Raw genomic sequence first — 121,896 nt, 5'->3', positions numbered from 1 at the left:
AAAACAACAAATAAAACGTCAACAGAATTTCTCTCATAGCATTCAAATCTTATCTCTATCAAGTTATCCCGATGTTCAAAATTGTAAATTATGTACAGTTTATTTTTAAATGGGTCATTTATATTATATTATTTATATATGAATGATTACACAAATATCACTTTAAAAAATGTTGTATTTAAACTAAAGGTACAGTAAGTCCTATCGTAATCGTCTGTTTGACAGACTGTATTACTCTAAAAATCACATGGTCACATATAGTAATACAACACAAAATATGATTGTGGCTGCACTTTATGGCAACCATTTTTTATTTTATATCCAAGCCAAAACATCATATTAACTTGCAAGGAACATTACTGTTAATGTTAATGTAGGACTGCTTGCGTTTTCAAATGTTAACATGGCACAATTCAGTGACAAATTTGCATCTGAAAACTACATTAAGCCCAGCCAAGGCAGAAAATGCTCCACCCTTAATCTAATGGTATATCTGATTGTGCCCCCTGCCCTCCCTTTCATAAGTCATGCACTGACAACAATAGCTAAATGTCTAATGGTGACTGTGCACTGGGGCCCTTGTTGTCTGCAACATGCTGGAAGGGGTCAAAAGTAGGGCATGTTAATGGTTTAACAGGCCGGCCCTGTGAGGACATGGGGGTGGAGGGGAGGGAGGTTTGTGCCTGGCCTGATCAGCCTCTCGAGCTCTAATGACAGCCTTCACATACCTGATTTTACTACTTTTTGGCCACAGCTAATCAATGTCTGAGCTCCAAACAGCCTGAGTGATATGGACTAAAATGGCACTAAAACACTTCATAACTCAGCTCAGGCCTCAGGGGTAATAGCATTGAGGGTGTGGCAAGAAACAGGAAGATGAAAAATATTCTCGGTTTCTAAGAGCTCTGCCTCATTATCATATTATTCTGTTACGTTACCCGTCCCTGGAGGTCATTTAAATGCGACTGTAGAGCACAAATATAGCTGGATGCTTTCTCGCTGTCACCCATGAAGGAGCAGAGGCTTCACTGCAGCGGATGCATTATTAATATAAGGCCTTACTGTGTTGTCATCCTTTACATGGCCATACTGTCACGCCCCGTGTTTCTGGGTGACCCCGTTTGGCTCGGCTGCTTTGGGACATACTGAATAAAATGGTAGATGGGGTGTAAAATTGGAAGGAGGACTACATTTAGAGATAAGACATAAACAGGGGGCGATCCAGGCCAGGAAGAGATGGTATAGGAACAAGGTCAGTGCAGGTCTAAAGCCTTGTTTCAGCACGGAGAGCATGGTGTCGCCTGCAGCTGCCGTGGCCTTTTGACCTGCTGGGGGGAACGCTCCCAGCTTGTTTTTTTTACACATTAACTGATCCACTGTTGCAGCGCAACATAATCCACAGTGTAAGCTCCTTATCTACAGCAGTTTTGAGAAAAAGGAAGCACCAGAGCAGATTATTTGCAATTTGTCCCGAGACCAGAGATACTAAGTAACACATTTTCTCACTCCACCATTATATACAAATAATCTTTCGTTTCTGGAAAGTTGTGCATTATAATAGATATGTCAGACAACATGTATGTGATAGATCTCTTGATGAAGTGTCTGAACAATGAAAGTGTCTGAACAAAGAAATCTAAATAGCTCCTTGCTGGTTTTGTCCCACAGGGTAAAGACCAAATATGTTTAGTCTACTGTCAAAAGCTGTCTAGATACATATTTAGCTGGAACTAAATGTTTTTTTTGCCATTTTGCTTGGAAAATGACTACATCGATTAAAAAATATTTGCCAATTAATTTGTTGTTGTTGTATTTTTGTAATCTTTCGCAAAGCGTTTCACTTGAACAAATAATAGTACAGCAGTAAAGGTTCATGGATTTAGACCGGAATGAATAAATGTTAAGGAAAAAGATAGAGAAAGACAATAACTATATAAATAAATAGGGCAGAAGTCTGTTTGTGTTTCCTGCTATCCACGTGTCTGAGCCATGGCCTTATTTAGCTCCCCTGACATACAAATATGTCTCCAACTCCAACTCCCATAATGCTTCTCAATGGAAAGGAGGTTGTGACGTCGCAAGCGAGCCAAACGACTCCTGGATATTGTAGTTTTCCGACAAACAAAATGTTCTATTTTAAAAATATTTAAAGAACTTATCGATATTTTTGAAACATCATAAACACAACCAGCTATGTGTTCTTGAATAAGTCTATATTCAATGCTGTAATACAGTCCGTTTGTTGATGATACGCGAACAAAACGGATTTAATGACTTCATTTCCCAGACGCCCCTGCGATGTCGCGCATGCTTGCTGCGTAGTGGTGTCTCTGTGTAGTCACGTGGAGACGGTAGTACACTTCGGTTCTGTCCAAACAGAACGTGAGCGTTTAGCAGTCTGTCTGAGCGCCTCTCGGTGCTAAACTGATTCATGTTGTTTTTTTAGCCACACGTCCCTTTAAACTAGACTATTTCATCGAATAATGAGTGATAACGATGATATCGAAGTCGATAGTGACGTGAGTATTACTACTTTCAGCTTTTTAAGGATGTTATTTTGACGATTTAGCTAACCTAGCTGCTCAAGCTAGCGTTAGCATGCTAGCTTCTCTGTCTTGGTTAACTGTGTTTAATTTGTCGGGATTCTTATTATATGATACGCTACACTAGCCCTTGTTGCCTCAAAGCTTTATAAACCTGCTATTTTTTTTTAACTTTCTATTGACTTAAGCACTGCAGTACGATTCGCTCAACAATTATGGCTACAATTGTACTTTTTGTTCTGTCTCTTTGCAGGAAGACTCACCGAGATATCACTGTGTGGTGCGTAATGCTGGGGGGGATTTTGTCCAAATGTGGAGTAATGTGTCACTGCTGTTGCAAAGTTAAATTGTCCATCCCATTCTGCTTATTTCTTTTGGTATTTAATGGTTTGGTGGGGTTATATGGTTGAGGTTGAAATAGCTTGAATGATCTGCTGCTTTCTGCCAACATTAGGTTTAAATTCAAATATATGCACAGCAATTTTCTGAAATGTTCTGCAGTATTAAACCATAGTGCATTGTATATTATGTTATATATGTTCATAGGCATCAGTAGTGCATTGCAGGGGTATCCCCCGTCATGTGTGTGCGGCCATAGGGAGACGGTGACACGACATCTATATATAGACCAAAGGTTTACCCTGTTGTTTGTATGTTAGGTTTTCCCCTTGGTTAATATAAAGCTTAATTTTGCTCGGTTGCAGTCGGTTAGTCGCTCAGAATAGGCTCCCCCCGGCGGTTTTACCTCTCGCCACGGGGGTTCCGCTCGTGATCAGGTTTTTTCGCAAATTACACATCTAGGTCATCTCAGTAAAAAGAGAGACGCTTTTTCATGCATACATGATGTTGCAGGGAGAAGGTGTAGAGGGGGGCTTGTTGTGTGTGTGTGCATCTCGGACAGCCTTCGTGTCAGGAAGGTTGCTGCGGGATGTTTTCCTGTGTTGCAGCCAGTGATTAGAGCCATCTTCTCTCTACAGGCCACTGAAGGGCTGGCAGCCTAAATGAATGACGTATAGCTGCATAGCATACGGCGAGAAAAACACCCTCTGCACGACTCGGTTTGATGCACATGCTGCAAAACACGACGCTTTATCTCCAGTCAGATAACCAGAATGTAAACGCCAAAAATAAATATAAAATGTTAGATTATGCATTAGTGCTTTTTAAGATACAAATAGCTTTGTATTGGCTGTTACCCTCCACAAGACCTCAGTCCTCTTCTCTCCTTACCGTGGTTACTTTACCTCCATTGCAGAGCCACACGAGAAACACAAACCTGATTTCAGCTCACTTCGTGTTTTTTTTATTTGATTATCTAAGCTATTATCATAAAATATGTATGTCCTGATGGCTGTTTGTGTCCCTTATAGTCAGCCATATGCGTCCTTCTACACATGCCTTGCCCTAAATGCATTACAATGAAGCCTACAGATCTGCATGTATACAAAATTATAAAATAGAGGAAATATGTAATTGTTATTGACAGCCAACCTAAACCTTCACTTGAGACTTAAGAAACTCAAATACATGAATTGTAAATGAAATGGCAGCTATTGCGATTTCAATATTTTCCCTTTTCAAATCGCAATTTTGATTTAAAGCGAAGTATCTTTCAGCCCGGCGTACAGGATTAGAAATCAAATCTTTAAGGACGAATGATTCCGACAGTTTGTCAACTATTTAGCCTATATATAACAATGTTGTGTCTCCTAGACTTTATAGACATTGCCCTATTCCACGATCCGATTTGGTAAGCATTCAGAATATTAATTTTGCTCAGCAGTTGGGTGAACAAAACAGAAAAGCCCCAAATGTCCATATTTAATCGCCTGAGAGAGACATATTTGAAACTAACAACTCCATTAACGGTCAATAATTAGCAACTTCATCATAGATTACTTTTCTTCAGATTTGTCGGATAATCTTTGTATTGGTCTTTCCAACATTATTATATGTGAGAAAGCTTTCCACGTATATTCACCCACACTGATAGAAGTGTAGGTTTTCCTTCAGTGAGACAGTCATCGGTAGCCGGAGAGCGGCACCCATCGCTCTTTTTCTAAACACCTGCAGCTTTTATGTTATGTGTCATGGTCAGGTATGAATAGAGCGGAGAGAGACGCTCAGCCGGCGCGTCGTCTCTCCGGCAGTCTGCCAAAGGGATCGGTTATATGATGAACTGATAATGGCTGCACTCAGGTAATTGGACACCTGTTTTTCCTGATGCCCGATGTGCTTAACAACTCGGATAGCTCAAAATATCATCATGTAGCCGACGGCACCAGAACATGTCTGCTGAAGTTATTAAGCTAATGTGTTATCAGTGGACATTCACAGGCTATTATTGGCTCTTGTGATTTACATGTAGCCCAGTTTGCTCACTGCCACCAAATTTGATTTTCATATTGCTCTCACGTAATAGACAGCAGCACTCACAAGAAGTCATGTGAGGTTGGAATTTGTAGAGAAAGCTAGGTTTGGGGAGACAACAACATATACTGTATCACACATGTCGTTTATACTGTTGTATCTATAACTGAAGTGTATTAGAGGTGTTTTATATAATCGCACACGCATCTTCAAATCAATAGGAAGGATTTCTTTATGGCAATAATACATCATTTATACATTTTTCATTATTCAGAACCTTCAAATATTAAGTATTTACCAAGCTGGATTAGCCAAAAGCAAAGCACCTGTCTGGTTAATGATTTATCCAAAAGACAATTTACTTTTTCAAAACATCATCTTGTATTTGCATAGGAAATTGGATAAACCATAATCAGAAATGTTGATCATATAAACCAATAATAACTGGTGGTAGTCCACTTAAATCCTGATGCCTCGTGATCCATTTAGTCATAGATGCCTTAACATCAGACACACCTATCTAATGAGTGTCATTTGGTACGTGAAACACAACTCATCCTCTTGCCTCAAATGTGTATTTTATTTTATGAAAGTGTACAGAGATGGCCCACTTCTGCTGTAATACTCTGTTGTGAGAATTCTGTTCAAATGTGAAATTGCTTTTTTCCTAGTAGGATCATTTTGAGTGAAGCCTTTTTATAGAGTGTGTTCACATGAAATCAGCCCGGGCACTTCATGTCCGTAATTGCCTTGTAATTGTATATGGAGCAGCTCCAGAGAGCAGAGCTTGAATACATTTCTGGATCTTAATTACCGTCCTTGAGTAATGATATCATGGACCTTGCCCTACGAAAGAAAATTCAAGACTTAAGATTCAAGGCCTTATTGTCACAAAAGCTAAAGTGTAGTTTTGGCAGTGAAGCTCTTAAGTCCCATGTTTCTCATACAGTGTAACATAAATATATATATGACATAAAACTATACAAATTATGCTAGAAGAAACATAACTAGAAATAAATTAGTGCCAGAGATTGTAAAAAAGGGACCAATGTAAATGTAATGTACAGTAAATGCCGAAATAAATAAACTTTACAGAAGTAAAATAAATAACATAAGCTTAAAACCGAATTTAAATACTGAACATTACGTCACAAACCTCTTAAGTGTTTTGAAGATTGAAGATTCAACTTATGACGTAGTACAGGTACTATGTAACAAAACGTTTTCTCTGCATTTGACCCATCCTGCCATTATGTACGGCGCCCGGGGAGCCGTGTAGGGAACGGTGCCTTGCTCAGGGACACCTCGGTAGCACTTGGTCTTTCCGGGACTTGAACTGGTGACCTTCCCGTTGCCAAGTCCCTATGGACTTCGCCACCACCGCCCTCAGTGTTTTGCGAGTATTGTACAATACAAATAATGCTAGAAGAAACAAAACTAGAAATAAAATAGTGCCAGAGAATGTGAAAAGTGACCGATGTGAAATAAATAACATAAGCTTAAACCCGAATGTTCATTTAAATACTGAACATTAAGAGTTTAAAAAGGCTCAGTTTTAATGGGATGCTCACAAACCTCTTAAGTGTTTTGCGAGTATTGTACGTTAACTAATGTTCTCAATACAACTTGAACATGTTAACATTAAATGCTAAAGAAATAACAAAACAAATGATCTGAAAATACAGAAAAAGGGGATAAAACTGAAGCATTATCTTTAAAAAGGGGTAGTATAATGAATGTCTCCAGCCCTACTCAGGGCTTCAGTGTACTCTCTGTTCACTTGAATCACAATGGCTGCCAGACTTGTAATTGCACATGCCATCAATACCAGTCATGTGTTTGTTTGTGCCAGCGTTAAACGGAGGGAGTGGAGTCTCCTCTCTGAGGCTCTATGTGTGATACGAGGAAGAGGAGGCGGCACGTGCTCCTCAAGGATTTGTTTCTCCTTGCTGGTTTGTGACTCTTGTGCAACAGGAGCAGCTGTCAGCGTGCCAGCCGGAGTACTCTCAAGGCGGGGTGATATGCAGTGAATTCTGATAAACTGGTTTTTATTACGGTTTTAGTTTCATCGTGGTTTTAGTGTTTCAAATTGCAATTTTGATACAGGCCTGCTCAAATGACATGCATTTGATCGAAATCGCAATATTTGAATCGCCGAAAGCTAAATATTTGTTAAAGACTAAATGTGTGTTTTGAATGAAGTATTGTGGAGCTGTAAAGATATACTGGCTTACAAATCATATTGTCCAGGCTTATTAGATTGGACAGAGCTTTATTGTCTCCCATAGGAGAAATTTGTCTTGGGCATCGAGATAATAAACATAAAACATTTAGGACAATCAGTCATAGATACAGAACAGAGATCACATGGCAAAGAAACATACAGGTACAGAACTTTCCCTATTGCACATACATAAATCAAATATTGCCCCTATGCATAGTGTCCGTCATTTGCACATATCCCTATTGTATCCATACCTATTTACACATATTGCACTTTCCCTATTTAACCTTCTCGATTGCACAAACTACTGTAAATATGTATTTAAGTTATTAAAACCGATTTGCTCACATGTCTCAATTGGTCTGGTATTTAGTCTGATTGTTAACCTTGAAGGACTTCCTGTTTCCAAGCATCACTTTAGCGTGTTTTTGTTAGACGTTGAGTCACACTTCACACATTGTCCCTCCCAGAAATCATCCGACACCCCGAAGGCTTGTCTTAACCTGCGCGTTGCCTCACTTGTGGGCTACTTAGTTTTTGTTTGTGTTGATCCTCGGACAAAATGAGTCGGATGATTTAGAGGACAGCTGACGTCACTCCTACCTTCTCTCCAAAGTTCCTGAGGCGATGTCGTGTTCGCTAATAGTTAAACGGCCTTGCTTTGTTGGAGGTGTATGACACGAGATGATCAGTGTTGATTGGGTGCAGGACTTAATGTCTCAGCCTTGTGACGGGGTGGATTAGGACACCATCAGATGTGATTTGGCATTTGTTTGACCTAAAAACAGGTCGACCTACAGCAAAACTGCCTGCCTCTCGTCATGTGATCATGGCAGCCATCTTGTGTATTTACTGTACAATTAGAAAACAAATGTGTGGTGGAAATGTGGGGCCTGTTGGATGCTCATATTATAACCTCTACATGTTACTGGAGATGCATTTTGATTAGGTTAGTTATTTAATTTGGCAAAAGTCGTTAATGCGATAATAAGCTTGAAATGATATGCTTAATATTTGGCACGGTTCAGTGAGGTGTAATGATGACAGCAGAGTAATGTAGGTAGGAAAAGGAAGTGCCTGTAAATCTCCCAAATGCGTATTACATTGTAATCATAAACCACAAAATGCTCAAATAGAACTACTCAAAATATTGTGATCTGCTCTGAAACAAGTCATAAGTCTAGGTGTCATGGAGTCTTTGTGATGTTTAATTCATTCGCCGCGGTCCTCCTCAGCTCATATGAAAGGTTTCTTGACTTTGGCCCGGTCATGAATTTTAACGGCCTCTCCTGTGTGCTCCTGCAGAGAGGGAGGGACAGAAATGCATTGTGGGAAGGGGGGTTTAGGCATGGGCGTAGGAAGCATCCTCAATGTGGGTGGGACAATTTGACAGGGGGTGGGGGCAGGTGGTGGACCTCACCTCCTCTAGGGGGTCCGGGGGGTCATGCTGCACTTTGAGAGCAACATTAGGGGACTACATCTATGGATACATCTCTCATCAACACCCATGTGAAACAGAACTGTAAACAGATTGACTTTTTCTACAAATCACTCCCCTCTTAACCTGTTAGGCCCCAAGCCTGTTTCTCAGGTTTCAGGCTCAAAAATGACATTCCCAGAACAAATGACCATATCTTCCCTTCTAAAAGGGTTAAATGAATAATCTTTTTTCTCAAAGTAATGATAAACCTGTGAGTTGGATGTAGGAAAGTCAGAATCAATATAGATGTTTTTTATTTTAAAGAAAATTCAGATTGAACATGGTAAAAAACTGTAAATTATAGTGTCCGGCCAAAAAATATTTTGTACTTATAGTGAAAACTAACCTTGATGATGGGTTAGTAGACTAAAAGCTTTAGTCATTGCGTCATCGTTTGCGTCATGACGTAACCGCTGCTTCATAAAGCCAAACCGCACGGAAACCCCTCACAGCTGACACCGACAACAACAACAATGGCCGATTGTGCTCCAGCTTCCTCTGTACCTCTTCGGAAGACCAGATTCCCAGCAGGTAGCTGGTCTCTTCAGTGGACCACTGCTGCTTGTTAAGTTTCTCCATCGTTGTGTACAAGCTGGATGAAACGCGGGCTTTTTGTTGTTGTTCAGGAGTTGATCCCCCCCCCCCCCCGCCTCGACGTCAGCGTGACGTATGCGGTGCTTTTGCTCTAGCCGGAACATTTTTGGAGCTTGAAACAAACCGGACTCCGGAGCTAAGAGGCTGCTCCGCTGCGGTGTGAACAGGAAAACCCGGTGCTTTTCAAGCTCCAACTCCGAACCGGCCCTGAAACACCGTTGGTGTGAATGAGGTAACAGTCTGACAGGAGATGACTCTCCCTCCACCTCTTTAATAACAGCGCCTTATATCCTGGTGCTAGTGGAGCGCGCTCGTGAACTGTTAGCGCCGGAGCCTCGCAGCGTGGAAACTGTGGCGCGCATAATTTTACAACTAAAGACACAGCTACACAAAAAACGCAGCATGTGTACGGCTCATGTGTACGGCTCTGAGAATCTGCCTTGGTACAAAGTAGCAGTGAAAACATGGGACGGAGTTTCATTGATTTGGGCATTCTCCCAATAAGCAAGTGGAATGGATTTGATAGTGAAGCACTGACACAACGCTCTACAAAGAGTGGCGAGTGGATAGACCGATTCACGGACTTTCCGCATAGTTGGGGGTCTAAACTAATCATTTTAAAAGGGGGGAGGGGGACTTGTAATATAATGGCTGCGACGCCCATGGGTTTAGGTCACTTTGGAGGTTGTTGGGCTATACAGGGCTCAGGAGGGGGCCACAAGACAAAAGGCTGCATTATACTGAGACTTTTAGTGATGGAAATGAAACTGGTAATAATGACTTTTAAATTGAGTTTTTGTTGGAGGTTTTTTTATGTGAGGCTTCTTGTAGGAAGTGGATGCAGATAATCATGTGACAGAAAATGACTTTTGAGATTATTGATGAGTATATACCGTTTGGTTCTGGTTCTCGTCTAGATCTCTTGGTAGGATATCCCAAACAGTCCGACCGGTTTTAGGGACGCTTGGTGCTCATACTGTCATGCAAAGGGACATATGGCTAGGTCTTTTATTCCACTATTATTCACTCATCACATGTAGTTTGAGCTTTTTCTAGATGCAACATCAGCAGCTACTAACGCAAACACACAGGTTGCACTGTTAGTCTGTCAACACCAGCAGATATGTAGATCTTACCTTTGGGCATTTATAGTATTATGTTCTAGATTCATCGTAAAAAATACAAATATCTGACACTAGCTAATCATTGCTGCTCACATCTGATTACTGTATCTATACTAGCATGGTTTTAATGATTACTACTCCACTGTATAAAGACAGCCATTACAGTGGTGTTGTTGTGAAGGCAGCACAGACCCCCCACCCCCCACTGTGGCTCTGCTGCCGGTCTAAAGGCCGTGTGACTCTTGTCGTTGCAGGCAGACAAAAGGGCACACCACAATGCTCTGGAGCGCAAACGTAGAGATCACATCAAAGACAGCTTTCACAGCCTCCGGGACTCAGTGCCCGCCCTGCAGGGAGAGAAGGTTGGTAAAGCTCAGCCTGCCAGTCCTCCAGGCACACGATGTTCAGGCTCCCATGTAAGACTCTTTTTGAAACTTTTGACATGTCTGAAAGGTGAAGTATGTTGAGTGAATTAACCTGCAAATCATATCAATGCATTTCTGTCATGTGACTAAGCATTTTCTTTCAAATGTGCAGGGATGATTAGTCAAAGTCTAATCAGAATACCTTTGTCTGTCCCACAGAGGGAACTTTACAGCAAGAGCCTGAGATATTGATATTATTTAAGAAGCAGGTCTTTTAAAAATATTTAAGATAAAAGTAGAAATGACACCATTTACAAAATCCAGTGACAGTTATGAGATAGCAGCCAGGTAAGTATTGAAGGTGGAAGTATATACCCGTCAGGTTTATTACAGAGAAGTCAAAGTCAACTGTATTATCAATATCTGTGTGTGGTTCAAACAGGGCGACCCAAATTCTGTTTCTTATCGTCCTAAAGACTCAAATATATTTACAAACATACACAAAAAATATATAAAATAAAAGGCACAACCATAAATATATAAGAATAGCAGTCTGGTAGACTCAAACGGATGATTATATGACAACAGTACAAATAAATACAAGCAGTGCAATAACGGCTAACTACTTTTATAACGTGCGCCAGTGGAGGAAAATAGTTTTAGGGACTGGAGGAGGGCAGATGGCGGCTGAGAGCAGCTTGGCAGCGAGGCAGGAGAAATACTTGGACCAACGACAGGAAGTTATTATGAGGACATTTGTGTTGCTCTCTTCCTGTTTTGTCTCTATGACATTGAGCTGGTTCAGTAACTGCGGGCACAGACTGGCTTATTTTCCTTTAACAGAGCAGTTAATGACTGACGCAGGGGGGGGGCGTTATGAGATGACGTGAGAGATGTTTACCGATCATTTGTAAGAAGTGTTGGGTTACAGCTGCCTCAGTGCAACTCTCTCTCTCTCTCTCTCTCTCTCTTTCCTCTCTCTCTCTCTCTCTCTTTCCTCTCTCTATCTCTATCTCTCTTTTCCTCTCGTCCTATGCCTAATCCTCTCTCTCTCTCCATTCTCTTCCTCTTTCTCTCTTTCTCCGCTCTCCTCTCTCTTTCTCTCCACTCCCTCCTCATCCCTCTCCCTCTCTCTCCTCAGCTGTCTCTCTCTTTCCTCAGAGTCGCCTCTCTCCTCTTTTAACTCGTCTCTCTCTCTCTTCTCGTCTCTTTCGTCTCTCTCTCCTCTTCAATCGTCTTCTTCTCTTCTCTCTCTCATCTTCTTCTCTTCTCTCTCTCTTCTCTCATCTTCTCCTCGTCTCTCTCGCTCTCATCATTCTCGGCTCTCTCTTCTCCTCTCTCGTCTCTCTCTCTCTTCTCTCCTCTAGGCTCTCTCCTCGTCTGATCTCTTCTCTCTCCCTTCTCTCTCTCTCTCTCTCTCTCTCTCTGTACTGCTGTTACAGATCTGCTTCAGGCCAGCATGCAGGGTTTTAATTATTGAGAGAGGGAAACCAATATGAAGAGAATATTTTAGGGCTGGGTGCAAAACCTCAATATTTGACTCTACAGACGGAAATGACTGCATTCAGTAGTTTCAGTTATTGAGTCAATCGGGTAGATTTGAATATCTGCTCAGACAGTTCCCAATATTCAACGGCTTGTGTGTATATATGCACAGTAGCTTCCGTGTAGATATGGAATCTGAAGTTACTGTTTTGAATCCAAATGTTGCCAGCCTAACATATTTTTAGTTTGAGGAATGTCCTTGTCTCTATTAGGAACTTGTTTGGTGAGCATTGACACAATAGCATACTCTTCTTTGGCTCAATACAAATAAATAGAAACATAATTAATATAGCTAGATGCTATTATTAAATGCTCTTTTAATTAACTAGACCCCCAAAACCCCCTTTCTTGTGGGACCTTTTCAGTTTTTCTGTGTCTTTATTGATATTAATATATGAAACTCTTGGCTTTGTGCTGTTGGTCCGACAAAACAAGCTACTAAAATATGTCAGCTTAGGAAATTACTATCAACAGTTAAACTATATTCTAGTCTTCATTAGCCCAAACCACTTCTACTAGAAAACAATCAAACAACTTATTTTAAACAATTCCGTTTTGCATTTAAAAGTTGATGCCGTACTTCCTAAAGGACTACACATGTATGTAATGATATCACAGGTGATGGACTATGTATGTTTACAGAAACTTGCATATTGTACATTTCTATAATTTTTTTTGAATGATACAAACTGCGACAAACACCCTGACAGTAATGTGGGGGGGGGGGGGGGGTCACTCTGAGCGGCTCACAGGTGAACAGCAGTGCAGAACCACACCGTGCTAACCCACATTTCTTCCACAGGCTGCAGTAATGTCGGGCTGTGCAATTAATCTCGATTTTGGTTTGCAACGATTACGAAAACAACGTAATTGAAATAAAAACGATTTATTTGTTATTTTAATTTGTTTTGGTTTTTCAGTTGAATTCTACTTAAAGTTCAGGCTAATCAACTATTTTTTCAATAAATGGATGTTTTCAAAGTAAATGGTTAATCGTTTTTAATAATCGTGATATCAATTATTGACCAAAAATAATCGTGATTATGATTTTTGCCATAATCGCACAGCCCTACAGTAATGTGAAGAAAGCATGCGTATGAATGTCTCTGTGTACGAATGATGTGATAAAAAGTCTATTCCTGCGTCACTGCCTCCATCTCGTGTGTCACTAACAGCCGTTTGCCAAACAGGCGTCTCGGGCTCAAATCCTAGACAAAGCCACAGAGTATATCCAATACATGAGGCGAAAAAATCACACGCACCAGCAGGACATCGACGACCTGAAGAGGCAGAACGCTCTGCTGGAGCAGCAAGGTAACGACTACTGCCCCCCCGACACCGAGGGTACTGTACACACTCTATATCACACACATGAGATATTAAGCTTTTCTGTGGGGTGGATTTTATTCTTAAATTGGGATGAATTTCAATATCTTTCACTTTGATTATACTAATGCTTAAAGCAGGGGTGTCCAAACTACGGCGCGGGGGCTTAAAAAAGTATAATGGAATATGGCCCTCAAATGAAACTTGTGCTCGTCTTATATTGTACTTATTAACTATAAATAATAAATAAACTATACATTTTCCTGTATGTGTCCCTGGGTGAAAAAGGTTTGGACCCCCCTGGCTCAAAGTGACTAATTGTGATGGGCTGCTTTATGGCCTTTCTCACACAATGTTTTTTTAATGCAGGTGGTTCTTTTGTTACTGTATTTAAGATTGCTCCATTGAAAGTGATTCCAGTTTGTTTAAGTGCCATTTTAAGAGTTTTTATTATTGGGATATTCACCATTATTTTGACCAGGACAATCGTGACATGACGTTTTGTATATTCTCCAGCTCCTACAGAACAGATCATTCATTTACTTCAGTCGTGTAATGTGTCCCTGGCCTGCCTTCTGTACGCTCTGAGATCCTGCAGCTCCTGCAGCTCCTGTGTTTCCTCCTCATGGTTTCCTCCTGTGTTTCCTCCTGTGTTTCCTCCTCATGGTTTCCTCCTGTGTTTCCTCCTGTGTTTCCTCCTCATGGTTTCCTCCTGTGTTTCCTCCTCATGGTTTCCTCCTGTGTTTCCTCCTGTGTTTCCTCCTCATGGTTTCCTCCTCATGGTTTCCTCCTGTGTTTCCTCCTGTGTTTCCTCCTGTGTTTCCTCCTGTGTTTCCTCCTCATGGTTTCCTCCTGTGTTTCCTCCTGTGTTTCCTCCTCATGGTTTCCTCCTGTGTTTCCTCCCGTGTTTCCTCCTCATGGTTTCCTCCTGTGTTTCCTCATGGTTTCCTCCTCATGGTTTCCTCCTCATGGTTTCCTCCTGTGTTTCCTCCTCATGGTTTTCTCCTGTGTTTCCTACTGTGTTTCCCTCCTCATGGTTTCATCCTGTGTTTCCTCCTCATGGTTTCATCCTGTGTTTCCTCCTGTGTTTCCTCCTCATGGTTTCCTCCTGTGTTTCCTCCTCTTGGTTTCCTCCTCATGGTTTCCTCCCGGGTTTCCTCCCGTGTTTCCTCCTCATGGTTTCCTCCCATGTTTCCTCCTCATGATTTCCTCCCGTGTTTCCTCCTCATGGTTTCCTCCCGTGTTTCCTCCTCATGGTTTTCCTCCCGTGTTTCCTCCTCATGGTTTCCTCCTGTGTTTCCTCCTCATGGTTTCCTCCTGTGTTTCCTCCTCTTGTGTTTCCTCCTCATGGTTCCATCCTGTGTTTCCTCCTCATGGTTTCCTCCTGTGTTTCCTCATCATGGTTTCCTCCTCATGGTTTCCTCCTGTGTTTCCTCCTCTTGTGTTTCCTCCTGTGTTTCCTCCTCATGGTTTCCTCCTGTGTTTCCTCCTCATGGTTTCCTCCTGTGTTTCCTCCTCTGTGTTTCCTCCTCCTGTGTTTCCTCCTCTTGTGTTTCCTCCTCATGGTTTCCTCCTGTGTTTCCTCCTCATGGTTTCCTCCCGTGTTTCCTCCCGTGTTTCCTCCTCATGGTTTCCTCCCGTGTTTCCTCCTGTGTTTCCTCCTCATGGTTTTCTCCTGTGTTTCCTCCCGTGTTTCCTCCTGTGTTTCCTCCTCATGGTTTTCTCCTGTGTTTCCTCCCGTGTTTCCTCCCGTGTTTCCTCCTCATGGTTTCCTCCCGTGTTTCCTCCTGTGTTTCCTCCTCATGGTGTCCTCCTCTGTGTCTGCAGTGCGTGCTCTGGAGAAGGTGAAGGGCTCTGCTCAGCTCCAGGCCAGCTACTCCTCGTCTGACAGCAGCCTCTACACCAACCCCAAAGGCAGCGCCGTGTCCGCGTTCGACGGCGGCTCGGACTCCAGCTCCGAGTCGGAGGCCGAGGAGCCGCCCAACAGGAAGAAGCTGCGCGTGGAGGCCAGCTAGAGGGGGCGGAGCCATTCAAACATGGCGGTGCACAGAGGAGAGGAAGTGACGCCTTCAAAGCTCTCGAGGCTCATCTCTCCCCCCCCCCCCCGGCCAACAACAAGCCTCCCTCACCGTCCTCCTCCTCCCGTCTCCTCCATCATCTGTGGGTGGGCTCGCTCTGGAGACTCGTGACCTCCTCACGCCGCAAGTATCTCTCCCTCCACCCGACCTATAGGAGGCAGGGAGTCCTTCGGGTGGAGGACGACTGCTTCAGTTCATGTAGAGAGCTTCAGGTTTCTCCCCTCTTTAGGTCTCCCTCGTTGGTAACTCCCCCTCCCCCGCAACATCTACAATCGAACACCCAAAAAGAGGCAGCTTGTCTACTTAAGGACTTGATGCTTTTTATGTACCCTCAATAAGCCCCCCCCCCCTCCCCGGGTGTTTTTTTTGGGCGGTTGAGGGGAGCACCTGGCGTACTCCAAGCACTGCTATATTATATATATTTTTTTGTTTTCTTTGTTATTCTTGAAAAAAAAAAAAGCTGTTTTAGAATTTACACACACACACACACACACACACACACACACACACACACACACACACACCACACACACACACACACACACACACCTAGATGAATTGTCCCAGAGAAGTTTACCTTTTTAAAATAAAAAATGTAGCTTACTTGTTTCCACTAAAGAATGTGAAGACGCTCTGAATCAGTGAGTGAAACCCCCCTCAGGCCCACCGGAGAGCAGAGGCTTTCTGCCTCACACCGTTAACACAAAATTAAAAAAAGAAAAGAAAACATGACTCCTTTGTTGAAATTGATGTTTTGAAGGAGAATATTCCTAAACTTGTATCGTATCTTGTCCTTTAGCTTGAAGTAGTGAATGACTTTAGGTGGCTGAATACGTTAAGCATCTCGTTTTATATATTATAAAAAGCATTGATTGGATGTTTTCGAGTTCTAAAGTATGTTATGAATTTTGTAGTAATCTCACGAGTCATGGGGAAATGCCAATTTGTCACATGTAGTTTTCCTTAAGGGTTTGAAATAGATATTGAATGTCAAAAGGTAGCTCCAGTCTTTTGCAGTACAAGGGAGCGAATAAATTCCCTGTCGATGTGTTGTGCTTTTACATTTAATAAATCAATGTTGCTGAATCCCCCCCCCCCCCCAAGGAAAAAAAGGAAGCATTTTGCGTGTCTAGGAAACGTGTGTGTATGTATATTGTTTCCATTTGATTTCCAGTTAGGAGGGTATAATTAGTGTAAAAATGAGTTTGTTTGTCCGGTTCCATTCCATGGAAATTACAAGTATGTTGTACATACTGCCAACAATTGTCTTGCAAGTTGAGGCCTACCTTTACTATGAGACTATAAAATAAACTATTTTATCCTTTACAATGCTCCCTGTAGTTTTTAAAGGTGCCCTCTTCTGCTCAGTCTCAGGTTCATATCTGTATTGTGTGTCTCTTTGTGACCTGTCTTCATTCTTTAATGTTCAAAAAGCCCTTTATTTTTCTCATACTGCCTGTGCTGCTTCTTTTCACCCTCTGTCTGAAACCAGAGCCCAGCCTGCTCTGATTGGTTAGCTGGCTGGCTCTGTTGTGATTAGTCAACCGCTTGGAGATGTTCCCGCCCCTTAGCCTATCACGTACAATGTATGCTAGCGAATAGAAGCGTGAGTGTACTTTGGGATTTTAGCCCTTGCAGACCATACAAAAAAACCTATATAACACACGACAGGAAATAAAAAAACCCAACAAGTATAATAGCCCTGCACCCCTAACTGTCACACCAACATTTTAAAATGTTTTTTTAATTTCCTGTAGTGTTTTTAAAGGATCCTTGATCGATTAAATGGGTGTCTCACATCTAACTCCAGTTGCCGTTGCTGTGGAATAGCTTTCAGGACGGGTTGTGTTCAGGTACCGCAGGCAAACATAGCTTCAGGTTTTTCTGGTGTTCTGTGATGCTGGCAGGTGTCTATACTAACGACCAAAGGCATAATGTCCCCTTTACGCCTCAGACAACTATTCTCCCCTTACACGGTGTAGCTTTTAACTGTGAAGGGGGAAAACAAACTAGGCCGGGGTTTTTCTTTTGTTCTGGGAGCGACATCCAGCCTTCTCACACTTTGAGTGAATCTGTATTTTCCTACTTCAGGGATGGATTCTCATTTGTGTTTGCTTTAATTTCCTATTTTCAGAAATACTGAGGTTGAGTCAAAAGTTCTAACGGCCCACGCACACCACAAAAAGTAAATCTAAAATGTTTACATGATTTAGTTGTTTCATATTTTATTTACAGAGTAAGCTGATTTATGTTCTGTACGTCTAATTTAAATGGGACTCTTTCAAAGAAACTCCTCTGGAAACCGACTGTTCTTATTTAGCCACGAGGATCCCATTGAGATACAACTTCTCTTAATTATTACACTTTTAAACCAAACTCGAGCAAAAACACTAATTCAATTAATCTGGGAGTTGATTGACAGAGTGCCGAAGATGGAAGTATCAGCTTCTTAAATGTGAGGATTTTTGTCTTATACTGAAAATATTAGGACAAAATGTTGTATTGTTGGTCGCTGTGGATAAAAGGGTTAGCTGAATGAATGGTAATGATCCCAAATAAAAGTTAGTTTAAACATTTATTAAAGGTGGGGTATGTAATTCACTTCAGAAACACTTTTTGTTATATTGGAATGCTCTTAACATCCCGATAGCAATGAATATCTTAAATGCTTAAATTAAAAGCACGACCAATCATCTGAGCCGTCCCAGCTAAAATAACTGAATGGCCTACCTGCCTGTCAGCCTTCCATCTCGTGCACAAATGTATCTCGTGCCCTCATTGGTCATGTGCGCGAGCTGGTTTCTCCAAAATTACATACCCCTCCTTTAACTAATATCAATGCCTCAGAATTTACACTAATTTGTACCAGATAACATGAAACGATGCGCTGTATTTCTTTCACTTCGACAAAATGATTCACACTGTTCCCAGACGAAAATCTCCTCAGATATTAATAATGCTTGTATTAACTGTACAGGTAATTTAAACTCTTGTATCTGTCATGATTTATCTGCCATGTGTCTGAACTCTCAAGATGTAGCACACGCTATAACACCAGGGTTAGTTAAATTAAATTACAATTATTAGTCATTTTAAGATATTATTGTTGGCTTCTTTAGAGTTTTCTGCCACTTTACAGACCTAACAGGTGAATTAAGGTGGTAGTAGTAATCGTTAGTTTAAACCTTTATAAACTAATCCAACTCGTATCAATGCCTCAGAATTGACACGGTAATTTGTACCAGATTACGTTAAAAAAACAAAACCAAGATTTTAGTAATGATGAAATGAATCTCTTTCACTTTATTTAAAAATAATTTAAACGGTTGTATTTGAAGGTCCTGAAGATATCTTAAAGGTCACCTATCATGCTATTTTTAGGCAATAGCATAGGTCTCAGATATATAAAAATATACGGTGGCCCTGAAGTGCAAGACACTACAGCATTTCAGAAAACACCACAGCATTTCACATTGGACGGAAAGGGTATTCCTTTAGGGTGAACACTTCTTGTTTGTGATTGGACAGAGCCAACACCCGACAGCGAAAGATGTCCCAACACATCAGCCGTTAGCACACACTCAGAGCTCACAGCTCCTCATATCTGTTCAGAAACTGGACAAAAGTTAAACATGTACAAACCACAGACTGTCTGTGTCATGGGGAATACAGTCGCTGCTTTATGTATGTCTGTATGACGTTGTGAGTGTGGACGGAGCAGCTACAGGTTAGTTTAGCCCAGTGGTTCTCAAACTTTTTCTGTCAGGCCCCCCCTTTGGAGAAAAAAAAAAAGTCGGGGCCCCCCCCAACACACATAGTCAGGCTCAGTGGCGGCGCCAGAGACTTCTTTTGGGGGTGCTGTGGGGTAGCTTGACGTTTCATAGAGGGTGCTCAAACATTTAGGGTTTCCCATTAATGTACCGGTCGCTACAGTGGAATTTTCTACTGCAACACTCTCCACACGCACATACACAGTGTTCCCGCAACTGTTACAACGAAGGCTCGATAATCAGCTCACGGCATATAGGTGTAAGCAGGGGTAAAGTGCTATTTTTATAGGTGGTGTGTGGATACATTGAGAGCAAAATGAAGAGATCTATGGATACCTCTCAACACCCAGATGAAACGGAACTGTAAACAGATGTACTTTTTCTTTATGGATATTTTACAAATCACCCTTTTAAACTTTTTTTTTTTTTTAATATCATATAGTATTTCATACCTGTTTTCAATTTATTCTCTTATTTTTGTATAACTATAATGATCATATAAATGTGTGCCTCGGAAATAATTGTTTACATTAATGGTGACCAAAACGTTTGAGACCCACTGAGATAACAATGAAAGAGTCCTTTAGTTCACTGAGCCTCTCAGTCTGACAGGAGAGGACTCTCCTCCACTTTGTTGTTGAAAAAACTCCTTATATCCGTTAGCGTAGCTCGCTAGCACCAGAAGCTAAGAACAACGATCTCCGGTACCGGTGCGCTCTCTCTCTCGCGCGCACACAAAATGGCTCGTTCCACACACACAGAGACCCAGACGTAATAGTACTGTACTGTATCATATTATTTTCGAATCAATAATTTTTCAAATTATGATTTTTTTTTTTTTTATTATCTTTTTTTTTTTTTTATATAACCATTTTTCCTCCTGGTCTTTCGCGCCCCCCCTGGCATGCCTCTGCGCCCCCCAGGGGGGGCGCGCCCCACAATTTGAGAACCACTGGTTTAGCCTGATGGATCCGATTCCATTCAGAAAATACGCATTTTAAAAGCTTTTCGCCTGCCGTCTTATCTGCAGACTTGTCAAAGCGTTAATTTATGGTTTTTACTAACCGTTATCAGTATGTAGTTACTTCGGCATCACTTTGAAACGTGTATTACAATTAAATCACGGTCAAATATGTTCATTTTGTTGTAGTTGGTATCTCCCATAGGATTTACATGGAGATACGCCCCGCCCCCTCTCAGCGCGTCTTGTTTGAATGACAGGAGCAAACACAGCTGACAGCCGCGGTGAAACTCGAGCGATTAGAGCGATGCGAATATTGGGTGGTCTACCATAGTATTTACATGGAGATAAGCCCCTTAAAAACCATGAATGAATAAAGCATTAATTCTGTGTTTACTCCGGTCATTCAAACAACATGCTGGAGAGGGGGCGGGCCGTATCTCCATGTAAATCCTATCGGAATCGGATCGATCAGGCTAAACTAACCTGTAGCTGCTCCGTCCACACTCACAACAATGTCATACAGACATAAATAAAGCAGCGACTGTATTCACCATGACGACAGTGTGTTTTTTATATGTTGATCTTTTGTCCAGTTTCTGAACAGATATGAGGAGCTGTGAGCTCTGAGTGTGTGCTAACAGCTAACGGCTGATGTGTTGGGCCAATCGCGAAGCGTAATTTCTTGACTGGCAGCAAAAACAACCAATCACAGCAATGCTTCTATGGCTGGCTCTGTCCAATCACAAACAAGAAGGGTTCTCCCTAAGGAATACCCTTTCCGTCCAATGTGAAATGCTGTTGTGTTTTGTGAAATGCTGTTGTGTTTTCTGAAATGCTGTGGTGTTTTGTGAAATGCTGTGGTGTCTTGCACTTCAGGGCCACCGTAAAAACATGTCTATGAAGTGTTTTGCTCAAAATACCAAACAGATCACCCATTCAAGCCATGCCTCATATCCCTCTATTTCACTTCCTGTTTCAAAAGTGCTGATTTGGGTTTAAAGCTTTACAAAAAAAAGGAGGGGTCTGAGCTCATGCGGGACCCGGCAGCTACTACTGTCTAAACTAAATACTGCGGTGATGAAACGCCATATCATGGATTATCAAGGATCATTTGTGAAACAGTATGGAGCTCAAAGGCTTTCTCTCTTGCCGGTTATACCACAAGGTGAGTTCCTTTTTATTTCCTGCTTCTTCACACACACGGGCCGTTTCTCAATCGCGAGGATACTGGCTTCCAAGCCAATATTTCAACGCTACGTCATCGAGTGCCGCCGAAGGACTGTTCCAATCTCCAGCATACTTGGAATTCCACCGAGGTTTGGGGGAAATTCCGAGGCTGCACATGGGTAGACTTCGCGTCCTTAAAATCCCCACAATGCTTTGTATTGCGCACGGACCAATTTCAAAAACCCTTGCGGAGAATGGCTGAACCGACACAGCACACATTTAAATGTAAGTATGTAGTGGCGTAGAACATGTGTTGGTAAATGTTACTTTGTTGCATTTGTTTGTTATCACCAAAAATGTGTTCCATGAAAGTAAAGCAAGTTCATAATTAGATAGACATCGTGAGGTATTTATTTTCGGTACAGTTTGTTGAAACCGTTAGAGAGAGTGGCACGCTTGTTCCATTCTTCTTCGTTTTCCGAAGCCGTGGCTTGGAAGCATACTTGCTTCGTTTCTGAAGGAAGTGACTTGGAAGTACGCGAATACCAAGCCAGCATCCTCGAGATTGAGAAACGGCCATGCTCTCCAGTACAGGTTAGCTCTGAGTGTTAGCGATGCTAATGTAAACACCGACCATATTACGTCCAAAACAGTCGGGCATTGTTTCTGATAGGGCCGTGGAGCCAGTCTACATTTCCGATATTACGTCATATCGAACCCAAATCTGGATCACCGTTTTTAGAGTTTTGGGTACGGAGGAAAAAGAGAGGGTTTTATTTTCTGACGCTGCGTGAGTCCCCCAACACACCGGGGACCAGGCGCGCCGGATTCATTTTAGAAGTGGGGGGGCCAAAAAAAGTGCGTGTGTATGGCCCAATCCCAAACCACGCCCTACACCTACACACACACCCTCCGTGACGGAGTGAACTCCGTGGAGTGACATATGAGGCTCCCTCCTGTCAGATGGAGGGAGTAAATACAGCAGCAAGCTTTGGGACAAACTCCCCTCTCTCTGGCAGAAACAGGAAATGCGTAACTGTATGTAGGACTAACAACGGTTTCAAATCAGCATCTCTTAGACAACAAATGTAAATGAATAACTCAAATAAAACTCCAAACATCTTTGGTTACTTTTTTGTAAAGCTCTTTTAGTTTTAAACCTGATGTTTATAAGCTTCTTAGTTTTTGCAATAGTCTGTAAATATACACAACTTTATAATAAAATGCACACATTTACCTTTTTCTAGACTAAACACAGGTATGATCCTAAGTTAAATAAATATGAGGTCATCATGAGGTTGTTAACATCGCAATTTATCACTATCGTTTAGTGGGTTTGCAAAGAATGAACCACTCTCTGTTTTTGTACCATTCTGCGTTGAAGTACCTTCTCTTTGCTCAAATAATCTACTAGCGGTCTCCTTTTTTCCGATAGTTAGCTGTACAGCTTTACCCGCCTCAATGTCCCAACAACAAACCTCCATGCAGTCGGAACCAGCCTGTTTCGGTTCAACGGCGGCGGCGGTGGGGGCGGCGGCGGTTTTGACAGTTTCTGCGGCCGCAGAGCTGCTGCTTTTGGGTTCATCTGGCTTCGCTGCTTCTATGATTGAAGAAGGTCCAGGCTCCGGAGATGTGGATGTCAGGGATGTGACCTTCCAGTTGTTACATTTAAGTTTAGATTGACTGTATTAGTTTTCTTCTGCGCTGGTTCTTCTGACATGTTTGCAAGTGTATATATTATTTCTAGGTTAACGGCTGACACACACAGAACAACGTAACAAATAAAGTAAACAACGTAACAAATATACAAATCTAAGCTTTTTTATTGGTTGTAATTTACATGGATACATTTGAATGGTGTGACAATGTCCTATTTAATTGGGTTAAAATGTACATATTCTTCCTGTTATGTCTGCCTGCTTTATTTTACCTAATGCAAAGTTACCTGCTGCTCCATCGAAATCAGTCGCATTGACCCGAAGACATATTTTGATTCCTAGCTTTCTAATGATATCAGGATTGTTTTTGTACTCCAAATATTAAGCAAAATATGTCACATTATATAATGACTGTTACAGAGTCATCATTTTGAGAAAAAGGCCTTTAAAGTTTTCTCTTCTCTGGAATCCATCATTTCTCATCATCAATCATCATGATTGATTATTAGCGGAGCAAATGATCAAAATACTACGGAGGAAAGATATTTTCGTTTGGATTACTGCACTCACGAGAAACACCGGCTGTTGTTATGCCTGCTGTGACGTTAAGCTACTCCGTTCTCCGCTTGTAATTATGCCGTCACAAGCTTCAAAGTTGTAGGCCTATTTATCATCTGAATTTGCCGAAACAAGTTTAATATTCTGAAAGCCAAGACTTTGCTTATTTGAAATCAGATAAAAACAAACTGTAACGGACCCTGCCGTGTTATCTATGATTACTATACACCTTACATTAATAATTTCAGCGGGAGGGAGGGGGGCGGCGCTGAGGAACAGCAGAGTGGCGAGAGCTGTCATCTTCCCTTTACAAGCTTCAAACATGCCTGTAGCTAATGAGATTGAATATAACCAGGGCTGCACATAACTGGTGCGCATGCGCACCTCCGCCAAACAAAGAGCACCGGGTCATTTGAAACAAAGCGCATTTGCGTACCAACATTGAGAGGGAGAGAGGGAGAGAGAAAAGAGAAAATAGAGGAGAGATGAGAGATGAGAGAGAGAGAAGAGAGAGAGAGAGAAGAGAGAGAGAGAGAAAGATATTTGCGAGTTGCATATGAACCATGATATGAACTCAGGGCCGGCCCGTAGCGCTGGCTAGATGTTCGCCTAGGGCGCCAGATCTGGGGAGGTGCTGCGTTCTGGGAGGGAAAAAAACATTTTGACCGTTGGGGCTCATCCTAATTTTCGGCCTTGATGTAACAATATTCACAATTAAGTAAATGTAACACCCTTTTCACCCCGGTTCCACCTTTCATTTGCCCTGTACGATGGGCGCTGTAAGTGATGAAAATGGGGGATGTTGGCTTATCTGGCGCCCGCAGCTCACAGACAAAAAAATGCGAGGGAGAGAGGTACCAGCGCTGTTATTATAATCTGGTGCCGTGCTAGCTGCTCTAACGGAGATAAGAAGAAGATGTTTCTACAATAATGTGGAGGGAGAGTCCTCTCCAGTCAGACTGATAGGCTGATAAGTTAACTACAGCTCAGTGAGGTAAAGGACTCTTAGTCTAAGTTCAAACGGTTTGGTCACAATTTATGTAAACACATATTTCCAAGGCACTCCTTTGTAATTATTGGGATAAACAGGTTTTAAATCATTCCAATGTATACTATAGGACAGTAACCAAAAATATCCTTTAAAACTGGAGAGATAAAAAAAAAAATGCATAAATAAATAAATGTTAAGGTAAAATAAGATATGAATGAACAACACAAATAAAATAAGTTACATTAATTTGTTATTGGCTATGGTAGGCTATTGGTTATGTTCACATACTTATTTGATTACATCCACTTGTCTAAGATGACAACAGAGACTTTCGACCCAAAACCAGCTGTTGACTTGTGGATGCAAGCAGCTAATCGCAGACTCAACCAGAGAGAAAGAAGTAGGCCTACATCATCAGCTACCATGTCTGACAGAGAGGAAGACAGTGAGGAGAACAGTCAGGAGGGTAGTGATGACAGTTTGTAGGATTACTGGTCGTGCTAATGTTGTCTTGTGTTCACCTCTGCATGTGTGTTCTGTGTTCACCTCTGCATGTGTGTTCAGTGCTGTGTGTCTGGCAAATAAAGTCAAGACCCCCTCAAAAGTTACGGTTTATTTCATTTTAAGGATGAGCACCAAGCAACATCTCCAGGTGCTCCTTTGAGAACCAGGGCAAAAAAGTTATGTGCACCCCTGACTATAAGAGTTATCAATAATGTTGGATATCTTGAACACACTAATGTATTATTTTTGAAGTCACACATATTGAAGTTCATTCATCTGGTTAAATTTAAAACGGCACAAATCATGTACAGAGCCAGACATAATCTACTTCCTAGGAAATTAAAAACACTGTTCATAGACAGAGAGGGTGGGTATCATTTGAGAGGAAATCTACATTTTAAACAACTCAAGGTCAGAACAACTCTGAGAAGTATGAGTTTAACAATCTGTGGGGTGATTTTATGGAATGGTTTGGAGCAGGAGTTAAAACAAAGCACAAGCATAATTCAGTTTAAAAGGATGTACAGAAACACTTTTTTGGAAAAATATGAGAATGAAGAAAGGTGATTGAAGACGAGAAATTATTGTATATGTATGTATACGTGTAAATCTAAGTAGGAATAACTTGCATAATGATTTAAAGGACAATCATTGATCAAGTAAGGGGTGGGAATTAATAAGCATTTGCTTCCTCCTACTCCCTTTCGGACACATATGATTTATTATTATTATTAATATGTAGACTTTTTTTGTTGAATATACAAATATTACCATGAATGGATAAATACTGTATTATAACAATACGGTATTCTGTTTTTCACATTTGTTATTTGTTATTTTTGAATCTGTTCGAAATAAAGACTGAAAAGGAAAAAAAAAATCTGCTGCTGCGAAAATGTGGGGCAGGGCTGAAAAGTGGGGGGGCCAATGGCCCCCTAGCCCCCCCGCTTCCGGCGCCCTTGCCGGGGACACATGTATGTATAAAAGACATAAAAAAGTGCATTTTGCACTTTAAATCTATCTCCTCAGATATGAATATTGTCTGTATTAATTGTACAGGCACGTGTCATTTAATCTCTCCTATCTGACTTTTAAGTAATGATTTATCTGAAGATGTAGCACATGCTATAACACCAGTCATAAAACACGCTGTATAAAGTTTCATTAACTCGGGTCATACTGACACCAAGTTCCACTTTTATTTCAAAGAATGAAAACATTAGGCATTGCAAGCGAAGCATCATCTGAAGGCTAAACTGGAGCTTCACTCAGGAAACTCCTCCTAAACTCCAGCGCTCGGCCCTGCTGAGGATCGACCGTCCGTCAGACCGGAGTGCTGGTTCGATCCCCAGAGCTCACACACAGTGACGTCACCACTGAGGAGGAGGGGCTAGGACTGAAGGTGGTCTGGAGCAGGGGGGCCGGCCTGTCTGCTGTCATCGGGAAGTGGCAGCTGGTGGAAGTGCTGCAGGGCTTTGGAAACCTTCTCTGGACAAATGTTGTAAACTGGATGAGTGGGAGCCTGAGAGAGAGTGAGAGAGAGAGAGAGAGCGAGAAATATGAACCATAGAAGTAGCACAACAACACATAACAGCTGTTCATCTCCTCACAGCTCACTCTGCCTTCTGATCACTCCTCTACTTCATGTGTCTTTCTTTCTTTTTACATTTGATACTTGCGGTTTTGTAATATATTGTTTTATGAATGAATTGTATTCATTTCACTATTGAATTGTATTATCCTTGACGCTTTGGCAATATTGTTCACCTGACAGTCATGCCAATAAAGCAAATTGAGAGTGAGAGAGAGAAAGAAATGTAACTGTATCATAATGTGCATTTAAACACTTACGTATATATACATTTAAGGCCGATTTTTGCAATTTTTCGAAAGCTTAAATGAATCTGGTTTGGTTGTTGTAGAATTTCGGTGTTACTTATAACAATGTCTTAGTTCAGAATGAAACTAAATATATCTTAAGCTTCTGCACTCTATTAAGATGTATCTAAATGGTTCTGTGTTTATGAATGAAAATAATCCCTCAAATATAAATAAAAAACTGAGTGAACAGAATTGCAAGAACATCCGATAAACAATGCAATTCATTACAACATCCTTAAATGAAATGCAACTGCTCCTCTGTGTTTTGTCAACTCTAGTTTGTGGTAGGAGACAAACGGTGCAACGCAGTCGAATGCCACCTCAAAACGTTCCAAAGTTAAATCAACACGACACCAATTACAAAAGAAATAAGAAGATTTTAATGCTCAGAGACAGAATAACACCAAACCCACTGTTGAGTTTCTGTTTGGCTGCTTCATTTGAATCTGTATTATAATCTAAGAGGTGATATACGTATGCATACAGGGGAAGACTCAACGCACTGTTGTTGCCAGTAACAACAGGAAGCAAGAAAATAAACCCACTGACGGCGCCACCGAGAAACCACATGCCGTCTTATTTTCAACACCCCCACCGTCGGTGCTTCTCATTTTGTATCTGCATTCAAATGTACCCTGATCAGGAAGTGAACCCATAGACCGTCACTTAAAGATAAGAGGCATGTCATTAAATCAAAAGGGTAGAAATGAGGAACAGTGCCCCGCTCTGTTGAATACATGCGTGTTACTGTACTGCACAACATGGCAGATAAAAGAAGCTAATAGTTTCATAATGTACCACATGGGCACATCGAGGCGTTGCTGAGACTCAATTAAACGTTTTCATTAAGGTTACATTTACTTTTCATTTTCAAGGACCTTAACTATTACATTGTCAAAACTGATAATCATGTTGTTTTGTAATAAATAGAATAACCATAAGAAGCCTGAATAATGCTGATGCTTCGTGGACAACTTGACAGATAGATTTCATAATTCCTCATGAGCCTAAACTGTTCCTAGATTGGCTTAACAAGTCCAAGAATGATTCAGCAAAGTACTGTGCTAGATGAAGGACGTTTTAGATTTACACTGCACCGCTGTCTGCTCAGCTTTAACAGTGTTATAAACCAGTTATTCCAAACAAGAGACACTTGCGAATTGTCCAACGTTTCCTTAAAACTCCACCTGCTGCAATTAAACGGAGCATGAAAAGTACAAGCTAGCAGAAAATCAAGATGGAGTTAATGAAAAATGGGTAATGATGCAAAAGCAAGCTTGGATCAAATATATAGCAAGAAAAAACCCAGCCTATAGCCAATACATAACACTACATTTATATAACATATAATGTTAAGTATTTTAGCTTAGGGAATCCTGTGCCAGAAAACAATGAAGTATAACATGGTCGTTAAATGACTTCAACTACACCTGTGTTTCATTTTCTTAAGAAACTGATGAAAAAGATATGACCATAATAACGGAGATGTCTTCAGCAGTTAACCCTATTTTATTCCTTGTAAAAAAAACGATTTATCCGTGAAAGTAAACGATCCATCTCTGATTAAATCCCCCTTTGTTCAGCTGTGTCTCCCCCCCCCTCCTCACCAATCTGTTCTCCTCCTCGCCGAGGATCATCTCGTGGTGGAGGTCCATGTTCCCAAAGTGCTGCGCTATGGAGAGCCCGCTCAGGCAGTAACACGTGTGGTAAAAGTCTCTGGATCTGGAAACATGGAGACAGGAGTAAAAACCACGTGAACCACATTTCACTGTGTATGTGCTGCCACCGGCCTTAAAGGTCACCTATTATACTGTTTTTCATCAATATATTATCGTTCTCAGCAGCGTTTCCGCCAGGGGGGCGTCTTGCCGTCATTTGACGCCCTTATTCAGCTCAGATCGAGAGTTTTTATCGCTTGAAATGACGAAAAGGAAAAAGGACAAGGACATCCCTCTGTTGGAGGGGCAAAGGAGACTGGTGGGATTATTTTCGGAGTATTGAAGATCGCTTTCCCGACATCGGCGGTGCCACAGGACAAAACGGAACGTGCACGATTTGGAGGAGATGGGGGGGGGGGTGCTAGTGGAGCACGCGTGTGAACTGCGCGCTTCGGAGCCTTAAAAGAACACAATGGTGCTCTAGGAGGAGATTCAGGTGATAAGGTGGGGGGGGGGGGGGGGGTTACCTTGGTTGGTGATTGGCTAATGGTGACACAAGCCAAAACATCGTTATGACATCATAAAGTGGCCAAAATCTGATCAACTCATTTTCAGACAGGTTTTTATAGAAATGGATCAGGACAGAAAGTGAGAGAATCTTTGTTCCTGAAACTTTCAGAATCTCTTTCCACAGAGGGGACACATGTTGATGTAGAAGAGACATGAAGAAGTGGATTTTGCATAATAAGTTACCTTTAATGTGTGTGTGTGTGTGTGTGTGTGTGTGTGTGTGTGTGTGTGTGTCCAGATGGTGGTACTCACTTGCCCGGTTTATCCACCAGCCCCCCCCCGGGGTTCTGACAGCAGAGCAGGATGTACTCCTGCAGGGCCTGCTGCTCGAACATCCAGCGCTGCCGACTCAGCTCCGACTCTCCTGGAAACACACGACTCTCACTTTAGACCCATCACTCTCACTCTCTCAAAACAATTACTAAATACATTAGAAAAACATGAAATATTAAAAAAAATGAATCAAATTAAACCAGAGATTTGATGAGTGAATGAGGGGGAAATGTAAAAAATACATTTCAATAAAATAAAAAATAAAAGCCATTTTCAGTGCAAACATTCTATAGTTAATTTTTTTTAATAATTCCTTTAATGTGCTGACTGAGACAGGACACTTTATTAGAAGCTTACTTGCAATTTTTTCCCGAGTGTAATCCTTACTACTATTCCATGATGCATGTTATAATCTGCAATCACAGCATTTGTGATAAGCAGTGTTTTTTAAATGATGTCCTTAAGAAGTCTGTTGAAAAATTACCTTTGTTGTGTGAGAAACTGGAAGTGATTAGCCTGCATTACTACACTGACAATTATTCCGTGAAGCAGAAATCAATTCCCTAATAACTCTGTGAAGCATCTGTACTGATCAGTGAGTTAACCGGTTGCAGGCGTATTATTATTTAAAAGACCGGCACAGTTTTCCTAGTTTACTGTAATAAAAATCACATGTTGTCATTAATGTTTTCTGTCGGCTTTAGGGAACATTTTCAAACCAGGCCATTTTTTCTCTACATGTTAGTGGGGATAATGAAATCAATATTGAGTTGACTCTTAAGGGAGGAAGTATAATGAATGATTAATAACATACTGCAATCAGACTGTGTTTTATCAAGATACACTTAATTACATATTTTCATAAGTACATTTTTTAGGTTAAAATAAATGCAATTACTGGTCAAGTTTACAAAGGTTGTCAACATTGTTTGCGTCCAGTCTGTGTGTTTTCGCAGATATTAAAGTTCCCCTATTATACTGTTTTTCATCAATATATTATAGGTCTCAGATATATACAGAACATGTCTCTGAAGTGTTTGGCTCCAAACACCAAACAGATCATTGTAGCATTACCCATAATCCCCTCTGTTTCAGCCCTGTTTCCAAAGTGCTGATTCTGTGTCTGTTACTTTAGATGAAAATAAGGAGCCACTCCCCACGCCCCTCTGAGAGAGATTTGGTTAAGAAGAACACAATGGTGCTCTAGAGGAGATTCAGGTGATAAGGTGGGGGGGGGGGTTACCTTGGTTGCTGATTGGCTAATGGTGACACAAGACAAGAAATCGTTATGACATCATATTGTGGCCAAAATCTGATCAGCTCATTTTCAGACAGGTTTTTATAGAAATGGATCAGGACAAAAAGAGAGAGAATCTTTGTTCCTGAAACTTTCAGAGTCTCTTTACGCAGAGGGGACACATGTTGATGTAGAAGAGACATGAACAAGTGGATTTTGCCTAATAGGTGACCTTTAAAGAATATGTTTCCAGCCTCAGGTGCTTGACACATTAACAGTACCTTCTTTGAACAAGGCTCTGTGCAGCAGCGGCAGGAGTCCAGCCTGCCAGAAAGAGTAACAGCCGTCCACCAGCTTGTTGCTGCGGCCCTGAAACCCCCCCTCAAATCTCATCTGTCTGCTCACCACCCACCGCTGAGGAGGAAACAGGAGAAAACACATTTAATACAATCATTAAGGAGAAATACAGATACCAAATAATAATATTTTAGATTGAACATAATCAGTAACATGGATATAATGAGTTGGTAAGCAAATAAAAAAAAAGCCTGGAAAGTTGTATAACCTGATCATTTCCAGAGCTGAAGCTACACAAGGTCAACACGATGAAAAATGTAAATTGGAATATCGCTGCCATGGAAACTAATAATTGGTGTACATCCAGTCTTGCTCAGCTTTGATTTAGTAACTAGGAAATATTGGGTTTAATACCAGCTGGGGCTTTTAATCCTTGGAGGAACATGGAGGACAACGTTAAGCTTATTAATGCTCGTTCAGAAATTCATTTGAGAAATTATTCAAAAATAAATCTGAGTGTTTTCAGTGAGGAAAGAAAGGAACATTTACCACAGAGGGGGGGGGGGCAGCTGAGCCAGTAAAGTGTACTCAATGTTACAAACACATGTTTCTGCAGATAGCTACACCACATGAAATACAGAGGAAACACACTTTGAACTCAGTTCACTGTAGCCTTCAAACATTTTGTGCACGGTGTAAAACATTTGAATGAGACTTTCAAATAGTTATTTAGCTGTAATGTGCTCACCTATCTCTTCATGAAGTCAATATGAAACTTGATAAAAGGCATTTGACCTGAAATGAACTTTGATCTTCACCATAAATGCGTCATCCTGTTTAGTTTAGTACCGTCTTTATTCGATCCGTGTGATGCTGTGGGTATTATCCTGCTTCCTCCTCTCTATACTCCACATGTGATCATGTTCTCTTGAAACGTCTCATGTTCAACTGAAGCACCTGACATTGATGAATTCATTGCAGTGACATTTATACCTTTTTACTCTTCAAACTGTGACTGTTCAAAAGACCTCATGAAAGACGATACAAGAAGTGAGGATACCCGGCCCGGAGGAAGCCCGGGGTCCCCTTCTGGAGCCAGGCCCAGAAGGAGGACTCGTCGGCGAGCGTCTGGTGGCCGGGCTTGCCACGGAGCCCGGCCGGGCCCAGCCCGAAAAGGCAACGTGGGCAACACCTCCGCTTCTCCGTCCCGCGGGCCCACCACCTACGGGAAACATCAATGGGGTCGGGTGCGCTGCCAGAAGGGTGGCAGTGAAAGCGGAGGGTCTCGACGGACCAGACCCGGGCGACAGAAGCTGGCTTTGGGGACGTGGAACGTCACCTCTCTGGGGGGGAAGGAGCCGGAGCTTGTGCGGGAGGTGGAGCGTTACCAGTTGGATCTGGTTGGGCTCACCTCTACGCACAGCGTCGGCTCTGGAACCTTACTTCTGGATAGGGGTTGGACTCTATTCTTCTCCGGAGTTGCTCAAGGTGTGAGGCGCCGGGCGGGTGTGGGGATACTCACAAGTCCCCGGTTAGGTGCTTCGTTGTTGGAGTTTACCCCAGTGGACGAGAGGGTCGCCTCCCTACGCCTGCGGGTTATGGGGGGGAAAACTCTGACTGTTGTGTGTGCTTATGCACCCAACAGCAGTTCAGAGTATACGGCCTTCTTGGAGACCCTGGAAAGAGTCCTGTATGGGGCTCCTGAAGGGGACTCTTTAATCTTGCTGGGAGACTTCAACGCACATGTGGGCAATGATGGAGACACTTGGAGGGGCGTGATTGGGAGGAACGGCCCCCCTGATCTGAACCGGAGTGGTGGTTTGTTACTGGACTTCTGTGCTAGTCATGGATTGGCCATAACAAACACCATGTTCGAACATAAGGATGCTCATAAGTGTACGTGGTACCAGAGCACCCTAGGCAGAAGGTCCATGATCGATTTCGTTATCGTATCATCGGACCTGAGGCCGTATGTTTTGGACACTCGGGTAAAGAGAGGGGCGGAGTTGTCAACTGATCACCATCTGGTGGTGAGTTGGGTCGAGTGGCGAGGGAAGCCTCTGGATAGACCTGGTAAGCCCAAACGTGTAGTTCGGGTGAACTGGGAACGTCTGGAGGAGGCCCAAGTTCAGGAGGCCTTCAACTCACACCTCCGGCGGAGCTTTTCGGGCATTCCTGTGGAGGTTGGGGACATTGAACCAGAGTGGTCGGTGTTCAAAGCCTCTATTGCCGAAGCCGCGGCGGGGAGCTGTGGTCTCAAGGTCCTAGGTGCCTCAAGGGGCGGTAACCCTCGAACCTCCTGGTGGACACCGGTGGTCAGGGAAGCCGTCCGACTGAAGAAGGAGGCCTTCAGGGATTTGTTATCCCGGGGGACTCCCGAGGCAGTTGCAAGGTACCGACAGGCCCGAAGGGCAGCAGCCTCATCCGTGGCCGAGGCAAAGCAGCGGGTGTGGGAGAAGTTCGGAGAAGACATGGAGAAGGACTTTCGGGCGGCACCAAAGTTGTTCTGGAAAACTGTCCGACACCTCAGGAGGGGGAAGCAGGGAACCATCCAAGCTGTGTACAGTAAGGATGGGACGTTGTTGACCTCAACTGATGGAGTGTTAGGGCGTTGGAAGGAACACTTTGAGGAACTCCTGAACCCGACAACTCCGCCCTCTATGTTAGAGGCAGAGCTGGAGTATGACGGGGGATCAACACCAATCTCCCGGGGGGAGGTCACTGAGGTCGTCAAACAACTCCACAGTGGCAAAGCCCCGGGGGTGGATGAGATCCGCCCGGAAATGCTGAAGGCTCTGGGTGTTGAGGGACTGTCATGGTTGACACGTCTCATCAACGTTGCGTGGAAGTCGGAAACAGTACCGAAGGAGTGGCAGACCGGGGTGGTGGTTCCCCTATTTAAAAAGGGGGATCAGAGGGTGTGTGCCAATTACAGAGGCATCACACTACTCAGCCTCCCCGGGAAAGTTTACTCTAAGGTACTCGAAAGGAGGGTCAGGCCGATTGTCGAACCTCAGATTGAGGAGGAACAATGCGGATTCCGTCCTGGTCGTGGAACGACGGATCAGCTTTTTACTCTCGCAAGGATCCTGGAGGGGGCCTGGGAGTACGCTTATCCGGTCTACATGTGTTTTGTAGACTTGGAGAAGGCGTATGACCGAGTTCCCAGGGAGTTACTGTGGGAGGTGCTGCGGGAGTATGGGGTGAGGGGGTTCTCTACTCAGGGCCATCCAATCTCTGTACTCCCAAAGCGAGAGCTGTGTCCGGGTCCTCGGCAGTAAGTCGGACCCATTTCCGGTGAGGGTTGGCCTCCGCCAGGGCTGCGCTTTGTCACCAATCCTGTTTGTAATATACATGGATCGGATTTCGAGGCGTAGTCATGGGGGAGGGGGTCTGCAGTTCGGTGGACTAAGGATTGCACCACTGCTTTTTGCAGATGATGTGGTTCTGATGGCTTCATCGGTCTGCGACCTTCAGCACTCACTGGATCGGTTCGCAACCGAGTGTGAAGCGGCTGGGATGAGGATCAGCACCTCCAAATCTGAGGCCATGGTTCTCAGCAGGAAACCGATGGACTGTCCACTCCAGGTAGGGAATGAGTCCTTACCCCAAGTGAAGGAGTTCAAGTATCTCGGGGTCTTGTTCTCGAGTGAGGGAACAATGGAGCGTGAGATGGGCCGGAGAATCGGAGCAGCGGGGAGCGGTACTGCAGTCGCTTTACCGCACCGTTGTGACGAAAAGGGAGCTGAGCCAGAAGGCAAAGCTCTCGGTCTTCCGGGCCATTTTCGTTCCTACCCTCACCTATGGTCATGAAGGATGGGTCATGACCGAAAGAACGAGATCGCGGATACAAGCGGCCGAGATGGGTTTTCTCCGCAGGGTGGCTGGTGTCTCCCTTAGGGATAAGGTGAGAAGTTCGGTCATCAGGGAGGGACTCGGAGTTGAGCCGCTCCTCCTTCGCGTCGAAAGGAGCCAGTTGAGGTGGTTCGGGCACCTAGTTAGGATGCCACCTGGGCGCCTCCCTAGGGAGGTGTTCCAGGCACGTCCAGCTGGGAAGAGACCAAGGGGTAGACCTAGGACCAGGTGGAGGGATTATATCTCTTCGCTGGCCTGGGAGCGCCTTGGGATCCCCCAGTCAGAGCTGGTTGATGTCGCCAGGGAAAAGAAAGTTTGGGGCTCTCTGCTGGAACTGCTACCCCCGCGACCCGATCACGGATAAGCGGGAGAAGATGGATGGATGAAACTGTGACTTTCAGGGTTTTAACACTCGCTGTATACGATCTTAAGGAGAAAGCGTTCACCACTACATTATTCACCAGCGTAAAAAGAAAAACACAACAAGGCCATATCAATCTAAGAGTCACCATGAATCTTTTCTTTAACTTAGAGGATTAACCATTTGATTCAGAGATGAAACCTGAAGTGGTTTATGCATCACTCCATAAAGGACGACATTATGCATAGTTTCAATAAGAAAACGACGGATAAAAGATCTCATCCCTTTGTTAAAACCATCATTATTGTGCTACTGTAAACAGAGACTAGATTCTTCAGGGACAGATGTGTTATTTTAAGATGCAGATGTTTTCAGACGTGTCTCCCGATGAGATCAATATACATCTCTATTACAATATCTCTTTTGAAGTGTAATCTAGGAATACATTATCATTTTTTATGCTATACTTTGGGAACAGTCTTATTACTCAAATCTATTTAAGTTTTGTGTATTAGGGCTTATATTATATTAAAGAGATGGTACATTTAAAAAGGGGTTATTGCTAATACAGGTTATGGTCTTCCAAATCTATTTTCTTCAGACCAAAACCAAAATATATTTGATTGATAATTATAGAAAACAGAAAGACAGCAAGTACTAATTTGAAGAAGCTGGAACCACTGAATATCTAGCAGGCCTTGAGGTTCAAAGTGTTGAAGACTATTTTCCATCAGTACTTTAAAACCTGACTGAGTTGTGGTGCAGTGTCGGAGTGAGTCATGCTGCTGTAGATATCGTGGTGTCATCTTACAACCTTTACAAACACCGTCTCTGCTCCAATCACACTCAGGCCAAACCTCTGAGACAGATGCTTACTGGGGGGGGGGGGTTCTTTGATACAGGATATTATACAAACCTGTGAGGTTGTCATATACAAATGTCCTTTCATTGCCACATAGTTGAAATATATGCAGAACAACAGCGACAGTATGATACCGTGGGGGGGGGGGGCATTTCACTTCCTTGTGCAATATAAACAATTTGTATGGTTTATAGAGGACATATCCTGCTCATTTTCAGGTTCATTTGTGTTTTTTGCCTCTATGTTTACTTGCTTTAATTTTCAAAAAGTGCCTTATTATTCTCATACTGCCTGTGCTGCAGCTCGTCTTTTCCCCCTTACTTGAATCCCTTGAATGTAACAAGACTGTTTTACATTTATAAATGTATTTTATTAAAAATGTTTTTAATGTAATACTGCCTCCTTCACGTCGAAAGGAGCCAGTTGAGGTGGTTCGGGCACCTAGTTAGGATGCCACCTGGGCGCCTCCCTAGGGAGGTGTTCCAGGCACGTCCAGCTGGGAAGAGACCAAGGGGTAGACCTAGGACCAGGTGGAGGGATTATATCTCTTCGCTGGCCTGGGAGCGCCTTGGGATCCCCCAGTCAGAGCTGGTTGATGTCGCCAGGGAAATGAAAGTTTGGGGCTCTCTGCTGGAACTGCTACCCCCGAGACCCGACCACGGATAAGCGGGAGAAGATGGATGGATGGATGCCTGTTCAGTGTTCACTATTTCATCTATGTTCCCTAACTTCTTTTTCAATGTTTTTTAATAGTGTGCTGGACTTGGATTCAGGGGATAGCAAGTTCGAGTCCCACTGCAGTCAGCATGTCGTTGTGTTCCTGGGCAAGACACTTCACCCCAAATTGCTCCTGTGGGGATTGTCCACAGTACTGAATGTATGTAAGTTGCTTTGGATAAAAGCGTCTAACAAATGACATGTAATGTAATGCAATGTACTTATTTGATTTTACCAACGTATGCTTCTTTATTTAATATGTTAGTCTACTCATGTATCTTGCCTCTTATCTGCACCTTCCCCTTTTCTGTAATGTCCTCGTTGTGACTCCAATGAAGGATATCTGATTCAGATATCCTGATATTTAGAGTTAAAAAAGAGACTTGCTGAAGGAACTAAAGCACCTGACCGAACACAAGATGTTTCTCCTTTTAATAAGAGAGGTGAAAACAAAAGAGCTTCAGATTACTGTAAACACTACTGGATCTCTTTTGTATTTTCCCAATGACCTTAAGCATTGTGTCATTAAACCGAGTCCCTGAACACATCTCTACCCAAACTAAAGCTCCATCATGGCTGCTGTCCTGACCTCTTCCCTCTCTGCAAGCAGGCAAATGACGAGGATTTCCCGCAGTGCTTCTCAAAGTGTGGTCCGCGGACCACTGGTGGTCCGTGAGCGCCCCCTAGTGGTCAGCGAGTATATTGGTAACATTTCACATTTGAAATAAATAAATACATTTAAGTTTTCCGCACTCTCGCGGGAATATCTCCGCAATGGAGCGAGCTAAACTTTCGATGGCATGATATAGCCCAGCACAACACCTTCATCACACTTGCTGCCACTTGTTTGTACCATTTTCAGGCGATTTGTAATCTGTTCTAGAAAAACGATGCGATTTTGGATATTTGTGGAGTTAGGTGGTCCGCGAGTGTTTTTTTATTGGTTAAGTGGTCCTTGGTATGAAAAGGTTTGAGAAACACTGCCCTACAGGGATCAACGCAGGATCCCAGCAGAAGCCTCCGTCAGAAAGCTAATAGGGACTTTTTGTCCTCTTGTATGCCAAGCGCCTGGTGGCTGTATAAACAACTCAAATGAAAAAATGTCACCGTATTGCTTCCAGCTACGTCTCTAAATACTTTTATGAGACAGGAAATGCTTTTGAAAACACAATTAAAGGAAAGTAATCGAAGATGTAGGACAAAGTCTGATAAGCTAAACAGACCACAGCTGTGTAATATATCACGCTTAAATTGGCCTGCATTTTCACTTTCACAATGACATCTTGTTCCGTGGCCCTCACAGTTATCAGCAGCCAATAAAAAGGATATATCTGCAGCACAAAGGCTCTGTTGCAAATGATAGGATCTCTTTTAGACTTTAGGACCCGAGCCGAGCCGAACCACGTTATCCTGTTTTTATGTTATTTAAATATGAGTTTCTTTTGTTGAATAACCAACTAAATGTCAGGTTTTCTCACCAGCAATGCTTTAAGATCCAGCATATGTTCTTTTCCCAGGATGACGAGGGCCGCCGTGCCGCAGAAGGTGTACCCGCCGTGAGCCTCCAACCCCGGGACCCCACTCAGACCCCCCTCCCAGTTCTGACAACTGGAGGAAATCAAACACACACCATAAAACACTGCCTGCTTTATGGAGGCTCAAAACACTCATTAATAATTCATCAACAGGCTGTGTGTGTGTGTGTGTGTGTGTGTGTGTGTGTGTGTGTGTGTGTGTGTGGGGTCAGGGTGTACCTGAGGATCCAGGTGGCCGTGTCCTCGAACAGTTTGGGTGTGAGGATGTTTGTGAGCGTCGCTACAGAAGCTGCACAATACGCACTCCTTTAAAAAGAGAAACACACATCAACAACGAGAGGAGTGGGTGGGCAGGAAGTCCGCCTCCACTCAGAACATCATCCAACGCTTTGCATTTTTAGACTGCCAGCAGGCCAAATATAACATTATCTGTCATACTGTAAAGTAGTTTGGGCTTTTGTCTTCCTCTGCTTTAAGAATGTATATCTTTTTTATATTATCATGACATCCCTTGAAGAGCGCAGAAACAACAATGACTTTATCCAACTAATACATCTTATTTATGTTTGTTAAACCTTGACATAGCTTATTCCTGACGGCATAATCAGTGTTGTTATAGTCTGGGTATGCTCAGTGACGTCTACCTGACATTGGGCTATTTATTAAAATAAAGGAAAGTTGTTATTTTAGCTGACTTTCAGACTAGGTTTGTACGACAAGTCATGATTGGTTTCAGCGTGTTCAGAGCATTTTAGATAGTCACAAAAAGATGCCTTAACACTAGTTTTATCAATAGATTTTAAAGGTTTTATCCTTAAATATCTGCCTTCCCAGTGAGCTAACCAATCCACCTATACACTGTATATGTACGTCGAGATACACTTCATCATGTTTGTCTTTTAAATATGTTGCTGTTCAATGTTTTAATTGTCAACAAATCTCCTGAAGAGATGCAACCCATCCCTCTCTGTGGCACTCCCAAGCCCATTTGATAATACCGAGTTAAATCTTTAAAAACAAAGAAAAGGGTCGCAAATAAATAGTTCCATTTCAAAAAAAGAAGGCATTAGTTATTCCCTAAGACAGCTGGGTCCAGAAGCGTTCATACGTCACTAAAGTAGAACTAAATATTGCATTTAACGGGACTATTTAGAGCTATCGATGAATCGACGAAGAGGTTTTTTGACAATGGAGGTCTATGGCACAGAGGAATAAGCTACATAAGGCTTTGGATGCACAATCAATGGCTGGATCAATGTATTCCTGGTTTTGGTGCTTTCATGGGATTTGTTGACAATAAGAAAATGATTGAATATCAATAAACCCTATCCTTAAGTGGGTTAGAGCAAACCCCCTGCTTCATAGGCTAATAAACCCCTTTAAAAGTCAGTCAGGGCTTTTTTTCTTTCTCTCACTGCATGCACAGTTACGATAAAGGGTGTTTAAATAATACAGAATGACAGCAGAACGTTCATTGGTTGGAAACGGAACACAGTTTCCTCTGAGAGTGAAAAAGTAGCTTTGACTTTTTTTTTGCAGAAGATGATCCCTCAAAGCTGCTTATTAAAAACACCCGCCACCACACAGAGGAGATTCTCACACACACACACACACACACACACACACACACACACACACACCACACACACACACACACACACACACACACACACACACACACACACACACACACACACAACACACACACACATCACACACACACACACACACACACACACACACACACACACACACACACACACACACACACACACACACACACACACACACACACACACACACACACACACACACACACACACACACACACCACACACACACACACACACACACACACACACACACACACACCAGAGATGTGGGTATTTCGCCTCTTTTCTATTAACACCAAAGGGAAGTGAAATAAAAATGTATCTCCTACTTTTTGGTGAATACACTAAATATGCTTCAGTAAAATGTAAAAACTCACAATATAAAATAGCACTGCGGATATTAAACATGCTCCTAATCGTGTCTCTTATGGCTGTGACTTCTGGATGTTTCTGTGTGGGGCCTGAATAAGAGATGATGAAGAGAGGAGGGAGAACAGAGGGTGGGGGGTATGTTCTCACCTGATATCCACCTCTCCTCCAACGTGCATCACAAACGAGCCATTTGGCTGCTTCACTGACAGTAGGAAATCTAAGAGCTTCTTCCTGGAGAGGGTCAGCACAGGAGGAGAGAGAGGGGGGGGGTTCAAAGAAGAAGAGGAGGAGGAGATGTATGGGGACGAGAAGAGCGAATAATATATAGAGTAAAGGAGAGGGGATGAAAGGAGAGGGGATGAAAGGAGAGACAGAACAGAGGGGAGGAAGGAAAGTCAGAGTAAGTGCTGCACGTTATGAATACAATTGACAAATGATACATCAAAAGATTGATATAAATGCAAAAAAAATATGAGTCAGAATTCATGTCAACACAAACGTTAAAAAGTTAAATAAGGTATTTATTAAATTATAACATCATCATGATAATTCTAACATGCTGCTATAACCGAAATATTAGTACTTTTAATAAGACATTATATTGAAAGGGGTTTAAAGGCTGAAATAAATACATGAATTTCAAATATTATACTGGCACTTATTATTCTATTTATAGTATAGAGGCAGGCATGTGACCACAGTATAAAAACCCAGTGATACCTTCAGGGGGCGTTGATACAAACAGTGTTGTGTATATTCTACTATGTGGAGTATATGGTGTTATCTCTCTCCTACAGTGTCCTTATGTGATGCTCTGTGAGTCATAGGCAGTGGTGTAGTGGGGATTTTTTTAATGAGGGGAGAGATACTATGGACGCGCTCGTGAACCGTCAACGGGGGGGGGTACACTGTGGACCTCTGTGTCGCCTGTCAGCGCAACTTACAGGATGCCGTTTAAAAAATATAATAATAAAGGGCGGTGCTTTTTGGGCGGAGCGACGCTGGGTAAAACTGCAGTGGCGTCATCTTCAATGCGACACAACTCACAAAACACACTGTCCCCCCTATTTCGCAAATGAGGGCCTATAGGCCCCTTGTCATGTCTGCCGATATCTGGTTTTCTTATGTCTGTTTGTTTTTATCTGTGTCTATGTTGTTGTCAGTGATGTATTGTCTTAACTTTTTTAAATGCCTCTGATGTGCTGCAACCCATTTTCCCCTTGGGGACTAATAAACGAATACTACTATACTACAATGGAGGATGTGGAAGCGATCGTTTACTTGTTTCTTGGTGTGTGGCTTGTTATCACTGTCACTACCCGATCCGTCCCCCTGCCCGATCGGTACTGCGCATGTGCGAGATGGTCCGCCATATTGGACAACTCCGGACGGCAACCCAAGTAGGACACTTGACACAGTGGCTTTTAGCAAAGCTCAAAAATAAAACGAGAGAGAGATGAGTTATTGTTATTACAACGTGACTTCACTATTATTTAACAACTCTTTTTATTGGGTTCTTTTATTTGGGGTTAAGTACATTGTCAGAATAAGTGAGAAATTAATGTAACTTCTGTTAGACAGCCATATGCCATACATTTGTGCATACATTCACAGTAAATATTTATTCAGTATGATAGCTGTCTAACAGAAGTTAAATTAATTCCTCACTTATTCTGACAATGTGCTTAACCCCAAATAAAATAACCCAATAAAAAGAGTTGTTAAATAATAGTGAAGTCATGTTGTAATAACAATAACTCATCCCTCTCGAGTTTTCTTGTTGAGCTTTGCCAAAAGCCACTGTGTCAAGTGTCCTTCTTGGGTTGCCGTACGGAGTTGTCAAATATGGCGGACCATCTCGCACATGCGCACTGCAGATCGGGCTGAGCTGCAGATCGGGTAGTGACAAGTGACTGTCTCTACCCGATCCGTCCCCCTGCCCGATCGGTACTGCGCATGTGCGAGATGGTCTGGAAGTCCGGACGGCAACCCAAGATGGACACTTGACACAGTGGCTTTTAGCAAAGCTCAAAAAGAAAAACCGAGAGATGAGTTATTGTTATTACAACGTGACTTCACTATTATTTAACAACTCTTTTTATTGGGTTCTTTTATTTGGGGTTAAGCACATTGTCAGAATAAGTGAGAAATGGATTTAACTTCTGTTAGACAGCTATCATACTGATGAATACATATTTACTGTGAATGTGTGCAAAAATGTATGGCATATGGCTGTCTAACAGAAGTTAAATTCATTCCTCACTTATTCTGACAATGTACTTAACCCCAAATAATAGAACCCAATAAAAAGACTTGTAAAATAATAGTGAAGTCATGTTGTAATAACAATAACTGATCTCTCTCGGTTTTTCTTTTTGAGCTTTGCTAAAAGCCACTGTGTCAAGTGTCCATCTTGGGTTGCCGTCCGGAGTTGTCCAATATGGCGGACCATCTCGCACATGCGCAGTACCGATCGGGCAGGGGGACGGATCGGGTAGTGACAGTGACAATCACAGCAAGAAGGAAAGTGATCACAGCAAGCGCGCGATCTTGTGACGATTCTCTCTGACCAATCAGCAGTCGAGAGTGTTGACGTCACTAGTTCAGCCCTGGCCCTGGCCTGATAGAACCACGATTTGATGGGGCCGGAAAAAGAGGGAAAAAGTACCCGCTAGCCGGTGCTACGCTATATGGAAAGGCCACCAAAAACTGGCCTGGCCGCTTGAGGACGATTAAGGACGCTTAAACGGGGCTACCCGCTGCAGTGGAAATGCGCCATTAGAAGGAGTTTTATAACAGACGAGTGAACTGAGTTCTGCTTCAACAGAAACTCTCCTGTGTGCTATGTTCCCCTTGGTGTGGTACAAAGGCAGTGGGGTGACGGTACCTGTCTATAATGTTGTAGGACTCCTCTGTGCCGATGATGCAGAGGGCGTTGACCGCAGCGTAGGTCGGGGCCAGGTGGGCGTGTTGGCCCGGACCCCCGGAGAACCCCCCCGTCGGGCTCTGACAGCGAGACAGAAACTGACACACACTGGAGAGAGGGAGAATAATTGTACTTACACACACAGACAGACACTATAACAACGACACTGAAATGAATTATTAGTCAACAAAAACAGGAAGTGCTTCTTGCATATTTGATTAATGCATCTGCACTGGTTATGAAACTGTAACCATGGAGATAGAGCGGAAGACAAAGCATACATGCCTGCTATTCTTATTTCTTTTGCTGCACAATTCCTGTCAGTGTAGTTGACCTTTAATAATAGTTGAACATAACATTTTTACATTTGTATGTATATGTTTCTAGTTATTGTGCTTTTTTATCATGTTTTTAAATTATTGTTTTATTATTTGACTCCCATTGTGTTATTTGATATTGTATGTATTCCCTGTACAGCACTTTGGTCAACTGAGGTTGCTTTAAATGTGCTATAAATAAAGATTGAGATTGAGATTGAGATTGAAAAGATGTAACAAATAAGAAAACATGAGCTTGTTCAAGGAAATGTTGAAGATTGAATCCGGACCTTTTCCTACTTATACTGAAAGAACAGCTAAATATGATTATGTTCTTAAGTAATGGGTCTGCTCCCTTTCCATTTGGGTCAGAACCCAGTGTGTATCTACTTTAGCAGAGTGACACTCGAAAATAATATGAAAATAGATTAAGAATGTCCTTTAAGATTCGAAAACAAATGCCAACACTTGTCGACTTATACCCTAACATGGAGATACAGCTTTTCCTCACATTAAAACACACACAGTTGCTATCTACGTCTCAGTCAGCAGACTCTAGAGCTGACGTGGCACTGGGCATCTGACCCACTGTTTAATATCTTTCCAGCCTCTGTGCACTGAGCTGCTTCCCTCATAAATGTCCTCTTTATCCTCAGCCATGGAGAGAAATCACAAAACTGTCGTGAGCCAAGTGAGTTGGACGAGAACGCCACGTTAACTTTGGCCAGCACTGACCTGAGAACAGTGTGCATTTCATGGGATGGAGAAAGCAATCTGCTGTATTGTTATGAATCCTCAAACAGGGCCTGTGTGTTTCTCTGCGAGTGTGTGTGTGTGTGTGTGTGAGCGCAGGGCAGTGCCATCCGGTGTGTTGGCACGCCTCTCAGTCGTAATGAGCGCGTGGGCTGGCAGCCTGGCATGGCCGTGGCCCCGGGAGTGTTAGTTTGGACTGGCAGTAATTTAATCAAATGACATTTCGGTGGCAATAAAAGCATCAGCGTTTAAAGTTACTGCTGCACAAACATTTCTAAAATGATACACTCGCTTGTCCAATCAAAATTAGGGGCCATTATGATTGGAGGAAAAACATGAATGGACTCTTACTCTTACATGAGTATTCAATCCTATGGGGGTTTAATTACAGATGAGCAGTTATTTCTAGAAAGGCAGGAAATGATTTAACAGCACAACCCAAACAAATGTCAATCCTGGCTTGGGGAAAATGGATTCACACATGGATTATTGGTCATTATAGGATCATTTAAGGTATTTATTTTTGTAAAAGTGTGCTCTGAATCTCTGAGGATTGTCTTGGTGGGGTTTTAGAGCCATATTTGATTTATTAAGCTTCGGAAAGAAGACATTCGTTTTACTGGAACAGGTTATTTTGTCATGACTGGTGTGTGTTCATGCACAGTATAATAATATGTTTGCACCAATGACGTTTTTAGTTTTAAGATGAATTTCTTGTTGTTATTTCTGCATTTCATCTTGATTATTTTCTTAACGTAAAGCACTTTGAACTGCCTCGTTTCTGAAGTGTGCAATAAAAAAATCACTTGCATGCATATTGCATTACTTTATTATGACACAATAAACAACAATTAATAGCATGTCGTACAATGAGTTTATGAGTAGCTGCTGCAGTTCATTATCCAAGTGTTTGCATTGCAGCAGCATTTGATCACTACTAATTATGGGAACTGCTTTATGCAAGGGTGATAAATAACAAAAAGCATTTGGCAGTGCCTCTCAGTATTAATCTTGCTGTAGAGAGAGTGTGTGTGTGTGTGTGTGACCCACTCTGAGGCGACAGCAGTAGGAATGGGCTCCTCCAGTAACTCCAGACTGTGAAGAATCCAGAAGCACAGCCACGGTCTGCTGGCATCCAGACACTACACACACACACACACACACACACACACACACACACACACACACACACACACACACACACACACACACACACACACACACACACACACACACACACACACCACACACACAACACACACACACACACACACACACACACACACACACACACACACACACACACACACACACACACACACACACACACACACACACACACACACACACACACACACACACACACACACACACACACACACACACACACACACACACACACACACACACACAATTATAGCAATAAACAAGATCAGTCAGTCGGACGGAGACGAGAGGAAACAGAGCAGCAGAGGGCGGGCCTTCAGGAGCAAAACTATCACACTGCTTATTCTCAGTGTTGGGTAAATATACGATGAGAAAATAAACAGTGACTTGATGTCTTTTGTGTTGTTTTTCTTACATTATATCATGACTCAGCTTCTAATTTCCTTTTCCAACAGTGCTGCGATGTTTACGCAGAGATAAGCACCGTGCTGTCAATCAAAATAAACAGTTTGAGGTCAGAACAATGTGTTACTGACAACGAATGCTTTCCTCTCTATTTTTCAGGAGAGAGTGACACACAAAAAGAGAGGCGACCTTCCTGAGAGTGGGGGGAATACAATGGTATTTCTATTTAAAGCAGGGAGATAATCATCCAGAGGCAGTGAGAGTTACACAGGAGATCAAGTGAAGAGGATGTACTGTATGTGTCACAGGGTTAACAAATATCCATAAACATGTAGTTAGCAGGTGTAACACGGTACCTCATAAGCATCTGATAAGTGACGTAAGCCCTTCTTGAGATATTGGTAGTGTTGTTCCCGCAGCAACGTTGGCCTGAAGACAAAAACAAAGGACAGAAAGATACATTAGAAATAGGCAGCAGAAAATGTTAAAACAGATATTTAAGAAACACCTACAACATATTCACTTCCAATTCAATTCAATTCAAAACCTTTATTTATCCAGGTGAAATCCCATTGAGATCAATGATCTCTTTTGCAAGGGAGACCTGCAGCAGTAGGTTCCACAAGAAAACATAAACAACAGAACAACAAAAGGACATCATACAGCAAAATGTACAGGGATTACAATTTACATATTTAACCACAAGTACAGGTACCAACAGCATCTGATTTTGTAGCATCCAACCGAGCTTTAAAAACATGTAGTGGTACTAGCTTGGTAATTTTCCATTCTTTTTGCAGACTGTTCCATGTTAGTGGAGCTGCACATCTAAAAGCTTTCTTCCCTAAGACAGTCCTAGCACTTGGCACATTTAATAAAACCACAGCATGCGATCTCAGGCAATAAGTACTTTCAATTCGCAGAGAGATCAGGGAGCAGATATAAGATGGTAGTTTATCCAACATGGCTTTGTAAATGAAAAAGTACCAGTGACTGAGCCTCCGTACGGTAAGTGATGGCATAACCGCCTTGGTATACAGGGTACATTAATGCGTAAGTGCTTTACAATTTGTCAAAAATCTCAGTGCGCTGTGATACGCAGCAACATTCCAATTCACTATCGTTGTAGAAATGCTCTTCTTGGACACACTAGTTTTTCTATTTTGAATATCATGTTTAAGTCATAACACAAAATGATAAACGGTTCATTAATGTTTATGTTCAGTTTCTAACACATAATGTTCCCTCCGCTCACAAGGCTTTTTAGAAATATTATCTATTCAAAATTCAACATAAAAAGAATACATGTAAATATTTGATGGAAATGATGATTAGGAACAAAAAGGAAAAAGGAATATAAAATCCAACACACTTCAATTTCAGAACTGCTGTCTCGCCTGGGTTATTGTTATGTGGCATACATCCATCTATCATATAAACGCATTTATAAAAACAAACATGAAATAAAAATAAAAGAACACTTTGTTGATCCCACGCAGGGAGCAATAGATAGAAAAGTCACACACTGTTCTCTTTTATCATTATAATGTCAGCGTGCTCCTCAGTAGCTTTCATCTGACACACACACACACACACACACACACACACACACACACACACACACACACACACACACACACACACACACACACACACACACACACACACACCACACACACACACACACACACACACACACACACACACACACACACACACACACACACACACACACACACACACCACACACACACACACACACACACACACACACACACACACACACACACACACACACACACACACACACACACACACACACACACACACAGAGTATTTCACAGATCCCTGCCCTAGCATTTCTGACTTTACATTTCCTGGATAGTAAATTCACAAATAAGACAACATTTTCTTTTATTTACGGAAACATTTATGATCTACCTAGAATGTAAAAAGGCAGAGCCAAAAATGCCCGTGTATTAAAGTAAATTATTGTTAATTTAAATGCAAGAAAACTATTAAAGTGCTTAAGTACTACAAAAAAAATTTACTTTAAAAAGGCACGAAACAGTTGCTTTGTTACTTTTTTAATGACTTTTGTTTTTATTATACCAGTTTATTACAAAAAACACAATAATTACCAACTGCTTTGTTTTAAAAGACTTGAAATAAAGTCTGTTTTGCCCCAGTGTTTATTTTTGTAAGATTCTCATGATAATCCATATTTGATCTGGCAGATGTGGGTGGAAAATATTAGTTACATGTACAAAAAAAACACATCAGTACATTCCTGATTAAACTGATACAATGTCAGGAAATAACCAGAGCCTGGACGCTTTGCTTTCATGTGTTATGTCTGAAATTAACCTCATAACCTTTTCATATAACTACAATCCAAAAAAGATGAAAACTAACCCTCTGTAACTCAGAGTCCACGCCACACAGAAACACATTATCTCTACTTGCATGACCTCTACTGAGAAATACTGCTTATTTACTTGGAGTACATTTTCCCTTTGGCTGTGATGCAGGTCCACGCAGTTGTCATAGAAATGAAATGAGAGTCACCCCACTAGGAAGAGGCTGATGACAGCTGATAGCAGCAGCAAAGTATGTGGGCTGATCCACAAACCAATTAGAAAACAGCCGCCATACATCACCGTGCAGCCGGCGCTACAGGCTAACAGCAGGTGGGGGAGATACAAACAACCAATGAGCACGGCTCTAATGGCAGCCAGTGTATTCAATATTATGAGTCCTGTGATTAATGATCGTAACTAAAGCCACAAATTATCTGACCAATTAAATACTGCTGGTTTTAAAAGGGCAGGTTTTTTTTAATGTATTTATAAATGTTTTTTATGATTTACTGAGTTCAGGTCAGGCCAATTTTGTGTCCTGATTTCCCTCATTTGTTGTACTACTATCCTACTACTACAGAAAAGCAACTTAATTTCCTTTCTATACAAGCAGACAAGCCAGTTCTGAATCTCTTAAAACATGTACTCTACTGATTTAGCATTTAAATTGTAAAGTAAAACAACATTTAAAAGTGCAAATCATGCAATACAATACTTCATACTTAATATTTATGATATCAATCCATTAAAGAACAACAATGGCTTGGATGTTCTTTAGGTTATTTTATAATACATATATTATAATATATAAGATTTTAAAATAATATCTGCAGGGCAAAGTTTTTCTAAAGGAATATGTCCTTAAAAATACTTTCTTGTTAGATGTCAGTTATATCTCAATAAGCAGTAAGTCAGCGGTGTCAAACTAAAGGCCCGGGGGCCAAATCCGGCCCGCGACTATATTTGATGTGGCCCGCAAGAGCTTGCAAAGAATATAATATGTATAGTTTATTAGTTTATTATACGGTTGAATGCCACTTTACAGAAGCACGTTGTCCATAAACTACATGTCCCACAATCCATCTCATTTTTTGACATGCACACTGAAGAGATTTGCAATGTTTTGCCCCAGACTTCTGCTTTCAGACTTAGTTAGTTATGAAGTTATTACCCTATCCAATAATAATCCAATGCAGAGGCAATGATGTAATATAATACATTATTTTATATGTATGATATATTTATATATGCATTTATATATAGTCTTAAAGTTTTGAACTGGCTTTTAACACTAGTTGAACATAACATTTTGATATTTGTATGTGTTAACATGTGTTTCTAGTTATTGTGCTTTTTATCTTATTTTTTATTATTGTTTTATTATTTTACTCCCATTGTGTTATTTTATATTTGTTCTCTGTACAGCACTTTGGTCAACTGAGGTTGTTTTAAATGTACAATATAAATAAATAAAGATTGAGATTGAAAGTCACAACCGGCCCTTTGAGTGCAACCATGATGCTAATGTGGCCCACGATGAAATTGAGTTTGACACCCCTGCAGTAAGCAGTGAATAACATCGTCACAACCACTGATGTAAAAAGAACTGAGACCTAATGGAAAAGCATTAAAACCAAACCTAATCGCTGTTAATTAAGAAACGTCAGCTGAAGCTGCACAAACACTTTTCTTTTCTAGATACTTACTGTGGTAAGCTGTGCATTTGCTTGTAAACACTGACGACTTCTTTAATGCTGCGTTCCACCTTTTTCTGGGGCAAAGAAAAGTAGTGGAAGGAGGAGAGTGAAAACAGTCAATATAAAGGTCATTGTGAGAGAAATAATATAAAAAGCATGCATGATAAACACTACTTACAGTTTAAAAACCTTAATATTATAATTAATATTATTACATTCAACTTTTTTGGCAGTATGTTGGTACTAATCAGCTGATGGATGCAAATGAGCTGTTGAGCTAACCTCAACAGATGTTTGACAACATGCACCCCCTTATAAATATGAAAGGTTAACACAATCATATTTATGGTAATCCTGTTTTTGACCTTTATTAGTTCAACTGGAATGTCACTTTGGTTTCAGGGGTCTCTTAATTGCTACTGTCCTGGATGAATATAACCACACACTAACGATAGATCAAGACCATGACATATCTGTAAGGTTAATCAGTGCTGTAAAGTAACTAAGTAGATGTACTCAAGTACTGTACTTAAGTACACATTTGAGGGACTTTACTTGCTACTTTGTACGTCTACTCTACAATTCATTTATTTTGTACCTTTAGTTAGTTACTAAATAAGACGTTAGTTGCACCTGGAGTAACATTCACAACATTCACCCTGCAGTATACAAAGCAATTCAAATTAACTGCACCCTTATTTATATTATTCTGAAATGGGCAAATTTGCATAAAGCATACTTTGACTTGTATGCATTATGCTCGTAGGCACATTAAGAATATGTTGATGCTAATCCTTTTGTCCTTTTACTTGAGTAACATTTTGATGCATGACTTTTACTTGTAACAGAGTATCCCTACAATCTGATACTTCTACTTTTGCTTATGTACAATATCTGAGTACTTTTTTCACCTCTGAGGTTAATTTACGAATATCTATAGGTGTGGGGGTACTCAGGTTTAACTGTCTAAGTTACTTAGTTAAGAGCTAACTGAATGAATGCATAATCTCATTAAGGTTCAATGCTAGCTACTTAAAGGCTTGCTAACTGGAAAGCAGGCTCCGATCATTTGTCTAAACGATGGGCCGATGAAAGCAAGAGTACAGAAATTAAGTGTCTGAGAGTTTAATTGATGTGACACTCAGTAGCTGCAGCATTAGCATTAGCCACATTAGTTTACGGAGCTAATCTGTGCTCACCTGCTCCACTGAAGTCACCGTCTCCACCCCGTCATCCACCAGCATTTCTGCGGAATGATACTCATTGAAGCACCGCAGAGGCGTCGGTACACCGTCCATGATGATGGTGATAGGATCCGTCAGCTGCAGGGGATGCTGCACGTTTTAAAAAACGATGCTGTAGGTTTGTTTTGATAGTTTAGTGTCAGTTGGCTCCGCTCACTTCCTGCTCAGGTTGCAGGGGGGCGGAAACTGCGCGAGCGCCAGCTACGGCGACTCCAAGGGAACAAAAACCTCCGTCTGTCACTGTAGTGCGAGAGACAGCAAAGTAACACACACAGCCGCTTGTAAGTGTTTCATGTGAGTTTTATTAAATATTATTAAATTATGGGTGAGCCAATGTTCGTGTCCCGTTCTGTTTCATTCATATTCTGCTATTGGTGTTGTTAAATTGACGTCGAAAGAAGCAATGCCACCACACGCGGTAGTTCTTCCGTTGATCTGCATCAAGTAACAACAAACTAGCACCGGAAGTAGTTTGACTTATCCTTCAAATTAAAAGCTTAAAGTTGCTCCCAAAAGTAACAAACCTTTCACTTCAATAAAAATATCTGTTTTCATATATTTGGAAACTTATGACTGTCAACCAGACACAACATTTAAGTGTTATGCAGCCCCAGAACATTAGGGGCCCTGAAGTCTCATATCACATATCTCATGGCTTCTTTGAAAACCATCGTCTTATTGCAACACCTGAATCATCAGGATACATTATTTCAGGTACCATTATTTGAATAGCCACTATTTTAAATAATGTTTTAAGGCCTTAAATACTAATTGTATATATGACACATTTTCTTTATAATGCACTTTACTAAATACAGTGTGTGTGTGTGTGTGTGTGTGTGTGTGTGTGTGTGTCGTATACTTCTGCTCCACTACAATGATGTAATGGCTCAGTTACTTTGACGTTTCAGATTAATGATCCAAAATATGATAATGATTAAATATGATAATTGATTAAATATGATATATTTTTGATGATATATGAATAGAATAGGATCACACGTAATTGATCCATTGGTGGAATTGCTAAGCTTCATTATTTAAAGTGAGTACTTTCACATGTTGTACTTAAAGTAGGCTACATTTATGATAATGCTTTTTACATTTTACTAATAATTTTAGTTTCAGGCATTCAGTAATTCCACATATGAAAATAGTTATTAACATTATCATGACAATCTTGAAGTAATAACAAACATCATTCGAATATCCCTTCTTTGTGCTAAATAAACCAACATGTTCTCAAACACTAAAGGCTTTTATTTTGAAATGCACCACCGGAAATACTCTTTTTGATGGGGTCTTACTTGACAATGGTCCACCGCACCCACTGGAGCTGGAGGCTGCATGTGAAGCTGGAGCATCCCCGTCACATACCGACCCAGCATCAGAGAACACAAAGAAGCGAGGAGCCAGCCCAGAGCCTCATGTTGAGTTTTTGAGCAGACATGGGATGCAGGTGGGGAGGGATCGGTCATCCATCGCTGACTTAGCTGACTGGGGTTTCTTTTTAATTCAACATTACATCCAACACTATGGCTAAACAGTACGATGTGCTCTTCCGACTCCTGCTCCTCGGAGACTCTGGGGTTGGGAAAACATGTTTGTTATGCAGATTCACGGACAACGAATTTCACCCGTCTCACATCTCGACCATCGGTAAGACTCTGCACTAACACCATGACTTATTTCTGGATCCTTATTCACCACATGTGTTAATTAACAATCCCATTTATTTGCATGGTTTTATAACGTTTTCTGTTGATGTTATTGGCGCATCAACCTCCCTTTGTAGCCATTGCAATTATCATTGAAACCCCACAACTAAGATGTGCTAAGGAATGTAAAAAGGAATTGTTCACATTTAACTAGAACAGCACATTACATAGAGTGTTATCTATAAAACCAGCTTAATTGCATTAAGTGGGGAAGCCCTCAGGGGGACGATCTAACACTTAGCAGCCATGCAGATGAGTTTACACCAACTATTATCATCTGGCACTGATAGTGTAAGCAAGTGCCATGCCACATTTGGTTAAATAAAGGTCCTCGGTGTGGTTTTGTTAAAGAGATTTTTGAGGAGACCCTGACCTAGTTTCAATTATTTCATGCTCAATAACTATGGAACAAATATGATGTTTTCATATTCCCATATATCCATGCAGTAAACAATGGCAATTTAAAGGCATCAGCTTGAGATCTGGTGAACTATTGTTGACCTTTTTGACTATTTTCTCAAATTACATTGACCAAATGATTCAATTAACAAAGGAAACACGTCCAGTTCCTTGCTCTTTTAATTCAGAGTACATAGAGCAAACTAACACTTTATCTGTCCACCCTTAATCATGGATTTGCCACATGCAACCATCCTGTTTTTCACAGTTACAGGAAAGCGGGCTGTGCAGTACATCTACCTCCATAGTTAGGATTCAGTGAAGAGGATGATATGTGCATTACCATTCTGACTTTGAGGTGTTGGAAATAAGGATGTACAGTAAGCAGTGTTTTTCTTTCCTTTACAAGCGGTGGTTGTGTCACTTATCTCTTCTTCTTCTCCTGTGGCAACAAAGCTGCTGTTTCTGTGCTGTGTGCAGTAATTGGCCGTGATGTGGAGAAGACGAAACGCAGACATGCTCGAGGCAAAGTCAGGAAACGTTCCTCCTGGTCGTGATGGATAGATGACTTTTTGTTGGAGAGATATGCTGTAACATGTTGTCATAATAAGGTCAAGAAGATAAATCATGACGCTGACAGATGGGTCCAGGAAACATAACAGAAAAGACAACGATAACACAATCCCACCATTAATGGTTCATGTTAACATCATTTGGAAGCTTTAATGTTGAATCCAAAGTATTGAGTGCTCAGTGGACTACTGCAAAACACTTCACAGCCACAGCACGATGCTCAAACTCAAGTTTTATGTTCATCACGCTGCACTTTGAAGGCTTTTATTGTGCCCAATGCTCCATCCTGCAGCTCATAAGGCTTACTTACACCGCAGTATGCTATTTTAAGTCAAGCACCTATAGCGCTCTACAGGACACTTCCGCCCCTTGGAGTCAAGCTCACATAACTCCGAGCCCTTCTAATGTCTCTAACAAGAAAGGTCCATCCTGTCTGCATGGAGTGAACCTTTTTGTGCTTTTGTTACCGAGTGTTCACAACCACAGCTGGATGCTTATAAATCCGTCTCTTGTGTCGGTGCCGGCGGTGGATTCTAGATATTTGTATTGGACTGAATAGTTGTCTGCGTTTGTAAGCCGTCCTGGGGGGTCTTTTCACAGCCATGCGATAATTCAAACTCCTCTTCAGACTAAACAAGCCTAACACAATCTAAAGAGACAGAGAGAGATCAAGAGTGACCACCGCCTGTGCTCTCCTGAGGAGAATCAATACATAATTTCCCAACCTTCATGGTGACAGAGGGATATAAATTCTCTCCAATGTCCCCCTCATGGGAAGCTCAATAAGTCATCCGTTTCCGACACAGTCCACTCGCTCAGGTTTTTCTCTTAATGATCTCAAAATCCCGCACCCCATAGAGAGTTGTAATCAAAGCAAGTTTTTCCGTAAACATCAGAGGATGAAAAGCTGATGGGAGTCTTATTTAGCATCTCCTGCAGATTAACTTATAGATAAACCCCAACAACGCATACACTCAGCCAGCACTGGGATGATAACTAGACGCAGATTCACTATATTATGGACAATCGAACATTACTTCTATGTGATTGATGAATATCTTTTTCCAAAGCCATGCCCTTCACTCTTCTTTCAACACTTTGTACAGGATTTTGAGCTCTGGATGAAGGGTTCGCTCCCTTTCAGCCACAGGAACATTATTTCAGTTCATCCCAAAGGTGTTGGAAGGTGTTGAGTTCAAGGCTCTACAGGCCCTTCAAGGTCTTCACCAAACTCAGGAAACTTTAAGATCCTTGTGATGTACATGAATGCATTTTCATGTTGTTTTTTGGCATTCGATGACAGATCAATGAGAAAACTTTACATTAGTTAACAGTCTTAACAAGTTACGGTATAGTTTAACCTTGCGGTCTTTAAATTCTTTCTGTAATCCTCTTAAAATCTGAAGGATGTTCTGGGCTTGTCTTCAGACTATCAAAACATTTCCCACACAAGGTGAAGAGTAGAAACTGCAGAGATCTTCATTCGAATCCGCCGTCGCTGAGTCACAAAGGCATTTTGAATATTCATTGGGCACTAACCAAAAAAAACACACCTGGCTTAAAAAAGGACTTCTTCCCTGGTTACAGCTCAGTAAAACATAACTAATCAAACTTTTACTCCCCTTCAGTGTCAGAAAATCAAACTAGTCCAGAATCATTGGCAGCAGGAATTTTGATCTTACCTGACGGATAATACACCCTCACTCAGAACACATTCTCTGGCAAAGAGCAGCTGTCGAGATGATTTATTAATGCTATTCAGTCACACTGCTGAGTTTAATCTTCCTCTCCGTTACCTCTCCCCTCGCCCCCGGAGATCCTGACTGTCACAAAACCCATAAAGTTCGAGCCGGGCCCTGCCCTATATCACAGCTCTATCAGCAGCTGTCTTCATGCTGCTGGTCTCAGTGGTGCTATGGTCACAGCCTGGTCAAACACTCAGCCCACCGCTGCTTGGCGAGTCTAAAGGGACGGGCGTCGGATCACAGCCTCCGTGGAGCTCATCAAGCAGGGAAATCAGTGGTGCTGTCATTGCATTGATTTCCTCCTGGCTATAGGAACTTTAAAAAGTGTCCGATATCTCTGAAAGTTATAGTTGTAGCCCGACCAAATCTGGACATTTTAGGTCAACAAGTTGACAACTTGCGGTCTGAAAAGTGAAGCCAATGTAGGAGTGCCCTAAACCTGTATTCTTTCTGATGGCCAGGAAGCTGCAAACATAAGTCTATAGAAGTCTATCAGAAAATGACCCCACTCCTCACTTGATGTATTACTCTATTAGCATTTTCCTAAAGAGTTTATGGTTAAGGCTATTAGTCATTTAAAGTCTTACTTAATAGAGCAAGATGTTGTGCTGCCATTTATGCTGAAATAGAGGATAAAGATATGCTTTAGGGCGTGGCACAACAACTTTAACCCTTTAACAGTGTGTTTTCATGTTCAGTGTTCAGTTATACTTGGCTCGATCCTCCCTCTAATTATGATGCCAAAAAACAAGATGGCAACGACTAAAAAACAAATGCAGAGGTTTTATACCGTCGTCTCAAAACCAATGGGACATCACATTCACTACACCCATTTATTTTTACAAAGCCTATTCTCTGGAGCCACGACACACTTTACACAGCTTAACATATGCAGTAGCACTCCTTGAAATCTCTTGTTGTATTATATTATGTCAGACATATATCTTTGGCGTTTTCTGTACTGGTAGTCATGGATTTGGATTTGTTTTCCTGATGGTCTACTCTTCTGTTTTCATTTGGTTTCACCCTTTTGAAAGAGTCATTTCCATTTCCATCCAATACAGGAGGTTAACACAACGCTTAATTGTTCAGTCAAGATTGATAAAAAGGTCATGATTGAAAACCTGTCCTGCTGTGCTCTAAAGAAAGCAACTGTTGACGGTTGTTGGCTGTCCTCGGCTTGTGATGATAGTCATGGATCTCTGACTTATTCCCCAGTGAAATTGTGTCACAGGCAGAGCATCCATCCGTCCATCCATTAGTGAGCCTGTCGTCATTACCTACAGCACACTGACACGTGTCACCGCCTAATCCGTCTTGCTTAGTCGAACACAGTCATCCTATTAATTTGTCAAGTCAATTTTGGGTGTGTACCCATTAGTTTTTACATGGCTTTCACACTGCTGATTGTTAAAGGCTGCCATGTTAAATGAACTGCTGTCAGTCCTTGCTCTTTGTGCTTGTCTCCATTGTCACGGTTCCTTACTCTGAGAAGAGAAGAGGGAACCTTTCTGAAAGCCATAACAGCTGAATTATTCTTAAAAATTGACAAATTACAGGGCAGGGGTGTCAAATTCATTGTTTCTTATACTTCGATTTTCCCTGACCCTCTCAAATATTCTCTGTTTCGTATTTAACTGAATATCTTTGGATTGTGCACCGACAATACAAGGCATTTAAAGACATCACCTTGGAAAGGACATGTTCACCATTCCCTGCATATTAACCTAGACACTGTGTTCCCTTGCAGACCTGTCTGACTGATTCCTGATACTGGTATCATATTAATGAAGGTTGCTATTGAATGGCTGCAGAGCACACACACCTGTAATCTCTCTAAAAGCAGTAACAATTAAGACTTTCTACACATCCTCTCATGCAGGTTGAGAAATTGTGCAGCAAGTGTTCTGCTGTTGTGATGGAAGCACCCAGAACCATTTAAATAATGAACTTGTAATAGACAAAGAGTTATACTTTCACGACAGCCCTTGGGTGATTATTTTTGTTTGCGTTTTCTTAGTTAAGAGAGCACCTGGTTCTACAAAACAGGCCCATTTTCCTCTGCTTTTATAGAACAATGTAGTCAGATTGGCGACTACACAATATATTTCTTTATCAGCAGGACACAGACAGTGGGGACTGAAATACCTTTTGTTTTTGTAAATATTACTCGAAATGTAAGAGAGGCTTACTGCTGAGCTGTACTTATTCTCATATGACTTGGCTTTGGAGACATCTTGATTTATTTTCAGGTTTCCAGAGTGGGTCACCCTTGTTGTAGACAATTGTACTGTACAGCTGGAATATCCATTAGTCCATGTCTGTACTTTATATTGAAATCAGTCCTGTTTGCACAGATGACTCTAGACTAGTCTTTTGTACAGTGCTAATACAGCTGGACAATAACGCAAGAAGAAAGCCTCTTTTTCACCATCTCCTCTCTCCTCTGCAGCCTCAGGCAAGGCAGACCACTGATTGTTATGCTGACCTTTTAGTGTGAATGCTCTCTAGTCAAAGTCAAAGACCGCCTGACGACTTAAATGAGGCCTCATGCTGTCAAGTCAGTGAGCTCCGTGGAGTCTTTGCTTTACTCCAGCTTGTTTTTATAAAAAGAAGCACAGTGACTAACACCAGCCCCGCTCTGTCAGCAGTTTCTTTATGTCAGTCTCTTCAAAGACAAACCCTGCAGAAACGCAGCTGTAAAAAGTTAAAACCACAAACTGCAGTTTCTTCCAGTTATCTCAATCGATTGGACTCTCTTCCTCGGAGCGTGATTATGTCAGTTTAATTGGGATGAACTGTTAATTGATTCCTCAGGGATTAGTGTGGTCTAGAAGCCTGTGGTTTTGTCCATTATCGACTTGGAAGCATTAGTCTGAGGAGACAGTCATGGACACAGGAGACAAGATATAAAGACTTTAATAGAGGCAGAGTTAATGGTTGAACGTACATATTGAAATGGAAAAAAACCGGACTACAATGACTTTCATGACCTGGAAACACACTGTGAAAGGGTTACATTTCTATGCAGAAAATACTCCTCCGAAACCAGACAAGTCGGTGATATCTATGCTGCTGGTAGCTTATATATTTGTCAATGTTGTTAAACTCTTCAGTTAACTTCAGGTTGAAAATCTAATCACATGTTGGTACAGCTCAAACAACTCTCTCCTTTTCTTAGCAAATCTGGCTAATTCAATATTGTTTACACTCCTCTTAGCTTTGCTAACGCTACCGTAGCTAAGTTGATCAAATATATACATAAATAGGTACATCTATATTTTGTTAAAATACTCTTTTGGGCTTTTCCCCACCCTGACAAAAAAGTATAACAATAGGGAAGTCAACAATATATACTGTAGATTTACTTCACGTAGTAAAAGCATAATAAGCAGAACACATTAAATATCAAAGACAAAGTCAGCTTTATTTGTATGTGTTATACATCCAGAAATCTCGAGATACCGTTTCCCGCAGTCCCACAGTGTGACATATATACATAAAACAAAAACGGCCTAGATAAACGGGGTATACAGTACACTTTAAAATGTTAATAATATCAGCAACCTCTCTCTGTTCACTGCAAAAATGGTTGAGTCTTGCCTGTTATTTTCTGCCTATAAACAGTATCACACTCAGCCGTCTGAAATAGAACAGAGATCAGTGAGGTGTGAGCGAGCCCCTCCCCATCTCAGCTCCTCTCATCTCTTCCTCTGTGGTGTTATGCAGCGCTGTTTTTTTGTTGTTGTTGTCCTTTTCCCTTATTTCCTCTTGTGTGATCAATGAACTAAACGAGGACAGAAACACCCGATCATTAGTCCTATCCTCTAACAGGCAGATTATACAGAGGTGATTGGGTCTCGATGCGTTAATGCTCTCTGTGATGTTACTGCTGCAGATACCAGTGAACCTTACCTGTTAAAAAAACACCCGGATAATTGATTTCAGTTATTGAGTGGAAAGTGGAAACGCCTTAGTCTAAGCACAGCATCAAATACATGTAGAGCTCCTCTGTGGATGGCATATTTACTACCTGTGTGTTTTCTCTCCTACAGGAGTCGACTTCAAAATGAAGACACTAGAAATAGATGGTATCAAAGTACGGATACAGATATGGTAAGATATTGGATGGAAGGTATTGTGTAGGATATTAAACATTTATTAAAGGATATTACACAACAGTAGTTTTGATAAAGGCCATAGATACCATTACTAACAGTGAGGTCATGCTTTTTGTATTTTGTACTTGTTTTGAAACCCAAAGCATTTTTAAGTGACTCCAGTAGTTTTAGACTTAATACGTTAACATGTCACTAAGTTTAAGACATTTAAATAATAATGCTTTCATGCAGGAGACTGGAGTCTGTGTCCCTTCATAAAAAAACTTTAATTTAGGCTAGCTTTTAAAAACTAGAACCATGATATTTTTGTCTCAACTTAATTATAATGTAGTTGTGACGAGAAGAAATGCAAGTTTGACTGTTTTTACCATCTCAGTTTAGCCTGTAAGCGTTTGGTAATCAGAACTAAACCACATAGTACAGCTGAGGGGCATAGGAATGTCTTTTTTTTGCAGGTATTCAGGCGTGAACCTACAGAAATGTAATGCATTCACTTGATTTAATATTTGAAATGCCTCAATATCCCCAAAAGACCTCTGAATTACTTGAGAGCTCCATTTCATGAAAGCAAATATGTCCCATTGGATTGGTTCAATCACTATTTGATTTGTTTTGTCTTTGAGACATTGGGAGATACTTGTGTCTTGAAGTTATATAGTAGGTATAGTAGGTAATCCCATACTATAATGCTATTGAAGGGTCTGGCTGATTAGCAGCAGAAACTGTGCTCCATGAAGCTCAGAGCTTCTCATAGGATTTTGGAGTCTCATTAATTTAGAAAAACATGGCAGTACTGTTTTCCCATCAAACGTGTCCTAGAATTCTGAGATAATGATGTTGGAAATTCAGAAAGAAATAGGTCAAATATATTTTTAAAGACATCATGAAAAAGAATATTAAGGAGACACAGTATATGCCTTAGACTGCTCATTGAAAGGAACATCTTAATAATTGAACATTTTAGGTGTCTGGTGTACTGACTACTGCCCAGAGTCATGTTGTCATATTATAATCTCATATATGTATCTTTTGTATGTTTATGTTTATTTATACTTGTTGTCTTTCCAGGGACACAGCAGGCCAAGAGAGATACCAGACCATCACTAAGCAGTACTACAGACGAGCCCAGGTAGTTTAGCGCTCCTCCATGACTCTGCTGCTGAAAGTTGAATACATATAATCACTACAGTCACGGTAACATTAAATCACAATTATCTCTGAAATTGAATTTGTTACAGCAATTTGTCTAGAATAATCCATGCGCAACACTTAGCTCCATTTCAGATACTTTGGAAAACCATTAAGTTGATTTTAAAAAGGTCACCTATTATGCAAAATCCACTTTATCATGTATTTTCTACATCAACATGTGTCCCCTCTGCGTAAAGAGACTGAAAGTTTCAGGAAAAAATATTCTCTCTCTTTTTGTCATGATCCATTTATATAAAAACCTGTCTGAAAATGAGCTGATCAGATTTTGGCCACTTTATGATGTCATAACGATGTTTGGGCTTGTGTAACCATTAGCCAATCACCAACCAAGGTAACCCCCCCCCCACCTTATCACCTGAATCTCCTCCTAGAGCACCATTGTGTTCTTTGTAACCAAGTCTCTCTCAGAGGGGCGTGGGGAGGGGCTCCTTATTTTCATCTAAAGTAACAGACAGAGAATCAGCACTTTGGAAACAGGGCTGAAACAGAGGGGATTATAGGTAATGCTGCATTGATCTGTTTGGTGTTTGGAGCCAAACACTTCAGAGACATGTTTTTTTATATATCTGAGACCTATAATATATTGGACATCTATTGGTTTAAAGTTTTTAACGCTTTAAACCATCCACATTGTGAAAGTATTTTATATCCCAGCGTTAGCATTGTAAGTGAGGAAGATGTTTGCCAAACACAACCACCAATACTCTGACATTGTTGTGTATGAACCATGAACCATGCCTTTGCTGAAATTGAATTGTCTGTTTACCAGAAACTGCCTTATAAATGTTGTTCTGTTCCTGTTTAGTGCTATAAAGTAATTCAGCAGATTTCTCATTCAGCCGGTGGCTAACAATGTAAAATAAATTGTTGGTAGAGGCTGCCAACTTCCTAAGTGGTGGTCTGGATTTTTTTACAGGAATCGTGGTATTGTTTCCAGCTTTTCACTCAATAGTGCACTGGTTCTCATCGGTTTGTTTTTAAACATCTCTCTTCAGGGAATCTTCCTGGTGTATGATATCACGAGTGAGCGATCCTTCCAGCACATCATGAAGTGGGCCAGTGATGTGGATGAGGTGAGTCACAGAGATTGGGGATTTTTTTTCCCCGCATTATCGAAAGAGCAAAACTGACACGAATACTCACTGTGAAAATGCCTCAGTTTGACAAATAACAGATGTCCGACGTGGTGGGATGAAAACCAACCTGACGGACATGGCTGTGCTGTTTTTATCGTAAACCATCTTCATTTTCAAATACCATTTGAAAGTGTAGTCATACATATTGGATGGAGAACATTTATCATCTTGCTTTGTCCCATTTTTCTATTGACTTTGAGTCTTCACAAAGCAATCTCATCGTCTGGCCTGCTTCTCCCTGACATTTCCCAGATGATTTTATTTGATTAATTTAGTCATGATGGACCTAATTTCCTCTTTGTGTCTGACCGAATATATACACTCTATTTATTTTGGCACGTTCCCATTTACTTTTAATCTAGGTCTCATTTCCTGAGCGCTGTGTTTTCTCTCCTCTGTTGACATTTGAAATCTCTCTTCCTATCTCTGTTGCCCTTATATCATGCTTGTCTTTATATATCCCTGGTTTTCTTTATGTTCACATGACAAACCCCTGCAGTACGCCCCGGAGAAGATCCGGAAGATCCTTGTAGGGAACAAATCAGACGAGGTGGACAAGAGGCAAGTGGCCACAGAGCAGGGTATCAAGGTGGGTCAAACACTGGCTCTGTGTTGTCACTATTTCACCAAATACAATGTTATAAAACACATCATAATAATGCTGATTTTCTCCACCAAAAGGGTGTAACCATTAGGCTCAGTGTGTTCTGTAAGAAAATGTTTTCAAATGTGGATGAAAAGGTTGATACCACCATTTCAGACAGGGCTGGAGAAAGTTAGCTTAGCATAAACATATAAATACCTCTGAAGTTTACTCGTTTTCCAAAGTGTATCTTGTTTTTTTATCCTGCTTAAATGTGCTGTTAAAACAACAGTATTTGATCATTTTGCTAAGTAGCCTTACTGTAGCTAAGCTAAACTAAAAGCTTGTGCAAGTCACAGCTGTTGATACAACAAGTTACTCTGTCAACCCCTATTTTAAAGGTGGGGTAGGTAAGTTTAAGAAACCTGCTCGAGATACACTTTTTGTTATATTCCATGGAATGCTCTTAACATCCCGATAGCAATGAATATTTTAAGTGCTTTGACAAAAAATCCATAAAAAAATGTCATCTGTGGAAGCCGTGGCGCTGTAAAAAGCACGACCAATCATCTGAGCCGGCCCGGCTAAAGTAACTGGATGGCCTACCTGCCTGTCAGCCTTCCATCTGGGCACAAACTTATCTCGTGCCCTCATTGGTCATGTGCGCGTTCGTGTATGTTGGAGGAGGGGCTCTGTAAGGAAGTGGCAGATTTGTTCCGGCTGTGTATTTTCAAATTCGAGCGCACTCGAGCTGGGTTGCGTTCCGATAATCCAAAAATCAGCTCCTACATTCTAAATCTATCTCCTATTCCTTGACCTCTGAGTGAAACGTCACGGGGTTAAGGGATAGTGGATAGGAGAATTCAAAAGGACTTAGGAGAAGAGACCGCGGTACTTTAGAGAATCCGAATGCACTTTCACTATCCGACGTGTTTATGATGCGCCAGCGGACGTCATGAATGTGCGTCTGCTGCTGAGGGGAAACTATGGAAACTAGTTTCTATACAGCGGACTACAACATGGATGTTTAATAAGAACGAGGGACTACTGTAAACTCATCTAGAGACTCTGCACCGTGCTCTGATGCTGTTGCTTTATGCTTTATGAACGTGGACAACAGAGAAACATATTCTTCATGACCAAAGTTGGAATTGAAACAAAAAAGGAAAGTGAAACTTATGCTCATCACCCTCTCCCTCCGGTCCACATTAATACAAATGATCCCAATACGTATGATTGTATGAAAAGATCTTAAAATCAATACAAATGTATTTATTATAAACGTTAGTCCTTAACATCTATCACTGTGTATATCACCATTCAAACATCTTTTAAAAGTTGAACAAACTCCACACAGCTCAGTAAAGACTGTGAGATGTTGACTTTATTTGATCATTTCAGTAAAAACTAACGTTCATATTTCTCTTTTTGATTATAATACTGATGAACGTTCAGAAAAAAGCACTTTGGCAACTTACCACATACGTTTTAAAATGCTTAATAAGCACCGTAACTTTCATGATATCATTTCTCGGTCATAATCGGTTGTTTCCGTGAACGGCCGACTGTTGTGATGGCAAATGCTGAGGCTGCAAGGCATTGTGGGGCAGCATTTTCTCCTCTCCTTTCGGTTAGGGAGGTCCAGTGGTTTCTAAGATAAAGGAGAGTTTGAAACCTCCTTTCCTTTCATTTGGAGAATTGGAACGGCACTTATCATGGCTGCCACTGAGGGACTTCCGGGTCATTTCACTCCGTTAGGAAGGTTCCTAAGCTAAATGGACTATTGGAATGCAACCCTGGTTTCTCCAAAATGACCTACCCCACCTTTAAGTCTTTATGCTAAGCTAGGGTAATTGCCTCCCTGGTCTCTCTGTGAGTGGTCTCGATCTAGACTTGGCAGGAAAGTCAATAAGCCTTTTTCCCAAAATGTTGGACTTTGGGCTTTGCGAAAAGCTAATTAATAAATGTTTAGTTCTCAACGTTTATAATCCTTTTCTGGTGTCAATATTTGCATAGAAACGTTGGGCTTAGTTTCTGTCAGGCATTTGTGTCAGCTCTAAAGCCCCCAAACCATTAAGCCGACCTCAGACAAAGACTCACTAATGCTTCACTACTGTCGCCTCACATTACAACACACATTTTCCATTCAAGGTGGACCTGTTTGAACGTAAATAATGAGTCAGTTTTCTCTTGCTTCTAATTCAAAAAGACCAAAGCATAACATTTCTCTTTCAGGAAAGTAAAATGTGTCACTGTTGTTTATGTTGCAGCTGGCCAACGCTTATGGAATGGACTTCTTTGAGACAAGTGCCTTCACCAACCATAATATAACAGAGGTGAGTTTAAATAAGATATATAGCCATGTACAGGTTTCTAACAATGTTTAAACAATGCATGCAGTCATGATTATATAATGGGAGGAAATTACATGATTACATGTACGCATTGAGTACAGTTGATTAAATTAAAGTTTCCAGGCCCCAGTGAGAATTGAACTCACGACCCCTGGTTTACAAGACCAGTGCTCTAACCACTGAGCTATGGGGCCTTGATGGAGTAGACTCGAAACTATAATCTACTTATAACTAGTTATCTTTATCATGGTGTTTCTATTTCCCTCCAAGACTTTCACAAGATTGGCTGAACAGGTTCTAGCTGCCAACAAAAAGGACCTGGATCTTCTCCGGATGTCGGGTAATGAGGAGATTAATCTAGCTGCTCTGGAGGAAGAAGAAGGACTCTATGAACGCGCAGCAAGCGACGAGAGCAAAGGCTGCTGGTGTTAAAGGAACTGTTTGATTTAGAAACTCTTGTTATTAATATTATATTAGACACTTTACAGGCCCTGGGCAAAGTTTGTCTGCTTTGGTGGTTAGTTGAAACAAAAAGGAACATCAAGCTGCGACTTTGAAACCTGCTAAACCAGAAATGCTAACGCACAATCTCAGAGCAGTTTCAAGGACAAAGGTGGAAACATTTTGCCACACAGTGCCAAGTGTGTGGTGTTTCAACAAATAGGTCCACATGTCAAGGTATCCTCGAAAGACAGAATTATTATGTCCAAACAAAAACAATTCCTGCTCAGATTAGTGTGTTTTAGATGTAACTAAATGCAAATCCATGTCCACTACAAATTCTACAATTGATAACGCTAAACACAAACCTCCAGGAGTGCTGGAAATAAAGATTCTTTTTCTACAGACTTTGTACAGTACCCTGATATAGAGGATGTTGAATGACTTTGTGAATTACCCGCCACTGACTTGAAACTTTTCACAGTGTTCTCATTATTCTCCAAGCGCTGTCTCAGATATTGAGCTGGGTGCCTTGGAAATCAACAAATTGATTGATCAAATGTTGCCTTCATCCTCCCCTTTAGTGTTTCCTTTATGTGTGGGTATTAGCACTCCTGCACAAATAGCCTTTCTACCTTTTAATGCATTAGATGTAGTGTAAGAGTTTGACCACAAGAGGGGGCTACATGCATTGCGAAAACAGCACTGGAGAGGTGTTCAGTGATAATCTATTTTCCTGTATTACTTATGTTTGTTTTTGGATTATTTGCATTCGCAATGACTACCTTTAATGCGATGAAAGGATTAAAAAATATATGCAGCAATTCTTCTTTTTTTCATGCAAATATTGGCGACAGAGGAGGTTTTGCAACTTGTAATATTATCCATGTATGATCATTTGCAGTCACAGTATAAGACAAGTGATTAACTGAGGAAACATTGTAGCAAAACGCGATATATTGTTCATTTTATAGTTTTTATTTATAGGAGAAAAAAAACACTATAGTACGAAAACTTCCTTTTGCATTGTACATACCGACATTCATTTATCGTACATTGGTATCATGAAAATGCGCCATTCACTTAATGTATTCCCATTATAGGGCTGTTTCAAGAAGTATATAAAAAGTGATATTCTAGGTGGTCTGAATTATTCCCTCTGTGAAGATAACTCTGTCCTTTCTCACTGTTTTGTAAAGAGTCCAATGTAGAAGCCATTTCTTTTTCCTTTCCCCTCAGACTTAAAAAGGGACAAGTGAGAGTTTTGCATGCAATCTACTCTTCTCTCCTCTCTCTTATTGCAACTTCAATGAAGTTAATAATTATCTGACCGTGATACAAGGAGAGCATTTTGACCAGAGTTGCCTGTTTGAGACTTAAACAGAATGACCATCGTCCGACTAACTTTGGCTACTTTCTTTTGCAACCTAGTAAGAATAAATGCTACTTTTAAAAAAAAGAAAAAAAAGGTTGTTAATCTGTGCACTGTGTGGCAGTATGTTGTACTGGGTGATGCTCTGGAGTAAGCTCTAGATACAAATGTTTCTGTGTTGTTTTTAAGAACTATTTTTGTTTTGTTATTTTAGACCTCTTTAACATGTATTTGTGGAAATATATTACATGCAACATGTAAAATGCAACATGTTATTCTTGGAGAAAAGATGTCAGATGTTTATGAGTAAAAAACTTGCAGATATATGACTCATCACCAGCGTGTCTTATTGAATAAATTGCAACCCGGTAATCTATTGAAATGAGACGAAGATAGAGAACATAATGCATCCATGTGTTTGAATAATGAGCACTGGATGTCCCTTGAGAATATCATACAATATAACTACAAAGACGTGCTTATCCTCCACATCCATAGATCAACATCAAACTTCCGCTACATGTTTGAACACCATGTATACTGAGCATGAGAGAGTACAGCACGTACTGACGGCACATTGATCCGTGCTTGTGAATGCGGTAACATTATACAGATATGCAGCAGATGCAATTGGAAAGGAAACAAATCAGTAAATGTATAATCTGGTATTCTTCTATATTGGTACATTACGGTATGACTTACTGAATGCATTCACATGAACTGAATACTTTTAATTCATGTGTTTATCCTCTAAAAGGGGGACGAGAAGTGATGAGTGACAACATGTCGCAATTGGTTCAGTTTAATCAATTGTTTTACAATGTATGGAATGGTAATGGAAACATTAAATCAATTAAAGACTGGTGAAATGGCTGGAATACATATCTGGTTAATGCATCAGAATATTTTTAAAATACTGATATATTTTGGTATGGGAATATAACATTGACAAATAGTGACATGATCTTGTAGGTAAGCGAATCTTACATCAAAATAATATATGTTATGACAAAGTTAATGGAGCAAAACTATAGAAAAATGTAATTGAAAAAACCTTTTGCAAATTAAATCACCAGATAAGGTCTGTTTTTTGGCTAACCAGTTTATTTAATACTGCAAAGGAGATTCACAAGTTTGCTCACAGGTAGTCACAACTGTGATAACAGAAAACACTTCATTTTTTTGTTTATCACAACAACAAAAAGAATAATAAAGACTGTTTTAATGACAAAGAGGTTTTAGTCATTTATAAACATTCATGTTGCTTTTTAATTTGGCCACTAGATGACAGATTAACCTCATTATCTTTGTCAGAGTCTGATTTTAAAGTGTACAGCCCTTTAAATGTGTCATGTTGAGAGAGTTATTAGGCACTTAAAGTGTTATATAGGAAATACAACAATAAACAGAACCGCTTATTACCACAGATTCATAAAATTGCCATCTGGTGGTCACTTTAATTTAAATACTTTAAATAGCCATTTGAAGCCTGACGGTTTTCATACCCTATCATCCCCTACACATGGATGTACTGTACACAATCTTTGTCGTAGTATACATGTGTCTTTAGATGTCTGTGATGGGGTTTTCTTAGTGAGAACTACAGAAAAAAAAGCTGCTAAGCTTTTGTTCATCACCTCATCCAAGTTGTTAATGTTGTGAACTAATTAAAAGCTCTTTGGGGGGGAATTAGCATAACGATGAATATGCATGTGGAACTGTTGTCTGGTTGACAGAAACGACAGCTCAGTATCTATCACACGGATGAGTGGCACACGGACACACGTACAGAATAACAAGTCAACTTGCACACTGACACATAGCACCCACGCTCACACATGTACACACACACACACACACACACACACACACACACACACACACACACACACACCACACACACACACACACACAACACACACACCACACACACACACACACACACACACACACACACACACACACACACACACACACACACACACACACACCACACACACACACACACACACACCACACACACACACACCACACCACACACACACACACACACACACACACACCACACACACACACACACCACACACACACACACACACACACACACACAATGAGGAAACTCAGTGTTGTGACCAGAAAGCCCATCATGATCATTATTATTTTCTGCAACACAGGCCCCTCAACGACATTACTCCAGGTCTTGCAGCTGGCTGACATTTGGCCATATGGTGTGTGTGTGTGTGTGTGTGTGTGTGTGTGTGTGTGTGTGTGTGTGTGTGTGTGTGTGTAATCGACTGAATGTTTGGGAGATGATAGAACAGTATGTGTGCGTGGGAAAGTGAGAAAGAAGGAGAAAAACAGACAATGTCCCTAAAATAGAAAGGTACAGAGTTAATTCACGTTCACACAGGAGAGCCAACTGAACTCCCTTGACCGTTACACTGAACATGCTTTGATTTGTATAGGTCTGTCAACACGGAGGTCCACTATAGCTGGCAACACCCACAATAGGAAATGAGACTAGCTGTGAAAGGTTGATTTAATGTGACTGTTAGTCCATTTTGAAAAGTTCATGTAACTGAACGAATATGAAAAGTCTTTGGGTTTAATAATAATAATAATAATAATAATACATACAACGCTTTTTCTGGTGCTGAAAGCGCTATAGAAGCAAGTAAAGAAATACAAAAAAAGTGCTAAACTAGTTGGAATAGGGGCGAGGTGGTGTTAGAGGAAGGCAAGAGTGAAAAGGTGAGTTTTGAGGGCTTTTTTGAATGACGTGTTCGGAGGTGACTGGCCATATACTATTACTCTGGTCAGCAAGAGGACTTTACAACATTGAATGTATGACTGGCAAACATTCTTAGTGCTCCTTTGTTAAAAATAAATAAATACAATAAAATAAATGCTATTAGAATGACAACATTTTCTATTTACAGTCACAATCAGCACAATAAAGCGTTCACAGTCAGTACTACTCACAATATGACGGCCATCAGCAGCCCTCTCTACACACCCACTCCTAATCCTGAAATACCTGCTTGGCAGCTTTAATTAACCGCTTTAGCACCCATGGCTGTATAAAGAGAATGGTAGCACCCTGCCAAGCCAGACTCAGACACCCTCCCTCCGCTCGGCACGTCCCAGGATCCTCGCCAAGGCCTCCACTCCGAATGGAGCCATAGCTTTGTGTGCACAGCGAGCCAGAAAACCATCAGAGAAAATAGATTCTCAATCACACATTCAGAAGTAGCAGTGTAGGTGGAAGGCTTCTTGTGCAGCCAGATCTAACATTGAATCATGTTATCCTCCATCTTCTCCTGCCACCTGTGGTTCAGTGTGCTTTTTAAAGACACCTGTTCTCGAGAACCACCTCCATCTATCCTTAACAATGTCAATGCAGAAACATCTTCCACCAAAAAACAACAGAAACACAGACTGACTTTTTCCACTGTTTAGTGTAATATTGTGTTTATATTTATATATTTCCATAACGATAATAATGTAAAATAATGGTATAAATGATGCAGCTAATGTTGTAGCGAATGTTTACTATGTATATGAATATTAACTGTTGCATGGTTCTGTTTTCACAATTGAACACATGCTTTAAGCAAAATGACCTATTTAATGCTGCAGTACTTAACATTTCATGTAAACAATTGATATAATGATTAATAATTGTATGTGTAATGTTACATTTGAATATTAACAAACCTATAAAAGAACAACCTGATTCTTCTGTCTCTTGTTTATTTTATACTTGTTTCCAGGCCCAACAGGCAGCTGTTTCAGTGAATCGGTTCTTTACTGTGTGCTAATTGTCCGGAAGCAAAAATAAAACAAAGTTAGGGACAAGTTAAATAACATTCAAACATCTAGTAGCTTAATAGTTACTTTAGGAATTGTTGGAGACAAAAGGGGGATGTAAGAGTAAAGGTTGGACATGACTTCAAATGTCATGACGCTATGTCTCCTAGATGAGTATACTGTTTATTCACAATAATGGCATTTCAACTATAAAAGGTGATAATATACCTGTACACAAAAGCACAAAATCTTTCATTCATTTTGCTTTAGACAACAATCACATGATACATTTTCTCTCTGTGCCACTGCTGCCCAAACTTGACCATTTGTCCATCTAGTTAACATTTCTACACTGCACTTGAACTTGAGACTTACTCACTAAGAATAAGGTAATTCCTAGAAACACGAAAAAAGCCAGTGCAATTCAAATGTTCTCCCACCTTGTTTTGCACAAGAGACACACCTGATTGCACTAATTGCATCACAAACAGGTAACATGTTGTCTCGTGGGGCTCTGAGTGTGTGGATTTGAAGCTTTAAAAGAAGCTCCAACATAAACAAGAGAGCTGCTCCTATCAATATTTAAAAGGGATCAACTCTCTGGATGCATACTGTGAAAGCAGCCACTCGTATAGCATTGAACCAGCTCAGCTCTGCAGTTCCCCTTAGCTCTTAAAAGCTTTTGAGCATCGTCTGAATCACTGTTTGTTTTGTATCGCCTATCTACAATTCCATGATAACTGAGCATTTCCTATCAGCTAGTGAAGATGTCCTAAAATTAAAGGTTCTATATCAGACTGAAAAATGGTCGCAAACAACCGAGTTTGCATGACTCAAATGTGTATTCATCTATTTTTAAATCAGCAAAAGAAGACACAGTGCTTGTCGGAAGCATGGTGAAATGTGTTTTTGTTGGTGAATCACTGCATCAGCAACTTGTCTCACAGATCAGGCTTTAATCCTGCCTCCTTCCTTTCAATCGCGTTAGAAACACTGAGCATGTGCGGGTTCTTCCATTTGAATGCATTATGTATAGTGGGGGATTTCTGTTTGACAATTAATCACACTTCCTTCTCTTCTACTTGTGCTATCATTATACAAGCTGGAGCTGGGCCCAAGCAGCAGGGGGTGAACATACACTGAGAGCATGCACGTACAGACCGACATGCAACAGATTGATGGAGAACCAGGATCTCAGTTGGATGCTTCCATCTCCTTTCCAATATCTTATTCCCTTTGCCCCCAAATCCAATCAGAGCGTGTCCGTATCCTGGCCAACCATTGGCTCGCCTCTTCCCACGCTTCCCTCCATGCTAAGTTGGAAACCAAAAACATCACAACTCCAATGTCTCCTTAGGACAACCAACGTTATTTCTGGTGAGGAAGTGTTCAGTGCTTGTCACGTGGCACGGGGGCGGTTAGTGCTATTGAGAGGCGGCAGAGGAGGAGTGTGTGTTCATACACGGTTAGGTGTGTGTGTACGTGCCCTTATATGTGCGTGATTGAACTGGGACCAATCTCCTATGCACTTGATCTACTGCAGGGTGTCATCCGCCCACCTCTACGCTGTTTAACACCAGCATGAGTCACAGCGCTCCAGCTCTCTTCATGGGGAGGTGTGTGTGTGTGTGTGTGTGTGTGTGTGTGTGTGTGTGTGTGTGTATGTGTATGTGTGTGTGTGTATGTATGTGTATGTGTGTGTGTGTGTGTGTGTGTGTGTGTGTGTGTGTGTACATACCGTGCCAAATGGGGGGTATTTTGAACTTGAATTCTGTCTTTGCCTCTGCCTTTTCAAACATATCTCAAAAGTTCCTGCAGTCTACAAAGGAAGGCTGCGATTGCGAGGATCACTGTGCAGCGCAACGTTTCACAGGCAGCTCGGTCTCCCATGGGACAGACCTGCATGTGCCTTATGCTGAGAAAAAACTGAAGAACTGTGGAGAAAGAGTTGTTTTAGCTGCATAGGAAATATTCCATGGCTTCATGAAAACCCCAGTCAAAACTCTCTGCATGCATTACTGTTTTTTCTTTACCCACTGGCAGAGTGAAAGTGAGGGGGATAAAGGTACAAGCAGGGAGGAAAGCCTGCCTCTTTGTTTTGCTTTTATTTCTTACTTTCATTCAATAGATTCAATATGCTCCTGGCATACAGTTGAAGCAACACCCATAACATACACACATGGTAAATAATTGATGACGTATCGTTCCTTAGTCTTCTCTTGAGTTTGTTTAAGCAACATTCAACTTGGTGGGCAAGTCTTAAGGCGTGTTCAAATAAAACTGATTACGTGTGTTCAAGTGGTTTATTTGTTTAACTCTAACTGCTTCAAACTATGTTTGTCCAAGGCACATGCCACGAGACTCAGATGCCAAGATGTGCATGGGTCAACTCAAAATCCATAGTTTTCAAGCTGACTGACTGAATGCTTATCCTGTTATCTGTTATCAACATAATCACTTTTTATCCAGCACCATAATTAAGTACAATTTCGTACTTAACTTGGAATGATTTGTCCAATACACGTCTTTGATAGATTACATGCAAAAACAATGGCATTCCTATAAGACTCAGCTGTAGTTTGAGTGTGGTGCTAGATAGCAAATGTTAGCATGCTAACACCCTCAACTAAGATTGTGAACATTGTACACATGACCTGCTACCGCTATGTTAGCATTGTCATCGTGAATATGGTGGGAAGCTAAAGTTAGTATTTAGTTTGAAAATGTTTCATGTGCAATCAATGCATTTCAGGATCATATCTCCAAGGGCCAAAAACAAATATAGGAAGAAGTTAAATCTATAATCACTTGCTCAATCTTTTTATGTAGCAATTTTAGTGAACATCATCAGTTGCTGTACTCCTCCTCTCTATCCTAAAATGCCTGCCAATCAGTCAGCCTTGTGAATAAAACCCCACCAGTTTACTCTCACAATAACGCTGTGCAACAAAGGCCTAATTGCGAACACACTTCAATCTACACACAGTGGTCCCTACTTATGAAAAACAAGCGCATCAAATTCTGTCTATTTTAAGAGCCCACTGTCTGCATAATGCCCCTTTAGTAAAGGAGACAAAAGAGCCAGTGTATGTGAAAACAACTTGTCGCCTTTCTTCATGTCAATCTCTATTAGTGTAGGAGCGCCGCTTGAGTGGAACTTTGTGAATGGGGCCCATTCTTTTCATTCCTCTGCTTCCACGGCAACACAGACAGGAATTCCTGCGCTCTCCCTCTCTGGGTTACAGCGGTCATGTATTCTACAGGTGGTCGACCCATGCCTGACTTCACTTCTTGACATCTCAATATATCTCAGACGGCCACCATGTGATAACATCACGATTGATGCAGTGATGTAAAGGGCATGCTGTAAGAGAGTAAGGGTCAATGACTGAGCTTCAAAAACACCCTCCCTCATTAAGGTTTCTTCTTTCCACACAGATCAGTCTGTCATACCACCAAGAGAGAACATGAAAGATAATAGTGGGATTCAAGTTCAAGATGCTGCAAGTGCAAAGGTAGACTCTATAACTCATGAAATGAAAGATCTCGGTAGGAACTGCGACAATTTCTGTCATTTTATTCAAGGTCCACACTATAAACTATATCTAGCATGGTTGGGATACTGTAATGCAATCTAATGAGAAGATTTTTAAGAAAATAGATATATTCAAGTATATCCGAGTTCGGTAGAAAAAAGACTGAGATGTTGACATACGCTGCTGCCCCACAATGCAATGCACAAAGGAAATGAAAAACGTTCCCACAAATTAACGAAGCCGTTTCAGGAAGATACTGGAAATAAAACTGGAACTATAGCTTTTTGTGTGTAACTACCACAAAAAGCGCATTGTGACACTCAGTAATAACAAACAGAAGACACAATTAGTATGTAAGGAATTGTTACACAGTGATTGTGTTGCTGGGTGCTAACAGAACAAACAAGATTCAATACAATTACTACTTACATATTTGATTTATGGTATGGAAGTGGGACACCGTTATTGCATGGATATCGGGAAACAATATCAGAAGACTGACTCCATATGCCTCTACTCTGTGCATAGCTCTTCCTATGAATGGTTTTCTTTTAATATAGTAGTGAAGTTATGGCGGTTTAGGGTGTCTATAAATGCCCTTTTTAGTCGTTCTCATAAATAACAGTAATATTGATTTCTTCCACCACCAGATGACTAAAGTGTTTAAGTTTTCACTACTTTTGCCCAAGTAGCTGATGTCTCATTATTTTATTGGCATAACAAATTCATTTTTTCATTGATGTGTCCTATGCTTTAATCCTTACTGAATGTCATTCTGTGGCTAAGCCAATTACACTACTTGAGTTAATCCCGGGGGAACAGTTTTTCACCAGAGAACAATTCAAACCGCCCACACAAATATCCGCCCCATGACAGAATGGGGTGGGCAGTGTGAGGACCCACAGAGCTACAGGAATAGAGAGGATTTTAATGATGGTAATCTCTTTTCCTTTGTCTTTATTAGATTGTTATGTAATCCTGGATGACATTTTAGAATAATGGATGCATGGATGGAAAGTGGAAATGAGACGAAGGCAGAGGTAAATGTGGAAAGAATAACTAAATGAAGATGGGTATATGAAGTCCTGTCATACCTCGGACCAGACATAATAATTATAGAAAAGAAAAGAGAGACAGGCTGTGAACAGAGAATACAGAGAACAAGGTTGTTTCTATTCACAGGTGATTATGTAGGCGAGAGAGATGCATTCCTGTGACTCCTATACTATTCACCCCCTCCTCATGCCGGTACCTGCAGAGCTGCTTTAATTAAAGCAGTGATCTTTCTCTTATCTCATTAAAATTTGATGCTGAAATAATTAATGTATGTGGGGAAAGGAAGCAGGTGGAATTTGAAATGCGGGTGTAAATGTATGCACTGAATGCCTCATATGTCTATCCCCTAACCAATGTATTTTCCTTTCATTAAGTCTTTTAAATTAGCTGTGTATATAACTCTTGATGATGAGCCTACTTTGGTGCAAAACTGAAAAAATAGTATAAAGCCTATTGTGGCTTTAGACGAAGCTGTGTGAAGTCTGATTGCCTCAAGTGACGTCACTTTGATGGTTCTGAATAAGAGACAATTGCTTCTGATGGCTGTGATCATATTTTGCCATACCTGGATTCAAACTGCAATAGATGATGTAATAGCAGATACAGAGGGTTCATCATGAGCTGTATTCATAAACACCTGACCTGAAACACAAACACCATGTTGCATTTGGAGAACATCTGTCGCTGTAAAATAACCTTTCAACTTTCCTATCAAAAATGTAAACATAATAGTAGCACTATGACAAACATCACGAGTAAAAAGGTAATCAAAACTAATTGTATATTTAACAAATATTTGATCTGAAATATGACACTGTATTTTATTTATTTGAAATATTTTTGTAATGTATTTATTACTTTATCTGTCTACACCTATTGTCATGTTTTTTGTATACAAAATATGATGTTCATATATACAAAATAAATAAATAAAAATAAAAAAGCCGTTCCGTTTCTGTTGCCAGAGCAACGCTTTCTCTCTCTCCCATCCGCCTCTCACCAGCAATCCGTTGATTTAGTTAAACTCTCGCGAGACTACTGAGTCCATTCAACACACCGTTCTGATTTCTATCGCGAGACTAGAGGCCAGAGTTTGAGAGGGAGGCGGTTACCTCATCGTCGTCGCAAGGCGGAGCGAATCGCTGCAACTTTTTGGATGAACTTCTTATTTGAACAAACCGAGAGGCGGTCGGCAGACTGCACGGACAACAACACACCCTAAAGGTGAAGAGATTTAGAGCTTTTTCCGCTACGAAGTGTATTTACAACCGGTTCGTTTTATCGCGACAGTTTGTGAATGCCAGTAACGGAGCAGCGAGAGCGTTATTTTCCCTCTCGAAAACGCCGACAAGGTGGAAATTACTAAAGGTGAGTGCGCTCTCTGCTACGTTGGTCTCCCTACTCGCACACTAGCAATATCAAAACACCGTTAGTTTGTCGTTAACGGTCAACTTTTTAATGGTTGAATTGTTATCTGTGCATTTCAGTATTTGAGTTAACGTTCATGTCACCCACAAACGGGTTGCAGGTAACACTAGGGAAGGAAAAGTACCCTACAAAGTTAGCGAGCAGTCGGGTAATGTCAGTACTGTGTGTGACTCACGGCTGATGCATCGCCTATATTCTAGCTAATATATCTTTTTACCAACCATGCAAAGCATTTGGATTTCGACCCAACGTTCAGTTAACATGTCATGCCTCCCCCTAAGACAAACCACAGTTTAACATTCAGACACCGTGGCTCCTAAAGAAACAGGAAACCCTGCAAGACGAGCATCAGATAAAGGTAATTGTTGAGTCAAGTCCCTGTGTGTCTGCTGTGTAATTGGGATGGCTAGCTGCAGTCGCTCTTGGGGTTTCCTGTTCATATCAACCATGCCCCCCATCTATTTACTTGTGAACGATGACGCAATCGTAGCCACCAGAGAAATATTGTCTTATATCTGGTGAAGAAGTTATTTTTTGTGCAAATGCATGAAAGTTGTATTAAGGTATATTTGGCTGTCATGCATTGCTGTCGTGCATGAGTTTGGACATTTGCAGTGCTTCACCAAATCCCTTCTAAATGAGGATGCACATAGACATCCCTATGTTGTTATTTTGCAGGGAAAGTTCATGAACTGTTCCTTTGCAAACTAAACTTCTAGGTTTTAGAATGTTATTCATAATGCATGATATGTTACGGAAGCCGACAATGCAGTTGTTAAGGAATGTGCATGACATCGAATATTAAGTTAAAGCCTAATTTCTGCCCAGTGCTCTGTCAAAACCAGCCTCATTAATCAAAATGGCCGTCTGAGTAATCTAGTCAGGTTTGAATAGTGATGTAACACTGCTACATTTAAAGGAATGCTCCACTCATTAGATAATTAATCAAAACTTCAGTATTTAGTGAAACATTATGTTTAAACCATACCCTGAAGAAATCAGCGATATTCCCCGGTAAATAATGATTTTATAGCTCCTTTTTATCAAAACCTGTATATTCCGTCAGGCCGCTGCCATTTTGCCCATTTTCAGTAGTCACGTGATGGTCGTGACGTCATCCATGCGTTCACTTTGTAAACACACGAAAACATGGCGAAATTTTGAGCAATATGAAGAGATTGGAAGGGGGAATTCAGCCATACAGGTTCGAGCCTACTTAGTACTACTTAGTAGATACAATGATTTTGATTACTAGATATGTATGCATGTAGTACCACCCTTGCTAGCGATTCCCTCTCTAGTTTAGCATACTCAGCCTCGTTGTCCCTGGCCCTAGAACCACGATTTTATGGGGCCGGAAAAACTGGGGGGAAATACCCACTAGCCGGTACTACGCTATATGGAAAGGCCACCAAAAACTGGCCTGGCCTGGACGATAAAGGACGTTTAAACGGGGCTACCCGCTGCAATGGAAATGCGCCATAACATACCTTATTCTTACTCCGAGCACTACTTCTGGTCCTCCGTCGCTTCACACTTGCAGAGGGCGATTTCTTAACTGGCCGAACTGGTGTCCTGGTAGGTGATGACACCAGAAAGACCGATGGTACTGCATCTCCATTAAGTAATGGTTGTTCAATAAATCCCATGTTATGTTTTATCATACTCTCAGAGTAGTCGTCCGGAAACTTGAAATGTTCGCTGCATACATGCGCCTGTGGATCTTTCGGTTCGGGCCGGCCACATTTCGCTAGCCACTGCCTCCGAACGTACTTCCTACGCTTACCTTTTGGCAACAGATAGAACCGAGCATTCCGTGGATTGTTCCTATCAGAATTGTGGCAATGTTTCGCGATACAATGAGGCATATTTGAAGAGAGTAACTACAGTAAATAACATGAACATCAACGTGTCCTCGAAACCAAACGCATGGTTTACGTCACGTCCGGTAAAATGGCGCCGCCCACAGTGTTGATGTTATTTCGGTAATTAATCAGTTTAAAATCACTGATAATGTCATCGGATTAAAAAAAAAAAAAGAGAGACTGGCAGAGACTGGTCTGTTTTATCGGATGATAACACATTTTAAATGAGTGTCATGAGCATACCATTCCTTTAAGTGATGAAGGCTTATATCTTAAACACATTTCATTACTCTGGTAAAACTCAGTTATGTTTAAGATTATTAAAACAGGTCGCTCACTTAAGTTTTCTTATATGCAAGTTTGTTCATCTGTGTGTCCGAGCTCTCCTCTGTCTTAATGACACCCTAAGAGGGATTGTCATTGTAAGTGTCCCCCTCCCCCCCCTCCCTCTGTAGCTGCTCTGTCTCTTGTTATTGCTGCCATCTCAACCTGTGGAGTCCGTCCCGAGGCTACCAGCTTCAGTCTCTCAGGGGGTTCACACACACCCCCTTGCCTACACGCAGAAACACACTGCATCCTCCTTTGAGAAGTCCTAAATGGACACGTCAAAGAGATCTCATCTCTATTCATAGGCTGGCCGGGGTGGGTCAGATTCTCAACTTGAAACACAACAGCGGCATTAGAAATATATTCTCTCCAGGACAGCAATTCAACCGCTTTGTCCACTTTGCTTTGGCTACTGCAACCGCTGTGTTGAATCCCCCAAAACTGTCACGTATTAGCGTTCGGACGTCTCTTTCCATCATCCTTCCCGTGTCGGTGCGTTTGAATGCCAAGGCTGAGCAGATCTGGAGTCTGTGTTGCATTTACAATAATAAGTGGGCTATTGAAATTGAGTGTGTAGGTGGAGGCACACACGTTCTGTAACACATGTAGCTGGTGAATCAAAGGGGAGGTGGGAGAAAAGAAAAACGGATACGAAAAATGAAAATGTCAGGGTTGCTGCTGGGCTGCTAAAAGAGTATCAAAGGGCTTTGGGGTTGTAGAGCCATTGAAACATCTTTCTAGGTGCTCGGCACTAAGCAGCTGGAGTTGGCACAGTAGGGGCTCTTATTGTGAGTTTCAAATGAAGATCTTTCCACTGCCTTTTGTAATTGCTTGCAAGCAAAGTCTTTTGCTGTAAAATCTGTATCAGATGTACTGTGATCGGGACGTGGTCACTCATTCAAAAATCCTCTAATGTGTAGCCTAGGCCTATCTGGAACAGACGAGGCTTTTGGCAGTGCGAACAGAGAGAAATTTGGCAAGTGCAAAGTCAGAAAAAAGAGGACACTTTAATCTCATAGCATGCCAGCTCGCACTTTCGTCTGCATGCAGGGGCTGGAAACAGAGTCTTAGCTGTTTACGATCTTCCAAGCTATCCCTGCTATGGCCCCCCTCCCTTGCCGAGCTACTTTCTATCATCTCTGCCTTGTCCTCCCCTTCTGTCGCTGCTTCTTTACTTTCCACCTCCCACGATTCCCTCCTCCCTCCTCCCATCACCAGCAGTGCCTTTTCCTCTCGTCCCGGGCTTCCTTCCTTCCTGTTGTGGAAAGCATGTCGGGACTGACACTCTCCCCATTTCTGTCCACATCCCTCACCTTATCTATCCTTCTCTTTTGCTCCCGTCCTTGTGGTTTACATTTCTTCCCCCTTTTCTCCGTGTTTCTGTCTCCCTCCCCTCCTTCTCTGTCTCTCTGCATGTTGGAGATTGGAATGTGAGCTCCCTCTGTTTAAGGTCTTGGGGTGGGCTGTCTCTTGAGAAATAGCAGAGCAAGAAGTACTCTTTACCAGTGAATAGATCACACCGCAGGCCAGAATGATTCAATAAAACTACTAGGCCTCTGTAAATCAAAGTTATTCCTGTATAGAGAATTTAAAGATGGCCTTCTCGCACAAACACTGCATTTTTCCTATTAACCTCAACATATCAACACTTTTTTCAAGAGTGTTATGGTAAATGCATCACTGCCAACTCAAATTGCAACAGCTGGAACACTCCAGGAGGTTATGCCAGCTAATTAGCATTGATAATTATTAGCATCATTCATATTACAAACAAACATGGTATATTTGTCAGGTTTGACAGTAGACAGAATAAGGCATCGTCGGAGTACTGCTGGTAACTTTCCTTGAACTTTTACTGAAGGGCTAGAGGGATAGAAATGCACACTTTGTCTATTGAGGTGCTTGTTGGAAAGCAGACTTAAACATAAGAGAACGAAGAGCGGTGAACTCGTAACTCTGATGCATTTATTGTACTTTTAGGGTCCATTTATAAGGTCTTCAACTTTATCCATTCAATTTTAAGTTTATTTGTTGTGTTCTTTCACTTGAGTAAATATATCGAGCTGCACTGTGAATGTTAAAACAAAGTCAGAAACGTCACACCATCACACAAAGTTGATTAACACTAAGTTAATACCTAACATATTCTCATTTGGCTGGGTTTAATACATTTCAAACAGCCACCTGTCTTGAGTCGTGATTGATAATACAGCCAGATGAACTTGTTACCATTCTTTTAATTCAACAGATAGTTGGAAAATATTGCAAAATCCAGAAAGTATTTTCACAAAGATTTCATCCCGGAAGACTTGATTAAAGCTTTGTTAGAAGGCCTAGGTCTATGTACTCTGACACATTTGAAGCACAAGCCAGCATATTGTTTCCGCCTAACAAACATCCCTCGAGGGGTTTTCTCTTGATATGTGACATTGCATATCTCTTTTGATCCATGTTTCTCTTGCAGAGGATCATTCAGGAACCCTGTTCAGGCTTTCAGTCGGCAGTGTCAGGGCCTTTTAATAGCAGCCAGAAAAGGAAAGAGAGGGCACAAGAAGAATCAGTTAAGCAGTTCCACCTGAGGTAAAGCAACTTAAAAGCTACATTTTTCCTGTAATGGATCCTTTTCTCTTTCTCCACTTTCTCCATCTCTGTCTGGTGAAATCACTTCTTAATTAGGACTGTAAGAGGGGTTTACAGCGCATGCAAGCGAAGTGGATTATATAAAAAAAGCTTCAGTTGTGAAAGATGAGCAAAAAATCTATAAACACATCATGAAACAATGACTCGGCAGGCTAATCCTCTCAGAAGTAAACAGAAGGAACATACTGTACGGTTGGAGCCCTGAGAGAGAGAACAGCCTGTTATGAGAACCCTGCTTTAATACTGTTAGCATTAGCATAACTACAAATACTGCTAGGCAGCGTGATAGGACATGGAGATACTGTGCACACTTTTGGGCTATTTTGGAACCAAACAACTGAAGCTTGTAGGGAGACAATGGTCCAACTCTATCTGATGCCAACAACTTAAATCGTGTACAAATACAAAAACTGACAACAACACGTACATTACCCTTGTGTTGAAAAAAGAAATACACACCATGATCTGCTAAAGATTTTTAAGGACATAAATGCAGTGTGAAGTTTAATATTCGAACAATGCGGAACCTTTAATATATTTAATGTTGTGTAAACTAGGGCTGCACGATATATCGTGTCTTGACGATAATACCTTTTTAACTTTTTTTTTTTTAAGTAGGCAAATTAACTCAAACACGTGATGTTAAAATTATTTTGCTGCTTGCTACAAAAGGAAAACTCGCACGGCTCTCATGTCAGGGGTACTTGAGTGAGTGACATGCTGGCTCTGCATGCACAGCAAACCACCAATCACAATCATTCTTGATCAGATCACAGCAGGATAACCGAGCTAGCTCAGCTTGTTGCTCTGAGAACTTAAGATCCAGAAGTCCGTGACTAAAATCCTTCATCCGGTTAAATATCGTAAATAAATACCAATTTAGGGCTGGGCGATTTGGCCTAAAAATAAAATCGCGATTTTTTTTCTTCTAACTAATGGACAATTTTCGATTTAAACCTCGATTTTTTCCTGTTTTTTTCTAAACAAACCAGACCAAGGCTCTTTTAAGTGAACGACGGGAGCCGGCTCTCGCCCGCGAACGAGCCGTTTTTTTTGTGGAGGGATCTAGATCGGCATGAAGGCACATTATGCAATGTGCACATCATCCCGCTTATGACACATGGCCACATTCTCAACAAAGTAACGACATGACTCCCAATATTAATTGAAATGCTTTTATGGATTTAGAAAATGATTTTATTGATTTAAAAAATAGTTTTATGTATTGATTTAAATTGACAAGCATCCGCTAAGAAAAGTAGTCCGTTGTTACTGTTTGAACTACGTAGCAACGGCAGGAACTCATCGATAGTGTTTTTGAGGAGCTTTTTGATTACAGATTTGAAAACATCGTTGCTTGCTTTAAAAGTAGCACAATTCATGATGTCAGACCTTGGGAAGTATCTAGAATATCCCTGCCCTAATGCCAAAAGTAACTGGCAACTGAATATGTGTCGCCGTTTGATGTCTATGTCTGGACCGCTGCGTAAAAAGGAGGGTTTCTGCCCCATTACTTCTCTTCTTACTTCTATAAGAATAAAACACGGAGGACGGAGATCTCTTTTCCTCCCCCTCTACAGACCGCCCAGCAGCTGATCTCAGAGCACGCTCCCCTCTCCTGCAGGGGGGCGTGGTCAGCTGCAGCTCACAGAATCAGCCCCCTGCAAAAACAGCGCTGGAAAAAGCAAATGGAGCGAAATGAGGCATGGCTAAAATGCAAGATATTTTTGGTATTTAAAAAAATAAAATATATTTATATACTTTATATAGGTCGATACAGTAGCCCCTTTTAAAAAAAATAGTTTGTATAGGTGTTGCTATCTGTTTTGTGTAGCGTGGTTCTACAAGCAAGTAATTGCATTCATTGGGTGGTATCAGAGATTTACACGGGTCTGTAAATGCAATGAAAACAATTGGCCACAGCAAATCATTTATATTAAACTTTATTTACTTTATTTACTCTTGAATACTTCAGTACAAAGGATGTATTGAATAATTTAAGTGATATATGTGTACACAGAGCTGCAGATCGGGTAGTCACAGGCAATGTGGCTGAGTTTTGTGCGCGTTCTGGAAAGTGAGAGAGTAAGCTAATACGGAGTCCCTTAAAGCAAAACAAATCTGCGGAGTCTAGAAATGTTTTTAAATCGCGATTTTTCGGTTCAGCCATTTCACAAACCGTAGGAAAGTAAAAATGCAAATTAATCGTTAAAACCGAAAAAATCGCCCAGCCCTAATTGTATAGCATTAAAGTTCAAGAAAGGATGGTTTGCAGACAAAATAAACTGTGTTTTCTTCAATTCCTGTATTTTTTCATATCGCAGGGGAAGAAAATATCGCAATGTCAGTTTTTTCCAATATCGTGCAGCCCTAGTGTAAACCCAAAATATTTTAGAATTATATTTGAAATATATATGTATTGTTCCGGAACAAACCAGTGTTGGATCATAGTGAATGGTTTAACACAATTTACACATCTGGCAAGTAGTTATGCCTCTCTCCAGGGACAATGTATATAACACATATTGGAGCACATCATCCATATATAATAATCTTAGGATTGCCTTGTTTTTCTAGCCGTCTAAACTATAAATGCCACTATTTCTAATTTCTGACGTAAAAATGCATGATTGTGTAAACGAAAAACAAAATGCCTGCAACATAATTGCAGTTATCTAGTACAAATATTGCAAAAAGCACTATACATTTTGTAGGATTTTACATACGAAGTTGAGTGTGATTCTGTGATTAAGTTGTCTAAAATGTTTGCAGAACTTAGAGAACACAACGTGGCATCTGTCTAGTTTGAATCCATGTATCTGCATCCAAAGTGTGTGTGTGTGTGTGTGTGTGTGTGTGTGTGTGTGTGTGTGTGTGTTGAATGATTGTCTCAGGATGTTTTCCACTCTTCACCACAATGATGACTTTGCAAAAATGTGCTAAACTGTAAATCTTATCCCCAAATATGTTTGGGAGCATTGCCGAAATTCCCACCAACTGCCTTGCCATCTGTTTCCACGCAGACAGCTCTCAAATGTCTGTCTTGCTGGATGACTAAAAGGATGTTCTTGCTGCCTGCGCTGCTAAATTACTGATTGAAGTGCTTTTCTGACCCGTTTGGATTGTTAATTGATGCCGTCTCTCCTGTGCCATTTTGGGGAAATTATTACAAGTGTTTGGAGCAGCAACATGAAATTAATGCCAGCTATTTGTGGAAATGACATGGCTATTTCAACATTCAAAGAGGTGTGATGTGATGTGATTGTTGTCAGTGTGGAACCAGAATTAATTTCAGGCAGAAAATAATATTCGCTAAATTGAGTTTATTCTCCATCCTAATTCATCATTACATGTTTGTTGTTGCAATCTTTTAAGACAGGCTTAGCAAGGGGATTTCCAATATTTGTATCCTGCCTTAAGCCCACGTTTTATTCAAATAGGTGAACCCCAGTGCAGTTTGTGTGACGGAAAGCAGCTCAGCCTCTTGCGTTTGCTTTCAAACTACGCTCTATATACCCAAAAGGGCTTTAGTCACCCTGGATTGCTCATCATGGTTTGACACAAGCAACCCACACTTTAACAGAGTTCAATTTTACTTTTACAAAACTTAACACTTGGATTCGGTCCCTGGAGCCAAATCTGGAAACAAACAATCATAACATCTAACAGCAATGCCCTCCAGCTGCCTTCCTTAGCCTTAGCTTACCTTTTTTCTTTTTATTAAACGTATTGAGTCAAGAATAGAGATGAAGAGAGATAATGGAGAATGTTTTTGCAATTAGCAAAGGACAATCTATTAGGTTCCTATTATGGTTTCACCTGAGGAAGCTCTGTAATTGGAAATTATAGTCATCCAAGTTCTGTCTTCTTCTTTCTGTGTTAAGTCGAGCCCTAAATGGCTACTGTGAAACATTTTTACGATTAGTGGATCTTCAACTAAGATAATTAGGGGAAGGCTAACTAGACATCTAGTTTTGTAAATATATTTTAAGTGTTCCATCAGCTCTACAGAGTTGTGTAGGGTGCAAAGAAAGATTTGAGTGAATATTTTGTTTAAAGAAACTCATTTAAACTTCCCAATCATATTTGGAGAGGCACACACTGCAGGCTCATATAACGGAATGCAATTGAATCTGCGTTGTATCATTATGTCTAGGCTGTACACTGTGTTTGTGTAACTCTATATAGCAGGGGTGCCCAACCTTTTTTGAACCGAGAGCTACTTTTAAAGTTGCCAGTCTGCCGAGATCTACCAGTCCAAATAGAGAGGCGTAGCCATTACTGACAGCCTACTACCAGGTAAATACACACTTCTACTTGTATAAAACTGACCTTTGTACGATTAATACTTCATAAAATACTGCAGATCCTTTATCTTACCTCTTTCTAATCTACACACATACAAGTATTTAACTGAAGTTACACAACAGTGTTGTTGATACAGAGTTGGAGTTTATTCACACGTCACAATACAGTGGGTAATGTTTTCAAGAAGCATTGAACAGTGCTGCCACATGTGACACAGGGAAAAAAGAAAAGACTCTGAACCCTTTCTTTGCCATTATATACAAATAGTGTTGCTACAAAAGTATAAATGAGGCTTCCTAATAAGACAACTCAGATCTGAAGCTACACAGGAATCTGCTGCCAAAGTGCAATAAAAAAGACAAAATTAATAGAATCAAACCCTTTTTTTGTTGCATTTTAGTAGAGTATAAAAATAAATGCCTTTAAAATAGGATGCAAGCAACACTAGTTTCTTAACCTGAATTGATAATAGACTATAATCAATTTAAGTTTTGTACAATAATTATAATGAATAAGTTCAAACAAACTAAAACTTACAGCAGATTAATAACGGTATCTAACTTGAGTTTTTATTATATCAAAAACCTGTTGAAATGCTGCTGTTATTTTTACTGTCCCCAAAAAGCTCATCGGCAGTCTCCATGAATGCTTCTTTCACAACTTTGCCGTCTTTGAAAGACTTCATGTGTTACGCAAGAACGTGACTGACACGTTAAGATACTATGTCTATAGTAGCAGCCTTGCTCTTGTTGTTGGGCCTGGTGAAAATGGACTGCTGTGCATTTAACTGTTCTTTCAGGCCCCTCCCCTTTTGGAGCATAGGGCAGAATTAGGAGGGAATTCCGTCTCGTAGCGTTTGTGCACTGTTTTGAAATGCCGCTCCTAAATTACCCTTCTTCGATAAAGCCACGCTCGCATTGCAGATGAGACAGATGGACTTTGAATTGGAATAGATACAAAAATAATCATCCTCCCACTCGGAGTGAGAATTATATATGTTTTGCTTCTGCCATAATTGCGGTCTTGTGTGTGTGCGGACTGTCACTCCTGTTGACACGAACAACGTTAGCGAACTAGTGCACACTGCCCACTGCTCACCAGCCACGCCGGCCAGCCACACATGGGGTCACGCCGGCCAATCACAAAGCTTTGATGCGTTCAAGTGCATTATTCTGGCACAGGAATATTATGTTACAGGACATTAATTTAACGAAAAAACAGAATATTGTTGTTCTATTTTTAGACACATCTCGCGATCGACTGGGAATCTCCCCGCGATCGACCGGTCGATCGCGATCGACTGGTTGGGCACCCCTGCTATATAGGCTACTTATATTCAACAAGCCTGCTGGTGATGCACTTGCCCAGAATATTCCTCAGTGGTGTTTAAATCACCTCGTTTTACACTGGCTAACTGTCCAGAGCAATCCAGTTACCAATGAACATGGATACCTTTTATCACACATATGCCCCTGAAAGAAAGGACCCTTCCTCATGTGACTGTGTTGGCGTCCAAGCATTGTGATCACTGCAAAATAAGATCTGGGTCAATTGTATTACATAATGCACACTGCTCAGTTTGTGAAAAAACATGTCTTGTGCATGTATTGTAGACTCTGACTATGTTATGATTGATGAATGCTACGGTATCTTTATACGAATGGCTGTGGTCACATGTAATATTTCTCTTTACGTGAGTACAAGCTGACACATACAGCAGTCTGCTCCCCTTTTCATCAATCAATGAAAATGGAGGAGAGCGCTCCTAAAATAAGATCATCCTCTTGAATAACTTGAGATATATTCATATATTCAAGCAGGACTAGTTTAATCAGGCAATTGCAATTCAGTTTGCAGTTTTTACTTTCAGTCCATTAGGCTATGAATTCTACATTATTACATTTTATTTCTTTACTTTGTCAAATATGAGATCCCCTTAACTGCTCTTCTCATGCCGCAAACCTCCTCCTCCTCCTCCTCCTCCTCCTCCTCCTCCTCCTCCTCCTCCTCCTCCTCCTCCTCCTCCTCCTCCTCCTCCTCCTCCTCCTCCTCCTCCTCCGACAAGCACACATGTGTATACACAGGGTTAAAGAAAAACATATTGTCTGATCTAAAGGAAAATTGTTACTACTTGAAGTGGGAGGCTGTCATCTGTTGGCAGTACATTTTATTTTTTGATCTAAAGCTCCATGCTATGTATAAAGCTATCGCAAGTTTTGAAGCAGCTGCCCTTTTATGTGTTGTAGAAGAAGAAGATATAAGCACTGCTGTCTTATTTTTCATACCACACATTGAAGATCCACCACTGCGTAAAGAAGTAGTTCAGAGTGAAAACAATTCTGGTTCTAAAGTCAACAGGCTTTTAAGTTTTCTCCCGTCCTTGGAATTGATTCATAAATGGCGCATTTCCACTACAGGACCTAGCCCGGCTTAGTACGGTTTTGGTTAGGCCTTGTTAGGCCAGCCACACTTTATGCTGCATTTCCATTACAGTTTAGTAACAGGGGTAGTAACTATAGTAACGCAGTGTAGGCGGGGCGATCGGCTGTTCGGCGGGCGGAGCGACGCTGCGTTGAACTGCCGTGACGTCATCTTCAATGCGAACCACAAAACCAAAACATCAGCCGTTAGCTGTTAGCACTCAGAGCTCCTCATATCTGTTCAGAAACTAGACAAAAGTTAAACAAGTACAAACCACAGACTGTCTGTGTCATGGAGAATACAGTCGCTGGTTTATTTATGTCTGTAGGCCGTTGTTGTGAGTGTGGACGGAGCATATACAACGTTAGTTTAGCCTGGTCGATCCGATCTCCATTCAGAAAACACGCATTTTAAAAGGTTTTTCAACTGCCGTCTTGTCTTGTCTGCAGACCGGTATCAGTATGTTGTTACTTCGGCATCATTTTGAAACGTGTATTACAATTAAATAATGGTAAAATATGTTCATTTTGTTGTAGTTGTAGCCCCCTCGCCAGCGATTCTCTCTGACCATTCAGCAGTCGAGAGTATTTACGTCATTAGTTTAGCATATTCAGCCCGGTTGTTGGCCCGGTAAGAACCTCGATTTTGGAGTGCCAGAAAAAAGGTGAAAAAGTAGCCCTGAGCCGGAACTACCCCTAGTGGAAAAGCAAAAGCAAAAAACGGGCCGGGTTTGGCACGGCCCGCTTAAACCGTGCTACGGGCTGCAGTGGAAAAGCACCATAAGTGAGCTGTAATTGACAGTCTCTGTGATTTCACTGTCACTTTGAGTTCAGTTCATGGGGCTATAATGCCCCACTGAGCCACAGCAAACCAAACAGATAATCTTGTGGCCATGTTTATGTTTCTGGTAATGCGGCTGCCTGGAAGGAGTTATGTTAAGACACTTTGAACACACATTTTAAGCAGAGATGAGGTTTAGTGCTCAAGATCCTTTAAGATGTCATGAAAAGGGATTGGGAGTCTGTCAACAGCTAAAAAAAAAGTGGACAGTAATGACACACCACCTGACTATAATACTAAATAATACATAACAAGATGCTACATAAACATACTATAATTACCATAGTGGATCAATGTCGTCCCTTGGCGTGATGTCTAAGTGTTGTGATCAAATCAGATTGACAGGTTTGACAGATTTATAAAAAATGGTATCCCAGTATGAATTTTAGCTTATCTGAGAATGCGCTGAATATAAACAGGGTATAGTAAAGACTCCAGCCTATGACCTTGCAAAGAGTAGTCAGCAAATAGATAGATATAGATGGTTCTTGCTTGAGATCAGGCTAGCTAAAAGTGATTATTGTGCTGGTTGTCTACTTTTCAGCTACTTTTCTATATGAGGTTTAGGGGTGGTTTCATGTCTGTGTATCATTTTCTAAATCTAATTCAATATAAGAATGGCATAGTCACAATTCTGAAATCGAACCTTTATACAAATACCTTTTTAATACCTTGGAGAAAAACCAAGGGCATTACATTTAAAAAAAAAAAAGAAAGATAAATAGCGGCATGTGTCGACTCCCTGTTCGGAGTGGTATGGAAGTCTTGTACAAAGCAGCTTGCATCTGCATTAGAAAACTGTAAGAAAAGTTGTATTTGGTAAACAGTTAGGCATATTCAGTGCATTTTTATCGGTGTAATCTTGCTATCAGGTTGAGTAACTTATATAGACTATTCTTGCACTATTTCTATTCTATTTTATTTGTATTTACTTGCACTATTTTATCTGTTTTTATTGTGTTGCACTGTTGGAGGAGCCTGTGACCTAAGATTTTCATCGACATAACTACACTGTAGCTATGTACGAATGACAAGAAAAGCCTTGCATCTTGAATAAGGCTTTAGCATTCTTGCCTCGTGCCAAAGAAATACAGCTCTGGTGGATCCTCATAATGAAAGTCATCTTGTTGAGTTTTTGGGTCCCAAGGAGGTCCTAGTGTTTGTGCCAGAGGAGTTAACGTATAAAATCCATCGTTAAGCAGCAGCAGCTTTTGGCTGAACCCTCAACAGTCTTCCTGCTCTGCAGATCCTTGCACTGACACACAACCAGACATAATGCTGATGGCAGTGAATTCCTCTCTGTCACTTGTTAGGAGCTGGGCAGGATGCTTCTTTGTAGCAATACGTTTATTTTGTTATTAATGTAATGTTTTAATCTAGAACAATTCTGATCATTCTGAAAAATACCCTGTTCAGTTCAGGCATTGTGTCGTTTGATTTTCTGACCTTAGTTCAACACTCAAAGGCTCCCAATGATATAGTAAGAAAGAAGAACTGGCTAATGTTGGAATTTCAATGAAAGGTAATTAAGATAATTCTTCTTTGAAGACTTCTCTGAATTGTCTGTTTATCAACTCATTTATTCTACTGCATATTCCATAGACACATTCGAGGCTAGAAGTTTGGACCAGCTTAAAGACCTGCAGGCTATTTTCTTTAAAAGCAGTAAAAATGAGGTCACAATGCCCAGGAATAAAACATCTGGTTTGCAGGTGGTGGCATTCACCAAAACAGGAAAGTGGCCCGTCCGATCTGTAGTGCTCCTCTCTGCTCGTTGTGCTCATCCAAGAAGGGGGAGTGTTTTGGCATTTAAGGTGATGGCCTTGAGAGCCAGAGTCAAGTTTCTGTCCTCAGCTTTAACATATTTCAGGTTCATGGCTTAGTACGTACCAAATATTTGGCTAGAGTGCATAAAAGAGCCTTTCACTAGTTTATCCCACCATGCTTTCAGCTGGGGGTACAATGGCATGCAGCAGAATGTGTGAGAATGCTGTGTGTTCTCAATAGAGATGACCTCATTGTTTTCAACTGTATCTACATGGCATGAACAATAAAATCTGCATGCCTCAATACCCAAGCCTCCCCTTATGTGTTTACGTCCCTATCCCGGGTTGTGTATTTACATTGTAGTTTACAGGGATTCTTCTAATATTTACTCAGGGCTGAACTGGTTAATGATTATTTGGACAGGCAGGGTTGTAAGTGTTGGGCTACACACGCTCTGTTGTTTCACAGAAGCCAGCTCCAATGGGCTTTGTTCCTGATGTCAGTAAGTGAATGCAACCCTAACCTTGACAACCTTTATGAACTTTTGTTCAGATAAACGGTTCACTGAGGGAAAATCTATTTGAATGCTTTATTTTCCAGTCTCAAAGACTTGTTGAGATAGGATGGCCTGCATTATAGTATATTTGAATAACCGGATAATAATCAGGAACAATATCGTAAAATGTGAAATGTATCTGCTTTTATGATGCGATAGTAAACTGAAAGTTTTGAAGTTTCTGACAAGACAAGCTATTTGAAAATATAATCTTGGCCTCAGATAAATTGTGGCAGCCTGGTTTTCTACTGTTTTAAACAATGTATAATCCAAACAATTAATCAAGACTAATAAGTAATGAGAAAAAGTGTTGTTATTTTAAAATAATTTCATCCAACTTATTTTTATTTCCGAATATTCTCAAAACCAGGCTTTTTTGTCACCTAAGAGTAATCGGCTGTCATCCCCTCAATTCTGCTGAAAGGAAACGTTGACTCATGGAGCAAGTGACGGTGACCTTGTCTGTCAGAAAACCTCCCGTCTCACCTCCCATTCCATCACATCCCCATCACATCCACTGCCTTGTTAGAAGTAACTGAAATATATTGGGCTTCTCTGGCGTTAGAGTGCTTAAAATTGTCATTGGAGGCAATTCACCACATTGAGCTTTGATTACATTACATTGCATTTAGCTGACGCTTTTATCCAAAGCGACTTACAATAAGTGCATTCGACCAGGAAGATACCAACTTGAAGAAAACAGAATCATATAAGTACATCAGGTTTCATAGAGCCAAAACATTTCAAGTGCTACTCAACTGGCTTTAGATAAGCCAGTCCTTTATTAGTATATAAGTGCTTTGTTAATAGTTCTATCGCTCGAAGTGGAGTCGAAAGAGATGAGTTTTCAGTCTGCACCGGAAGATGTGTAAGCTTTCTGCTGTCCTGATGTCAATGGGGAGCTCATTCCACCATTTTGGAGCCAGGATAGCAAACTGACGTGTTTTTGCAGATGGGAACTTGGGTTCCCCTCGCAGTGCGGGTGCAGCGAGCCATTTGGCCGATGCAGAGCGGAGTGCACCTGCTGGGGTGTATGGTTTAACCATGTCCTGGATGTAGGAATGTGGATGTGATCCACTCCAGTGGCATTCTGACAACTTCTATGTAATGCCTCCACTGAGTCTCTCCAACCGGGAGGAGGAACGCTCCGTCAGTAGTTTATAGGTGTGAGGTCTGTTTTTCATTAAGAAGCTACTGGTGCATGGGAGGAGAGGTGGCTGCCCTGGTGGTTCATCTGATGACAGCAGGCCAGTTAGGAAGTCAAGTGTCTTCGATAAGGGCCCACAGAGTGCTTTTTAAAGAAGAGACTGCCTTTAAGATCCCATAGCGCACTTGAGGAAAACAATAGGCGCTTTCACACCGGAGTACTTTTCCCAGGAATAGTTCCGATAGTTCCTGGGATTTTTCGTTCACACCAAAAAGATCTGGAACTAGAACTTTTTTTCGGGAACCTTTTCACCCCTTCTTAGTCCCTGCTAGAGAGCAGGTACTTTCCTGGGGAGGAAAAGGTTCCAATTTCTGATTGGCTGGACGAATTGCAAACCACGCCCCGTAAAACTCTAAAAATGTTTTGTGAAGCCGCCATTTTTATTTGCTCGCATTAGCATTATTAGCATTAGCCCAGCGCACCAACGGAGAGAGACTAACTTATGGCAACACAAAATAAAACGTGGGAGTGATGAGGTGTCTGCGCTTCTGGCGATTTACCTGGGACTTCTGGTGGCAGTATACGCCGTGAAGTTGTTTGCGGCCTGCCAGTAAACCCAAAGCAGAAGAAGTGACGTCAGCGGCTTCATTTGCGTAATCCTCCCTCAGGGACCTATTCCGGTGTGAACGCGATCTAATTGATAGTTCTGGAACTAAAGGGTTCCGGGGAATTTTGTTCCGGGAACTATTCCTGGGAAAAGTACTTGGTGTGAAAGCGGCTATTGATTATCTGTATTGTATCGTCTCATTGCTTGTATACTGGTTGTCACACACAAAATAAACAATGGACTTGAGATACTTTATGAATTTATGTATCAGCTTTCTGCATGTTTGTAGAATTACATGAATGATTGTGAGAGCTCAGGTGGAGAGATGTAATAGCTTATCAGATGACATGAATAGCACGATTGTAGTTGGACATCACAGAATGTACCCGAGATGAAAAGAGTATCTAGAGGCTTGTACAGTAGCTCAAAGCACCACTGGGTTTTCTCTGCTTCCTGATACGAGATTCAATAAGCGAATGTTGCCAGGCAACAAGTGCAATTCCACTTTTGGCAAGGAATGCTTAGTAACAAAATGTGTGTCCGTGAAGTAAAGGCAGAATCATGGGTGGGATCAATGACGGATAAAAACCCTGGAATCTAATCACCCATTTGAGGCTTTCAACTAAGGGAATAAATGCACCCCACAGAATACCTTATGTGTAGTGCACCTTTTCCTATAATAAAGGAACGTTACAAGAGAGACAATATGTAGATGGTGCATATAATATGCATGTATGGATCATCATGCTCTCTCAGGCATTCACATCAGCTGTCTCATAGCTCTAAAACAGCTGTGCCAATCACAGTTAAAAGTGGAACTGCGATACTTTAGCTAAAAAAAGATAATTGTAGAAGAGCATGATGCACCCTGCTGTACGTCTTCTTCATTAAAAGCAGAATATCCAGTTACTAGCGATCAGTCTGATGTGAAGAGGTCTGCACGGTTCTGCTGTTGCCATCTGGTGTCACTTTCAGCCGATTTAATGAAATAATGCAGTGAAGGGCCGTGCGTAACGGCGCTGCACTCTGGCGTCACTTCTAGGAGCCTGCAGATTTATCAACATATGTGTCCTGTTGCATTCAGATGCTGCAAAGATTTGATGAACCAAAGGAGAAGCTTATCATACTATAGTGCATGTTTAGTCCATCAGAGGGGACATTTACATTGTCACAGCAAAGTAAAGAGACACATATGAATTCAGAGGCATGCATCAAATATTAGACAAATCCATTACAGTATTAAAAGTACAGAAACAGTATTTTTTTTAACAAAGGGTAACGTTTAGAAGTAGTGTGATAGCAGCCAGATAACAGTAGTGAAAGTAAAGTATATATTGCACTGTTATTTACAGATTGGGTTACAGTTAAATAGTCTAACTAAGAGATAGAAGTGTTAATCAATGGTTGTTACATAACCTTTGTAACAAGCCACTAAGCATGAAAAACACAAACACGCTGATCAATGCATCACTATGAACCTTTCTATTGTAGTTTCCAAAGCTCAATCTCCCACAGTCCTCCCAACAGGTTGTGTCAGAGCACTCTCCTCTCACAATGCACCGCTGCCCGGTCAGAGAGGTGGGAGGCGGAGTGGGAGGAGAAGGGTAGTGTGGTGTGAATAGGGCCTGCGGGGGTGGCGCTGCTGCTGCCGCGTTACATAATATCAGATGAACCCAGCTGTGCTCTGTTGTGTAGCCCATGGCTGAAGTGGTGCCAGCCGAGCCCTCTGATGAGTCCACCTGCACTCTGAGTGGGGGGACGGCTCCATAAACAGACTCACCCTGACCACACTGATCACATGTAGTCTGATTGCATCGGAGAGAATCACAATCAGAAACAGGTTTATTACCAGGTAGGTTTACGTACAAGGAATTTCATTTGGTGTTGTTGTGCATACATAAAAGTAAAAGAAGAATTTAAAACACAGCTAGAGAACTAGAACAATATTAAGAATAATAACAAATATAGTAAAATATAACAGTTTACATTGGAATGGAATAAAAAATGGGTGAAATATCGGCGGCACCAACATCCTGTCCTCCATCAGTGGGTTGCCATGGCAGCACAGTTGTGTTGTCACAAAACCTTGGAGTCTTAATGATAAGGCAGGTTTTTAACAACGGTAATTAGAATTTCCTTTTCTTTGGCCAAAGCTATCTTCAATGGAGCAATGCACCAAGGAAAAAGATATCCTTTCATCATGTCTGTAGAAAAATGCAGCTTATAGTTAGTTTTATCTTGTTGCTACACAGTGATTGTGGACAGGAACTTCTGTGGAGACTCGATTCATTTCCACAGCTGGCTGGTGTGTTTCTTTTGGCAGACTTTGCAAGGAGCATAAACTTTGAATATAAACTTAAATAATATACTGCAGGTGTCTTCCCGGAACGGGTATATCACCCGGCAAGCTCTTTTTAAAAAGCCCATATCAGAGTCACTCATTAAAAGCTCATCATGTTGCCCTCCCAGTCCTCTGTAATTAAAGGAAGAGGCGTCTGAGTTTCTTTGCGTCTCTGATATTGCGTTACAGCTAGAAACACAAACAAACTAGCATTTACCATTTATTAGAAGTTTGTTTTAAACAAACACACACTGAAACCCACACTTCTTCATACACATCAGCCATAAAGGGAATATAACAAATTGAAAGAAATGTCTGCAGCACCGTCGGTGGTGATCAGTCTGTGTTGTATAGCATTTTGTTCTGTGTTATATCCAAAGGCATTGTCCTAACTAAATAATAGGATATTTAGCTTTTGATGTTTGGTGGACATATTGTGTGAAAAGCTTTAAGTGTAATATGTCTATTTCTGATAACGTTTAATTGGCTGGAAAAAAGTTCAAGGATGCCAGTACATTATCAGATTGCTGTAAGCCAGCAGCTATGAAACACACTGTTATTTAAAACGCACTTTACACAATTTCACTGAAACACAGACATGTCTCAAGTGATTGATAGATGGATAAACCATGTAGCTAAAAGCTGCCTGAAAACAGCCAACAGGAACTTGTCTTATGTTGGCTTTCCCCCACCTTTCACATTGGCAACTCAAATGACATAATAGGCGCTTTCACACCAAGTACTTTGCCGTACTTAGTTAATCAGAACTCTTTAGTTCTGATGAACGCGATCTGCTCTTTAGTTCCATGGGGGAACTAAGTGCTGGGAACTAAGTACGGCAAAGTTCTTGGTGTGAAAGCAGCTAAGATACATAGTTAGAAACAAGGTGGTAGAGATGAGCAGGGAAAGATAGATGTTAAGTTTAGGCAGGTAAAAGTGGAGAAGAATTCATGTAGAATTTGATCAGAACAAGGGGAAAGGCAGAGGGAAATACCAGTAGAGCAGAGGTTTCAGAACGATGAGCTCACAATAGAGAAAGGTGGACCTCAAGCGAATCCAGCCCCCGCACTTAATTGTTTTGTTTTGCCACGAAAAGCCTGAGATGCCTGTAGTCAAGCAACGGCTTGACCCTTTCTTTGGTAGTGAACTGCAGGGCTGAGGGCACAGAAAGCTTAGCAGTAGGTCTTCTATTCAAAGGCTGTTTCCCCACTTTGGGAGGGGCACAGCCTCACATCGGTCACATCCGGCTCCCTTCCCTTATAACAGCGATTACCCAAGAACCCCTGCTCACTTTTTCTCACGGCCATTAAACATGCACTTGTCAATCTTCGCCTGCGGCTGATGGTTAACAGCCATTTGACTCTCAGCTGGTTCAGGCCTCATCGATACAAGTGCACATTTTCTACCTTAGTGGTCTCCAATCATGTGCATTTTTCACATGATTTCACATGATCATCAGACATTTTTCTATTCTAGTTATATTACCCTTTTAGTTCAGCTGCTATTGAGTTGTGTTGGCATACAAAATGTAAACAAGTACTCATGGCTCATGGTTGGGCGATTGGAAAACTGTATTTACTATCGACAATTGGCTGAGAAATAGCTGGCTCTTTTTTATTTGGCAATTTTAGTGACACAATCACACACACACATTCATACTGTATGTGGCAACCAATAATATAAAGGAAGAACTACATAGCCAATCAAAAGGTCTGCCCACAGATCCTTAAATCGTTTTTTGGCTTTGACTGTCGGTGATGTTACCTGGTACAATGTCTGGTGCTCTGAGATACTTTACACTGTTGGCACAATACAAATAACTTGAGAAGAGAGCTAATACTGAGCTTGTGTCTTCAGATGTCAGGATTAAAAGCTTTAGAAAACACTTGTCTCTCTCCGTCTTTTGTTTACCTTGATGGTGGAGCTGCAGTTTTGCCTGTTTTGTTTAGGAGCTTTTATTCCTGCCTAGGTATGCTTGTGGTTTGTGAATTTGCTTTGCACTCGACTCTCACTATCATTGACACATTAATTCAATAACAATGAATTTGATTATAATTGTAGGATAACAATCGGATCATTTTGTGAAGAAACAGAATTGGATTCATTTCCAAAGATGATTCCTCTGGATGTCAATTAAATACAGATCTGTCTATTACTTTAAATAGACAAATGAACAATAAATGCGTTTCAAATGAACAAAGTCTGCAGACCGACTGACATATACATATACAATTCTTCTTGGAAGACTCAGCAACCCAAATGTAGGCACAAATCCACACATGAATGCACGAACAATAAACCCCATCAGGATTTGTGGAAAGCAACATTTCAGGGCTGGGAAACCATACAAAATGGATATCAAAGTTATGGCTAGTTATGGATCAAATAACCAATTAAATCAAATACATATGACATTTGTTAAAAAATAACCCAACAAGGATCTATGTGCTAATTTGTGCTGTGAAAATGCTTACATAAAGTTGGTAACAAAAAGATTACCAAGATACTTCTCCAAGTGTCTGGAGAAATGTGGAGTGAAGCAAGAGGCAGGAGTCTCTACGTTAACTCGGCTGTGCCATGGCTACGCCTCCACTGCTGTTATTAATTGTGTGAATGCTAAAAAATACAGAGAGAAGAAACTAAAAACAGCATGTTGTTGTTGTCAAGCTATTGTAGGCTGGGGTTTTATGAGCTTTGAGGCTGGGCATATGGTAGCTGTGATTTATAACTTTTATTATCAAGGTTTTAACACCCCATCAGCTCCCAATAGATGACACACACACACACACACACACACACACACACACACACACACACACACACACACACACACACACACGTGCCAGATTGTGGTGAGACAGAGTTGTGAACAGTAAAAAGTTCCCTCAAGTGAGGCTTTGACCTCAAGGATTTAATATGAATGCCTCTCCACTGTCTCCAGGTCTGTTTGAGGGCCGAGGTGCAGGTGGCTTTTAGAGATCACACACAAACACAAGGCTTCACACAGATACACACACTTCCTCGGCTACCTGAATCCTATGTGTGCTTTTCCTTTAGCTCACTGTGAGAAGTGCAGACCAGGGAGGAGTGGAGAGAATGGAAAGCTTTTTCCAGTTGAACTTATGAACTCAAGTTGGGACTTTACACTCTTCTCTCTCCGTTAATATTCTCTCTTCTAACTCACTTTTTATATTTCTATTTGTAGAACTCTCTTTGGTCCTCAACCCATCTTTCTTACTTGGTGTTATCCAAAATAAAGTCTGTATCTTGCTTTTGGACTTCAGCTCTGATGTGATTTACAGTCGAAACAGAGGATCTGCTACTTTGGTCATGCTTTTTCTTCCTTGCCACATTTTGTCAATTTCCCTTCGCACAGATGATTCCCAGACTTCTTGGGACTCACACAAACTTTTTTCTTTTCTGTTGCTCCCTTTTTCTCCTCTCTCCTCTATCGTCAGCTCTACTCATCTTGATGGCTTGATAGTTGGCTAAAAAAAGCAAACACATCTCTGCCGTGGCACTTAACTGACATCTCCTCTATACTCTTTGGATTAACATCAACTCTCTCGATAGGCTCTCAGTGTGTTGACTTAACATAGTTGCATAAACCCTCTAATGTAAGCAGCAGCCATGAGTACGCACTTCTGATGAATATATCCATGATGACAGTAAATCGGAGGCTTTTGTGGCTGTTGGGTGAACTCCTACTGGCAAATCAGACATTTTACTAAAAGCTTGGCCCTTCAAAGCTCACTGGCCAGGTTTCATTGAATAGCACCAGCAGCAAGCCTAATCCGGCCTCCAGTCTGAAGAAGATTTAAACGACAAATAGATTTGATACAGCGGTTTACGCCAGGCTGTATCCCCGTTTTCTGAAGGGGTTGAGGAGTGTGGGAGAGGAAAAACTGAAGATTATGTCTCCATGACTGAGGAATGTGAAAAGCAGTCAGCTGAGATTTGGTAGAGAGCGCTGGCCAAAACAATAAAGATAGGTTTGGAATGGGCAGAAAGTGAGGGTAGGTGGCAGAGGAACAAAGCTGCTTATGCTGGATCGCAGTGGCTTTGAAATGAAATCCATGGAGATTTAAATTTTCTGCAAGTTCCCTCAGCTTCCCCATACACCTTCATGGGGCTTTATAGAGTATCCTGCTCCACTCCTTCTGTGTATTCTCATACTTTATTAACTTACTCATAACATGTGGGGGCATTCTCTTCCTATTGGGTGTGATATTGGTTTTTGTATTTTTATGGGTAATTTAAAAGAGGTGTTGATTTAATATCATTGCCTTTCAGTTTTCAAGCATTGCTATTGTAGGATTAGACTTCAGGATATGGGAGAGAGGGATACATAAAGAAGAATTTAAAAGGTGCTAATTATATTTCCAGGTTAAATGCTTCTTCTCAACAAGACAGGAAGTGAGCACACATGGCAACACTTACATTTGTTTCCTAAGAAGAGGGGTTATTAACAGCAGTCTTTGGAAGCATATTTGGTTTCCAAATTCATGTCAATTGAATTCTTTGTCAAAGAATACAAAAGGCAATATTCAGGATTATTAATTCCCCCAAGTCTGTATTGCATGAGGCACAGGCTTTCATCAGTGTTCATGATTAGACCAGACGAGGAGAAAAGTGTCTCATTGTGGGGAAGGTTATTTCCAGTCTCTCATGTCATCCATCTTTTGTTCCTCGCTCGGAGCCCTCGACAGCATGATTTATAAGAGACTATGGTGACATGACACACAACAGACTAGCAACCATATTTATATTAAAGTGCAAGAATTCAGTCAAATCTCTCTATGTCTGGATAAATTAACTGAAGTATTGTAAAAAACAGCTTCATAAACTTTTGATTGAACTATGATGTAATGCAAACTGCTCTTTAACTTCTCAACCTAGCTAGGGCACATCCATAATTCTCAATGAGGGACAAGGAGTAAATGTTCTTCCAGCCGCTTCAGTTTTGTTTCACATATTTCAAAACGTGTCTGGGGGAAACATTAAAGTCAGCAAATTCCATGAAAAACGAATAATTTCTTTATACTAATAGTTATAGCTTGATACATCAATAAGGACCAGAAACAGATCATTTCACTGTCAATCCGATATACAGTGCCATTATGCGCTTTCACACCAAGTACTTTTCCCAAGAATAGTCATTCACCGGAATAAGTCCCTGAGGAAGCCGCTGACGTCACTTCCTCTTCTTCTGCTTTGGGTTTACTGGCAGGCCGCAAACAACTTCACGGCGTATACTGCCACCCGAAGTCCCCGGCCGGAAGTCCCCGGAGTTGGGGACTGGCTTCAGTCTTCCGAGTAAATCGGCAGAAGCGCCGACACCTCCTCATCCCTCCACCGCTCCCATGTTTTCTTTTGTGTTGCCATAAGTTGGTCTCTCTCCGTTGGTGCGCTGGGCTAATGCTAATAATGCGAATGCGAGCAAATAAAATGGCGGCTTCACCAAACTTTTCAGAGTTTTACGGGGCGTGGTTTGCAATTCAGAAATTGGAACCTTTTTCTGAAAAGGATCGCAAAAAAAAGTTCTAGTTCCAGATATTTTTGGTGTGAACGCAAAATTCCAGGAACTATCGGAACTATTCCTGGGAAAAGTACTCCGGTGTGAAAGCGCCTATTGATACTATGTCAATCTGCTGCTAGGAACAGTCCCAACACTTTGCTATTTATTTTCAATTAACATACATTTTTACTAAGAACAGTAATGCCTAGCTGTTGAAGGAACAAACTAGTATAAGCAAGTGTTGGTTCCGGTCTATTCATGGGGTTTGTTGACATCAAGACAAATATTCAACAATGCCAAATTTATCAATTTTCTTTAAATGCTTCAGCTTTTTTTATTATGGTTCCCAAGAAAGATTTGATCTTTCAAACAGGAGGAACCACAGCCGTCAGTAGTAGCTCTCTGGGAAGAGAACTAACTCCGTAAATCCTTTTCTGCATTCTTGTGCATCCTGCCAGACATCTGGACGTTGTCTCTTTTACGACCTGCAACTTGAGCTAATGCTCTCTCTGAATCCTGTATGCCACAGCATGATTTGTATTGTCAAGCTGTCTCCTAAAAAATCTTGCCAAAGCACACATTCTTCTTAATCAAAGCGTTTAATTCGGCCAAATTGGATTTTGTTTTATGGCTAATGGATGGAACATGCCTAATATGTAAAGTAAGAATGTATTTTAGGAGGGAAATCAAGCTTTGGTCTTGTACATTTTGGATTTATTGAATGTTTTGCTGATTGAACTTGACATTTGGTACTTGATTTTGCCAGATGGACAAAATCTCTTAATGTGCTTAATGTCCAACTGAAAGGCCGGTGTTGTATAATCTCTTACAAGAGAAAGATGATGTTGATAATCACAGCAGACTTCTTAAGGAGCCCTCACCTTTCGAAACTTTATATCTGTATTTGTTTATTTCGACGTTACAGTAAACAGCCCTATGTGTAGCTCCAGGGCGTGTTAAAGACTCTGGAGAAGTCTGTGGCTTTGGCCCAAAACACAAACAGTCCTGCCAGCCCACACGATGGCTTTACCAGCTCCGACCTGTTTTGCCTTCCTCGTTTTCTTCCTTTCTCCTTTCTCTCTGCTCTCCAAAACCCACATCTCCTTCTCATTTCTCTGTCATCTGTCTGCCCTGTCTGTGTCCTAAACTTTTTTTCGTTTCTCCTAAATAGCAGAAGCACTATTATTCATAGCTGCAGCTCCCTGTACTTTCCCAGACAAACCTGATTGCATTATGCAGTTGCTTTAAAATATGTAATTCCAGACATTTCTTAAAAAATAATGATAGTGAACAATAGGTTCTCCATAATGAAAGAAAATGTAGACCATGTTGTATTCTTTTTGGTCTAGCTAGCTTAGCAATCAGCTATTCAGAATCACAGACGTATATTTATTTTTATTTTAAACTATAAAACAGCTTGCAAACTGGAGTCTGTGCTTTTAACTCCCCTTTGCCATGATGAGCACCCACACAGGTCACACTTTATACATGTGTTGAAACAGGGCTCACAATCATTAACTAGTAACATTAACAGAGCATGACTAATGGACAAGTCCCTGTGAGTGTGTGGCCTTGTGAAGCCAATCAAAGTGAGGCCATGCTGCAAGAGGGGGGGGTTGAACAAAAGATCATTACAGTACTGCATGTCTCATTCCAGTTCGAATGCTCATGGCCATTACATGCTTTCCTATTATCTCCTACAAATGTCAGTCAGTAATGCTTAAACTGTTGGCCATCTTAACATTAATCACTACCTTAAAGGTCCCATGTCATGGCCATTTCTACTGATCATAATTCCATTGTTGAGGTCTACTAAAATACATTTATATTGTGCAATTTTCCAAACTCACATTGGTTTCTCATACAGCATCTCTGTATAGTATGTGTATTCACTCTCTGTCCTAAACGGCTTGTTGGAGCTCCTGCCCCCCCCCCCCCTGTGAGCCCAGTGGCCGTCTGCGAGACAGCGAGACACCGCAAAACTCACCCTGGGCACACACACACAGCCGCAGCCTGGCTGGGAGTTTGTGTGTGTGCCCAGGCCAGAGGTTGCGTTAACCGAATATCTTCCAACAATGACGGAAAAATCTGAAAGCAGTCTGTCATTTTGACAGATTAGAACACAACTCGGAACAGCGCCAACATGTCCACCAGCGGCCCACATTATATTACATCCTTAGTGGCCAGGTCGACTGAGGGTGATCTACTCTACTGTAGTCTGTAACTATTATTTAGTCATTCACACCCCTGTCCAGTTGGTGGCGAGTGTGTGTATATTAAGTAGCTATTGTCTAGTCTTGTTTTTGACCTCGTTGATTACCTCGTTGTTTAACCGGCTTTAGCAACCGCAAAATGTCATGGCAGCTGATCGTCCGAAGCTTTTTTAATAAGCCCAGTAATTGTGATGGTGTGGATAAACGAGGTGAAAAGAGGGATTGATGCGGTGGAGGATGAAGGACAAACCAGTAAGACTAAAACTGACAACGTTCAGCCAGCGGCAGAGGGGCAAGCAAGTGGCAAGGAGTTCAAGCGGGAGTACCGGGTTCAGTGGGAGCAAGAGTTTAAGTGGCTGAGGAGGGAAGATGGCAAAATGTTCTGTGACATCTGTAGAAAAGCTAAGATGAGTAACGGATTTGTCCGAGGGTGCACGGCGATGCAGAAATCAGCGTTCAGGCTACAGCAGATCAATTGAGTTGTTCTTGTAAATTTTTTGTTCATATTTTGATTGTAATTGTCTCATTTAAAATGATGGCATTGTTCATATTTACCTGTTTAGGCACAATGGTCGTGGTGTTTTTAGCGGCCTCTGCCCCCCTCTGCTGTGCTGTCAGTGCAGGAAAAAATAAATCATTCATGTTCGTGTTGACATGAAAAGTGACCGCACGGTCGGTGTTTTTTTCTCTCCATGCCCTTAAAAGTTCTGTATGAATCATTAAAACATGAATGAATGAACATTTGCTGCTCAGTACCCAAACATAAATATTAAATAGGTCTCATCTCATCATTAAAACATGAAAAATAAAATGACGGATAATAATGGATTATGACGGAAATGTTACGATCCTGTCCGTCAAAATGACGGACAACGAAAAAGTCTAACGCAACCACTGGCCCAGGCTGAGTTCCGCGGTGTCTCGCTGTCTCGCCGACCCCACACCAGTGAGCCAGCTCACAGTGTCCTGCTCCTCGCAGCAGCGAGCCTCGCAACGTCCCGCAGTGTGTGTGTGTGTGTGTGTGAGGAAGTCCACGGATTGGTCCAAACGTAACGGCTCCGCGGACGTTACGTCACTATACCCGAAATACGTCACTATACCCAAGAAGTAAACAATGGAAAATGAGAAATCTCCAGCGAGGCGTTCTGGGGCAGCATAGACAGGTATTTTCTGTGTTAGAGTTTTACTCGTTACAGGGTGTACTTTGAGGGTTTGTGACTCTGCAGACCGTTTACATGCAAAGAAATCTACATAACACAAGGGGACGGGTGATAACCAGAAAAGCATGACATGGGACCTTTAAAAAGGGAGATCTTTAACAGCCTTAAAACAGGATATACCAGCACAAGTTAACATTCACAGATCTGTTGAGCAGGGAAAGGCACGTTTATTTATATAGCACATTTCAGCAACACAGCAATTCAAAGTACTTCACATAAAATATCAAAAGCATTAAGACAATGTGCAAAGGAAGCTGAGGGAAAGATGAGTGCAGAGTGTAAGATACAGCTATTTAAGGGCCAACATTATAGGGATTTAAAACAAGCTGAACTATAACAAGACAGGTTTAAAACACAAGAATATAATCAGCAGTGGTGTAGGAAATAAATGATAAGGGAAAGATGAATGCAGAGTGTAATATAGAGCATGACAAAACAGACGTACTGCGTAAAGTTGACTCGTGCTTTTCTTATGTGTGTCCTTACATCAGCTAAGCAAATGTTGATGATGGTGGAAAGTGTGAGTTAGTGTACTGAGCAACTGTGTACATGTGTTCCAGTTTGCATAGAGGAGAATGATTTCTCCAGATTGACATGGGTGGACCATTAGCGAGCCTCATTAGGCTGAACGCAGCCTGAGGATAGCAGACTACGAGCAGTCCAAGGTCCGGTTAGGAGGCTGTACTAATAGCTTGGCATATGGAGAGATAGTAATGAAGCCGACTGTTTAGAACAGCAACATACAAATGGAGTTGGAGAGTCAATCTGACTACCAAGGGAGTTCAGGAGTTGAATATTAGAATACGTTTATTTATAATAGGAAGTTAGGAGTAGAGGAAATGCATTTCTTTCTGTCTCAAATGGGTGATCATCCTGAAGCTGCTTTTTATTGGACAACACGTTGATTTGCAGTTTCAGCACAGTTTTTTAGGCATATCATTGAGTAACGTAGTATAGTATGTTAAAGGTCCCCTATTATACTGTTTTTCATAACTTTATATAGGTCACAGATATATACAAAACATGTCTCTGAGGCGTTTGGCTCGAAATACCAAACAGATCAATGTAGCATCCCATAATCCCCTCTGTTTCAGCCCTGTTTCCAAAGTGCTGATTCTGTGTCTCTTACTTTAGATGAAACTAAGGAGCCCTTCCCCACGCCCCTCTGAGAGAGATTTGGTTACAAAGAACACAACGGTGCTCTAGGAGGAGATTCAGGTGATAAGGGGGGGGTGGGGGGTTACCTTGGTTGGTGATTGGCTAATGGTGACACAAGACAAAACATCGTTATGACATCATAAAGTGGCCAAAATCTGATCGGCTCATTTTCAGACAGGTTTTTATAGAAATGGATCAGGACAGAAAGTGAGAGAATCTTTGTTCCTGAAACTTTCAGAGTCTCTTTACACAGAGGGGACACATGTTGATGTAGAAGAGACATGAAGAAGAGGGGACACATGTTGATGTAGAAGAGACATGAAGAAGAGGGGACACATGTTGATGTAGAAGAGACATGAAGAAGAGGGGACACATGTTGATGTAGAAGAGACATGAAGAAGAGGGGACACATGTTGATGTAGAAGAGACATGAAGAAGAGGGGACACATGTTGATGTAGAAGAGACATGAAGAAGAGGGGACACATGTTGATGTAGAAGAGACATGAAGAAGAGGGGACACATGTTGATGTAGAAGAGACATGGAAAAGTAGATTTTGCATAATAGGTGACCTTGAATATACAGCCTATTCGATACATAGAACTTTGTATCTTGGTATTTGCCGATATGCCCTCCTCGCAAACGTCAGAGGAAATAATCTACAAAATATGACATTAACCTTCAGAATAAAGGGCAGAGGCACCATCAATCAGTAAAGTATAAACACATGTAATGATTCAGAAAACTCTTTACTCCTTCCTCCAGTGACTTAACTAATGACCTTTTTCAGTTTTTGTCCAATTAATCTCAGCAGATGACAGGAAGCGATTTGTTATACGTGTCCGTCACTTACCACCTCTGCTAAACAAATTCCTGAATCATTACCAGGTGTTGATTTATGATTGAAATTGCTAGTGGGCATGACTTTGGAGACTAGCTGTTAAACACTTTTTTCCAAGATGATATCCTCGGAACTAAATATGTAACTCAAGTGTGTTATAATCTCAGTTACTGAATGAGACAATGAAGAGAAAACGCTGAAGAGAATCTCCAATTTAAGACCTTTTTCAAGGTTGGTCAAACAAGGGACTTGACCTTCCATAAAAAATATATTATGCCAGCCCAGTTTATGTTAATAATACTTAACCGGTTAATTTTTCTGTATTTATGAATTCGTTTTTCATGGAGCTGGTTCAATTAAGCTGTCAATCACATCAAGTCAAGTCCATACAAATTGTAAATGACGTAACGAAAGCTGTAGGCCTATAGCTGTCAAACTGTGATCACCAGTTAAATACATTTGACAAATTCGACTTGGTTTTTATACTTATTTGAACATGTATTTATTTATTTCCAAAAAAAAACCGTTATTCTTTTTTTTGACCCAATTTTTTTTTATAGGATATGTACATTTCGGTTAACCGTTTTTTGGGGGTCGAATATACATTTGCTTTCAAATTCCCATCCCTACTGCTAAGGGGCAGTTTTTTATTAAAATAATAATAAGTGGCGTGACCAAGACGCACCGTCACCCGGCAAACACGGTTGTTTCTCGAACCTTCCACTGTTGTCTAGCGGGTGTAACTAAAATACAAGATGTCGTATTTATATATATAAATAAATATATAAATAAATATATATATATATATGCATGCTATATATAAGTGTCAGTACGATTTTATTTTATATTTGCGTGCATTTCCTGTTCGGAAAGTGGCGCTGCGGCTGTACTGATAGTAACTACAATACAAGGTGTCCGTATATATCTATATATATATATAGATATATACATATGTATATATCTATATATATATATATATAGATATATACATATGTATATATCTATATATATATATATAGATATATACATATGTATATAATAAGTGTCACGATCCGTCCCGATCAGATTTTATTTTGTATTTGCGTGCATTTCTTGTTTGGAAAGTGGCACTGTACTGATAGTGGTGATTTTATTTTGGAATTCTTAGCGTGCACTTCCTGTCCTGAGAGTGGAGGTGTCCTCAGAGTGAAGGTCTGCACCAGAACTGTCCTGAGAGTGGAGGTCTGCAGGCAGACCCCTCTCGACAAGACAGACAACAGCAAGTTGAAGCAGACAAGATAACTTTATTTGGACACAATCACCTCAAGTATAGTTTCTTTTAATTATAGGTTTTTGTAATTCGAAATGGAAGTTTTGTTTTATTAGTTAATCCACTACACAACCACATATTTTTTTTCAAGAGAAGATTTTTATTGCTTGAAATGAAGAAAAGGAAAAAGGACATCCCTCTGTTGGAGGGGCAAAGGAGTCTGGTGGGATTCTTTTCGCCGCCAGCAAAGCGTGTTCCTGTGACGGAACAAAAAAAAAAATACCGCCGCATTTTCCAAGGACCATGCCAGAAGGGCATGCCCTGTCGGCAGCAGTGATTTGATACTAGGTTAATGATGTATCATGTATTGACACACGTTACTATTGTGTGTGAATACGTAAAGAGATAGTATCTATAAGGGATGGCTCAATTCAAAATTCAAGTCACGTGACACAACGTTCTCGCTCTCGGGGTGGACGCCCTCTCAGCCCTGGTCTGGCGGAAACACTGATTGTGGCCAACACGATAGTTACTGGATTGGTGATATCTGGTTGAAAGCAAGATATTAAAGTTGATTGTGATAAGTACAAATTAAAGGAATTCACAAGACCTCACAGATTAAACGTATATATAGTCTGAAGAGTTGACGACTGCTGCTGCTGCTATTTCTCCAGGAAATGTAGCCAAGAGGGAAGGATACAAAAAGTGTGTGTTGGTGTGTGTTTCGAAAGAACTGCCTGATATTTGAGCTGTGAATACACTTTTCCCTGCACCCTTGTCAACCTTTGTCACTAACTGTTCTGGTTAGCATGCATGTTTTTTCTCGCAGGTTTGTGTTTTTTCACTTTGCACTCTTCTTTTGTGCTTTCGCACAAGCTGGCTATGAGCACCAGTTCCTTCTGTATCATCTCTAATGGATGACATGCATTAGACCGTGACAATTAGGCTCTATGCATCATTACAGTCCTGAGGATGAGTTTCAGAGTCCTGTTAGTGGGCTTGTGATGGTCTCTGAACTTGGATAAACGCAACTATTTTTAGATACTCCATCAACACTGATATGTTTTCTCAGAGGCTTTTAAAGCTGATTTAACAAGCTGAGAGATCTTATGTCACTGTGCAAAAGATGGGGAGTGTGGCCCATATTTTGTAGGGATATGCAGTGTCTCCTTCAGCCATTATAACAAGATGAAATGGAACAAAAGCAGGCAGTCGTTTAGTCATGAACACTTTTCCCTGGGTTACAGTTCAGAATTTGCGATCTGAAAGGGAAAGCCAAGGCTCTTGTTGTTGGCGGCGGCTCTTTTTCCCATGTTTTTCATCATGACTCTGTTGTGGGCCATTGTTCTCATGGGGGTTTAGCCTTTTAGGTAAGGGTATCAAATAAAACCAGTCTCCAAAGACGGACCTATTTCCTGAAACCTAAACCAAATTCTGACTTTTCAGTGATCTTGGACAGGTTTTGTCTTGAGGAATATTACAATCTGTCCTGTTAGCATTGTAATATGTTGGATGTTGTAGTTCAGGCAACACAGTTAGTACGGATACTGGTCAGGTTTCTGCTTATTGTAGAGCTGAAAGTGTTATTATTAGCTGGTTATTACTATCAATCCAGTTGGTGTGATGTGATCGCTCGAGAGAAGATGTTTAGCTCTGTTAGAGTTGTTGGAACTACAAAAACTCTCAGTCATATGATATGACCTGGGAGAATTTTGTCATTTTATTAGGGGAAAGCGACTTTCGGGCTTAACATGAGAAGCTACTACCTGAATGTTTTCTTGAATGCTTTTAGCAAATGAGAAGACTGTGTATTTGGCAAACCTCTGTGCCAGAACCAAGTCCCCCCTGAGTGTCGAGTTCAGTTGGGGAAAAGGATTGTAATTTGTTACCAATCCTTTAAAAAAATGCACGTATCTGCCAAGATATAGAACATTTTGGAATACAAAGGGATGTATTATATGTTAATCTTTTTTTTATCTTAATAAGTACCTGTCTCTGTTTCAGGGTCACCTGGGAGCCTGTGTCTCTGAGGTTACTAGCTTCAACAAAGAATCATCAGTGAGTATCCAAATGTCTCAGTTGGGTTTGAGGGTGACAATAAGCTGGATTTGTCCAGTTTGGGGTCAATTCGTCTGGTTGTAGTTGACAAGGAAACTGTTCTTCTGATGCACTTATTCTTCCCAAAAAATGCCACTTTTGAAGTAAATGACCCTTTTATTACAGAGCGTTTACAGGAGAAAGAACACCAATATTAGTCTGTGTCATTGTTTCCACCTTTGGATGAATTTTGCTGACGATAGACATTTGGCTACTGTTACATTTCTATCAGAAGACATTCCTTTTTACATGCCCTCTTAATGACCAGCCACTTTTTCCTATTTCCATGCAATTGTATATCTCTTACATGTATTTCCTTGCTTTTTTCTTCATCAAACCTCCTGTGGCTATGCATGTGCAGTCGTAGTATATTGAAAAAGTGACTCCAGTGTTTCCCCTATATACAAATAGCAGCGGCGCAGCCAGGTACCAACATATTTAAAAAAATAATAAGTGGCGCCCTAGTGCTCGCGGCAACTTTGCGCGCCACCGATACGCGGGAAAGCTGTACATTTCAGAGCTGAAGGAAATCTGCCTGACAAGACAGACAACAGCAAGTTGAAACAGACAGATAACTTTACACAATCACCTCAAGAATAGTTTCTTTTAATTATAGGTTTTTGTAATTCGAAATGGAAGTTTTGTTTTATTTTCTAAAATAGTTTATTAGTTAATCCACTACACAATCACTGTAACTAAACTGTTTAGCTAGCCAAATGTGTCCAGTGATTATTATTTTGTACTACACAGCAGTTCTGGAGATTGGCGGAGAATTATACGATCCCATAGACTAGAGCATTCAATTATCCTGCGTGTGTGTATTCCCCTGTAACTGCAGCTAATAAATGACCACATCCACCAAAAAAGAAAAGGAGGTGGAGGACGGAGGGAGGTGGAGGTAGAGAGGGGGAAATGCATGTTGGAGGCACAGACCCTTTTTGATTGTTTGTTATGTGGATTTGTAGTATTTGTGTTACTGTATGTTCAATAAAGGTGTATTTTGCTAAATCTTGAGACATTGCCTCTGTATTTACTAGGCCTCAAGAGCCTTTCTTGTGCTGGCTGACACATAGAAACAGATTGGCAGGGCGCACTTCGCACGCACACACACTAACAAATTCCACACGCTCCATAGCATCCATGCTCACATTTTGCTGGGCCCGCGTGCCTTAGCACCGCTGCTATGACTCCATCCCAGGGGAAACACTGGACCCCCATAAGAAATCAAAACTCCCTCCCATTTTATTGAGCATTTGTTGTATACCTTAATCACTAATATCTGTTGGCAAGGAAAAAACACTGCCATTTGTTAGTACTATTATCCAAAATGAAGTAAACCGGTCTTTCCTAGTAACTAAAAAGTGAATTCCACCTACTTGAGATATGGAGTTAATCTATCTAGACACTCGACAGATGGTGGGAATAGCAGCTCTAATGTAGTTACTTTGGGTGGCAAAATCAAAATTATAATGTTCTCGTTGTCCTAGGTTATAAATAATGCAATATACTTAGGGATTATAATATAATATATTGTTAAAATGAGGAATAATCTGCCTTTAGATAGAACATGGTGAGTAGGCGGCTCTTATCTACAGTATGCGATTGAAACGGCGTGTTTTGTTCCAGTAAATTCTGTGCTTCTCTCTCTCTCTTTCCCTCTGTAGCTTCTTTCTCTCTCACCTCCTCCTCCAGCCAGAGATGCTGCTCTCCTCCCTCCTCCCACACACACACACACTTGCACGCACGCACAGATACAGACACTACTATGTTCACACAAGTATGAAGAGGGAGGGGGAGAGAGACCAGGAAGGAGAGATAGTTTAAAGAGTGATGCTAATACACCAGGGAAGAGTGCTGGAGATGATAATGGCAAGTAGAAGAAAGGAATATAATGAGAGATCAGACAGAAAGCAAAAATAAATGAAGTGCTGGCGTTCAAGTAACACCATTGGTCATCACAGTCAGTGGATGACCAATGACACTGCACTTAAATATATGTTTTTATTTGTAATGTTTTATATAAACTGTGGGAATGCACTGGATCAAGCCAAGTATTTATGCCAGATATGATCTTAGATAGTAAGATATATTGATTTCAGTTAAACATGTTTGTAATTGGATCCGATTTAAATCCATGATGGTTCCATATCACGTGTTCCTCTACATGCAAAGTCAACAGAGGCCATGTTCAGTTTCAGGCTTATTAAAAGCGTTTTATTTTTTTATCTTGGAGCCTTTAAGCTATGGAAAGAGACTGTATTTTGCACTGATACATAAGGCTTAACAAAACCACCTAAAACATGTATTTGCAGTATTCTTTGTACTTTAAAAGCAGATACATGTGTGTCACACTTGGACAGAGAGCATCGCAGTATAAAATATTCCAATCACACTCAGACACCCTCAGCACCGGGCAGTGAGTGTCAGTACAGATGGCATCAGAGGTCGCGTTAACCAAATATTTTCCGTCTGACGGATTTTTTTTAACAATGACGGACAAATCTGAAAGCACTCCGTCATTTTGACAGATTAGAACAAACTCGGAACAGCGCCAAAGTTTCCCCGCAGCGAGGCTCCGGTGTTATGCCTGCCCTCCAAAAAGGAAATCATACCGTTTCCAAACTAACTGTGCCGTACAAATCATTGAAATGTCCGAGTTTTGGCTTTACGCTGTGCACGCTCCCGCGAGGTGCAGCAGCCATGCATAACACGGCACATGTGAACTGCCCCCCCCGTTGACAGTTCACGAGCATGCTTCCCTCCCCCCCCCCTCGTCAGAGTTGTGTAAAGGCCGACGGGTAATTCTGGATTTTGACGGAAGTTTTACGATCCTGTCCGTCAAAATGACGGGCAGCGAAAAAGTGTAGCGCAACCTCTGGATGGCATAGAGTCACAGTGTCTGCGGCAAAGTAGCATTTATAGTCATATTCCTAACAGGAGGGAGAGGAGTGGAATTGTACCTCAAACTTCAAAAAATGTTTTTTGTGTACAGTGATATACGCTAAATGGATCGTGTACTGCTTCTGTGGGATTCACCGACCAACCTTTCTCACAAAGTGCACCACTGATTACGTAAGGATGTATTCCTATATGTGGATGTAAAGGATAGCTACGTCTCTTTTCAGTCTGGTACAATGAACAGCTATCCACACGGATCCATTAAATGTCTGAATGGAAATGGTCTCTTGTTGAGCACTCCCTTGCCGTTTTGTGTTGGGCATTGTTTTCCAGGTTTTGTTCTCCCTCCAGTGAAACGCTACACTGCACGGCCTTCACAAAGTGTTGGTTGTATTACAGGCTTTAATGTGTTGCATGCAGGGGGGACTATACTTTGAGGACTTGTATCACTATGGACGATTCCCCCAGCTCTGCCTCTGCTAGCTGCGGCGTGATTAGTTGGATGGATGGACGGATAAAAAAGCGAGAGCGAGGGTAGTTGACTGGATGGACTGACTACTCACTTACTTTCTGTATCCATCTCTCTTTTTCCTACTTTCAGTCTCAACATCTCATCTCCTCCCACATGCTCTCACACTGAGTGAGGAATCAATCCTTCTCACTTCCATTATCTCTCCCCATCCATCTCTATCGCTCTGTGCCACTTCAACTCGGCCGTTCTCTACCAATCGAATGCGCTCACTGTGGGCACAAAATGAGCGCGTGTCTATCCAGTCCCGTAGCAATCATACCACGTCCTCATTAGGTTCTGTTCTAGTGGCCCGCCGTATCTAGCTTCATCCCTTTCCCTCTATAATTGGGCAAAAACCTGTCAGCCGGAGCACTAATACAAATACGGCAATGTATTCCGTACTTCCACAGGGTGTATTATCAGTGTGTAGGTTTTGACAATGGCCTCTGACTCACCATGGGTCACCGCTGTCCAATGTCAATTTCAGTAAATGGTGTATCATGTGGAGTCGGATATTATTCACCTTTGCTGCCTTATGGCTAATAGCTGCAGACACACAGAGAGAGAGAGAAGTATGACATGTACGTTGTTGCTTTGCCAGCTTTCTAGGTCAAACCGGAAGATTCTGCGGCTCATTATTGAAATGTTTTCCCCTTTTGACCAATTTTAAAGACGTGGGCTGCTTGTTTGGGGCAGATGATCTTGTGCAGGGGCTCTCCCCACAGTGTTTGGAGAATGTTCTGGATAGATAGGCTCAATACAGATAACATTTACATGGACAAAAAGATACAATTCATAGAATACAATTTCATGGTACTCTATTTTGTTGCTGATGGCCCATTTAATGAATGATTATGAAAACATTTGGGTAAGAAAGCTTAACACTATTATTTGCAACTGTTCAAATGCCTTCTTAAATAGATAATGACAGATGTTTGTTGCCAGAATGAATTTAGAATTACGGTTTGTGCAATATACGGTTACATGTTGTGAACTCTGTGATAGGATATGCTTGTGATTTTACAATACAACTGGTTTGTGTGGCAGTTAAACCTGCACAGCTTGTGAAACCAGGCTTAACGTTTGTTGCAGGTATGGTACATCCTGTTGTCTCTACCATGTTTCTATGTTTATTTATATAGATGTCGCATACAGATGTTGCCTAGGGCTAAACAGTAAAAGGTGGAATAAGTAGATTCAATAAGCAAAAGCATTTGTATAAAGTATTTTTCAAACACAAAAATAGTTTGTGAAACATAGAGTATAGGAACCTCCTTTTTACTATTAATAAGTCACACTTTAATGTTAAGTCTCTGAGTTACAGTAGTACAAGTTAAGAATAGCAGCAGCAGCAGCAGGTAGCGCTAATGGGAACAGAGCATGTGTTGTAGAAACAGCAGAGTAGTGTTAACACACATTAACACTTAAGCAGATAATCTGCCGTTCATTGAGCTTTTGCAGAACCAGTTTGCAAGTGTTTTTTTCTTTTCTTGAAAGTCACGCCAACCAAGACTTAATCCTGTGTTTGACAACCCGTTCCCTGTCTGCCCTGTAACTTCCTCACGGGAAACAGGAAGTGGCAGAGATGTGTTTCCTGTTGGGATGTAAGACCGCTTTCTTGGCTGAAGCAAAGGCTGTTGGAAAGCAACAGGAAGGAACCAGGTTTCCTTATTAATTGTTCACTGCACGTCACAGCCACGTGTATTACACTTTTACTTTATCTACAGCTTTTTGCAAGGTATAAACAGTTACAATAAGCCACTTTAGTTTGTCTTTCCCCCCCTCTGATAAGATGCGTCCATTTGCATCTTGTAATTCAAAATAAATGGCTTGACTTGCTCCTTTTAAGGTTGTAATGGAGTTGCTGCTATTATGCAGACTGATTAACGATCAACTGATCCAAAAGCATATAGTTTCCATCAGATCCAAAGAGAGAAATAGGCGGGCCAAAATGACCTCAAGCATATTTGACATTTTGGAGTATATGTTGACCAATAAATAACAAGAAGTTACGTTATCCGATAAGGGAAAAGGTAAGACATTGGCCTTTGTTGGCGGCTTATATGACTGCTGTGTGCAGTGCTGATAAAATCATTATTGTAAGATTGCAATGTTATGATGTACTGTATATATATTGACATTTAAGACACATTACAGAGACGGTTAGAGGCGAGAATAATATTTCTTGACTGGAGAGGGATTCACCATTGTTTTGCAAAATCTCTGTTTCTCCTCGTACACAACAAACCATTCTCTCTCTAGTGAATGTTTGGGAAAAGCTTATTTTATTGTTTGAGAAAAGGAAGGGTTTGAAAAGAATTCAGCTTAATGTGCATATACTAAGATTGACAGCTCAGGTGAGAAGCTGTATTATTCCTCTGTGGCTTCATTCATTCATATCCTTTCCTTACTTCCTGTCATTTTTCATACATGTCATTTCTCCTCTGCTGTCCATGCTGCTGTCTGTCTATATACATGCTCTGTCCTCTTGCATTGAAGCCACACAAACACACGTATTGAAGAGTGAGCAGCTTTCAGTTCTCCTACTCACTCCTCTCCTTACTGCAGTGCTGCTCCTGCCCACGCACAGCAGCGCCATTTTGACAATCTGCAGCTCTTTTCTAAAGTCTAATCCATGGCTTTCTCTATGTGGCTAAAGAAGTCACCTGTACGTTGGGGCAATGGATAACAACACATCCCCATTTACTCTGGGACCTTGTTTCATATTAATGAAAAAATACCCTGTCACTAGGTAGAACAGAATTGAAACAGAGCTAGTGAGGTGTTAAGATATACTTGCTACTGGGTTATATGTTATCATCTAGATGTATATATTGATTTCTAAAAACTTAGAATGAAATTTGAATAGGCCCTATAACAAATTCTGGGCTGTAATTTAGTTTTCTCTCTCACATCGTCTCAGTTTGCCGCTTTGTTTTCCTTTTTTTACAGAATGTTCCTCTCCTAAACTCCCCACTTCTTTATTTATTTAATTTCTTCCACACATCTTCTCCATCCTCTCCCTCTCTTCACGCCCTTTCTTTATCTCTCTACATTGCATCAGCCCCGAGCCCCCATGTTAATTACACCACAGTTCTTTTTCTCTATTATTCACTACTCTGTTATTTCTGTCACCATCACTGCTGTGCCTTGCTTTTTGCTCCGTTGCCAGCCTTTTGCTCGGGTCTGCACTGGCTGTTGGAATGAGGAGGGGGCGTGCACTGGTGCCTAACTCAACAACAAATGGCTGTTTAGCATCATCTGATTGGCACAGATTAGAGGTGGTGGTGTGGAGGTGGCTCTCGCAGAGCACCAAGTGGCTTCATCGCTGCTGCCTGAGCACAGCTGACTGAGGGTGGGCTTTGTTATTCTACTGACATTTTGCTCTATTGAATGTGATTGGATTGACAGGGTGTCCGCGGGGTCTTAAAAAGTATTAAAAGTTGATAAATCAATTTAGCCAAAATTAAGGCTATTAAAAACGGCATTTTCCAAGGTATTAAATGTTGTAGCTTGTTTTCAATAAGTATATAAATTGTCCAAAGAGGTTGTGTTCTACAGTGTGCCTGAATGTAATCATTGCGTAGGTGTGTAGTGTGATTCTGTGTAGTTTATTTATGGCATCCCGTTGGATTTGACGTCATCTGAACAGGACATCGCACGCTCACTGCTTGATAGCGCGCGAAGGTCCGTTTACGCCGGTTGTTAAACAACATCATTATGGGGAAATGCAAGTTTGCGTCCAAATGGTTGGAAGATAAGGAGGAAGGACAATCAATACTGTGTATAGTCAATGTGAGGTAAAGTGTGTAACCGGTTAAAACTCAAAGTGGCGATGAGGTCTTAAAATGTATGGAAAGGGTCTTAAAAAAGGTCTTTAAAAGGGATTACATTTGACTTTAGGATTCCTGCATATACCCTGATTGATAAAGACATATTAATGGTTTGAGTGCTTACATTTTATCCGATTTAATGGTTTTCTTTTCACCATTGCAACCTGACATTGTCAGACCTTCAGCCCTGACAGGCGCAATGCAATTATCTGTTTTAACAGTTTAGCATCCATTGACGCACTGACATTGCTAATTGTAATTCTGTACATCCCCTAAGGCAATTTGTTTGTCATCTTCATAGCTGGCGGCCTCTGTCTGGCTGGTTATATTCTCATAAACCGTGTGGAAAAAGTTCAATTTCGCTCCTTGATCTTTACAAGATGAACTTGTTAAGAAAAGAATACTGTATAAGCTGCAAAATCCCACGTCCTAATTGAATTGTTGCTTTTTCAGTACCTCATATCTTTAGCTATTATTACACCAATAATTGTGCTGAGAATGGAATTAGTGCGACAAATCTCTCTGAGGACCCTGAACAGTATCTTTCAATATGATGCCTGCAGCTTCAGTCGCTTATTTTTAGGCATGGAAGAGCTGTGGTAAATGGACTGGATCCTCTCAGATAGGACCCTCGTTCATGCTGTGTGTGCCTGAGTGCATGTGTGTTTTCTCCACTATTTACTTATTTATTGTCTTATGGAGACACCCAAGACTGAACAAGGTGTGACAGCATGCGTTTCAAAGTAAATGTCAGCTAGTGCCCAGGTGTTCCAGAGAAAGAAACGTATGCTTGTCAGGCTTTCAATGCAGAGATTCACAAGACTCTTCACTATTGTGTCTGTCGTAGGTTGGGTTTACTGCAGTTGAAGCTACTGTAATAATCAATTATAGCTTTATATTTAAATATCCATTCAGGCGTGGACAGTAATGGTTGTCATTGGCATCCATTTGGAGAAATTGGCAACTAATTCCTAGCTTTCACTTTTTACCATTTAAGAAAAAAGGACGGCAAACAGTCAAATGTTTCATTAGTCACATCTAAAAATATGGCTGTTATTGCAGTCAGTACTGAATCCAGATCAGCTTTTTTTATGTCACATTGTGATTAACAAGCTGACGTATAACGGCATAGTATCTTAATTACTGAAAATGGAAGGTGACTAAAAATGGCAAACATATTTTCAGCTTCGGCTTAATTTCACAGAGCAGAACATCCAAACGAACATCCATTTGACAAGCAGTTCAAATGGGGAGTAAAAACAAGAAAGGAACCTCAGTTTTACACATATTTAATATCAATTATCATAAAATACTCTGTCCTCAGAAAAGAAAACAGCTGGTAACCCTTGGGCTGGTTAGTCCCGACACGTGTCATACCTCCTATTTCTTTAAAATTGGAGCAGTGGAGCAGCAGTTGTGACTTTTCAATGTCAATTTGACCTTATACCACTCCAGTTAGGCCAATTATAGTATTGCTTAGCCAGAACATTGCGTAAAAGTGTTTGACCCCTGCAGCTTTTGACAAAAACAGACCAGTTATATAAACCTCACATTTCAGTTAGGACAAATGTTTTTTTTGTGCCATGGATGTTTAATGCCCACTGTTTTTGTGATCCAGGAATTGTTTGAACTAGTGTTGTCACGATACCAACATTTTGGTTTCGATACCGATACCAAGTCAAGAATTGCGATTCCGATTCTTTTTCGATACTTTTCTTAAAAAAAGGGAAACGGTCTTAAATGCAATTATTGTGCTTTATTTCACACCAGAACCAGAACCATAACACAACCTTTTAAACAATGAGAACAATAAATAAAATAAATGACAAGAATTCGTATTAAATAAAAGTAATACATTTCTTACAGACAGGCCTCGTGGTGTCCGTAGGCTTGCCCTCACTGTCAGAGATATAGCTCAAATACTTCCACATTTCGCTTCTGGCGTCTTTTTTGTCAACAAGCCGAGGCGCAGCGGCAGTTGCACTCCCGCTTGCAGCCATGCTTCTCGTTTTCTCACATGCTCTGGCAGCTAGCGCGTGCACGAGAGAGGGGAGGGACTTAGAGCGTGCTTGAGAGGGGAGGGACTTAGAGCGTGCTTGAGAGGGGAGGGACTGCAGGTACGGCTGCAGAGCAGGGAGTGGAAGCAGAGCGCTGAACACACATGGCTCTTATTAAAACAGCGCTTTCTCACCGGAGTACTTTTCCCCGTCATTCTTAAAGTACCGATACTAATGAAACGGAGGAATCGTAACGTTTTTAACGGCAGGGTATCGCGGTACCTTTCAAGTAGCCTATCTGTACACCGTGCAACACTATTTTGAACATGTGTTGTGTCCGTTTAGCCGCCACCTGTCTGTCTCAAGGATGGATGGACAGCCTGAATTCATGTGTTTTATTACCGTATGTAATGGAGTTTCCTAAGCAGAATGGCATGGGACAATACAATACAATATGCATGACACAATATCCCAAAATCTTAACAATACATATGCTAAAGCTGAACCTCATGCACAATTCTGTAAAATCAGGGCTGCAGATGCAAAAACAAGTATCTTACACCACCACCACCAGCTCTCCATTTGATCAATGAAATAGTCTATTCCCAAATCAACCAGTGCAATGTGGAGCTATCTGTGTCAGCAACATCTCAAACATGCATAGCATAACGATGTTTAAATTAGCAGGAAAGTCAATTGTGTGTAAAGTGACTTCAAATAGTCCATAAAGGATGTATCAGGCTGGCATTCTACCTATCTACCAACAAACAGACCAACCCCCACCCTCCCAAAATCCTCTCTGCTTGCAACAAATAATAAATCACCCTGTTACGAGGCCAATTGGTTGTAGGGACCTGATTTATCAGAGCACCCTCGACCCAGATACCTCCTGTGTGAGCGGTTTGAAGTCAAACGTGATGGTGGAGAGCACAGCAGTTCAATAGTTCATAGGAGTTTTGTTTGAATATGGATCAACAGTATTTACAAGTTTAGTTCTTTTGTCAGTTTTATACAAACAACATATCTATTCATCTAATGCTTATTATATTGGATTGCTGCAAAGGTGTTGCTATAATACTGTATTTGGTAAATGACATTCACATGCACTTCACACATGTACTTCACCGTCATTTTATGCATTTGTTTTGTTGGACACCTGACACACAGTAGGAAGTGTTTAAATCTGTGAGCCATCTTATTGTCTCCCTCTAGTTGTGTTGGACGATAGACTTTATTTGACCAGAAATAATAACAATGAACAATAATATTGTAATTTTTTTCACAATTTCTGAAGCATAATGATGGAATGACACCGTTTCAAAGTGCAGTGAAGTGGCAGGTCACATGAGAACAGCTGGTCCACCTTAAAGGTCAGCACTTCTTAAGCTTGAGCAGCTGCTAGCTTCACAGCTAACCTCCATGTTTAAAGTCAGGTGATAAAATACATTACAAAATGTGCTAACACCAGGTCAGGGTCATTTTAGGTCGATTGTGGTCCTCAGTTGATGGATATCTGTGCTTCACCACATCTCTGATTCAGAATAGAATACACCTTTTTCTTTTTAGATTAAACCATTAGAGGTTGATCCTAGCAGCACTGAAGCTTTCCCTCCTCCTTTCATCTCTTAGATGCTTTGTATGTACAAGAGATCCACACACCCACAGTCAGCGGAGAGCTGCTTTATTTTTCATCTCTCGTCAAGGCCAGGTTTGAATATTTCAAATGTTTATAGACCTTGTGCCTATGCCAGCTTTCAGTCAAATACAAGAAATGAACCATGAGTCACAACGAACTTAATCAATGGAGTCGGGAAGACATTAGTTACAAATATGGAAATGCAATGTTTTATATTCGTGACTCATACTTTTTGAAAGCAATGAGACAGACACACAGACAAAAACGGCTGCTAAAATTGAGGTGTAAAATACAGAGGTCATACACATTTTAAAGCCTATAAACTTAACTACAGCTCACAGTAACTCACCGAGATGGTACTCAAAATGAAAATGTACAACATTACATCTTGATAACATTAACATTACATGACCTATCATGCTATTTTTAGGCAATAGCATAGGTCTCAGATATATAAAAAACATGTCTATGAAGTGTTTTGCTCAAAATACCAAACAGATCACCCATTCTAGCCATGCCTCAAGGTTATGGCTAGAAAGGATCCGTCTTGTGTAAATATGACGTCACGTTCGCGTTGTAATCGGAGCGGCTCGGAAACACATCTACAGCAGTAACATGATGCAACATACACATTAATGCAGCAGCAATATTAATAGAGAAACATCAGACATAATAGTAAAACACTGAAAGGGAACATTTTATTGCACCATGAGCTATCTTGGGACTTTTACTGCGACAACGTTGACTTGTGAATAAAAAATAGATAAATCTACAGTGTTGTCATTCTTCTTTGAACAGCAAGACCGCTAACACCCTATTTCAACAATCACACTCCCTGACATTGACATCATTAATAGATAGTTTAGCTTCTCGATCTCACCATCATTTGCTGTGGTCCACTGATGTTAACGATCATAACTGAAAGGCTGCCTGCCAAACGTAAACATTCAGCCACGTGACTTGCAAACTCTCGCGAGAGTTTTACACGAGATGGATCCTTTCTAGCCATAACCATGCCTCATATCCCTCTATTTCACTTCCTGTTTCAAAAGTTCTGATTTG

At 41.0% G+C, this 121,896-nt stretch overlaps 4 protein-coding genes and 1 non-coding gene across 8 annotated transcripts in view; 3 read left to right on the top strand and 2 right to left on the bottom strand.

Annotated features, from left to right (window-relative positions):
• Positions 1-2,349: 2,349 nt before the first annotated feature.
• Positions 2,350-16,975, top strand: max (myc associated factor X). 4 transcript variants are annotated; one of them, XM_034220940.1, is made up of 5 exons: positions 2,350-2,519; positions 2,797-2,823; positions 10,590-10,751; positions 13,436-13,559; positions 15,399-16,975. In XM_034220940.1, the coding sequence occupies exons 1-5, from the start codon at positions 2,484-2,486 to the stop codon at positions 15,584-15,586; spliced, it is 537 nt and encodes a 178-aa protein (XP_034076831.1). In that variant the 5' UTR covers positions 2,350-2,483; the 3' UTR covers positions 15,587-16,975. The 4 variants fall into 4 exon arrangements, with proteins under 4 accessions (XP_034076831.1, XP_034076815.1, XP_034076840.1 ...); XM_034220924.1 differs by having other exon boundaries at positions 13,436-13,589; XM_034220949.1 differs by lacking the exon at positions 2,797-2,823.
• A 9,440-nt stretch (positions 16,976-26,415) lies between these two features.
• On the bottom strand, positions 26,416-51,709 carry fntb (farnesyltransferase, CAAX box, beta). Its single transcript, XM_034220919.1, has 12 exons — positions 51,317-51,709; positions 50,127-50,191; positions 46,417-46,489; positions 45,539-45,630; positions 43,380-43,526; positions 40,640-40,723; positions 38,727-38,813; positions 38,451-38,580; positions 31,162-31,294; positions 29,623-29,734; positions 28,750-28,864; positions 26,416-26,783 (listed from the first exon to the last, which is right to left on the bottom strand). Exons 1-12 carry the CDS (start codon positions 51,413-51,415, stop codon positions 26,652-26,654), a joined length of 1,269 nt encoding a protein of 422 aa, XP_034076810.1. The 5' UTR covers positions 51,416-51,709; the 3' UTR covers positions 26,416-26,651.
• Positions 51,710-52,695: 986 nt separating this feature from the next.
• rab15 (RAB15, member RAS oncogene family) lies at positions 52,696-67,351 on the top strand. The gene is made up of 7 exons (XM_034220904.1): positions 52,696-53,020; positions 59,852-59,912; positions 60,986-61,046; positions 62,125-62,202; positions 62,765-62,854; positions 65,119-65,184; positions 65,473-67,351. The coding sequence occupies exons 1-7, from the start codon at positions 52,897-52,899 to the stop codon at positions 65,632-65,634; spliced, it is 642 nt and encodes a 213-aa protein (XP_034076795.1). The 5' UTR covers positions 52,696-52,896; the 3' UTR covers positions 65,635-67,351.
• trnat-ugu lies at positions 65,324-65,396 on the bottom strand. The gene has a single exon. It is a non-coding gene; the product is annotated as a tRNA-Thr (tRNA).
• A 9,185-nt stretch (positions 67,352-76,536) lies between the features above and the next one.
• The window catches only part of sipa1l1 (signal-induced proliferation-associated 1 like 1), a 99,501-nt gene continuing 54,141 nt past the window's right edge, over positions 76,537-121,896 (top strand). The window contains 2 exon segments of the mRNA XM_034220895.1: positions 76,537-76,785; positions 109,867-109,920. The gene's annotated coding sequence lies outside the window, so the exon portion shown is untranslated.

This window comes from Gymnodraco acuticeps, unplaced genomic scaffold, assembly GCF_902827175.1.
Source record: "Gymnodraco acuticeps unplaced genomic scaffold, fGymAcu1.1, whole genome shotgun sequence".
Taxonomy (NCBI): Eukaryota; Metazoa; Chordata; class Actinopteri; order Perciformes; family Bathydraconidae; genus Gymnodraco; species Gymnodraco acuticeps.
Note: the sequence above shows the minus strand (reverse complement) of the source record. Positions and strands in the feature narration are given on the sequence as shown.

What these genes read in the sequence shown, in the direction of transcription:
- rab15 (XM_034220904.1), top strand. Translation starts at nt 52,897, where the DNA reads ATGGCTAAACAGTACGATGTGCTCTTCCGACTCCTGCTCCTCGGAGAC. An exon ending in AGTACTACAGACGAGCCCAG is followed by an intron (nt 61,047 to 62,124) that starts GTAGTTTAGCGC and finishes ATCTCTCTTCAG; the next exon opens with GGAATCTTCCTGGTGTATGA. An exon ending in CCAACCATAATATAACAGAG is followed by an intron (nt 65,185 to 65,472) that starts GTGAGTTTAAAT and finishes TTTCCCTCCAAG; the next exon opens with ACTTTCACAAGATTGGCTGA.
- fntb (XM_034220919.1), bottom strand. Translation starts at nt 51,415, where the DNA reads ATGGACGGTGTACCGACGCCTCTGCGGTGCTTCAATGAGTATCATTCC. An exon ending in CAGAGCCTTGTTCAAAGAAG is followed by an intron (nt 29,735 to 31,161) that starts GTACTGTTAATG and finishes GTGTGTTTCCAG; the next exon opens with GAGAGTCGGAGCTGAGTCGG. An exon ending in CTGGTGGATAAACCGGGCAA is followed by an intron (nt 28,865 to 29,622) that starts GTGAGTACCACC and finishes CCATGTTTCCAG; the next exon opens with ATCCAGAGACTTTTACCACA.
- max (XM_034220924.1), top strand. Translation starts at nt 2,484, where the DNA reads ATGAGTGATAACGATGATATCGAAGTCGATAGTGAC. An exon ending in CACGATGTTCAGGCTCCCAT is followed by an intron (nt 10,752 to 13,435) that starts GTAAGACTCTTT and finishes TTTGCCAAACAG; the next exon opens with GCGTCTCGGGCTCAAATCCT. An exon ending in CTGCCCCCCCGACACCGAGG is followed by an intron (nt 13,590 to 15,398) that starts GTACTGTACACA and finishes CTGTGTCTGCAG; the next exon opens with TGCGTGCTCTGGAGAAGGTG.